At 45.3% G+C, this 144179-nt stretch overlaps 1 protein-coding gene across 2 annotated transcripts; it reads right to left on the bottom strand.

Moving 5' to 3' along the window:
• Positions 1-24298: 24298 nt before the first annotated feature.
• Positions 24299-132021, bottom strand: IGSF11 (immunoglobulin superfamily member 11; the record flags this gene model as incomplete). Of its 2 annotated transcripts, XM_082070795.1 has the most annotated exons (7): positions 24299-24749; positions 25450-25600; positions 25832-25954; positions 26964-27119; positions 27899-28106; positions 29291-29454; positions 131949-132021. In XM_082070795.1, the coding sequence occupies 7 exons, from the start codon at positions 132019-132021 to the stop codon at positions 24299-24301; spliced, it is 1326 nt and encodes a 441-aa protein (XP_081926921.1). The 2 variants fall into 2 exon arrangements, with proteins under 2 accessions (XP_081926921.1, XP_081926922.1); XM_082070796.1 differs by lacking the exon at positions 131949-132021 and having other exon boundaries at positions 25904-25954; positions 29291-29329.
• Positions 132022-144179: the final 12158 nt, after the last annotated feature.

The raw sequence follows: 144179 nt of genomic DNA, 5'->3' as shown, positions 1-144179 counted from the left end.
GGTACAGCAGTGGACTCTGGAGGTTTTTCCAGCCCTATTTACTTGGTTTCTGTGGACTAACAGAGGTTTCCTGTCTCAGTAGCCTGTCACTAGGGGTCAGGTGGGGTTTTGTTTTATAAATTCTGATGACAGCTAATGGATGCCTGGAAAATCTGTACCGCTGGAGATTCTAACCAAACATCCTCATCCAGAAACACGGAGCTATGGTAATAATATACAATGCCTCCAGGCCTTCACTCTAGAGGAAAAGGCATTGTTATTCTTGTCAGAAAACTGAGGGAGTGAAATCTAGCATTTCTTATCATTAAGGAAATATTGCAGACGGGTATTTGCTGTAAAATATCACGATGGCAGAGCTCAGAATAATGCTATCTGAACGCAGGAAAAGGTACAGCAGTTGAGAATAGAGAGCATTGCAGTGTATAATGGAGATTTTGCTACACAGAGCTTGTGATCTCAGGTTTAGCCCACTCCAATACATTGGAAACCACCATCTACTGCTGAATGCAGTGAAACCAAATGGTCTGGGCTTGGCACGTAAGGGAGTCAAGTCCACTGCATTCATCTGCCTCAGGCAGTGGAAGGCACATTCTTAGCACATTCATTGATTTACTCAGTAAGGATGCAGAGTACTGGACAAAAACTGCTTGTCTAAAATGTGAAAATAATTATCTGTAGAGAAGAGGTAGAGAGCAGAGGTCAAAGGCATTGCTGAAACCAACTTTGTGCAGTGCCTTCCTCATAGTTCTCCAGGCCTCAGAGTATCTTGTGCCCCACACTTACAAGATGGGATCTGTATCTTTGTCCATCTCCCCATACCCAGGGTACTATCTGCAAACACTGACAAAGGTTGTCATTATGACCTGCTGTCTCCTCTGAACTGTTCACTGTCTCCTACCAGGAGAAGTTGTTTTTCCACCTATTTCTAACCTTCAGTCTCTTCTGCTTAGCACCAAGTCAAAGGAATGCAATGGTTTTGGGAGAGAGTTGTCCATTTTCTACACCTACTTTCCTCTCCTTTTGGGCTTGTTCTAATGCTCAGAGGAAGTCTACTCTAAGGCCATATCTACTATTTGTTTGCTTTAACTAAAGCATCATGACCTGAAGTGCATGCACAATGCTTGTTGAAGCTGACTTCACTGTATCTGTGGGGCTCCATGTTCACTCCCATTAACCTTCAAGCATTTTAAGGGAATACGCCACAGTACAAGATTCTACTTTGTTTTGCTTTACACTCCTTGGTCTGATATATACTGAGTTTCACACCATATAAGACAAGAAATGTGGAGCCGGAGCAGGGATTGAACTAACAAACTTCCAGTTGTCATCTCCTATGACATCATCAATGTTTCCAGCACCATTGTCAAAATATTGTCTGATAAAATACAGGCCACACATATAGATGGTGTGATCAGAAAAGGCAAAATATGGCTGTGATGGCACACAAGTATGAGAAACCACAAAGTGAGAAGATTTGGATTTAGGCTTTCATTAGGCTTTCAATAACACAGCAGTGTGCATGAGAAGCAGGACTTACCACTTCCTTCTGCTAGACACTGACTGAGATTGGCTTTTCTTGGCAGAACACTGCTTCTCACCTGAAATAATTGTGACTGCAACAATAAGACAGCTCTACAGGTCAGGGATGTCCAGCCTTGTCTCTTCAGGGCACCAGTGGAAATTTTCCTCCAGAGCTCCCTATGGGAAGAACTGCAACATATCTCACCTAGGCTGTTGATTCTTTGCACAGAAGATGTTCCCAGACTGTATAGAGACAGCCTAACAGTTATTTATCCTTATTTCCTGTCCCTCACACATCAGACAAATACATATTCGATTTATATACAGTAATATAAGGCCTTACAGCTCTCTTTGCATGGGTTTGGTGACACATTTATAGTCACAAATATCAGAGCAAGATGCCACATCCTCTTCCAGCTGCACCCAAGAAGACATTATTGCATGGTCAGTTTTACTGACTGAGATACTTCTGCAACCAATCTCTTCCTCATTTCAGGCAAAAGGGGCTGGCTTAGCTTTAACAACACATCATTGCTAACCTAGTTTGGATGGCTAAAACAAGTTGTGGAGTCCTGGCAAACAAACAAATGCACAAAACAACAACAGAACACCACAGGAGGCAGGTATGAAAATAAACTTAGCCCAGGCCAAGGGCCATGCCAGAAAGCTGGGATCACTGGGCCCTTCATCTGGCACAGCAGCAGCCAGGAAAGACTGTGTGATCAGTGTGACAAGGTCTGGAAATCAAGGCTTTTGATTTCAGGAACACTGGGAACAGGGGCTGGTCTGCTGCAACAAGCTTCAGCAAAGTACTTGCTTTCTTCCCCCCTTTACAATTCTTCCTTCAAGCACAGGAAAGCCAGCCCACCTGGTTTGCAGAGCCTGTCACCGTGCCTTTAGACTGGAGGAACAAGCATTTCCTTGTAGAATGTCAGCAGCACATGTTTCTGGGAGACTGAAGGGCAGGTGGTACTGCCTTATAAATCATCTAAACATGCCTGGTGTGATAAATGTCTACTGTATTTTGCATAACATCTGGGACAGCACGGGAGAGACCTTGGGAATTGGGAAGGAGCAGAAAGTGAACATTTCTGAATGCGATGAAATGACAAAGACAGAGATGGTGTCACCATATGCTCAAAGAAACAGTCAGAGATGCCCAGTCCGCCTCCTCTGAGGGGAAAGGCAATGACTGGGGCACGAATGCACAGCAACCAAAGAGTATTTGTTCTCTTTGGTTTTGTCAGGATTTGACAGCGTTAAGCATAGTCTGGTCTCTGTGTGTGGCAGGCTGAAAGGACAGAAGTGGGTGAAAGTGGAGGAGGAATTATGTGTCTTTCAGATGAACTGGTTGGTTAATTCCTCTGGGGTAAAAAGGAACAGGAACAGCAGAAATCAGCATGGGGAAAAGGACCTCCAGGAATTGCTACCACAGTAACAGAGATCAGGACAAAAAAGTTTTTAAAGAACAAATCTGAAAAACACTTTGAAACCTGAGCATGATTATAACACTTTAGTTTGACCAAACTATCTTCATCCATCTCCATCTATTCCTGAAAAATAAATGTGATAGGGAATCTCTTGTCACAGAGAACATCTCTTGTTTCAACTTTCCTTGCTTCCAGCCCTCTCCCTAACACCTAGCTCCCACCATAACTGGAAAAGAACCCACCCGAGCGTATTTTCAAGAGACATCTGAGAGCATTACTTAGCATAGCCCAAGGGAGAATCAATCTTCTTACCACACTTTGTATGACTGGATCATGCTTCTTGCCTTTGACACCACTGCTCCAACCCATGTATGGACCTGATTGAATCCCAGGCACATTTGGAACCACAAAGAAGAAAGGCATGGAGAAACTTCAGGAAACCATATTGCTCATCCCTTGCTATGAGGTAAGATGAACTAGAACTAAACCACACCTGGCAAATAGCCACCTAATCTGCTCTTAAAAAGCTTCCCAGTGATGGAGTCTCCACACTCTCCTCAGGCAGTACATTTTGGTCCTTCTCTACCATAGCCATTTTATTTCTAGCCTGAATCTTCCTTGCTGCAATTTAAGCCCATTATTTCTTGTCCTATCCACCATGGATGAGAAGAACAGTTTATTGTCTTCTTCCTTGCAGCAGTCTTTTATATACTGGAAGACTCTTACCACCTTCCCCCTTCAGCCTTCTTTTCTGTGGGCTAATTAACCCAAATTCACTTAATCTTTTTTCATAGGTCATATTTGTCAGAACACTGATTACTCTCATTACTGTCCTCTGAACTCTGTGTTCAGGCTCTTGCTTTCTTTAAGAGTAGTGCTGGGAAAAAAAAAATAAAGGTAATAAAAAAGGCATGCCACGTACTTCTGTGAATGGGTGTTTGGGTTCACTGCATTTCTACTGATCCTAAATCAGAGCCATGTTTTCACTTGATTTTCTCTTGATTTCTCTTCTATTACTCTTTTTTTTTTCTTCGCAAAGACATTCATGATAAATCTTGCCTTGTCACAACACAGGAGACTGTACTGCCTTCCTAGGTCCTGCCCCTTGTAGCACAAAGGTGGACTTCCCTGAGACTTTACAGTACCACACACTGGACAGTAGATGAAATTAGGATTTTCCAGCCCAAGCTTAAATAATGGTAAACAGCCTTAAATGATTGCAGTGTCTGAATGTGTGTCCTGTTATTCAAAAATCTTCTTTATCACCTGCTAAGATTTAAGGACAAAATAATATATCCACTTAATAGATTTGCAATAATGAAAGTGAGTCATAAAAAGATAGAAAAATTTTATTAAGATCATGCTTAACCTAGAAGAATTGTCCAAAAGACGGCCACAAAGTTGCTGAAGGGTTTTGGAGGGGAAGCTGTATGAGGAGCAGCTAAAGTCACTTGGTTTGTTCAGCCTGGAGGAGACCTCATGGTGGCTACAGCTTCCTCACAAGGGGAGGAGGAGGGGCAGGTGCTGATCTCTTCTCTTTGGCGACCAGTGACAGAACCCAAGGTAATGGCAGGAAGATGTGCCAGGGGAGGTTTAGGTTGGACATTAGGAAAAGGTTCTTCACCCAGAGGGTGGTGGAGCACTGGAACAGGCTGCCCAGGGAGGCAGTCATGGCCCCAAGCCCGACAGTGTTCAAGAAGCAATGGTACGAGGCCTTTCAACACAGGGTGTGAATTTTGGGATTGTCATATGCAAGGACAGAAGTTGAACTTGATGAGAGGAGGCTGAGGGGTGACCTCATTAATATATAAAGGGAGAGTGTCACGAGGATGGAGCCAGGCTCTTCTCGGTGACAACCAATGAAAGGACAAGGGGTAATGGGTACAAACTGGAACACAAGAGGTTCCACTTAAATTTGAGAAGAAACTTCTTCTCAGTGAGGGTGACAGAACACTGGAACAGGCTGCCCAGGGAGGTTGTGGAGTCTCCTATTCTGGAGGCATTCAAGACCTGCCTGGACACTTTCCTGTGTAACCTCATCTAGGTGTTCCTGCTCCAGCGGGGGGATTGGACTAGATGATCTTTCAAGGTACCTTCCAATCCCTGACATTCTGTGATTCTGTGATCTTTGTGAGTCACTTCCAACTCAGGACACTCTATGATTCTATGAACCTAATAACTCTCCATGGTGGTTTCACAATAGTTTTCTACAGTCCCTATCCCTCTAGATGAGTCAGAATGGAAGGCAGTATGTTTGCAAGATGGGCATTTCCAGGAAAGTTGCTTTGTTATGCATTGTTTGTACCAAAATAGAGTACTATCATTGCTGTAAGCTTTTTTCTTTCTTTTTTTTTTTTTTTTTGACATCTGAAGCATGCCTCAAAATTAATAGAATTCAAGAGTAATTGTTCTAAAGTCAAGTGCCTATAATACTTTAAAATATTTATGCATTTAGAAATGTCTTCATAGTCCAATCTGGGCCATTTATTTCCTGAAATATCAACATTACTAAAAGCAAAGATGAACAACAGTATGAGTCAATGTACCTTTGCTCTTCCTGTCTCTGTTTCTATTTCTGCTGCTCACAGAAACCATTCTGGTATGCAACACACTGGGTTAGTTAACCCCCCATGAGGGCAACATCTGGCACAGGCCAGGGAGGAGATGTAGCAAGTGAACCACAGTGGCTGGATGAAAGGATAGAAGAGTGAGCAGGGAGGAGTACCTGAACAGGGACATGGAGACAACTATGGCCAGTGATAGTAAGACAAGAAAAGCTGAGATCCATCTTTGATAATATTGTGAAAATCATAGAAGCAGCACAAACTAGTATCCATACAATGTAGTTTACTCCCTGTAGACATAACTAAATGCTATGCTGTATTTATTCTTAATCCCCACCACACTCACAGGCAAGCTGTTCCTATGGCTTTCCTTCACATTATGGCTGTGTGCAGCATGTGTCTCCTCCCAGCTTACATGCATTTGGGCAAAAGAGCAAATGCAGAATGGGCTTTGCAAAAACTCTTCATTGCACCACTTGAGAGCACTTCCAGAAGTTCTGTCTAGGGCTTCCAACACCGATTAGGAACATTTTCAGTTTCATTCTGGGTCACCACTTTCTGAGTTACCTTGGATTTGATGTTGCTTCCTTTCCTTGGATTCAGAAGTCAGCTTCACTTCCAGCTTTGCCAAAGTGAAGCCAGTTCCTGCTGCTTCAAAGGACCGGTATGGAGAAGTTTCCTTTGTCTTTGTCATGTAGAAGTATTTAGCCAGGCCCATGCCATACTCCTTGCGAGGGACAACAAGTATTCAAGGCTGCTTATAAGCATTTGGATATGTGGATAGGGACCAGAAAAAGTGACCCTGCAGTGGGAAGGGGGCATGCACAGAAGGGGCAAGCTGGTCTTAAAATGGGGCAATGCAGTGTGGAACAGCATCTAGAGGACCACCAAAGAGAGGATAGTTTGGAACACCTCCATGAGATCCTGAAAGCATTTTCACTCAAAGTGTAGTTACTGTTTTCCCAGGAGGACTTGTTAGTATAAGCACCATGTAAAGTGCTATGGAACAGAGGCACGAAGGTGTGCTGCACCTAGCTGCGAGGCACTTCCAGGCAGAAGAACATTTAGTGCCTCGAATATATAAATACCCTTGTTATATAACAAGGTTTGAGTTATGTTTCTTACAGCCTTGGTGAAAATCGATCACAGCTCAGTCTCTCAGTGAATATCACTGCAGAAGCGAAATGACTCTTTCAAATGGCTGCCAAATCTTCCCATGCATAAGCCCTTGTATTCACCTTTTTTGTCCTCAGTCAGCAAGGAGGGCTGATTTCAAGCCTCAACTTCTACTATGAAGAACCCAAGAGCACTGCTGGAATCCAACTGTCTTTTCCAAAGCACAAGCCCTTTACCAGGCTCCCTCTGCAGCAGGTGACATTAACACTTCTTCTTATAATTGTTCAGAAAGGAGTGTTTTTTCACAGACTATTCATTGACATATAGCTCCCACAGCTAATCCTAAAGCGCTTTTTAACACCATAAACTATACACGTTATAGAGATTAGAGCTGAACAAATATTTCACTGTAAATCATTTCTTCAATAAGTTTCATATTTTTTTATCTATTTTTGAACTGTCTGTAAACTGAAAGCCAAATTCCCAAATTCATTCATTAGTCAAAATTGCCCATGAATTTCTCCTGCAGATAGTTTCTGCCCTTCAGGCCATTTATGGACAGTTTGTTATGAATAGCCTCAATTCAATGCCTGGTTGGTTTAGCTTCAGCAGTCATGTGGACGTGTCTCTGTTCTAAATGAAAATTCACTTTCAAGTACAAACCAATATTCACAGGGAATTTCTCCCTCTGTTCACTCGGCCCTGGTAAGAATCAGCATATTCAATATAACTGGGGGGGTTAGGCTATCTGCATCAGCACAATGGGCTGAAAAAGGAACAGAGTGACGTCCAGTTGGAATTGTTCTTATAAAGGCAGGATAGGAATACTCTGCTGGATGGTTGTGAAGTGTCAGAGATGATGTCATCACTCTTCCCTGAAGAGACACCACCAGATATAACTGGGAATTTGGCTACACCTACAGTGCAGCATCTCATTATGTAGCAAGAAGACATATGTTCTACTGTAACCCAAGAAAGATGGATGCTTTGTCCTCACTCAATATTCTCATAAAGAAGTAACATAGGTGAGCTTCAAGTCACAGCCAGACCTAGTTCTTGCTAACCCGCTTTCCAATGAGTTAATCCATTCAGCAATTTTCCAGGGTGTTTGTAATCATCCTTCACCTCTCTAGAGAATAAAGTAGATGAATTAGAATATTATGTGTTGTAAACACTAGTCCAAAGTTTGAGTTACTGTTCAACAAGCCTGTGGGCTGCTCTCATCCTGTTATCTGTCTCCAGCAGATGTTCTTCACATCAGATCACTGCATTGCAGACTGCTGCTGCCACTAGTGCCAAATCCAGCTGCTACTCACATGAGAGCTCTGAGCAGCCACCCAGCTGCAGCTGCTGGTCCTGCTTCTCTATCATCAGCATGTCAGGGTAGCAACACCCCAAAAATCTCATGGAGGTAACAACAACTGTTTGTGTCTCTCAGCACCACTGGTGTGCCCTTAGGAAGAGATTTCACAGGTTGATGCAACATTGCTAATTTTAAGGCTTCTTTTCTCATTTCTGAGGCTTGGATTGCTCTGTATAGATATTTCATGACAGAGAAGCAATACTAAAGGCCTTCTCGGTTGAGATTTCTGGTAAATACATCAGCAGCTAAGAGAGAATAATAAATGTCCCCACCTGTGGAAAATGATAACTTTGAGTAACTCAAAGCCAAAAGAAACTAAACAGGGTGGTAAGGAGAGGGAGGAAAAAGAAAAAAGATACAGTAAACAATGGCCAAACTTGAAAGCTTTTCATTTTGTCATAAAAAGTATTTCTGTTCCTTCCCATGAAAAGCAAACATTGGCTGTGAAAATGTTTCATGGAAATTTCATATGAACTTTTTACCATCTTTCTTTTTTTTTTTTGCTGGACAGTTTTGAAGGAGATCTAGTTACAGGGTGAATTACAGTTATACATGTCTTCAAGCCACCATTTGAAGGGTACCTTTATTATTTGGGAAAGAAAACCCCCATTACAGAACCTTTAGAACGCATAAAGTTAACAAAACCTTCTCTAGACCTGTATTACTTTGAGCTGTTACCATGAAACACATTGAGTCTCAGTCTATTCAAGACATTGCTGTCATTACTCTCTCTAACACCTCTTGCTCAAAACACCTCCAAGATCTTTCTTCACCAGTTCTCTTTCCGCTTTGCAGCACATTTCAAGCATTTTGCCCTCACCTTGACAACTCATCCTCCAACTCACTTCTCTTCACCTGTTTTTTCACTCAGCTTTCTAGTACCACCTTTGCTGAAGCCTCTTGAGTAGTCACTTTCTCACCTCTTCTGAAAGGGTCCTGTGACCAAAGATGCATCCCTGTTCACATCTGCAAAGTGGGTTTTTTTGCCATTGTCCAAATCTCTCCCTCCGTGAGATATGGCTTTTCAAGATCTTCTCTCCAATGCCTGTGAGCAAAGCCAGCGTACCTCTGCTCATCCAAACACGCAGACATGACTGAATAGGAAACTACAAAGGCAAACATAACGTGTGCCTGCTCATTCATCTTACTGTCAGTCTTGCATCCTTCAGGGGAGCAGACTCTAAACTCCTTGGAACAACTGCCACGGCCTTTTTCTATCTCTAAAAATTCCTACCACTTTCATCATGATAAGAAACAAACAAACAACAAAACAACAAAGAAAAAAAAATAAGGAGCACTTCACCTAGGATGGAGATGAAACCCCTTTTGGTTTGCAGCAGCAGCTGTTAGACAGTGAACAGCAAAGCTGTATCGCAGCAGGGAAGAATGAGAAAGAAAAGCCTGTAGCTGATTAAAACTACTTTGGTAAGAATTTATGGAGGTGAAATGATTTACCTTTTTAACTGTAAAATTTAATCAAATTTCATGGTTTTTTACTTGCTGGGACACCTTGATGGGGGGTCATAGCTGTGAGTCTTGTCAAAAACAAACAAACCAAACTAATCTGCAAACAAACCGCATGTCATTTTTTAGTAACTTGGAAGAAATTAAATTGTGCATTCACTCAAAATCACACTGCTTCCCTCTGTGTGTTGCCTGCTGTCACTCCAGCCTTGTATCGGCTCAGAACAGCCCCTTATCCAGGCAGGCCCTTCTCCCTGTGAAAGAAGGAGGGTGATGGATCCCAGCTAGGAGCCACTCAGTCTCCTTTGCCTCTTCCCAGGAAACTCAGAGTATTTTTCCTCTTTCACATTGACCTTTGAAGACACGAAGGTTGCACCCAAGGTTATGTGAATGAAGGGTGCCAAGTCTTTCCTAGGCAGCAAAGCCATTGTAGTAGAAGGGGAGGGAAAAAGGTGCGTTGCTGGCAATTCTCTTACTTGATTTTTTTTTCCCCTCCCACCCTTTCCTTTGGAGCTATGTAAAACGGTAAGGGTAGGGAGAAATTTAGCTTAAATTAGGTTTACAAATAGCCCAGTGAATAGGGAAATGAGATGCATATGCTGCATGTTAAAGTGTCACCGCCACGCAGCCCGATGCGACTGGGATTTGGAAAGAAGCCGGGTCCTGAAGATGAGGCGCAGAACAGTGTCAGTCAGGAGGACGCTGGAAGGTTTCTCGGAGCGCAGCTGGCGAAGCGCTTGGTGCTGCTGCCCCCCGACGGTCCCTCCCCGCCAGCCGCCTGCCTGCCCGCGGCCTCGGCGCTGGGGAGCCAGTGTCACAGCAGCCAGGCCAGGAGAGCAGGGGCTGTGCAGAGGTGACCCTGAAAGAAATCGTCATTTTCAAAGGTTGTAAGTGCAATCACAGTCTGGAGGAAAAACAGTCTATTAAGAAATGACGACTCTGTGCTCTCTATTTGTTTCCTGTCACTGAGATTTATTTTCTGTCCAAAGTTGCTCACCTTTTTTTCCACACACCAACCCCCCCTCCCACAAACTGCAGGCTCCATCTGGCAGCTGAACATCAAACTCCAATTTTGATACCTTGCAATAAGGGCCCATGTTGATAGCTGAAGCTGCTATCCAAAGCTCTCTGTCCACATGGTATCATGGTCAGCTGCTCCCTGACACTGACTCGAGCCAGCTCTTGGTCTAAGAACAACACTCAGTAGCAGCTCACAAGCACAACCAGTCTGCATGGCCGGCCTGCCTGACCTCCTTGCTAAGTCCACTGTCAGGGGAGGCCAGGAACAGGGGCTGGCTGTTCTCATTACTCCTTTTATTTACTTTCCTTAATGAATGACAGGTGGTATGAGGGGTGTTTACATCTCGTCTGTTTACTCTTCTTTAGAGGAAAGGTGAGGAAACTTGAATGCAGGTTCTCTCATCATTTGGGACATCATGGGTTGTTCTGAGCATTCATACAGAAGCTCTGCACCTTGAAGGCAGGGCAAATACCAAGAGATAAGCAGCAGGTAAGAGATAAATAGCAACGTTTTCACTCTGACATGTGCCGTCATCACCACTTATTTACAGAGGGCTGGACAAGAATAAGTTGTTCTCTGAAGAGATGGTAGAACAGAGTCATGGGGTGCTTGTTAAATCATTGAATTCACCATCTTTATAATCTGCCAGCCAGCCTGCCTCCCGAGTTCCTTCAGAGACTCACAGTGGGGCTAACTGGGCCTCACCACAAAACTGAGAAAATTGGGAGAGATAGAGGTAATTGGGAGGAGGCAGAAGATGGATGAACAGAGAAGGGAAGGGTGAGGGAAAGTCGACAGAGGAGACAGCCAGCATGAGGAAAAGGAAACTGGACAAGAGGCTTCAGCCTCATGGACTAGGGGGACAGGACTGAAGAGTGTAGGGGACAGGGAAAAGAAAGGACAAGGAAGTGGAAGAAAAGGAATGACAGAATCCACAGAGAGGTAAGAGACCTGTCAGCAGTAGGAGAAGTAAAGCAGAGGTGGGAGATAAGAGAAAAATCCTCTCTGAGAGAAACACCAAGGGAGGGAATAGCTCGGAGAAGTTATATGGATGGATGAAGAGAAGACAAGAGAAGAAATGGAAAAATCCAGAGGGGCCTAGGTCTGCAAGCAGAGAGAATGAGGGAGTAGCATATTGTGCCTTTGGGACTTGGCTTGAAAAGATAGCTGCCTTGGGGATGAGGCATATGAGGAGGGACAGCGCAGAGTAAGAGACAGCTACCCCTGTCTGTGCTGTGGCTGTCACTGTGCAAAGGGACTGTGTTCAATGTGAAGGCTCCCAACGACTTCTCAACAAACAGCTGTTTTCACCAGCTCACCTCTGAGCACAGTTCCTGATCACAAGTAACCAACTTGCTGGAAAGCCACTAATGTTGCAGCCATGCCTTCTTTGTCTACACTGCCAGAGGCTGTCCTGAGGAGCCCCGTACCACTGAGGCCCCAGAGGAAGGCAGGACATCAGAGGAGTTTGCCTCAGTTGATGAGTACTGGGTTAGGGAGCAGTTAGGCAATCTGGACATCCATAAATCCATGGGTCTGGATGGGATGCACCCATGGGTGCTGAGGGAGCTGGCTGAGGTCATTGCTGGATCACTCTCCATCATCTTTGCCAAGTCTTGGGAAACGGGAGAGGTGCCTGAGGACTGGAGGAAAGCAAATGTCACTCCAGTCTTCAAAAAGGGTGAGGGAGGATCTGGGTAACTATAGACCGGTCAGCCTCATCTCCATCCCTGGGAAACTGATGGAATGACTTATCCTTGGTGCCATCTCAAGGCATATCCAGGATAAGAGGGTCATTAGGGGCAGTCAACATGGCTTCACCAAGGGGAAGTCATGCTCGACCAACCTCGTTGACTTTTATGAGGACATAACAAGATGGATGGATGATGGCAGAGCGGTGGACGTGATCTACCTTGACTTGAGTAAGGCATTTGACACAGTCTCCCACAGCATCCTTATAGCTAAACTGAGGGAGTGCGGTCTGGATGAATGGGTAGTGAGGTGGACTGTGAACTGGCTGAAGGGAAGAAACCAGAGAGTTGTGGTCAATAGGGCAGCGTCTAGTTGGAGGCCTGTATCTAGTGGAGTGCCTCAAAAGTCAGTACCGGGGCCTATATTATTCAATATATTCATCAATTGTTTGGATGAGAGAATAGAGTGTACTATCAGCAAGTTTTCTGATGACACGTAGCTGGGAGGAGTGGCTGATATGCCAGAAGGCTGTGCAGCCATCCAGCGAGACCTGGACAGGCTGGAGAGTTGGGCAAGGAAAAGTTTAATGAAATATAACAAGGGAAAGTGTAGGGTCTTGCATCTGGGCAGGAACAACCCCAGGTACCAGTATAAGTTGGGAAATGACCTATTAGAGAGCAGTGTAGGGGAAAGGGGCCTGGGGGTCTTGGTGGACAGCAGGATGACCATGAGCCAGCACAGTTCCCTTGTGGCCAGGAAGGCCAATGACATCCTGGGGTATATTAGAAGGGGGGTGGTTAGTAGATTGAGAGAGGTCCTCCTTCCCCTCTACTCTGCCCTGGTGAGAACACATCTGGAATATTGTGTCCAGTTCTGGGCCCCTCAGTTCAAGAAGGACAGGGAACTGCTGGAGAGAGTCCCGTGCACAGCAACGAAGATGATGGAGTGGAGCATCTCCCTTATGAGGAAAGGCTGAGGGAGCTGGGTCTCTTTAGCTTGGAGGAGACTGAGGGGTGACCTCATTAAAGTTTACAGATATATAAAGGGTGAGTGTCACAAGGATGGAGCAAGGCTCTTCTCGGTGACAAGCAGTGATAGGACAAGGGGTAACGGGTACAAACTGGAACACAAAAGGTTCCACTTAAATTTGAGAAGAAACTTCTCAGTGAGGGTTACAGAACACTGGAACAGGCTGCCCAGGGGGGTTGTGGAGTCTCCTACTCTGGAGACATTCAAGACCTGCCTGGACGCGGTCCTATGTAACCTCATCTAGGTGTTCCTGCTCCGGCAGGGGGATTGGACTGGATGATCTTTCGAGGTCCCTTCCAATCCCTAACATTCTGTGATTCTGTGATTATGTGATCCTGTCAGGAGCAGCCCAGGCAACAAAGCTGAAGCTTCTACCTGGTATCCTGAAAAAAAGCTGAGCCTCCACACGGTGGGGCATTGAATTGCCAAGGTCCTGGCACCAGTTTACAGAGAAGTCAACTGGAAGTGGCCTTTGCACAACTTTACAGAGCAGCAATTCTCCTTCAATCAGTGGGGCAAGTCTTAAAATCCCACCTGCTGCTCCCCAGTAGATGGGCCCTATTTCAAGGCCTTGTGACATGACAATCATGACAATCTGCCTGTGGAGGTAATAACACAGCTCTCTTGTGCCTAGGGAACAACCCTGGGGATTGAGTTTGCTTGATGTTAGATAAAACCTGCCCCTGATGGCTTTCGTGTCCACTGGAGGAAGCCACCAGGTTTGCTGAAGGTGACTGGAACTGAATTAAATCCCTTCTTGCATCTCTTAAGAGCTAGTTTGACTGTGGCTGTTCACCTGCTTTGAAGAATTGCAACCCCAAAAGAGAGGGGGGAAGGAACTAGGAAGTTTTGAAAACACAGGTTAGCACTAAGAAAAATCCTAGTCTCTGGTTACAAGTAAATTAATGAGAAGTAAATAGATCTGTATAGTCCTAGCATAACCTCTCTGCAGTCTGGCAAAGTTAATAGCCAGAGCTGGCAATGTGTGTATGAAAAAATATGTAGATTATCCTTAAAAATAAAACTCTTAAAAGGCAGTCAGTCAAAGCCAATATTGGAAGCATTCCCTTTTATCCCCATGCTTAGTAATATGGGGGATTCTCTGAGCAGACATCTTTAAGAGCAGGTTAACAATCTTTCAGCAAGGGATTAAATACAGTTAAACAGGTCAGACCCTGTGTGGGAGTGTGTGCACATGTGTGCATGTGCATGTGTGTGCAGATTAGATGATTTTTTGAAGCCATTCTCAAGCCTGTTTTTTATTATTATACCAATTTTCCAAGTGGGGGACAAAAATTTTAGAGAAACTAAGGGTAACGTTTTCACTCTTGGGCTCCTATGTTGATATTAAGCAATAGGTCCAGCTGTGGCCCCCAAGGATGGATGTCTGCATCCCTACTTAGCTCAGGTCACGCAGCAAGTCAGTGACAAGCTGAGGGTGGAACCCAGGTCTGACTAGTAGCCCAACAGCACGTCTGCTAGCACCTAATGTATTTGTCTTCATTTAAAGTGCTTTTTTTCTATCCTCTTGAGTAATTTCCCTCCCTTAAAGGATATAAATCACACACCTACAAAATAGAAAATTATTTGAAGAGCACTTAAAGATAAGTTCAAAAAGGAGCTTGAATTTAACTCCCTAGGGTCTGAGATGTGACTGGCTGCTGAATATAACTTGGCTAACACTATATGAAGATGTTTTATGGCTTCAATACCAGCTGGCCTGAAAACCACTGTTCAGTACACTGGGGTGCTACTGTGGGTGAATACCCCTGCTGCAAGTTAATCGAATAGTGCCGTCATCCATTTCCCCTAAATCAAACTACACTGCTCTCAGCCTGAAATGCATGCACACACACATCAGGCTTTGCACCAAGGTAACTCAATCAGTTTAAGAACTCCATTTCATTGTATGGTACTCTCAGATGGGGAGAAGGTAACAGAGGTTTCTCTTTACTTCTCTAAGCCACACCACAATTTTGTTTTATGCCTGATCCTATTGCTGCTAAAGACCGGGAGAAAATTGCAGGTGGGGAGTCATTACCAGTGACTTCAATGGCCTTGACAGTACAAGTGTTAAAGGCAATCTGCTAGTATGAAAAGGGATACTCTTCCTGTTTCTTAAGCATAACTTAGCAGCAAAAACACCACCAGAAGCTTTAAATGAACAACAAAAAGCATCTTAAAAAATCAGTACATTGGGAAGAATCATAATGACTATGTTCCAAATGACTTAGCACCTAGTAACTGTTCTCTTCCACTACTACCTTGTGTAGCAGTTGCATTTGTGTGAGGGTTGTTCCCTCCCCTCTGTGCTTCACGCTAATAAGCAACAGATTTGCAAGAGCTCTGGATAACACAAGTCTAATACTGAGATTTAAGTTTTTGAGAACTAAAATATGATGCAAAGCTGCGTGGCCATTACATCTACAAGACAGACAGTAAAAATTAACTTCCAAAAACCTTTGCTAAAAAAATAAAAAAATCTGTAGCCCAAGAATCTTTTGTGGTCAACAAAAATCACTTAAAACTAGTAGAGACTGATTTCATCAATTTTAATGCAGACCTTGCACTCCGTGCTCAGAAATATGACACAGCCAGCAAGCTGCAGCTCCCTTCCAGTCAGTGGACAAGGAGCTTTGTTTCAGTTGAAAGAAAGGCTGGACCTACTGTGTACCTAGTGTGTGCTGCAGAGAGATGGAGGGCACAACATTTATACTAAAGTCCAGCTGAAAGGCTACCAGAAAAGACCCATGGGCTTTAGGTTCTTGACTTGACTGGCAAGAATAGAAATGAGGGCATGGCACAGAAATCTGGATTATAAGCTGCATTTCAAAGGTAAACTGTATTTGTTGAGTAGCTGGTCTTAGAACTGTGGTTTGGACCATTTCATAGACCAGCTTTTGGTAAACACAGATCCAGAACCAAGCTCTGATTTCTAATATTCTGGGAACCCCACTGCCTGGGGCTGGAAATGGTTCTATATAACCTGAAAAGCTTTGGAGACTTGGTCATATCCCAAATCTATTAGGGTCATGTTTTCTATTTCTTGCCCATGCATAGATGAAAAGAAAGTTAAATTTGAAAAGTTTGGATATAATCACCTTACCTTTTGAACCAAAAACCTCACCAGACTTGCTTGAACAAGTACTTTGCTCTCACATCTGAATTCAAACTCTAGATGTCCTTGATGTTTTAACTAATCTGGGTTCATTACTGAGCATGGACATGGGTCCTGGTTTCACAGTCACTGAAGCTTTGGATCCCCCAGAGCTGGCTGGCGGGTACATAAAGCAGTGACTCCTCTGCTGGGCGCTCTCCTAAGCTCTGAATCTTTGCTCCAGTGTGGAGGAGCTACAAAATTCAGTCAGACAGGCCCTCTCAACCTCAACAGCAGAGCAGAAGGACAAATTTAAGCCAGTTGTGAGCCCATAAGAAGTCAATTGCACTGGTGAATACAGTTAAATAAGGAAACAGCAGCTTTTTACACTATTGTGGCCCATCGGTTCCCCAGCCGCACACACTCACCAGCCCGTTTCCCATGCCTTTGAATCACAGGCCGTCAGAACAAGAGGAGGAGCTGGGAAGCTGAAGGCAGGCTGTGGTGAAAAGCATTCAAGTCTCCTCACCACAGCATAGCAGACACCATAGCACTGAAGGCAGCTCCTGAGTGACAATCATAGGAGAAAAGGTGTTCATACTCAAGGAACAGAGCACTTTATTATTTGCAGAACCACAAAGGAAAGAAACCAATCTTCGAGTCAGTGAGGAAGTGGAGCTTGGTGCAAACAGGCTGAACAAGTGGACGAGAGCAACCGATGCAGTTCTTCTTCCCTCCAGAGGATGTCATCGTAGAGCCACCAAAAAGCGAGCTTTGTGACCCAAATCTGGACAGCGAGTGAATAAATGACTGGTGTTCAGCCGCTCTTCGGACAACAGCCCCAAACCTCCCCGTTTACTCTTCCAGAAATAACCAACTTACCCAAGACCAGCGTGCAACTTGTGGAAGGGCAGGAGGAGTGGCAAATCCCATTGTGAATTGAAAGATGTGCAACAGGTTAGCCTGGAACACAAATGGGATGCCTGTTCCAGGTGACTGGGCTGAGTAAAGGAACGGGGGATTTACAGTCATGCCCGCTTTCAGTATTTTTTCACGTACATGAGCATGGATGGGTGTGTGGAGGATGCATTCAAACACAAGGAAGATGAGTAAAGAAAACTGAGAACATGGAGATTGCATTTACAGGCAGCAGGAACAGACTGCGTACTGCAAACATTGAGTAAGCACATCCAGGGAAGAGCTGCTGGCAGGGGGAGGTCTATGTGCTTGTTAACCCACTTCTGTGGTTTGTGTCATAAAAAGGCAGTTTTGGGGTTTGTGCGTATTTGTCACAGCAGCAAAGCAGAGCCAAAAGGAAGAAGCACCAGTGATGATCATGACACATTTCTGTAATAGTTTCTAGCCCTAATTATGCATCTTAATTTTGAGAATCCAATGCCACGCTGCCTTCTCTGCTGAGCTAATTCCAGCCTCTGCTGCCTTTAGTTCTTCATGTGGGACATATATGCCTTCACCACAAGACTCAGTTTAAGGAGATAGGAGAGGATCATAAGTGGAAAGGTTCTACAGTGATGCAGAGCACTAAAAAAGAGTAGCAACTCGCTAGGCTAGTTTGCATTCTTAGAAACTGCCACAGCTAAAAGTACTGCTGCTGCAACCCAAATCACACACCTTTTCCCCCTCATACATGTTCACATGGACAATGACCCGGTGACTGCTATAGTCGGCTTGCCAAAGCACTTTGAGATCCTTCAAGGAAAAGAACTACTTCAGAGAAATTCTGTGGATGTTGATAGTACCCAGGAAGCTAGAAGGGAGGCTGTGTAGCTCAGCCTCTGTACCAAACATAGTGGGTTTAAACACAAGAGAGCTAAACAACAGAGCATCTGGGCTTTACTGTATCAAGCCAATGTTTCTCTGTGTGCCTGCATCACATCCATTTTCCCATTAAAGCATATCAACTAGAAGCAAGTCATCATCCCTTCCCAAATATGATTTAATAAGACCAAATCCATGACCTGACCCAGACTACATCCAGTGCTAAAGAATCACTTGCCAGCCAGCCATGCAAGCTGTGTCTTAATCCCCTCTCTTCTTTGCTGCTATTTGTTTCAGGGGGTTGGTTTTGTTTGCTTGTGTTTTTTTTTTTTTTTCTACGCAGATAGATTAAATTTCCTGTCAACCCACTTTCTCATTCAAACATGTTACTGAGGAAGTGGGGGAAAGGAAGAAATCAGGAACAAACGACTAGCAGAAAATGGCATTAGAAGGCTTAGTGAAGAGTCTGATCCTTAGCTATGTGCACTGTCCCATTCCTGCACATCAGCACTGCTCTCTAAAGCAAAGGAGCCTCTACCACAGGGAAAGTAAAGTGCTTTTTAACTGTCGCTATCTATGGAAACTCATCAAATAAAATATTCCAGAGCCCTAGAACTGGAAAGTCCCAAGGCTACCAAGTTCCTCCTCCCTCAAAAAAATGCACTCAGCAATCTGTGCTTGAAACTCTTGCAGTATATTTTCTGCTGTTCCCCATGCCATGGCCATGTAGATGACCTAATGAAACCTTTCTCTGAGCTACCCGCAGCTGGCAACAAGAGCTCTGAGCTAGTTCCCAGCTCACAGCATGTCTTGTGTGTGCCTCTCCTTGCTTAGGAGGTCACAGACCTTTAATCTTTGGTAATATCCTCCCAGCATTTGCAACATGCAGAGACAAACATGGAAAAAAGCAGTCTGAAAAAAAAAGACAAAGCCTTTCACTCTCCCTGCTTTCAAGTCTTGCTTTCTCCCTAATGTTCACCTACTCCTCACCTGAGGAGAGACATACCTCAGGTCACACTGAATTCCCTTTCTCAGCACCCATATTCCTGATCCTTACAAGCACGTGTTGCCTTACTCACAAGAGCAGAGCTGTAACAAAGACATGGTGGGGGGAGTCCTTCTTTCCTGGCATTAGGAGAACAAGCTGCAGGCAGGATGACCAGCAGCACTTGGAAACAACGCAGGGAAAAGGGCAGCTCAGTCATCAAGACAGCTCACAATAGCTCTGCTCCGTGCCTCCCTTTAATAGAGGCCATATGAGTTAATAGGGGAACATGTTGTGTTTGCTCTGAAGTGAATGTGTGAGAGGGATCTGCTTCCTCAGTTTTCCCTGCCTTCTGTCTTAGAAATGTTCAAGACCCTCTTAACAGAATCTGCTGAACCATTTTGGGTGCACTTGGTGTTGGTACATACAGGCACAGACTCATCCACTTGCTCACAAACCAGCAGCACCATGGCTGGGAAGATCATGGTTAGAGTGCAGACACAGAAAGGTTCTTGTGTGCCTAAAGCAGATGAACCTGGAATGCAGAATGTTGCTTCCAGGAGAAATCCAGTACCTGTAAAAGCTCATCAATGTGTTTGATGAAACCAGGAATTTATCACAAAAATTCCTCTAATATCTTCCCTTTTGGTGGGGGAAATGGGGAATAAAAACAATTCAGCTCAATTTCCTCTGTCCAGTACCAAATCAATCACCCAGTTACCTTGGTCCTGGGTGTAATCTGAGGCTACTCTGATTTGAGATACTCTCTATGAGGACCTAAACTATGACATAAGGAGAACTGATCTCCTGAGCACCCCAGGTCTTTTTGGGAAAGCCAAGCAGTTTTGGATGGGATACCATCTGGTAGAATGGCTTCTGCTGGAAACTCATCAGTGTTCTGGCAAGAAGAATTTGTTGAAGTACATGCATCTTGGTTTTGGTGGGGTTTCTTTCATCTGTTTGGTTTGGTTTTGTTTGTTGTTTTTTGTTGGGGTTTTGTTGTTGTTGTTGGTTTTTGTTTTTTTGTTTTGTTTTGTTTCAGATGAATCAGCAGATCCAAGTCCAAAAGCTGTGTAAGTTAAAAAAAAAAAACAGCTTCTTACAGTCTACAAACCAGATTTCCCAAATGTTTTTAACTGAGCTCTCATCCATACCAACCTCTAAAAAGATGCACACTTCTAAAGTGTGAAGCATCCTCTCATCGTTATTTTTCTGTCTCAGCACTCATATGTAGAGTTAATGCTTGTGCTAAAACAAGTTTCCTTCTGATATTGTTCTGTGGAAGGTGATATAACTGATATATATTGAAATGTAAAGTAACATCTGTGGCACCCACTGTTGGACAATCCCTACTACACAGCTGGGGTTGAAGGCTGTCAGCAAACTCAAGAATTTCAGTAGTAACTTCCACTTAGAACCATAACAGCTTGAACCTTTGTTTGCTTTTTGATGATTGTCACTCCGGAGCACTATCAAGTCATCTAACTGGCATCATTTTTGGCTAGATATTTGTATTGAAGCAATGCCTCACCAGGTACAATTTAAATGCTAAAGCTCCAGCATACTAGGTGCTGCACAAACCTAGTAAACTATCCTTAATCTTAGGAAATTCTGCTGTAGATCAATAGACAGAGACGTGCAAGAGAATGAGGTAAGCGGCAAGCCAGTGAGAAGGAATGGATAGTGTAGCATAATACTGACAGGGCTATCATGGGAATAAAATGCAAAGGTGCTATTAATGTCACATCAAGGTTGCACAATCAAAAGATGTAAAATGCAAACTCTAAGTTTCCTATGGCAACTTTCTGAAAATGGCAATGCAGTCATCTCATTTAGTCTAAGGCCTATAGCTGAAAAAACTTTTACAGGAGTATTTTAAGCTAGGTGTTGAAAAATACCAAGGAATGAGAACACAATGCATGTGCAGCAGGGCTGAATTACCACTGCTGTTGGATCTGTAGGTTTTTTGTTTTAATAATAATCTCAGAATATCTTGGGGATTTTAGAGAAGTAGGGAAAATGAAACATGGAGAGAAAAAAGTGCAAAACGTTGGGTTGCCCTAACTAATAATAACCTTCTGCCAGAAGCTGTTGATATGGACTAAGAAGTATCTGCTTCCCAGTCCCCTTATATCCTGGAAGTGTGAATGTTCAGAGACTGAAATTTTCCATGCTCTGCCTATGCAGATCACCACTTTTGTTAACTTCCTGGCAGTGTCCCTCACCAAGCTTATTCAAAAGCCCAATAAAGTCAGTGAGGACCATCCTTCTGACTGCCTTAGATTTTGAATCTAGGATGAACACGCTATATTTCATATTGGAAAACCAATACATGAGCAAAGTTAGGCAATTTTAGAAAAACATTTTCCATATCACTCAAAGCTGTAAAAGATATCCCCAGTCAAATGACAGAAAATAAAACTCACCTTTGTCTAGAGAAGTAGAGACCTTGCAAGCCTGGGAAATTGTACCTTCAAGGGCAGCATGTCAGACTATTATGAATGAGAAAAACAAAGCTATAGTACCAGGGTTCACCACGAAACTGGCTGGCCTAATAACATGCAGGTCTTGGTTGCACGGTTGCTGTTTACTGACAGTCATATTGAGGATGAGCATTAACAGCCAAATTCATTGTAGTTACAGAATTAGGTAGGGGGCTGGAGTAAAGGAAAGCAGCAGCAGGCAGTAAGAAGTCCTGTTTTTTATATGAATAAAGTTTTATTGAATTTTAGACAATTAGAAAGAACAAAGAAAGAGGAGCAAACAGTCTTATGGAGGGTAGGAACCAGAAGAGCTTTCCCAATAGAGGAGGGGACCCGCTGAGGGCAGTGTTCCTGTAAATGTCACACAAGGGTTGTTACAAAAGCAGAGTGAGTGTGTCTGGGCTTTTCTTTGATTGTTTTCATTTTTCCTCCCACATTAGGGTTTCCAAACCACTCTTCTTCCCCACCAATCCTACCACCCAGCAGCCAAGTGAGTAGACAGGCAGGAAAGAGGACTGCTCTGGTGAAACATGTATACACACACACACAGAGCAGCTGCCTGCCTGCACCACGGCAGGGGTTTGCACCCATTCTGGATGGAGTGGTGTAGAGGGGGAAGGAAGAGAGGTTAGACTTCTTTTTTCTTTTTCTTTTTCTTTTTCTTTTTCTTTTTCTTTTTCTTTTTCTTTTTCTTTTTCTTTTTCTTTTTCTTTTTCTTTTTCTTTTTCTTTTTCTTTTTCTTTTTCTTTTTCTTTTTCTTTTTCTTTTCTTTCTCTTTTTCTTTCTCTTTTTTCTTTCTCTTTTTCTTTCTCTTTTTTTCTCTCTTTCTCTTTTTCCTTTTCCTTTTCCTTTTTTTTTCAAAAAAGGCACAAAATCTGAGTCAAGCTCCAAACTTAGTGCTGCCTGAGAGCCCCCAACCTCCCAAAACACCAGTGTGCCCATGTGGGAACCCAGCCCTCACCTCTCCCTCCTCTTCCTCAGAGTCTGTGCTTACATCTGAAAGGTACTGCTCAGGCAGAAGTCCCTGCCCAAGGTTTGTACACTGCTAAGGAAAGTAAAGCCGTGCCGGGACAAGGGAAGTGGGGATGAGGAAGAGTCTGTTGGATTAAACAGACCCTTTTTCCAATGTAAGAGCTGTGGAAAGTCACCTGTGACTCCCCACATTGCTTTTCCAAGAGCAGACCTGAGAGGGCTCTGGTTCTTTTGGAGGTGACCACTGCCTTTACATGTGCCAGGGCTGGTGTTATGCAGGAGGGCCAAGGCACCCATCCAACCATGGACCCCTTGAGCCTGTGCTCTCTAGGAGGGTCCCAGACCTCATTCTAGCCCTCCAAATGGCACCAGGTTCCTTCAGCAGTTTCAGCTCTTGGCTTTGATTAAGGCTATTTAGTTGCAATAGAAAAATAATAGGTGCCAGCCATAACCAACTCCCTGGCTGTGTGGAGATGGCAGACCCACTGGCAGATGCCACCAGTGCCCAGCCCTGGAACATTAAGGGAAGTAGAGGAGGCAGAGACATAGCACATGGGCTTTCACAGGGTCACCCCCTCTATTAAGCCCCTGATTTCACTCTAAGGAAAGCGGTTTGGAAACAAATCTTGTCAACCTCAGTGTCTGGGAAATCTGTGCGTGTGGGAAAGCAGGGATGAAAAATGTGATGCTTCCATGGATGGACCCCAAGCACAACATGTGCCATGCCAGCCAGACCTGGATAGTCCGATAAGGCAACCAACCATGCAAACACTAGTGTTGTGGGGTTTGAAGCCACCTGCCCCAAAACAGAGTAGCCCAGGGGCAGCAGACACGTCTGGACCTGCATGCTGCTCTGCCACACCACCCTGCTCCTCTCTGCCTCCTGAATAACCCCAGAAACACCAAAAAAAAAAATAAAAGTGAGCCCTACAGCAGCAGCAGTGAGGCACCCTCACCCTGCATGGAGTCCCTCAGGAAAAGACATTCCACGCACCTTGAGCTAGCGCAGGAAAATCACCCGGTCTGACGAGGACCTGTGTGTATCTGTGTGTGCGTGTTAGGGTAGGGGAAGAATTGCAAAAAAAAAAAAGACAAACGCTCCCTGGTCTATGTCCTCACCCAGCTGCTCACTTGGGCTGGTTGGCTGCAGTGCCTCCATCTCACCCCTCCAGCCAGGCCCGGGTCTTCTCATACCCAACCTCAGCCCACCACCCTCCTCACCTGTCAGTGGGGACAAGGCCTCGGGGAGGAGACTGGGGCAACCATGCTGAGGCATATCCTGCCTCAGCACCTCTCACCGGTCAGCCCTCTCTGCCTCAATGCAGGCTGTCGTCCTCTTGGAAATAAAACAGCAACAACAACAGAAAAAAAAAAAAAAATTATATATATATATATATCTCCCAAAACCTCCCTGAAAGACCCAAATGGATGGAATCAACCCTCAACAAAACCAAAGGGAAACAAAAGCAAAAGTCCCCGCCAAGGTCAGGGCCAGGCGCATGTCCCAGCTGGGGACCAGCAGCCAGGAGTGCGTCCCGACCTCCCTGCTCCCCTGGCCTTGGCACATCTGTGGCGTCCACCAGCACGAGGAGCCCCGACAGCTGAGTGGGGATGTGGCATAGCTGGGGCTGTCCCACCGTCCAGCAGCGGCCTCGGGAGGGGAGGGCAGAGGGGAGAGGCATGTGTGTGTCCCTCCACCACCTCACAGCCTTTCAGGAAGGAGTATGGTCTCTTCTCCCCAGCAAGAGGCCCCTTGCTCAGCTCTTGGCTGCCAGCTTGGCCTTACACAAGTGAGCCAGCCCGGCTCTGTGCGGGCACCATGACGGGGACAGCCCCAATCCGCTCCAGCGTGGCCTGGCTGACGGCATAGGAGCGCGTGTGCGGCGGCCGTTGCTTCCTGCTGACTGAGCCGTTGCTCCGGATCACCTCCTGAGGGGACGGTGCCGTGCTGGCCGTCACCACCAGCGTCTTAGGGGGAGCCGGGGACGGGTGGCCGCCATTGGCATAGATAGGGCGGGTGCTCGTGCTCCCCGAGCGGGAGAAAGGGGGCTGCTGAGCATCATTGCTGTTGCTGAAGCGGGTGAAGGAGTCTGTGGCATGGTTGGCTTTGGGGTCGTTCCAGTAGCGGCTGTTGTAGGTGTTGGATGAGGTGAGGGTGTCATTCTCTGACGAGGATGCGTCGGCATGGAATGTCTTTGCAGCAGAGGAGCATTTGGGCGGCAGGTCATCCTCCCTAGGAAAGAGAGGGTGTGTGGGTACATGGAGGATGATGCTCCACTTGACAGGACCCTCCCCCCCACCACACCCTGCTGGGGTTAAACCCATCAATTCAAGGTGAAGGACAGCAGCAACATGAACCAGCATTCCTCCTTGGCCTATTTGCTCATGCCTCTTTGCAAGACCCAGCTCTGTGCACATTAATTGCTCTGTGTGCACATCACTGATGCTAAGAACCTGTGCTCATGTGTCTAGGGGGGCAAAACCAGGGATTGTCACAGCCACTGGTGCTCTGGCAGTCAACACAACTGTACCTGTACAACCAAAGAAGCTGATCCTAAGGGGAGTTGCAGGAAGCTACCAGAAGGAAACACTGTGGCTTTAAAACCAGAGATTACAGTTGTATCTCCAGAGCTTTTCAGCTATCACTGTCTGGTATTGTGGGTCAGGATCCCCACCATGTGCAGAGACACTCTCCTATGGAGCTAACAACATCAAACCAAACTTCTCAATAAAGGCAATGTTCAAAACAAAGTGTGTCATTACTATTCTTCATCTGCTCTCTCCTTTTTTTGGACAGATGCGGTCATCTTCCCCTGGCCCAGGGCAACACACTCAGCATTAGCAAGAGTGAATTTTCTGATTGCCTTCTTACCAGCTGCTGCTTTTGCTGGGTGATCAGAGGTCCCCTGACACCAGCTTTCCCTGGTTCTTACCTTATCTCATTGGGAATCTCCTCCTCTTCTTCTTCTTTGTGTTTATTTTTCCAGTAAAACAGTGCCACGGCCACCAATACAATGCAAACAACAAGCACGACCGCACCTGTGGCCACCGCTCCTGCAATCAGGCCAATGCTCCGAGGGTGGGCTGTGGGGACGATTGAACAGAGAATGGAGAAGAAATCAGAGCTGGGCTGTGGCTGTCCATGAGCATTTGAAGCTACTGTGGCTTGGGAGCAGGGAAAGGCAACGTCCCCATTCCAGGGCACAATGATCTTCTGATAGAGAGGCACATGGTGGCTCACCGCAAACACGGTTACACAGTTTACTGTCACAAGACAGAAGCAGGTGGCCAAGCCTCCCTTGGAAAAATACTTACGTGCAATGACTTGCAGGTCCAGAAGGCAAGTGCTGGTTCCAATGGCATTTGAAGCCACACATTGGTAAAGACCTGAGGACACAGTGCTGATATTTCGGAGAGTGACAGTGCCCTGGACTTGGTCTAGTCAGAGAGAAAAGAAGGATTTAAATCCCTCTCCCCCTTCACAAAAACCATGAAAAGGCAAAGCCAGCAAACAGAGAATTTTGGTGTGAGACTCTTAAGGAGAAATAAATCAAGAAATAACCTTGAGATGGAAGCATTGTGCGCACGCACACACACACACACACAAGATTAGGTCTTAAGGAGCTTATACTAGATGTTTCTCTTTCTTCTTATAGGTGAATTTCTGCAAATGAAAGCTTGGGACTCTCAGCACTGTGTGAGAAAAGGCAGGAAAGAAGAGATGTGCAATTACCTATACCCAGATCCATCCATTAAATTCAGTCCTGCCCCGAAGAACCCTTCGTCTCCCATCCCTGGGCTCCCTGTCCCTGCTCTACCAATTTTCCTCATTCCTGAATTATGTAAAACTTAAATGCTTGACTATTCTTAAAATACAGCAAGATGAAAGGCAAAAGTACAGCTATCACTACTTTGTCAGGGCACCTATGTTAAGAAATCTTCTGGACGGTACTTGGGGCTGGGAAATACCCAGTCTGATCTGAGCCTTGCTTTTACACATATCTGAAAGGCAGTTCTGGCAGTAATTTATTGGAGAAGAGTGGCCTCAGCGTGAGAAGCTGGCACTATTTTCCTGGGATGATTCTGCCTCCGTTCTCCCAGTTTTCAATCTATGAGCCTTTCATTTAGTTTAAAATACAGGTGAGTCGGCAGCTGAAATCTCCAGCCACATGCCAACATCTGGCAACCATGTTCTCTCTCTCCCATTCAACCAAACACTTGCTCCTCAATGGGGAACATGCTTCTGTACCAAAAAAAAGCCCTGAAAATTTAAGCGACCACTGGAGGGTACCTAGTCCACCATGGGCTCTAGGAATCTTCGTTCCAGTAAAGCGAACATGCAAGAGATGGCAGACACTCAATGAGCCATGCCACCTCTGGCAGCTCAGACAAAGGAAAGCCCAGGCTATCACCTGGGAAACAGTAGGATAATCAACAGAATGAGCACCTTGTGTGGCAGTTGGGGGCAACTTGGGAACATTGTCCAGTTTCTCCCAGAGGTATGTTGGCCGGGGGATGCCTTCTTCTGAGCTGCAGGTCAGTGTGATATCGCTGCCCACATCCAGGGACCCCTGGATTCTGCAAAGTGGAGCAGAAGGAGGAACTGCGAGAGAAGAGGGGAAAGTGACAGCAGATCAGGAAACATGAACAAACCGTGAGGGACAGGCTCTTTCTGGACACATGCGGCTAGGGAAAGCAAGGTCACTGGCATGAGCTGACAAGGGGACAAGAGGGAGGCAGCAGACAAAAACCCATTAAGGTTTGGGGGATGATAATTCACAAAGATTCCTGACCCGCTAGCCCATCAAGGTTACAGACTACTGCTGATTTTCACAGGACCCAGTACTCCTAGGTCCCCTCCTAGAGAAAAAGAAGGTGAACATTTCTGTGTTTGAGACAGCAGTTGTGGTGGGAGCTAACAGAGCTGCAGACAGAATTTGCTGTGGTTGAGTTTTGCTTCATATCCCTTTAACGGCACGTACTCTGGAGTATTTAACATCCTAGGGAGCATCCAGTATTAATTATTTTAATGAAAATGAAGCAAAGATCTAAAGTCCTTCTCTTCTCCTGTTGCTATGTACAAAACTCTTATGGTCCCTTCAGCTCTCCAGGATGCCCTTGTACTTTGTTCATGTTTCTTTGCAACTTCACATCACAATGCTGCCACAAAAGCTTTCTCTCCACTGTATTTTAAAACTGCATTATATATTACCTGCATATGAAGACTATGGGCCCAACAAACTCCCACAATACCCACAAGGCAGCCCATCCCTCACCATAGGATCTCCTTGAGCTCCAATGCATACACTACCATATTACTCTGCTATGATGCACTGTCATGCACAGAGGATCCCCTCTCCCCCATAATCCAAATAAACACACCCAAGACAGTAAGTCCAATGACTCCAATATTCCTGACGCCTCGATCGGGAAGATTGTTGACCAAACATTGGTATGTGCCAGTATCAGATAGCTGAGTGTTGTTGATGAAGATGGAGGCACTGGTGGTTGGCATTGTCACAGCAAACCCCACTCGCCCATAGAACTGGGGTGCACCACCAAAGATCTGACCCCCTTGGTAGAGAATAACCTGGAAAAGAAAGGAAAGCTCAAACAACACTCTGCAGGAGCTGAGCAAGGAGGAAGAACAGCAAGCAAAACATGGGCTTCCAAAGATGAAAGAAGCAATTCCTAAAGAATTTCTAAATAACCACACCTCAATATACAGTTGCCCCAGGCAGAACCATTATGTCAGTAAAAATGTTTGCAGAGGTAACAGATCAGATATATACCCAAATCTTTTGGCACAGCTGAATTGGCAATACCAGCCTACTTCATAAAATAGTCGCTACCCATCTGGACAGATTTGATGTAGAGAAGCAGAGACTCTCTGCAGGTCAGTGAGTACTTTGCTGGAAAGCATCCGCCCAGTGGACAGTATCATTTCGAGTCTCAGTCGGTAAGATCCTGTCACGATTTGACAATGCTTACTGAAGATCATTGGGATGAACTGAATGACAGGCAATGCAACCCTTGAATCTGCTCAGCCTCCACAATCAGAAAGCTTACGTAGCAGTGTGAACTCAGACCAAGTCCCTGAGGAGCAAGTACTCTTCTGCACAGGTTCTCACAACTGAATACTGAATGTGATGGGGGCAGTGTGACCAAAGACATATGCATTTCAGAGCAATGGCATTCTTCTGTTGTCAGAGTGTGTGGGCAAAAACGAAGCCAGCAGATCTTAGTTTTATGATTCTTGTGTCCACCATGATAGACTCTTTTTTGATAATGTTCATAAGAATGGACTTGCATAAGCAACAATGAAAAGGTAAGGAGAGAAGTAAAAAGGGAGATGAGTCTATGAGAGGCCGTGTGTTACAGCACATTTTACATAGATTTCACAGGTTTAAGCCCGTAGCTGTCTCCAGGTCCTCCAAAGCCCATATCCAGCATACCACAGCCTGGATTACAGCTCCTGTGCTCTTTTGAACACACAAACCACCATAGATCCAAGGCAGCTCTATAATACCACATACATGTGCCTCAGTTGCACATTCTGCCAAGGCAGCCAAGGACACAATGTGCGTCAACAAAGCATTGAAGAAATCAGATTCATGTAAGATCTAGAGGTCATCTTCAGCAATGAAGGGGCAATGGAGTTCTGGAACAACCAAAGACTAAGGATTGTAAAGGGTCTACATCCAAATCGGCATGAAAAGGGTGGGGAAAAGGAAAGTCCTGAAGAAATACGCACTCCAGTAAGAAAATACCTACCTGTTGAGGCTGGTTGGCATTAGAAAGAGGAATGACCATCCAGATGACATTAAGGTTAGTGAGAGCAGCGTTAGTGGTGAAGGTGCAGGGCAATACTGCTGTCTGGCCTCGGGCAACCTGGATACTCCCTGAACTGACTGACACCTCCAGAGGACACACCAGACCTGAAAAGAAAAGGACACCCAGTTCAAGCACTGCAGGAGAAGGATAGCCAGTTCAAGCATTGCAGGTGGCCCCATACACATGCAGGTCCTGACAGCTGCATCCTGTTACAGAACTGTACCTTACAAATTATTTCAGGCTAAAAAGAATTTTATTCCTCCCTTAACAGATAAGGCTGCTCTCATGCAGACATTTCTCACAGGCAAATGCAGATAGGAAGCCCTTTTAAGTGAGAGCACTCTAGTTTCAGAGCCTCTGAAAACAACAGGTTTTGTTTTGGTGATGAGAAAAAAGCCGGAAGAGCAGCCAAGCTGTGTCTAGGAGATAATGAAATATGTTTTCAAACCCATCAGTCTTAATGATACCCAACATCACTGAAACAGAAAAGACAACTGCATTCCAAAGTCTTCACCAAGGGGTAAGCAGAGAGCATGCTTATTGCTAAAGAAGAAACACAGCTCTCCCCCTACTTCTGCCCCTCATAAAGTCCTGCATGAGCAGAAACATTTTAGTGCTATTTTTAATTTAAAGGGTTAAAAATCTAAATATTTTCTAGTCCAGGTATTTCTATCTAGCTGGTGAAAAATGACTACTGATAATGGAGAATGTCATAAAATCTCATTTATTTTCCAACATTTCCACAATTCACTTCTTTGCATTCCACATAGGTTGAACAGGGCTCAAAGCCTGATAAGCCCCAGCTTCCCAGTGCTGAAGCTCAAGGCTGCAGCTTTTAGATTGCAAGTCACACCGGGAAATATCTCTGTTCCTGCTGCCAAAATCTTGTCAAATGAAACTAACCAAGGAGTCACCACCACCATTTTGAGTAGCACAAAAATTCTTTAAACCATTTTCCCCCACAAAATCAGAATATTGACTACAAAAAACATTTCTGTATATGATAACTCACTATCTTCTTGTTTAGGACATGTGGGAGGCTGCTGGAGGAGAAGGCAGAGAGTTTTCAAGCTCCAGTGCAATATCAGAATATTGCTAGCACCCAGGTGTAGTCTGTGGAGTGCCCTATTCTCTTCTTGACTCCAGAAAGGGTTGCCAGCAAAGTTTCTATTTGCTGCCAAGAGACATTAGTTTGCTGAAGGTGAAATGCTCCATGTCAGTAGGTTTCTGTCTGAAATACAAATAAATTGAACAGGCTAATTTCTGAGAAAAAATGCTGAGTGGTCTCCCACATGCTTGTCTTCTGGGATCCTTCCCAGCCTACCTAATGGAGAGATGGGATGCTCAGAGCCTGGAACCACTGAGCTTCACATGCTACAGATTCAAAGTTTCTATCACCTGAACAGCCTATGATGAGTTCCTGGGTTTGGACTGATTGCTCTGGAGCTCTGATACCCCAGGATCTTGCAAATCCTGAGCAACCTCCTCCAGACTTCTGTTCCCTCCTCCATATCTCCCACCTCCAGTGCCCCAGGTAGTTTGGGGAGACTCAGAAGCACTTCAGAACAGAGCCAGACAAAATGCCATTTTAAGCTCTCTAAGAGAAACGAATGAGTTTCTTACTTTGTAGGAAAACAAACAAACAAACAAACAACAAAACAAAACAAAAAAGCCTGACTTTCCTCACAGGCTTGGAATATATTTTAAAATATGAAACATTTTGGAAATTCCTAGGGAAACAGTTAATCTCTGGTGCTAACATCTCAGGGAATTAGGTGCCCGGATGAGGAACAGCTGGTGAAAACTTAATCCATCAATCTCCTATGCAGGGCTGTCAGCAGCAAGCAGAAGTAAATAATTTGAAGAGCTAGTAATAAGCATCACCTTTATTACAAGGCATCTGCTTCCAGTTGCATCTGTGGTGAACAGACCATGAGTAGTTTTGGATTCTTCAGTTGCTTATGGCTAGCCAGACAGTGGCATTAGCCCAAAAACCAGAAGTGATCCATGTCCACTTCAGAGATGTTTCTTACTGAATATGACCCTGGCGAGGGATTGTCTTTTCTATAGGCTTAAATTTGAAGGCTACCCTGCCATGACTACTCATCCAGTCTAGCATCATCCATGTGTTAAAAAGTATGAAGGGAGTCACAATAATTTGGACATTTGTTGAATTAACCTCTCACTCCAACATGGTGCAGAAAGCTCCTCTGCCATGTTCAATGTAGATTTAATGAGAGGCTTTCCATGAGAGGAAAACAAGCTACTCATGTAATTTGGAATAGCAACAAGTGTTCTTCAGCTCTATCCATTATCCCCTCCACTTTCCCCTCCAAGAAAAACCCACACAGCCAAATTTTTGTTATTCTGGAAAAGTAATACTTACGTGTGAGTTTTCACTAATAGCAAATTTACTGGAAAAGTTTACAGTTTGCATTGCAGGATTAGTTACATCAATCACTCAGTAATTAAGATTATGTGATTTTCATACCTAACCACCCTCTTGCTAATCCTAATATTTACTATTAATTGATTGTAAACATCCTGCAGAATAATAAAAACACTAAAACAGAACATGCATAATTTATTCACTGTAAAAATATTTTTCAGTACATTTGCAGATTTCCCAATCTACTTATGAACAATTCGAAAAAGGAAAGAAAACACATAATATTCCCTTTGCTATGCCACTACCCCACTCTCACTCTGCAGCACCCCACAGCCCCCATAACCTCCTCCCCCTTTCAAGGCACCATAGCACCCCTTTTAATTTGGATGCCGTGGAGTGGTTTCTGCAAGGGGGGTGGGTGGACACTAAGGAAGACCTGAGTTCCCCGTCCTTTTCTCTTGTCAAGGGAAGCTGCTTTGAACCTGGGCATGGAAGGTGAGCACCCCTCCACCACCACACTGTCCTATTATCTCTGTCTTGTTAAACCACCAGGCAAGTCAGCTCCTCAGACTTGCTTTTGCCTCATGCATTCCAGGGCCTGTCAGCTGCTCTTTGGCCCAGGATGCATACAAGGCAGGCGGCACTTAAGGACTCATTTTGTTAAGCTAAGTGGCACCTGCAGGGCTACATCTGGGGAAAACACAGACAACCGCTTCTGACAAATAAGCTGAAACAAGGCGACAAGAGCGTCAGGAGACCAAATGTAGGCAAAGTCCTCTTCTACCAGCATAGGCAAGGAGGTAGGCTGGTGTGTTAACACAGCACTGGGAGGGCACTACTACAGTGTGACCCCTCTCCCAGGGAGACAGCTGAAAGAGCAAGGATAAAATCCTCTGCAGAAGCTACAGTGTCTTCCATTATAGCTCAGACTACTAGAAAATGTAACACACTTACACATGCCCTTGTCCATCTATGCAAGGATCTATGTGACTGCATCCTTCCACACCAATACTCATGCCCAAAACACAGGTGGATGCACATTTATAAACATGTGTCCAGGAAGACACTTAGTAGGAAAACTCAACCAAATGTTACATGTTTAAACCTCTCAAAATTAGCGGTTGTAAAAATGTGTCTTTGCATTAATGCAAAAGGAGGGAGACGGGGGAGAGAGGGAGGAAGAAATTTCAAATTTAGCATATCCATTGGGATAAGGCTTTTTCAATGCAGCCTAAGGAACAAGGACTTGAATTCCCTTTGGTAGATATAAATGCAAATATAGATATACGCATACACATACAGCCTAATCTACTAAGTCAAATTACACATAAAAGGTCAGAAAAATAAAGCAAAGGATTTTGAAAAGGGTCTTCTTTTTGCAAAGGTACCCAATCTAGACCTTTTGTAAGTATTCAGAGAAGTTCAATGACTTCTGAGAGACATCAAGAATTGATCACTACGAAATGATCTCTTAGAATTGGATTACAATGGCCCACTCTTGTATGTGCAGTCTCCTCCTTACTTAGTAATGAAGCATTCCTGTAAGCAGCATGCCTGAAGGAAGAGCAGGGTACACCACTGTCAGCAGAAAGAGGAATAGGCCCTTCCATTATGTAGGACACTTTGATCTTAGCTTGATTCTGCAAACGGCTTTCTCCTTTGATCCCAATGCATCAAGCTTTCGTCACTAATTAGAGCAGATGCTCCATTTTTTTTTTTGTCCCCTACCACGGAACTAGCCAGCAGAACTATGTTTCAGCTACAGAGGCTCTTCTAGAATTTCTTCATATTTCCAGGACCAAGTAATTATTCTGGCAACAGATCACAGTGACTTCATTTTTGATGGGTCATTACTGATTTTCCAAGTAGCACACTCAGGTCCCTCCCCTGCATCCATGAAGGAGTCCATGTAGATAGTTCATCACAGGTCATGATACAAGCATGTAGAGCCCAGTCTGGCAATCAGCATTTGCCTCCCTGCTGGGTATGAGGAAGAGATGGATGTTGCCACATGTTTGCTAGCTGTTCTACAAGGGCTGCAAGCCTAAGAAGCTTCAGAATTTATCAGATGCAGTAAAGTTGAAAGACGTGGACACATCTTAGAATTTTGTTTCATACTATGTTGACGGAAAATGTTCCCAGCTCCTGCCCACTGCCACACCTGTGTGCCAGACATCACCAGCAAGACTAACAAATCACCTTGGCTGACAGCCACATGAGTGAAATGAGGACTTCCACCAGCATCACATCAAATCAATAGACCAGATTACAACATGAACAGCTAATGCACAATCACCAGTCCATATTACCATGATGGCAGATGGTCACATACCACGGGGGCCTCAGAGACTGCAGAGACTGTCCCTTTCAGGAAGCACTGTGGTCATCCTAAGGGCACATCCTCCTCTGCTTCTGGATCATCCCCAGCACCTGGTTTTTAGAGGTGATCATGCTCAGCAACATATCTGGGTGTCACTGGCTGGCTTGCAGTACAGGGCACAGAGAGGGTCTTTCCCTTGCACCATATTTAGCTTAGGAGTGTTGATCTCCCAGGGTCAAAGAAAAATAGAAGTTTCTTTGGAAGGTCAGTCATACCATAAAAGCTCCTGCCATGCCTCACCTTCTGGAGGGCACTCTCTACTTTGCAAGTACCCCCAAGAGCTGTGGGCAAATCAGCAGAACTTGGCATCTGCTAGCAGCAGCCTCCTGATGCTCAATGGTGTGGGAGGCTGAGTCAAACCATCACACTGGGCTAGCATGACTTTGCATACACAGAGACCAGGGTGCAGGTTCACTCTGCAGTGCTGGCAAGCCAGGGAAGCAAATGGTCAGGGGAGAAAGGAGGGAAGTGTGAAAGGGAAAAAGAAAAACTCAGCTGCTTGAATTTTGCATCTCCAGACCTCCAGGGACAACATGCAGAAATGTGTGTGGCTGGGGAAAAATGAGAATAAACCTTCCAGCTGTATCAGCTTGCATTCAAGACCCAGGGAATGGCTCCCCCCTATCCCAGTGCAATTAGCAATCCTACTGCCATGTGCTGGGGAAGATGCCTTTGGCAGCATGACATTTTGGGTCCCTCATTAGAGAGGCGAAGATGAGTTCATTCTAAAGTTTCAAGAACAGAGTAGGAACACAACATTCAATCTGGCAACCGCAGGCAACAGAGGGGGAAACTGCAGAGTAGTCATTTTCCTGAGATGAAAGGAAAACACAAGTCACTGTGCCTTTGGCCTGCCTCACATCTTTGAGTCTGGGACCAAAGCTGCCTTCTGTGCTAAAGAAGAGAAAGGTCTCCCACCCCAAATGAGCTGAGGTGCATTGCCAACTCAACACGCTGAGCAGCAGCAAAACCTACGGCCCAGGAAGGCGTGACTCACAGCTGGAGGAGAAAGTAACAGATGCAGGGAGTACTTCTCCTCCAGGACCTGCTAACGCAGCAACCATCCAAAAGCCCCTGAAGGAGCCTGACTTGCAGTTGCAAGCACTGATAACATTGAAGTTGTCCAGCATCCAGACAGACTGCTCAACAATCTGTCTGAATATTTGTCTTGCCCATTCTCACCAGAGGCCGTCATTCTAGATGTGATATACTTGCTAGTTCAGAATCTATCTAACTAAAAGCAGTATTCACCCAGTCAGGAGGCAGCCTGCGGTAGACTTCACTCTGCTTCTGGAACCAGCATCACCAAGAACTCCAAAGGAACACAGACCTGAGTTACTGCCCAGCTAGGCTGAATTATGCTTGGTAGAGACCCCCTTGGAACAGTTATACTGGGAGCTAGGAGAAATGGTGAGAAGAAGGGAGGGATCCATCACACTATAGCCTTTCTGCCAGCTCACAGCAAGGAGAAGGCAAACTTTTGTCTAGAGACATCCTCAGGGTGATTGCCTCTGTGCCCCAGTTTGTAGGCACATAGAATCACAGAATCAAAGAACTATTAGGGTTGGAAGGGACATCTGGAGTCTCTGGAGATCATCTAGTCCAACCTACCTGCTAAAGCACATTCATCCAGAGCAGACTGCATAGGAATGTGTCCAGGTGGGTTTTTAATGTCTCCAGAGAAAAAGACCCCACAATCTCTCTGGGCAGCCTGTTCCAGTGCTCTGGCACCCTCAAAGTGAGGAAGTTTCTCCTCATGTTTAGGTGGAACCTCCTGTGCTTCAGTCTGTGAAGAGACATGTTGTACAGGTGCTGCAGGGAGCCTTCCCAGAGCGCCTACAAGGCATACTGAGGACAGCCAAGAAAATTTCATGCTTCTGTCGGAAAAGAAGGATAGAAACTTTCTCAGATAGCTCCTCCTCAAGACACAATCAGCACTGCCTAGGCCACTCTCAACAGAAGTTTGTCTAATTTAGTCTTTAAAGGCCAAGAAAATGTCTGTATGGTGCAGCACAGCTTAGCAGTCTTGTTCAGTACTCAGTACCCCTGCTTTCTTGTAATTCCCAGAGGTCTCATCAGTGGTGCTTCTGAGCCCCTGCCCTTCCCTCTCTGCAACCCAGCCAAGCAAGTCACACTTGCCAATCTTGTCCCTTCTCCTCACCCTGTCCAGCTCTTTCTACACTACACTCATCAAAGTGATTGGCAAATACATAGCTCAGATCTAAAAAGAGAAACTGCAACTGGACAGAGTTTGACCATTTCATTCTCTGAAGCAGCTGCATTGAACTTTGAATATCTCAGACACCAGACTGAGAATTTATTGCGAGTAAGTTCTTTGCTTTTTTTTTTGAACACAGACAATATCCCAAAACAAGGCTCATGCTGGCTCTTTCTGGCTCACAGGTCCAGCAATGAGATAGTAACCTGACAGTGCATAAGGCAAAATAACTTCCAACTCTTTCCTTCCTATCTTCACTGTCTCTGCAGGACAGACTGGAACAAAGAGCAGGAAAACTACCACATCTGGCATGGTTTTAGGGCAAGATCTTTGTTACATAGATGTTAAACCTACAATAACGCTAACTTTTCCTCTGAGGTCTATACAACGTTGCTCTCTCTGTTAAATGCAGGTCAAAACCCAAGCTATTCTCTGAGCACCTTTGCCCCTGCAGAAATCATCAGACACAACTGGTGGTATCTAGTCATCCCTGCAGCATGGAGCATCCCAAGTAAATAGCTCCATTTTACCACAGTAAGAGCTATCCCAGGATTGCTGCCCAGCCTGCAGGATATGCAGGCTAGCAGACACTAATCCACAGAGAAAACACAATGTCAGGGTCTTGGAATTGAGCCCTGCAGCATTTCTTGCTGAGCACTCCACCAGCTGATCACGGACAGTGGCTACCCATAAATCTGTGCTGGTCATTCTGACTCTTCTCCCTTACCATTTATAATCTCATCTGAACTAGACAGAAAGATAACAGTGAAACTTCCTGCTTACCCACTCTGCTCTGGCCTCAGCTGTTGGCCTGGTGAAGAGCAGCCACTACCGCCCCTGCCACTCTCCCTTTTAGAAATAGGTCTTTCTCTGCAGGCCAGCTCAGAGGGGGATTACAAACTGTCTTATGGAGATGACATGGAGCACATCTCCCTGCCCCTGACCTCCCCAATGTGCAGCTGTAGGGGGGATGAAAACTGGGCTTTAAGACCAAAATAAGGCAGGAAAGCTTTCAGCTATATGTATTTCAAGAATGGTGTCAGTTCCCTCCCATGTCCTTGTCAGAGGAGCTGGACTATCTCTTGCAGGGGTAGAAAATGGACTCCCATAACACCCCGAGGAATTTTATTCCTTCCCCATTTCTGCCACAGATTCCCTGTGTCCTGCTGAGCAAGATACTCAGCTCCAGGTATCGTCAGAAGGTCCCTATTAGTGTCAGATCCTAATTTGCTCAGGTTTAGACCTCAAGAGTTTGACCTACTGAACTGCTGAGCATTCACACCTGCTAGGGAAACTGAGAAGGGCTGTTTTCTCCATGTAGCAGGGATCACATAACATCAAGCTCTCTGTGTAACCTGAACAGTGCTCTTCTAACAGATCTTAATGATTGTATTTAATTAGACACAGTCTTGAAATGTAAAAGACATTTTTGAACTGTGAGAAGAGTATAGTGCTAGAGCAGCTTGCTAACATGCACAAAGTGGGAACAAGCACCCAAATCTGGTTTACAGATGCCCTAGTGATAGCAGGGTTGGGGGCCAAATGATCCAATGACTCCTGCTATGCCTCCAGTGCTGGCTTCTCTTTTGTGCCTCTATCCAGCCTGGCTGGAGCTGCCAGGAGAGCCACCTTCACAGCTCCTGCTAGCTGGGATGGTTGCCTTGCACCTCTGCTGCCTCGAGTGCAGTATGCATGCAAGTTAGAGATTAAAAACAACAACAACAACACAACTGCATTGTATTAGAGCAAGATCATAAAATCAGGAAGGGACATCGACAGGAACAAAAAATAGCATCTGCAATGACATTAGCTAGGATAAAACTAATCAATCGCTGTGCTCTGGATCATGCATCAATCTCCTCTCCACAGTATAGTGTTGCACAATTAGGTACATTATGGAAAGTTTAACACTTCCCTCCGATGCATGCAGTATTGGCTGGAAACAGGCTGCTGTGATCTGAGCTGGCAGTCCTTGAATTCACAGCATTTGCAGAGGACTCAAGTAGCAGCTGCACTACTGAGGTTGGGAATTTTTTGCTTTAACAGATAAGCAAGACCAGGGGGGACCCAGGGGGGATCAGGAACTCACTCAAGTGCTTATTCATTGCTCCATTGAACTGAAAGAGTGGAGAGGTGGGAAAGCCTATTTTAGAACACTCTGTGGGACCATTTGGTGCCAACTTTGCCCATCCCTGGCTGTGCCCAGCATCAGAATCATCAATGACTCATCCCTCCAGGACTCAGGTGGGCAGATCAGAAGCATGCATGAGGCAGCGTAACCAAGGTACAAAGAGGGTGGTGGGTCCTTGCAACACGGTGCTTTCTTTCCCTCCTAAGGTCCTCCTGGAGGTGCCTGGAGCACCATTTTCCAAAACATAAGCAAGGAGGAAAGTGAAAGTTCAGTCGGGCACAGAATGATATCTTCATATACCTTGTCTTCTACAAAGCTGAGAGTGGTAAACACAGCCCCTCCTCCTTCACCCCTAGTCCTGTATAGATCAGCTTTGGGGAATCCTGCTGCAGTAACAGAAGATGTTGTCATCCTCTGCTATTTGCATTGTCGCTCAGCACAAGGTTATTGCCGCAAAAACAGCAAAAGCAGAAAGGAACCTGTGCCGCCACCTTACAGTCAGGCATTAATTAGCGTAACCTGCTGAGGAAGGTGTAAGGACAGGCTAACTTGCTTTGCTGCAAAAGGGAAAAGCTGCATTGCAGATGTGCTGCCCTGTTCTGCTCACTGCTAGAGTGGAGGCATTCTCCAATATTAGTCAATGTTTAGGGGTGGGAACATTTTAAATGACCACAGACAGTTGCATTAGCTGAAGTGACTTGGGAATGAAAGCTTATCAAAGCTTTCATGCAAGCACTTTTAAGGTGAGAAGCTCTGCTTCAGTTTGCAGAGAGCCTGCAACAACACCTCAGAGCTGCAGACTTTCCCATTCAACTACCTCACATGCCAACACAAACCTGCCACATCCCATACTCTCAATTATCGCACTGCTTGTCACAGCACATCAGAAAGGAAAATGCACCTTTTACGGCAAATATTTGTATCTGTGTTTCCTGAAAGAGGGAAAAGGCAGAGAGATGCAAAGGCATACATTGTCTTCATTTTCCCGAAGCAAGCTGCAAAACCTCACAGAAGCCAGCTCCTAACAGTTGAGAAAAACCACTGCGGCCAGTCACTGTCTCTGAAAGCATCATCAAGCATCCCCATGGTTATGTATAACCACACCTGAGGCCAGCTGAGCCCACAACATGCAATGTACAGAATGAGGCTGCATGGGATGAGATGAGAGCTGTATGTAACTGGCTTACCTCGGAGCGGGAGTCTAATTAGAGCTCTACCCAGAATCTAAAAGCAAAAATAACCTTGAGTTCCCCCACCCACACCATTTCCCTGCTAATATTCTCCCAGTACAGCTAAAATGTGTCGTGCTGTGAATCAGTGCCAAGTGCTGGCAACAGCACGTGACATTGCTGACACAGCAAAGCAGCCTCCTTCGGGAGAAGGTATCCACTGGTGCCTCTGTGAGAGAAATGTCCCTGCACCCAAGACTGGGGCACAAAGAGTCAGGGTTAGGAAGCCAAATTAAAACAGGTCGGCAAAACTCTACTAAGACACTCACTCCTATTTTCTGTTTGCCGAGCCATAAAAAATACATTAACGGCCCAGCAGCTCTGTAAATGATTTATGGTCAAAAGAATAAATTTCTTCCTTCTCTCCTGTTTTTTTTAAAAAAAAAAAAAAAAGCAAAGCACAACATAGTGATAAACTGCTTAATAAGGGAAAACAACTCGAGTTTTAAATACATTCAATGGTATATTGAGTGGGAAGGACAGAGCCCATAAGCAATAAGATTAAGGCCCAGTAAGGGGAGCTGGCTCAGGGGAAGGCTGGAATATTCGACTTGTATGTGGTAGGGAGAGGCAGAAGCACAAGGTGCAGTTGTAGACAAAAAGAGGTGGGGATGGGAGAGGGAGAACAGGCTCATCAGTGACTTTCAACGCTGCTCATAAATGCCTCCCAGAATGCATGTAGAGATATGCACTCTACAAACCCCTGTACCTCCTGCCTTCATTATGGAAAAAAAATGCCACTGAAATACAGACTGCAAACTCATACTTGAGTAGCTTCTTCTCCTGCCCTGACACAACCATGATTAGGCCAGTGCAAACAGTCCCAACTTACTGTTCAACTACTTTTATCCAATGCACCAAAAGCTAGTGCTAGAGTTAGTTTATGGTTGGACTTAATGATCCTGAGGGTATCTTCCAATAAAAATGATTGTATGATTCTAAATAATTTAAAATAAAGCAACCCCTGAGAAGACAGAAACTAGCCACTTCTGAGAATAAAACTTTTCATTTATAGACTGATCCCATTCTCCTTGAGGTCAGAAAGGGCTGTCACCAAGACAAGTATCAGATTCTTAAAAGATCTAGTCCAGCAACCTACAATTTTTGGCTGAGGCAATGCCAGCAAGTCAGCTATCTGCTTTCCACCCCAGTTTTGTGTCTCATGTATGAAATGCTTTCACACTGTGGAGCACACGAGCTTTGCAAGGGAAAGGATATTTGGCAGATGTTCTTTGGTGTTCACCGTGCTTTTGACCCCTCCTAAAACTTTTCGTGCTCTATGACTCAGCTCTGAGTCCTGCTTCACCTGTGCTGCCGCCTGCACGGTGAGCTGAGTGCCCACATAGAGCTGGGGCCGCTCAGCCAGACATGGATGCACGAACTGATTTGATATGTCCTAGCAATTCCACTAAAGGCAGTTAAGTCACTGGAAATACTTTGGATGTTTAAAAATGAAGCACATGTTTAAGTATCTTGCCAAATCGGGGCTTAAAGGTCTAATCACATTTGCATCCATTTTGATAACAAAACTCCTGTGGCTCACTGGTATGAGAGAGAGCCTTTAAGTGAGAACAAGCACAACCGCAGTGAAACTTCCTCATCTCATACATGATGCTCAAAATAAGCCTGATAAAAGCATAAAAGCATAATTTTCAATCTCCAAAAGAAATCAGATTGAAACTAGCTTTCATGGGGATGTTCAAAGATATTAGACTTCCACATTGCTAATCCCAAACTACTTTGGATGTAAAATTATTAACATTATTAAACACAAACAAACAGAAAAGAAACTAAAAAGGCAGGCTCTTTTTCATTTAAATTGAAAAGAAAGGAAAACCCAAATTTGTCTTCTGATCTGGCAAATGTCAGGTCAGTAATTGAATGTTTCAGATTATGAGTTGAGCTGTCAGAAAGAGGTTGTAAAAGGACAATTTTCCACTGGGAAAAAAAAGAAAAGAGTTTTCATTAAAATCAAAATAGGTTGTAAGAATATCAGCTTTGATGACATTTTCAGTAAGTGAAGAAAAAATGAATTGCTTTGACTTTCTCATTTAATTATGGCAATATTGGCACACTTCAGTTCAATAAGGTAAAAACACTTTATTTCAATCAATTTAAACTTTTGTCATATATTTAGATATTACATAAATTCTGACTTAGCATAATTTTATTCAGTAATAGTACAGTGTTATATACACACACATACTTAATATGCTATGACCTTTCAGCTTCATGTGAATCTTTTCCCATTGGAAATGTCTCCTGATTTTTGTTCCATCCACTAAAAGATCCAGACTCTCACTGTGAGGGGATACAAACTAGAGAGGATGTATTAGGACCTCATTGCCAGCTTTAGCTACAAACACTTCCAGCCCAGTCTTCTCATGGCAACACCCAGAGATCAAGAGCTGTGAGTGTTGTCACATGAAGTTTGGTCCTGATGTGCTCAAGTGGCCAGTGTCAGGCACAGACATTCCCACACGAGCCACAGGAACACATTCATTTAAGCATTTTGTTGTCCTTTCCCTGAATGAGACTTGCTCCCTAGCTCCCTGTCCTCAGGAGTGCCATCTTTCCTACCTCCCTGCCCCAAAACCCAAAGCTTCGGTCTGAGTGTTGCTAACTATAAATCAATTTCCCACTCTTCAGTCATTTGGGCTTATAATTCCCACACTGCATGGTGGAAGCAGGACCAATATATAAAATGTGCGCAGCCAGATTAATGCAAATCTGCTGTCGATTTGCTGTATGCCCTCTCACCGTGTGGGCATGTGGCAGCACAGGGCGCAAAGGGAAAGAAGTCCTAATGCTGAGAGGTTCTCCTGTTCACAGGATACCCAGGCTTGAGGTATCCGCAGCTCTAAGTGGCCAGAATAAAGTCATTGAGCCTGTTTTTTCACAAATGCTCAGCATCCTCACCTCCAGCCAGTACCTGCCCTCATGCACACAAATTAGGTGCCCAGCACCATGTAGAAAAAACTCAAGTGCAGAAAGTTGCACTGGCAGCTCTAAAATATGCTAGCAGGCAAGGCATTGGGGCAATGCAGAGTCTCCATCTTGCAGTGAAGAGAACCAAGATGGAGGGAGGGTATAACTCACCTCAACACCATGCAGCAGGTCAATGGTGAGACAACAACGGAACTTTCGGCACCTGATTCATGGGCCTTGCTCTGGCTATTAATCACCCTTTCCGCCACTTTGCTGAGTATTGTATTGATTTCAAATTAGCACACACATTTCTTATCAAGGAGGTAAAAAATAACCAAGAAGGTTCACTATGTTCAGCTCTGTTGGAGGCCAACATGATTGCACTTTCTGCAAGAATCCCTGCCCCAAAGCAAAGTGTCAGATGCTCACTAAATGCTCCGAACCTCTTAAGGAGGTTTTAAAAAACCATACAGTATTGTCATAACATGCTTGAAATGCAAGAAAGAGGTTTTGTGAATGCAGCTGCTGCTGTTATTGTACAGAACAACGTAGCTCCCTCCTTACCATCTTCTTTTCTGATGTCAAGTCCTGAGAGTTAACCCTGGCTGACCAAACCTCACAGTCCTGTCTGATTTTATGCTTGCCCTCTCTTCTCCCCTTCCCCTGATGTCCTAAATTCTCTTTTACAAGAGCTGCAAACTTTTGCAAACATAAAGCTGCTACAGTCTTCCCTTGTCTTTTGGAGTTAGTCTCAGGAAAACACTTTGCAAATTTTCCCTCTGTAACAGATGCAAGAAGCTGCTTATGCCCAAGCAGCAAAGTAGACAACTGCTCTGAACTAAGAAAGATTTTTTTCTGCACAGCTGGCTCAGTTTTTCAGACAGATGTTGTCACTCCTGCCAAGTCTAAGAGCCCACAGAGCAGCATTAATATGAAAAAGCCCAATCAGACACTGGTTTAACAACAAGTTGAAAACTCCCCAAGCACAGCCTGGATGCTGGGTTTTCCTTTGTTTTTTACTTTAATGAAGCCAGGGAGGTTAAAAAAAAAAAAAAAAAAAAAAAAGTAAAATAGAACAAAACCATAAGAAGCCACTGGAGGAGGTCTTAGCCATTCAGGGGGAAATTCTCTTCTTGAAATCCAAAACACATATGTTAATCTTTAATGTTAAACCCTGGATTAAAAATTCATTCAAAAATATCACAGTTTGGAACACTTACAAGTCCATTGCATTATTAAAAGCTCAGATCAGTGCTACTCTGCGTAAAGAAGTCTCTCCAAACTCTTTCCTTTCTCTTGAAGCCAAGAGCAGGTACTCACTGCTCTCCCATTTATCCTTTCAGCTCAGAGAAAGCTTTGTTGTGGTTCCCAAGAGCTGGGAAAGGCTCACACCAGGGATCTCCAGGTCCTGCTTCAGAGTACTGCCACTCACCCTGTGGTCCTGGGGAGCAAACACAGAGCTGGTGGGAACAAGCAGGACACTTCTAAACAGCACTCCCCTGTTTAGCAGGGGTTAGCAGAGGAGCCAGGTCACAGCTTGACTCAACCTGCCCAGTTGTGCCTTTTTGAAAACAGATTCTATCCACAGGCATCAAAAACATCACCGGCCTCAAGCTTTGAGTGCCTTGGCAATGCTGGGGAGGACTCGCACCAAATTCTGCGGGTGAGCCCCAGTGCTGAGTTTCTGGTACCCACAAACACCTCCAGTTTTAACAAAGTGATGTGGGATGTACAGCCAGTATCACACCCAAGGAAAGAACCGCTGTGCCCTACGTGATCTGGCCTGCCACAACTCACTGTGGCAGAGGACCTGTTCTGGAGCACTCAGAAATATGTTGCTTAATGGAAGAAAGAATTGTTCCCAAACTACCATGTGTCATCTTGCTACAAGGGTTCTCATTTAGGAGCATGAGGCATGAGGCTGAGCACTAAATTTCACTTACTTTTTCATGCTTTCTTTCTGTATGCTTGGGGTGGGAGGGACGAAGGGACCAGGCAGCACATACAGAGGTGATACATTTTTTGGCAAGTTTTTTTGCAGCTATTTCTTCTCTTACCAGCTGCAGCTTTACAACACTGAAGTAAGTTGAGCAGGAGGTTTCCATCTCTAGAGTCTGTGGTACCATGTCATTTACCGTAAGGGGTAGAACTTCCTTTTTTAGCATCAATGTTTTTATAACAGCCAACTCAGCACAGTTGTGCTAGCAGTTACCATCACAAAGCAGCCTCTGCATTCACGGCATTCGCAGGCCTGTTTCCTTCCAAATCCTCAACCTGAGACTGGCCCCAGGAGGCTGCCCTCACCTGCCACCAGCTGGATCCGTACCAAATAAAGCCCCATGCCAGCCAAGGGGAGCACCTCCTGGGTGAAGAAGGTGCACAGGCATTAAGCACAACTATTGGAGGTGGGGTTGTCCCCCCACAAGGAGGTGACAATGCTTTTCTGGCCCTCCAGATGCCATAAAAGGAGAGGAACTGACAGGAACAGACTTTTTAGTGGTGCTTGTTATGATATGATGAGGGGTAATAGTTTTAAACTAAAGGAGGAGAGATCCAGGCTAGACATGAGGAAGAAATGTTTCACAATGAGGAGAGTAAAACACTGGCACAGGTTGCCTAGAGAGGTGGTAGATGCCCCATCCCTGGAGACATTCAAGGCCAGGCTGGACGGGGCTCTGAGCAACCTGATCTAGTTGCACATGTCCCTGCTCATTGCAGGGGGTTGGACTAGATGACCTTCGAAGGTCCCTTCCAACCCAAACTATTCTATGATTCTATGACTCATTTGCAGTGGAGATTGCTGCCTGCTGAGCAAAAGGTATTGTCTGAGACTGAATACCCTGTGCTGCACCATGCAGTGAGCAACCCCAATGTCACCAGACTCGAGGCAAAAACTATGCAATCTGTCCCTACCTTTAAAGTAGTACTTGTCATCAGGAAGGAAAAGAAAGAAAAGAAAAACAAAACAAAACAAACAAAACAAACCAAAACAAAAAACACACAAAAACCACACACAGAGAAAATATGAAATGTATACAAATCGCACTTATCTCTCCCATGTTTATCGTAACTTTTCCTGCTGCATTTGCTAATGGCAATAATAATAATCACTGTAGTAGAATCATGCTTTGGCTTCTTTCCCAGATGCTCCTCTTGTTCACCAGGCAGTAAAGCCACTGTATCACCAAAACTTTACAGAGACCTGGCTTTGCAGGAGGGGCCCCAACCATGAAAGCTGAGAAAACAGAAGAGGGGTGGAGGAGAACCCTTGTCTCGGGGACAGAGTAGTGACAGGCAGGAGGGAAAAAAGGTGGCAAATCTCCCTTATATTCGCTAACAGTGGAAAGCAAAGCAAACAACAATTATGAGCGAACATGCAATCCAACACACAAACCATCCTGCTCAGGATGCAGATGTGTTCCCCCAGCAGGGTCTGAGCACCCTTGGGACCCAGGAAAGGCAAGGAGCAATAAGCCCAAGTGACCTTCCCATGCTTGCACAGAGCTAGAAGTGAATCCTCACCCTCCAGAGCCCAGCTTGGTAGTTCATCTCCCAGATTGTATCTCCTTCAATAAATTCCGTCTCCTACTTTCAAACTCATGTGCCCATCAAGTCAGATTACAATTAAGACTCTGCAAATATGCCAAAATATATTCATGAACATCTGTTTGAATAATAAGCCTGAATTTCACCCGACCTGGTTTCCTTGCCTTCTGTGAATGCTCACACCAGCTCTCCCCTGTTCAAAGATGATGGCATGAGGGAGAGGCTGCTGCACGCACTCGTGTAAACACAAAGATGGTTTCAGCTGGTGGAGGAGGGATTTCAAGCCTCTGGTGTGCAGACGTTTCACAGTTACTTCTCGGACTTCCGAAAAACCAGCTAAGATAAACAAGCCTAAAGTCAGAAGGCTAAAACTTACTGCAACAAGGTCTACCACTGAAAAAAATCTGTATGTGGGTTTGAAAGCTGGTCTCTGCAGTTCAGGCTTGCTGGAGGAGGAGGGTTAGTCATAGAACCATAGAATCATTTTCGGTAGAAGAGACCCTCAGGATCAAGTCCAGCCATTAACCTAACTCTGGCACTAAACCATGTCCCTAAGAACCTCATCTACACGTCTTTTAAACACCTCCAGGGATGATGACTGCATCACTTCCCTGGGCAGCCTGTTCCAAGGCCTGACAACCCTTTCTATAATTTTTTTTTTCCTAATATCCAGTCTAAACCTCCCTTGGCACAACTCAAGACCATTTCCTCTAGTCCTATCACTTGTTATTTGGGAGAAGAGACCAACACCCTCCATGCTACAACTTCCTTTCAGGTAGTTGTAGAGAGCAAGAAGGTCTCCCCTCAGCCTCCTTTTCTCCAAACTAAACAGCCCCAGTTCCCCCAGTTGCTTATACTGAGGCTATGCTTGCTCCTCTGCCTGGTTTTCCCTAGGGGTACAGGTAAGCATCTCTCCCACTCCTCATCCCACTCTCTCCCTGTCAGATCTGCCAGCATAACTGCTGGTGGAATAGCTTTCCACACAGCTCTGGCAAAAAGATCCTCGTTAGTGGGTAGGAGCAAATTGTTTTCTACCGTAAGTCACGATGAAAGGATCAGGTTAAAGAACAAGAAAGCAAGCAGCTGTGCTGGCAACCTGAGCTGATGGCAACCTCTGGCAAGGGAGCAGGGACAGACTCTGATCTCCCCATACATCTTAGCAACAGCCAGGGCCATACATCTGACTGCAGCCTCTCTCCCTGCCTCCATTTTTCTGACTGTAGACTGGGGCATGTCCCCTCAGCCCACCTGTGCTTCTGTGCTCCTTGGGCACGTGGTATTAAGGGAAGGCAGGCAAACAAGCAGAGAGACTGGTGGAAGGAGCAGAAACCATAACCCAAGGTCTACATGCATGTTGAAAGTAATAAATACTCAAAGCAATAGATTGCAAGCTAGAATATGACCCCAGGAGAAACACCAATCAAAACACAAACAAACAAACAAACACCGACCAAAAAAAAGGGAAAACAGCAACCAAACAAACATCACAACATGTTGATGGCCAGACAAAGGGAGATCGTGGAGTTAAATCAGCATGGCTTAAAATACACACCCCACAGAGACAGATGGAAAAGTTGCCCACTGGATACCTCTGCAAGAGCCCTGTATCTCCATAGACATTTTGGCTATCTCTAAGCAGGATGTGGAATGGCTAAAGAACAATACAGCAAGACAAGAGTAGTCTCTAAGCAGAAGAAACCAAGAGTTTGAGAAAGACCAACACTACACTGAGTAAATTCTAGAACAATAGAAGCTCAGACGGAATTGTCTTTTGAAGCTGCCACAGGGATGCTGTTTATATTCCCACTAAGCACATGCCACAGGGAAGGACCTCATTTCTAATGACAAGGTGATATTGTGGGAAGCTGAGCTGTACTGGGACTGGAACAAGGCTGTTGCCCATCCAGGGATGACTTTCATCAAAAGAACAACCTTTTACAACTGCTTGCCGATCTCTCATTATCGCAGGACCTACTGAGGTATTTCTACACTCATGCTACAAAATGTTGAAGTCTTTTCCAAGCTTGAGGAAGCAGGAAGATAGAGCAGTGGAAGAAAGTACTTCTGCTAGGATGGAAGACAACATTGTTTCAGAGAGCACGTGAAGTAACAATCCATAATCACAGAGGACAGATGAAGAAAATACAGCTGCCTTTGGAGAGTAGAAGTCTAACAGATGAAAACAAGCTTCCATTAGTCTTTTGGCAGGAAGATCCCTGGCTCGAAGTAATTAAATGGCTTTGGTTCTTACTTTTCATCTTAATTGATCAAGAAGAATGATGTTGCTGCCTCCACACCTCCATTACCTCTAAAATCATATAATAGTTTGGGCTGGAAGGGACATTTAAAGGTCATCTAGTCCACCCCCTCTGCAATGAGCAGGGACATCTTGTGCTAGATCAGGTTCCTCAGAGCCCCGTCCAGCCTGGCCTTGAATGTTTCTGAGGATGAATGATGACAAGCAGCTCAGCACTTCCCTAGCAGAGAATGAAGAGTCTTGGGCATCAACTCACCCACCCTCTTTCCTGCAGCCCTTTCAGTGACCCTCACAAATCTCCTCTCCAACGCCAATATTGATGCCCACCAACGAGACCCAAGACATTGTTTGAAGTAGTGTGATTGTGCCCACCACTGCAACAGTGCAGCTGGTTACGGCTGTGAGAAGCACAGGAATAGGCTGAAAGGGAAAACTCATGCCCCCAAGTTGAAGGGCATCATATTGATCCTCACTCCTCGGAACCTGTGTTTGCTTTGCAGGCCACACCTCCAGCCCTGTGCCAGCAAGATGGCAAAGGCAAGGTTGTGGAAAGAGGGGTGACAGCATGCAAGCTCCCTGCCATGACAGTGCCTTCCTGCCCAGGGCAATGGAATCGGGGTGCTCGCTAGAGCTGACAAGGCCATGCAGCACAAATTCACCATTTTCCGTCCTCTGAGAAGCGAAAAACAGGAGGTGGCAGGGTAGTTTTCCCACTGCTTTCTGGATGCTTGCGTTTCTGACAGATTTCTCTGCAAGGAGTTACCCAAAAGCTCCATGGAGCTGGAGTGTCAAACGTTAACGCTCAGCACTTAATTTGTGGTGCAAATCCTGTCAAACCCAATTGCGTCTCTTTGCCCCTCCGAGGCATCCCAGGCCCTCTCCACTTCTGCAGGGGGCTGAGGCTTTAAGGAATGACCAACTGTTAAAGTGAGCCTGTGATCCAGCAGGATGCAGAGCGTATGCTCCAGTGCCAGGCATGCCCTCTCCTCTCTCCTCCTCTCCACTGGCTCCATGTACATATACAGAATGGTCAGGAGGGAACACACCCCAGGAGGCTCAATTAATGAACATATTTGAAAGCTCCAGGCATCATCAGACTAGAAGAGTGATAACGTTAGCATCTGAACATGAGTTGTTTGGGTTAAGAGAGGAGGGAGATGTGGCTGGAGGTACTGGCTGGCTGAGAAGCATCCCAAGAGTGCAGGAGTCTCCGCAGGGATCTGCCGTACTCATCTGTACCAGACAAAAAGGTACCAGAGGGGAAGGAGCTTTCTAATAATGAGGGATCAGGCAATATTAAGTGGGAATCCATAAAACATGGCAAATGTTTCTTTCTGCCCCCTGTGAAAGGAGAAACTGATCATCGTGAAGGAAGGAAGGTAGGAAATGAGATAGAGATAGGGAGATGCATCAAAGGGACAGAAAAGAAACAGAAGAAAAATAGATAGAAAAATGCTAAAAGATAAATGTAGTATGTTTATAATTTGCATGAGAAAAATAGTTCTCTTTTTCCCACCGATCATCTTTATTAGCAACAAAATTTGCAGCGAGATCTCAGACTAGCTATCTAGCTATGACAACAGCAAAGCTCTGAAACAAACTGCTCCAGGGAGGCTGTGAAAACTCCAGCTCAGGCAGCTTTTACAGGCAGGGTATAGAGTTGACTGAGAATTAACCAGGTTTTTGCCTGAGTAGCACACAGAACAAATCAGTGGTACCTGAACTTTTGGCCCAGGTTCCACTGTCTGATTTTTGGAGTGCAGCTATTTGAAATCACTGAGTCTCTAAAAACTACTTTTTAATACAGTTTACCTGCATAGTGCTCACCTCAGTCTCCCAGACCACAGTCTACATATCACTAGCCTAAAAAGATGCCCCAAGATCTTCTCAAGCTTTTGCAGCTCTACCTTTGCACATGCTTCAACTACAGGAACAGGCTCCAGTAGATGTGAAGGAGACCACAGAAGAAAAAGGATGTATAAGAAGCCCACTTCACCGTAGGGACCTATGCTTGCTCAGCAATAGTGCATGTGTTCTATGTAGACACACTGGGTGGTGCAACCTCCCCAGTGCTTGCAACCCCTCTTCTCAATGCAACAACTTGCTGTCCACCAGCCACACCAACACTGAGCCTGGAGATGGAGCACATCAGTCTTGAACTGTGTCCTTTTAGGTCTTGGCTACAAGCAAAGAAGCCAATGGCAACACCCTGGGCAGGGTAAGAGGTCTTCATGAAGCAACTCTTCCTTGATCCCTCTCTTCATGACACCTCAGAGAGAAAGTACATGGGAAAATATGCCTCCTTGAGCATCTTCTTCTCTGACTATCTATTGCAATCCAAATTCCAATCAGTAGCCAATTTATGAGGCTAGATGGGCCTGAAGCAAGACCCAGTAAAGCCACTGCTCTTAAGACAATGGAAAAAGCAGTAGCTAATCTCAGACAGAGAACAATCATGGATTAAAAACCTCCTGTTAAAAGTATTGGATCATGATGAGAGGTCTTAAATCTCCTTGTCTGGCACCATTCTCATTTAAAATCCTCCTCACTTCTCAAGCCAGCAGACTTGATAGGAGAAGGCCACCTTCCTTCACATCCAGTGAAGAAGAGAAAGGGGAAAATCTCCTTCTTCCAGGAGAGGAGGGGCAGCTCTGCTTGCTCAAGCTTCTCCACTTACACCAAGCCTGAGCAGCTGGAGGGTGACATTCTCTCCAGTTTTCGCTTACCAGGCTGACACCACCACAAAGCCCATTCACCAGCTCCTGGCTCAGCATCTTGCCAGACTGGTGACCAGCCTCAGAGCTCAGGAAGAGCTCACCAGCTTAATTTGCAGGGCTGATACCAAGGCACATTTCTACTTCAGTCATTGTGTTTTCCTGCAAGTTTCCCTTCCAATCTTCCATGCAAATATCAGCATTTGTGGCTATTTATGTTCTCGGGAAAGTGACTGCCCAGGATGAGGGAAATTATGAGAAAGGAACACAAGAAATAAAGCGATGACAAGGAAAATGAGGAAGGTAGATATTTCCAGCACCAAACTTTGTTGAAAAAGCAATAAAAAGGGCTTATTTTCCTTTCCTTTTCTCCCTTGACTGCTTTCCAGTCCTCTTTTCCTTCCCTTTTCCTCTCAGAGAAAACTGAAAGCTGTGTCAGAAAAAAATTAAAAACCACCTGTCCTACTTCCTTCTCCTACCCTGACCTTTTTCCATAGAAAAACTGATATGGAGACAATAATATAACAGAAGCTTCTGTGAAAAATAGTCTTTGATTAAAAGACATTTTTCATTGACACATACAGCTAAAGGAAAAATCTGGACCAGGCCCATACAACCTTTTGGAGATAAGGGTTAGCTCCAAACCCACAAGCACTTGTCCTCAGCAAAAGGAAAAGTCAGACACAGCATGAGTACATGTGTCTATGCTAGTTTTAATCCAGCTAGGATGCTAAAACTGGCAGGGCCACCATGCTGGAAAGGATATTGTGTACTTTCCTGATAGCAGCTCACAGTGAGACCTGTGCTGCTACATCCTCCGACTCTCACTCATGCTGAACAGAATGGATGCAGCAAGGCCATCACACACTGTTTTCCCAGGCAGACCAGATCCATAAATGTGTTGCTTCAGTGCAATAGCGTCGTCCAGTGGGTATCGGAGACCCAGCTCCTGGCCGGGGGCAATAGAACAGTTAATGCACATGGGGCTGCTGTCAAAGGCACACGGCTCTGTGAGGTTTATCGGCTCTTTACTTCCCACTTGCTGGGAAGAAGCCAAGATGCAGGAATTTGTGAACTTGCTAACTCAGCATTTCTGCCTTGCTGGCACAACATGTCGACACAGCCTTCTGGGAGGTCTTATGACCCCTTGTTGGTTGCAGGGCCAACACTCAAGCCCAGGTCTTTTGAAGCTGTTGCCCCAGCACATCAAATCTTTACGCTATAGTATGGGCCACAGCTTCAGCACTACATACATTAGGGAAAGGAGGCCTGCGGATGACCCTCAGGGCACAGCCAGCAGGAACTGCTGCCTACCGTGGTAGCCATGCTCAGACACTGGGCAGCTGGGTCACAGTGCACTAGCGTGGCTGGGGGAATACAGGAGGCATGCCAAGCAGGGATGGGGTGCACCAACATTAAAGGGGTCCACATGTCCTCAAACAGCTGAGTGTATCTGCTCATGTATATGCAGAAACGGGTGAATGACACTAATTCTTCTGGATCTTCCTCTAAAGCATATTGAGGAGAAACAGAGGTGGGTTCTCATTTCAGTGCTGTGTGGCCCAGCAGGAAGAAGCAGAGGAAGGAAACCAGCACAATGGCACATCTTCCCATGGAAGCAATGATGCACTGAGAAGTCTCTGGACAGAGCACTTTGTTTTTCCCATTTGGGACAAGTATTGCTGCACCCTTAGGGAGTGACCTTCTATTCCCCTCATTCTTCCTGTTCCCTCACAAAAAACAAACAAACAAACAAAAAAGAAAACCTCCTCTAAAAACATTCACCCACCTCAATTTCTTTCTTAGCCAGCCTTTACTTAACCCATGAAAGAACAAAAAGAAACTGAGCTCTGATATACCACTGCATGTTCCCTTTTATCTGCATCCTTTCCTCAGAAGAATTTGAAGAGCAATGACCTGAACCAACCCCAGCTAAAGACAATGGGGTCTGTGTACTGACTTCAGTGGAATTTGGATTAACATGGGATTGCAAAATCTCCGAAATTAATACAACTGTAATGCTGTTAAAACAACAGCTCAATGGTCAGGAGATCCCTGAAGTTAAAGGTTTCCCTTGAAATTAAGTAAGTGAGCCAGACTGCACAGCCTGCATTGCCTATGATTATAACTTCATACAGAGAATTAAATCGATTGCTGCACATCTGAGAACAAAACCCAGGAATATAAAACACCATGCATGCAAACATTGAGTGGATAACAGTAGCTATCTACTTCTTTCTTTATGTCCCAGTTGGTACTGATATCTTGTTCACTGCAACGCTTTTTTGTTCTTGTGCTTTTCTTGCAAAATTAATAAAACAAAAACGTTAGAAGAAGACAGTGCATGTAGAACAAATAGTCCTCTGACAACAGTTATTCTACAGCAACACAGCACAGAGAGCAGCAAACTACCTCAACCTTAGCTCCATGTCACCACAGGATGCCACCTTTGAGTCCCCTTTCCAATTCACCAGAGGCCAGGCAGGGAAGCAATAAGGTATTGAGGAATATGCCACTAACAGCAACACCTTTCTTCAGAGCTTCTCTCCCCATACAGGTGAGGTCCTTGCGAGTATTATTATCCCAGCTGCACAAAAGAGAAACTGTACTGCCTGGCTCCAGTTTTAATCAGCGCACCCACTAAATTGTGACCGCTGACAACTACAAATGCCCATCTTTAGACAAGAGATGTTAGCCAGAAGCCAAGTACTGGCAGTTCCTGTTAAAGGCAATGAGTGCTGGCAGTTTGGACTAGTCCTTTCTCCAGTTGCAGTCATGATGCAATGTCCCAGTGTGGCCCCACAGCTTCTCCTGTGGGCTCCAGTGGAAGTGGGGGGAGATGGACGGAGTCTGAGGGGAAGCCGGCAGCCACTGTTTCCACTATTTGCTCATCATTTGGGAGCTGCCCATTTTGCGCAGAACTTTCCAGGGAAATCCTGGCTATGTTGGGCTTGGCTGGGGTACAAGGCTGTTTTTAGGGAAGCAAACAGCCGAAGATCCATTTTTAATTTTCATTTAGATAGAAGATTTATATTTTATTTGTTAATTTTGCTTTAATCTCCTTGTCCTTCATTACTGTCTGACTTTCACAGCAGGGAAGAGGAGGGACACATGGAGGAGGGTGAGGAGTAAGATCCAGTGAGAGCAGTAATGAGCAACGTACTGGAAGAGGGAAGAGAGTGAGGGGGTAAGAGTATTGTTGACAGCATTTGATCCTCTGATTAATGTATTTCTAAGCAGATTAACTGAATCCCAACTGCTCTGTGCCAGGTTTCTTCTCTAAGCTTCTCTCTCCCCCATGTAAACAAAAGACATTTCCTCTGAGCAAATATTCAATGAACTGACCAGAGCTCTGGCAGATTCCCTGCCCTCATGTAGCACAACCCTATGGGGCACAGAAGAATGGGAGAAGGATGGGTCTATGGAGGTAACCTCTGTTTTTAAGGCTATTTTGTGTTCTTTCTTCCATCTCCTCAGGACTTTGCATGACTCCTGACTTGTCCATCTTCACCAAGTGTGGAAGGATGCCAAGAGTGATGTGGGAAGATGCAGAAGCAATAGCCAGTACTATTCTGGTCCCAGAGGCACATGAGAACTCATTATCTCATTGTGCTTTGCTTATCCATGGCTGCTCTCCACGGCACCCACACGGGGAAAAACAAAAGGAGAAAGGTGGGTAAAAGCATCCCCAAAAGAAGTGATAGGAACCACTAAACACAACCTACTTCTTCCTGCCCTGCCCCACCAAGACCTTCATGCTGACTTCCAACAAGAAAGAAACAAATATTGCCATTTCAACCCAGGTTCTTGGAGCATTTTGCAGTCAGTAGTTGACCAAACCCCTACAATCCTATATTGTTGTCCCCATTTTAAAGATGGAGAAACTGAACATAGGAAAGTCACAGTCTCAAAAGTCACAGGGCAGGTCAGTGGCACAGCCCCATTCACATGAGCTGAGTCACAGGCATTTTTCAAGTCCACATCAGCCTTGACTGAATAGGTCTTCTGTAATGACCCTTCAAGTTTATTGGTTTCCAGACCTTGTGAAGCAACCCCTCTGCCAGTCGGTCTCCAGCCTTGCTCCCCAAGGGCACGTTTTCCAACTCTGCTAGCAACAGCCACTGTGGGCATGGGACAATTTGCCTGCGTAACACACTGATGGAGCTCAAAGACCATATCTGCTTTCAAGTGTGGCAGTGTTGCCAACCCAGCTTGAACTGGAGCTTGGAAGGATGGAAAGACCCCCTGCCTTCTCTTCCCTCTTACACCAGCTTATTTTTTTTATCTGAGTTTCCTTCTGGTGCTCTGCCTTCTCCAGAGCAACAAGTGGCTGAAATACACACAGACACACCCCCCCACACACACACTTTCTAGGTTAGAATTCCCCTTAAAAAGGGAGTTTTTCTATTACTATGTCTTCTACCAGGGAAGGAGAACAGCTCTCGCAATGAACAGCCAACACAGCACAGTGGATGAAACCACTCAGAAAGAAAAGGAATTCCCATTGGCTCAGCTGCCCATCTTACCCTGCTCAAGTCATGGTGAGAGCTTTTAAAATCAAGCCAAAGACATACTAAAACTAAAATACTGGCTTTGCCACACAGTGACTGTTCCTAACATAAATTATCCCTGAGAAGGCTCCACCACACACAACTTCTAAATGGAGCACTTCAGATCTTATTGTACTGTACAATACAATGCTTCCTTACTGATTCCTTTTCATTATGAAAATCACAAGAAAAGTCCTTTGCTGCAAATGGAACTGGAGATTGTGACTAAACAAGAATATACAGAGTCAGTCAAGGCTGTAGGGAAGAGATAAGGGCAAGGGGAAAATAGCAGATGAATTTATATTGCCTAAGGCGCTGAGGGGAATAAGAAGGGATTTACAAATTTATCAGGAGGAGAAGAAGCACCAGAAAGAAGGTAAGTTCGTTAATAAATGAGGATGAGGATGAAATTAATGGTTCAGAAATTGCTGAGCAGCTTTTTAAAATCTGTCCTTAGCCAGAAGAATAAAGAGAGGAAGTTTAGAGAAAGGAGGAAAAAAAAGGGTCATCTAAAAAAAAAAAAAGCAGAAGCAAAAAGAACTTGAAGAATGATATGTCCACAAACCATAATAAAGTAAGCAATGTCCTAGAGCTTAATCGAGAAAAGACAGAAATATTTTTTAAAACTATTTTTCACTTCAACAGAATTAATATAGGGCTGAATGTTAAGCAATCTATACATATAAGCACCTGCGTAAATGTATGCAGGATCAGGAGCCTAATTTGTAATGGCTAGGCATTGACAAACGTATTATCCCAGTGACAAATAATCTGACAATTTACATGGAGCTAGGGAGGCTCCACAAAATCAACCAAAAAGCAAACACAGTAAAGATTTTCAATAAGGAATAGAACTGGCAATGTTTAATTCCAAGTCAATATCTATCCTTAGTGAAAAAATGAAACAAATATGAAGGGTCATTAAGAATCTAAATAATAAAATCACATGAAATACACAAGCTAAAGTCTTTTGTTTTTTAATACACATGCACAACTAGCACCTAGAGGAAAGGCAGTAAATGGAATTTGAAGCTTTAGGAATTTGAAGGATTTGACATTGCCCCACTGCATCCGTTTGACCAGAATCAACAGCCCATGGATCAAAAAACTGGCCAGAGGTACCAAAAGAAAATAGACTTTGTTGAACTGGGAAATGACAAATGATGTGCCAAAGGGTTTGCATCCATGTTGGTCTTATTAAACCAGTGTCACAGGAAAACAACACTAACTGTCCATGAAATTTGCAGCTGACACCCTACAGAAAAATTGCAAATACAATGGAAGACAAAGAAATGGGCCCTCGATGAACACAGAGCTCCTTAAAATTAAGCATGTGTGGGCAATGGTCTGAAAGTTAAAGCAGAGAGTAGCATGAGCAGGACAGAGGATGATTGAATCTAGACTCATCAGAGCCACAAGCTGAACCCAACAAAATAGAAAAATGCAGGTAATGTCCCTGGAGAGAAATAATCCAAAAGATGGATACTCAGCAGGAGGGAGAAAGCACAAAAGCTGTTTTGTTCTCTAAGACTTGAAGTTACAGAAAACAGCAAATAAAAAATCTTGATGTGCTATATTAGCAAAACAAACTCTTGCAATTTTGGGTGGTGAACAGAGGGGCATCCCATCACAGCAAAGGGATGGAGGGAGGCAGCGAGGAGTTTCTGCACCATTTCAATGCAACCAGCCCAAACCAGACACAATTTTGTTCATTCCATGAATTTTTTCTTCATCAGCAATAAATGAGCAGCAAACTAAGGAAAAAAAAAAAAAAAAAAAAACAGAAATGATTGATAAACAGACCTTGGAGAATTTATGAAGACAACTAAGAAGGGTTAAATGTATACAGCTTATTAAAGAACAACCCCAAGGAAGTAAACTGTAAAATATACTTGATGCATGTAAATATTGCAGAGTGGGAGGAGGTAATAACTAGGAGTTATGAGATTAAACTAGAAAGAAAGGAAAAAAAAAAAAAAGAGTAGATTTTATCAGGAAACAAGGTGGCCTTCTGCTCCTGCATAAGTGAAAATTAAAAGTAACTCAACAGAAAGGAAAGAAGTGGCACACAGAACAGGTACTGGGAGCATATCCACAGAGAACATTTTGGAGATCTTTTCCCTCTCTCTCAGTCTTTACACTGTCTGAGATCTCAGCTTTCTGGTTCCAGCAACGCTCTTGGTTGCACTGATTTGTTCCTTCATTTTAGGAAAAGCAGACACTTTACTCAGTATATGAGCACTGGGCAGAATTCGAACCACTGCTAGGGTAAAACAGCTTTGCCGGGTGTTTCAGCAGCTCTGGCTGAGCTTATGCCTATTAGCAACATGCAGTTATGTAAGAGAGATACTAAGGCTCTAATTCCACTATTCATTACCATTATTAATACAGTGGCATACAAATACATAATGAAGACCTCCTGTCCCTAGGGAGGTCATGTTTCCAGATGCCTGCTAACCACAAGAAGGGCTGGGAGAAGGGCACAATTTCTGAATTCCTCTAACCACTACCATGCACTGCATAAACAGACTTGACCTCTTCTCCTGGACAATGACGAAAATTAACATTCTTATCTCCAAGTACAATTTAAGTCAGCCTAAACTGCAGGTAGGCCCACAGAGCACTAAATCCAGGGAGAAACATCCTTGATGTCCTACATATTTTCAAAAAGACAAATCCAGCCCCCAAGTCAGGAGATGTTCATGCATGTTACTTAAAGAGCCAATGAAGGAGAAAACCAGAGCAATAGTGCTCAGCGGCCCCAAGCGCCTTCACCTGAGCTGCTGCAAAAGGTCTGAGCTACTGCAGGCACAGGGAAGGACAGCGCACTCCAGAGTGGAAAGCACTGGAAAGCAACGCTGCTTGATGGTAATTCATGTGACAAATTTGGCCACCCGGTAATGCCTATCACCACAGTATGAAGGAGTGCTGTCACAGGGGCTTTCGAAGTCTTTGTCCACTTACTGAAATAAATAGGCATCGCTTGCCTAAGAGGTGTCTTCCAGAGGTTAAAACACTTAGTATCCTTATTATATCCATTATGCATTTTCTGATGGCTAAATCCTGACTTGCGCTGCCTTCATACACTGTGGACTCAAGCAGAGGAGGTGCATATGTATATTCCCCACCATGTATTTTGAGCAGGGCCAGATGCAGCACAGCATTAAGTGTTCCCAGGTCACTCATGGGCAACAATACTCAGCTGCACCTCATGGGCCCAGAGAAGCAAGCACAGCTGTCTTTGGGCTCAGACTGGAGACCCACCTTCCTCTTAAAGTCTGGCAGAAGCATTTCAGTAACTGCAATGCTTTTATCCAGCAAGCTTAAAAACTTCTGTACGGCTCACTTGCCCCACCCAGAGGTACTTTGCTCTGTGTCATGCAAATACCGAAGTTCTGCAAGCTCCAAATTCCACAGGAGAGGGGCAGATAACAGCCATATCACTGAATTAAACCCAAGAAGTGGCAATGACAGTAGTGAGGGAATCCTGCAGACCTTGACAATTATCAAGTTCAGGCCCTCTGGAGCCTCTCTTCAGTCTCTCAGACTTGTGGAATTGATCTGGAAATTACTTTATTAATGCTCTTTCTTTTCCTCCCCTTCTCCATAAGCAGCATCATCATTTATTAATTTATGATTAAATGAATTATTGATTCTCACTGTACCTGCAGTATTCGCTATTGTCCTTCTTCCCCAGAGACATCTTTGATGCGAGAATGGTAAGATGTCAGAGAGACAAAAACAGGGCAAAAAGAAACTTGCTGCGTATGGGACCTCAGAAAAATGTGCTCCCCACTGAAGTGCTGAGCTGCACAGGGTGGACACAATGCACCAGGGCACAGCAATGGTGCCATCTTCTCAGACAGCAATGAAAGACAAAAATAAAGTGCAAAGCCAAATTGCTTCTGATAAGGAGGGAATGAGTAGCAGAGCTATTCATAGGCATTCAGCATGTGGGGAAGTATTAAAAAAAAAAAAGGTCTGACCCAAAGCAGAAGCTTTTGTTTTTATTCAGAAAAGTCAAGCTGCACTTCTTTGAATACACCACTGAAAAGCCTTCCAGGCTTTTGGCTTTTGCCTTGTGATTACAATCAACAGATGGTGATTATTTCACAGGCTGGGGCATCTGGTCAGCTCCTAGCCAAACATAAATAAAAGACCTTTGCGTGATTTTATTGGGCATTCTGGTCCACAAACAAAAACAAGGTTGCGAGCGAAAGAAAAAAGGCAAAAGAGGAGATATGTTTAAAGACCCCTGTTTTTGGAGATATTTCAGTTCCAAGAGAAAAGCCTTGGGGAGCTGGGGAATAAATACAGTCTCTTTACTGAAATGTGCCCCTTGCACCGATGATCAGAGCTCAGCACTCATGAAACTGATGGAAATTTCTGAGCCAGAAACTCCCTTGTCATGAATTAAACTTAAACCTTTCACCCTTTATCTGGGCTTTTCAGGCCAAATAAACCTTCAGCCTTTTTTATAGCATCTTTCACCCAAGCATTGTAAAGTGCCTCCCCTTAAATTCCAGGCAAGTTTTAGTCCATCTGAGAATGGAAGGAATACATCGAAGGTACTGCTCCTGCTTTTCATCATGGAAAAAGGACAACCAAGCCACTGCATGCTCTCCCCATGCGTGCTTCCCAGCCAGAAGAGCCTCAATATTCTTGAACTAACCCCAAGGAAAACTCACCTCCCAATTTTTGTGCTTCCTGCAGACCTCACCTCCCCGTGAAACACTGCTCACCTCAACACCGAGTGGTGTACGCTGGCTGTGTGCCTAACCACTGCCCACTGAGCGGCTGAACTCACAACAGAAAAGGGAAGACCTAATTGCAGCAGAATAATTACCCTCTTAGATGGGAGGTATGGGGCTGCCTTTCAGGAAGACAACTTCCTGGATGACAGAGGCTTTGGGCATGCATGTGTGCAAACACGTCCAGAAGAAATGCAGTGACCACATCTGTTGTTCCTGTGCTTCGGTTTTGTCACGCTCTGTTAGCACACAACTCTGTTTCATCCCAAGCACACATGAAAGGATCGCAGGTTTTACCTGAGCAGCACAGAGACTACAAACCTGAGTGAAGTAAGGCGAGGTTATTACTTATTACCTGCATCTCGCCCAGCACCCCAACAAGTGCCCCCACTGCCTTGCTGCATATGAAAGCAGCTTTTTACCACCTCACTGCTCTCCCCTTTGCTATTCATGGTGCTGCAGTCCTGCCTCGCCTGATCTGCAGAAAAGCTTCAGAGACTTCATTGGTATTTTGTACTATAGGACAATGGCTGAAAATTTGGAAAGCACTCATCCAGAGAGCAATTTTGTTAGGAAAACAAGGCAAACACCTTTTGTTCCTGCCTTACACATGCCTCTGGGTCACTCAGCCACTATCTGCTAAATTAAGGCCAGCACAGCTGCTGGCCTTAAGAGCTTGTCTTGTACCAAAGCCACAGCCAGCCATGACTTCGTAGCCATTGCCGTGGGGCACACATGGCTGTCTTGAACTCTCCGGCAGCTTGTGCAGAAACCTCACCCACCGATTGTGAACACGCAAGCTCTGCTCCATGGGCAGCACAAGGAAAGGGATGAGGATCTCCTCCAGGTTCTCCATCATCACAGCTCGCATTACGACATACCGCTGAACAGTTTCGGACTCCCTCCCAGGTAGAATCATCCGAATTTGGCCATTTCATTACGTGCCCGGCAGGACTACAGACGAGAGTGGAATTAGATACTTGCTCTCTAGCTGAGGAGGAGAGAGAGAGGGACACCCTCCGGCCCAATTTATACAGTGGCATCAGAAGGCAATAGCAAAACAGGGCACATGGACAGGTAGTAAAGAGTGAAATCTCTGCAGAAAACACACATACGTCATGGGGTAAAGGAAGGAGATTACATTACACTCTGCCTGCACAGGGAACAAGCTTGGCTCTGAAATAAAAGAGCAGCACACTACCCCACCACCTCCTATTAAACTGATGGACTACGTAGCTGTGCCCAGGGCTTCTCAAGATAAAAAGGTTCATTTCCTTAGAGAGCAAGGTTTCAACCTTCCCGACCTTACTGGGCCTGTGCGTGTTTACCCATTTTAATTTCAGATTAGCATCTCGCATTTTCAGTACCTAGGGGATTACTGTTTTCTCCTGCGCAGCAACTGCAGTTCATAAAAGTATCAGTTACCCTCCCCCTTGTTCGCAAAATCAAGGCAGATCTGACCAGATGGCACATGCTCCTGCGCTCTGTGTCAGGCTGCATTAATTCAGGGGAAATGAACTCTCCTCCAAAACTATATTTATTTCAGACACCGCCATGCCCAGTTGCTGGGCTGTCCTCAGGAAAACCTTGAGCCAGCTCTTTCCCATGAACTTAGTACAGGAAAAAGGATGGCAAAGGACTTGCTGGAAGTCTCAGATGCCAGAAAAGAGGAGTACCCATGGGTTCCCAGGCTGCTGGAAGTATTTCAGTTCCCCTTCCTCGGGGCTTTGAGGAAGTAGCTGTTTCCCTAATGCTCAAAGTATCACAAAACAGAAGGTTCTCCCGCACCTAGCTGGACCAGCCCAGTCACATCTTAAGGAAGTGCTGCTGAAACAGCTCAGCCTTTTTTGGGAAGGTTGCATTACACTGACTTGCTAGGGTCAGGAATGGGATTCCTCCCAACAATGGAAAAAGGTGAAAGCTGTTCTGGTATGGTGGAAGGTGCACAACTTGAGTTACTATCTAAATCCAGCTCTTCAACAGACCCACTTCTCGGGGTTTAGGTAAGACATTACACGTATTTATAGCTCTGGCCACGCTGCCCGTTGATGACCCATTTCCTCCACCTTCTGCTGGAATAATTCTCACCATTGCTGAAGACAGTACAGTGTGAGTGCTGGAAAGGATATGATTGGGTAAGAAATGTCCTTTGTTCCTCTCTGTAAAATGTTATTTACCATCTTGTGTAGCACACGTAACAACACCTAAGTGCTATACTATAATTAGTAAAATCATGCAGAGAAACTGTTCATGTGGATAATGATAGTTTGCGTCCTCCCATGTGGGTAGTTTAAGGTTGAATTAATTCATGTTTGCCCAGCTTTGCAAGATCTATGGAAGAAAGGCTATTGTTATGCAAATAATTATTAAAAATGACTCCTCCTATGCTGCTCCCCATTAATGTGTGCAATTTATAAGTCGAAGGGTGTTTTTCTCCTTGCTGCAAGACAAACTGGGTTCCACAAATGGAAATATTGGTGTCAGTGTACCTAGCAAGGGAGAACGGCTCTAAAATGAGGGTATTTTTCTGAGATGGAAGGCTCAGGTTTTGGATCCTCCTTTCTATGCCACAAGCAATATGAGTGACCATGGAAGTCACTTGGAAGAGCAGTCACACTGCCTACTCAAGGCATCAAACTCAGGCACAGTTCAGAGGATCTCAGCACAGAGGTAAGCCCATGCAGAGGGAAATTCAGACCACCAAATACCATATAATGTGCCCAGAAGTGAATAATTATCTTCATTTCACAGACTGAAGCACAAACACTTTTGACAATAAAGCAACTCTTAGAGGTATTGTGAGCATAAATACACCACCCATGTAATACTCAAATCCTACAGGAAATAAGGACAGGTGTCTAACAAAGACAACTTTTAAGGACACCAGGGTCTCAATACATTGCAAGCATGAGGGGTTTGGTATCACAGCCACAGTCCTTTGGAACAGATGTGCAAAACTGACCCACAGCTGACTGCTAAGGTCCCTGAGAGGTTTCCCACTGTGGGTGAAGGCAGGACTACAGAGTAAGTAGGTAAGGAATTCCATATTGGACAAGGCTTCTCTCAGGTTGCAAGGTATATCATGAACCACACAGGGGTCACGCCAACACAATACCCACAGGACTGTTGTATGACCGGCTGCCCAACAACAAATTATCTTTTTTTCATCTAGTAAAACCGTGAGGGCAGAAAAAGAGAAATTTGGCTATTACCATAGTCTTTTTAGAGCTTAATCAGCACTGTACAGGAATAGTCTGATGACTTATAAAAAAGAACAATTTTGTCCACATGCTGTGCAAGGCTGCTTGCAGATAGGACAGGGAACAGCCATCAGCACAGCTGGTCTGATGTGACCCAAGCCCACATGCACACCTACTTTGGTGAGGGACTTCTCAAACAGAAACACAGAGCGGTAAGAATTCAGTTACGCTTTTGGGTCTGAAGGCAGCAGCTTGTGTACACAGGGCTCCCGGGCTTTGACAGAGGTTTAACTGGGACCACCTCCACTGACAGATATTTTTGCAGATTTCCGACTGCACAGAAGTTTTCAGATGCCTTAGGCAAGACACAAGGTAGAAAGGTTTGAGATGGATGTCTTCCTGCATCTTCAACAGCTGCAGACACTAGAGAATCTACAGTCAGAACTTTGCTCAAGGCAGGCTTTGAGGACCACAGGAGACAGAAATGATGCCTGCTCATCTTCCTGTAGTTCTGCAGATGCAATCCAGCTAAGCATCAAGGAAAACTGATTTGTGCCACATGAATGAGCAAGCATGAGGTGAAGGCACTCCTGGAACTGAAGTGATAGAAAGAAGGTCCTTTTCCATTTTATTTTTCTTCTATCCTGTTTTCACAGTAGCTGTGATAAATAGATACTAATCATAACCACAGACGGTCCAGCATTTAGATGTGTGCCCTTCCCTGAGGCCCCTGGAAAAATGCATATTGTGTGTATTTGGATGAGAAATACAGCCAGCTCCATTGCTTGCATAGGCCTGCAGATTTGCTCATTCAGTCATCAGACCAAGGCACAAACACTTGCAGCCCACTCACAATTACACAAAATCTTCAAGAAACAGACCAAGATGTTGTAGTGTATGTATGGATGCTGGTGTAGCTGCCAGGAAGAAAAATGTGTGCCCTAAGCCCTGTAGAGCGGTGTATCTAGTGATTTCATCAGGCTGATATGAAACATTCTAGAACATGACCTTTTTGAACTGTGGCAAATTTAACCTAAGAAAGCTCTTCCTTGCTGTCTTGTTTTCAGCTAAGGGAAAGTCAGATCCCTGGGTAAGGTTTCCAGCCACCAGGCTGACACACATGAATCCCTTCAATGTTAACTCCACAGCAGCAGTAAATAGAGTGGGCAGTAAGGACATATATTGCCGACATTTTAGATAGATCTTAGTAGTTCAATCACACATAGATTTTTATTCCAGCCCAAACAGCTTTTCCTTAAGCTGTTTCCCACAAACAGGTTTGTGTCACTGGAGTCTTCTGTAGGAGCCCACTTTGGCTAGGATAAGACATCTCTGATTTGGGAGGACTTCTGCAAATGGACTTCTCTAAGGACTGAGACCAGTTTTAAAATATCACACCTGGTCTCCCCTATAGAAAGTAAAGATCGTAAGATATTTTCTTTTAGCCAACAAGTGTCCAAGGACCAGACGAGGAATCCAGCCAAAAACCTTTAAAGATCCAAAACCATTAGACATGTGAGTAAAGTATTGTGTTACCTACACAGCCACAAGTCTTTAGCTAGAAACTTGCATCTCTCAGGGGCTTTCAAGGCTTTTAGGTCTTTTTGGCAAGAAGAAAACATGAGACTGGCACAGGAGAGAACACAAGGGTGGTAAGTCCACGTAGGTCACAAAGATGAGAACTTCACTTTTTTTTTCCTCTCTTGTCTAAAGCAGCAAAAAGAATATTCACTGGCAAGAAATATATTTAATTTTTTGAAATGGCAGCAAAGATGTCAAAACTGAGGTGCAACTAGCCTACTGCTAAAGCTCAAGTTTTTCAGTTCACCATCCCAGGTAAAGATGCCATTAGTGATCATGCATTGTGCTGGTAAACCACAGAAACCATGCAATTGCCAGGGTCACAACAGGACAGTTACTTTCTCAGCGCTCTGGTTAAACTTATTCTTTCAAAGAGGAATAAAAAGCTTCTTGAGCAGCAGAATACCTGAAGCCTGATTTCCTACAGCTGTCTGGTATGTGGCTTCTCAGGTATCCAGTAACCCATCTGAATTCCCACTGCAGCTGCTGCAGCACTGAATAGTACCTTCCCACCCCTCTTCAACAACCATGAATTCCCTGCCTTTTGTCAACAGGTTATTCATGAATGACTGATCCTCAGTGAATTTTTGGTTAGCTCTTGCTCTTCCTATATGAAGTGTCTCTTCTGTAGGAGACTGTTCCGTCACTAGATTATACTTGCTATCTGGAGCCCCTGGGTTTCACTGATAGGGAGATGCATTCACTTGCAGCTCCCATCAGGACAGAGGCCCAAACAGAAGCATTCAAGAAACTAAGTGACAGGTTCTTTCTTGGATGCGGTTAGCTGTCTGATTGTTCTCTTGTAAGACTGGCCCTGGGGGATAGTTGTGACATACGACTAGAGTTACTCAGGATCTAGTACAGCTTTCGCATTACAGGTAACATATGACCAGCATCAGGAGAAGAAACACTAATCAGATGACTTATGAGCCCTGAAAAGACCAGGCAAGGTGTGAAATAAAAGACTCCCTTCCAGACCTGAAGACTCATCACCGACCAGTGAACCGGCATTGGCCTTGGCAGTCGTGTCTATGAACTCCACTCTCAGCTCTACACGATGAACCTTGAGACTCACAATGAACTACTTCATGTAACCGACACCCCCAGCACAGATGAAGGCCAAAAATTTATTGTACCGTGTCTGCCAGGCCATGAGAAATGCCAACACTTTGTGCTGTAGCAGAGGCACAGCCAAGAGGAGGAGACCAGTTTCCACATTTTACAGTTCAGCAATCCCCCAGGCATGCTGATGAAGAACATCTCTGCTCTCTGCAAGTTTTGATGGAAGGGTGAAAGGCCTAAAATATCCCCTATTAGTCCCACCACAGCCTGGCTACAGCACACATCAGAAATGCAGGAGTTGGTGTATGGCAAGATGCTTTTCCAAGGGAGGAATGTGCAATTTAATTTATTTACAACAATTTATTTACACTCCTTTCTTACTCCACCAGCAGCTCAAAAGATGCACAGCCAGCATGACACAGATGTTTCGGGATCAGCTTTTGTAATGGAAAAGATGCTGTGAATAAATCATACATTCATGAGTTACTCTTGGCCAATGGGATACCCCAGTGTAACTAAACTCCCCATTTTAAAGACTGGTAAATTGAGACACGAAGCATCAACCTGATCTATCATGATCCCACAGGCAATGAATGACCAAGGCAGGAGCAGCAGCTCTCCCTAGCCTCCCAAGAAGGCACACGCATCAGCAGGAATAAAGAAGGCACATCTGCTTTCTTGCTGCTCTGCATCCTCTTTTCAAAATCCCTCCTTCTATCTGCAGGCTTGTGATGCACTCTTAGCACTAGTGTCAGCCCTCCATGTACACCACTGATCATAGACCAGGCTTCACAGGACACTTCCCACTTGCTTGTTTGCTAATGGATATTATTTTTAAAAAGTAAGAGGTGGGGAGCAGGGGGAGGATGAGGGAGCCCAGAGTGAAGGTTGCCACTGTGCTCAGTCTCTATGGAAATAATCCACAATGCTAATACGTCCTAAAATGATAATAAAGCCTGTGTTCTCTTATGTAATCCCATAGTAAGAAAGAGCTCTGTCGGCTTGCCTGACAAATGATATCTCTGTAACCTTGAAGGGGATTATTTCTAAAATACACAGGGCAGAAAAACAAAGCAACACACATACACACAGACATACACAAATCCATCGGATGCAGCAAAAGGACAAACAGCTCCAGCCGAGCTTCTGCATGTTGGCCCCATGATATTGTGTCTCTGCCATCAAATGGGGAAAGGATCCCCTGGCAAGGCAGCAGCCCTGACCCAGCTCCTCCTCTGCTCACAGTCCCCTCTTCCTCGCCAGGCATCTTAGCACCAGGAGCAGACAGAGGGCAGGTTTTTCCCCTCTTCTGTCCTCCTTCCCTCCCTCCCCCAAAATGAACATTCAAAGCCCCGGCAGCTGGCCAAATCCAGTTTGCCTGCGTCACCGACGCACGTGGATTCACATCTGTCCTGCCCAGTGGTGATGAGCCAGGGCTACGTGCATCCCTGAGGAGGATTCATGCCCCCAAATCCATCAAGTTGTGTGCCAGCAAGGAGGGAATCACACTTTTTCTGGGCACAACTGAATGGCACTGTAAGGTTGCTCAGTTTGTCTTAAGCATACAGGAAGGCAGGTTTAGAGGCTGGTGTATGCATGTTTCGGATCTCTCTCTAAGTTTGGCTGATGAACCATAAACCAAAGCCAGGCAGCTCTTTGCTCTTGTGCCTCAGGTGCAGATCAGAAATAAGGCACTGCCAGATTAAAGTCATGCTACACAAACAAATTGCAGTATACACCCACGCAGGTAGTCTTTTCACCACCTTCCTTCTCTCCCCGCAGATGGTGTCCCTCTGCGAACACAGAAGGGGTTACACCAGGTCACCCTGGAAACCCATCAGAGGTGCTGGTCTAGTGCAGTAATTGCTTGAGCAAACAATCCTGTCCTCACATGGACCAGACAGCCGCGAGACCCCTCTTCAAGGACCTGCGAACCAGACAGTCAGGAGGCTGACCCTAGGAGACTAGTCACATGCAAAAATATTAGCACCAAGCTCTTATCTTGGTGCCAGCAAAAGATGGTGACTACTCCAGTATCTCTTTCCCACAGATGAAAGCACGGGAATATTTAGTGAAGTGCCAGAAAACTTTCTTGGGAATGAAAGATGACATCAGGCGGGTTTCCACGCCTGATTGAACATTCACCCTTTCATGATGGGCTGCATTTAAGAGACTTTTAATATTTTCTCGGTCAGCAGGAGATGAATGAATAGGGAGTGTCAAGTCAGAGAAAATTTCTGAAGGCAGGAGAAAGCCAATTCTGAAGAAAAATTAGTCCTAACACTTAAAAATATGTTAAAAAAAAAAAAAAAAAGATATGTTTAAGGGACCACAGCCTTTACCAGTCAGTACAGGCAGAGAGCTCTAATTCATACTAGATGTATGCAATGTGACTAATTAAATAAAGGGTTACAATCATTATTCACAGCAGTCACATTTTTTAATTAATAACCTTGTAATTGGTATCGACTTAAACCAACTGATGACAGTCTTATGACAAGCCATTCCCAGCCAAGCTTCCTACCCTATTGCCCTCAGGTCAGGAAAACAGTGAACTCCATTATCGGGCAGAAGCTTTCCGCCCAACACCGGTCTCCTGCCTGGGCCACAGAGAGGTCATCCCATGCACGAGACGCAGCAGCCGCCCACCTCCGCAGTCTTGCCTTGCCTTGCCTTTCCGCTTGGCTCCCACAGGCCAGCATCTCAAACACCAGCCCCTTCTGGTGCAGGGATTTCCTTATAGGGAACTATGATTAGGAAAGCTGATTTCACAATCAGGGCTGTCAGAGCCTCTTCCCAATGCCACCCTGGTGAAGAAAGCAAAGCTTATTCACCTCCAGGCATTCATTTCCAGGAAGCAGACAGAGCAAATCTTGCCCCTGTGTTCAGACACAGGCTCAAGGAATTGAAGTCCCCCACCTCCAGATGTGCAAGATATGGTAATTTTAGACATCTCTGACGTAACTGCAATACGCAGCTTGGACGTGCGTCTCTGAAGCACTAGGGAAAGGAAAAAGGGCAGCGTTGTCTCTGCAGCAGCTCAAGCCAGGGCCTCACCTAAGACAAGTCATAGCTAAAAAGAAAGCCCTGGGACAACATTTCTGTCCTGAAGCTCATTTACAGAAAATTTTGGGGTAAGTTTACTTCCAAAAAGAAAAGCATAAGCCACCTGGGTACAGAAGTTGTCACAGCAGCACCTCTATAAGGCTCTCCCTGGCTGCAGCACCAGGGGGATGGAGAAGGGAAACTACGAGTCTGGCACCAGGGTTGGGCTCGGGGCGTCCCCAGACACGGTGCACTGCTTCTCCTTCTCACCGGAGAGACTTGAAAAAGTCCTTTTTCTCCCCTCCGCTTCGACAGGGCACCCACAGGGGCTCCCTTCGGCCGGCTTGCCCCGGAGGGCTTCCCCCCTCCACTACCAGGGAGCAGCGTTAGAGGGCAGTGCGCTGCCTTGGAAGGGGGTTCTTGTCCCCAAACCCTCGGGACACGGGCAGGGTGTCCCCCGGCTGTCCCTCAGCATCGCCACCGAAGGAGGAGGACACCCCCAACGTCCAGGTTCCCCTCGCCCCCCTGCGGTGGCCGCTGCAGTGAACCCAGCCCGACACCTCCCCCCCACCTCGTAGGCGGCAACGGGGAAATTCTGCAGGGGCTGCGTTTTAATTAGAAAATGCCGGGCTTTAATTAAATAAATGTGCAGCTGAATAATGCGATCAGGAGAATTGCCTGTGCTCTTTCATTTTGCAATTCAATTTATTTTGTGCTGTCCCCACACTTTTAGTTTTCGTATGCCAAAGACTTTTGCATTGATCACTTGGAGCTGCATTGCAGAATTTGCCAGGGATGAAGCTGGAAGTGCTGGCTGTTGAATAAAGGGCAGTTGGAACTTTTTCACAGCTGGGGATGCATTGGAGGTAGCCTGTGTCTGCAGCAGAGGAACTGATTTTTCCATATTTTTGAGCACCAAAAGTTCCCACTGACCTTAAGAGGAGTTCAGCAACACTCCTGAAAATCAGGTGCAAAAGAGAAGGACAAAAAAATAAGCTGTCCCATTTGTAACTAGGGAGAGCAAGTGAGTAAGCATGCATATAGACACGCATGCAAGTGAGCACATAAACCGACAGGGAATCTTCGTTCTGCAACTCCGCAAACACTTCACTGATTTTCTGAGCACACAATTGCTAATTTTAAGGTCCTAGAAACCAAAATTACAAAACAAAATCAAGATTTTTGCTTTCAAAAGCCAGTTCTGGTTGCTAAGTGACTACAATATAGTTCTCTATCACATCATTTGAAAAACCCATGCACTAAGAGCAAGGAAATTGCTAGGTTAGGACACCAGGAATGTGCCCTAGCAAGATGATGAATTTTAGATATGTATTTGTATAACAGTAGCACTTAGACACCCCAGGGAGCCTTTGTCTTTGGTAATGTTAAGAATAAAAGATGGTTTCAAGGAGGTCTTAAACAAGCTAAAACAGGGCACAACGAGTTGGTGTAAGAAACTGGAGCACAGACCTGGAAAGAAAGGAGGGCAAGGAAGCAGCTCTTTCAAGACTGAAAAGAAAATCCACCACAAATGGAAAAAAAATGTAAAGGAAGATTTCTACCAGCAGAACTGGTGACTGAGGGAACTATGATTAGGAAACTATTCAACTATGTTTGGATGGAGAACTGTGGGGGGGGTCTTTGGGGAAAGAACACAGAAATGTAAATGCATTGAATGAGGGGCTAAAATAGGAAAGTTTTAAAAATAAGGACAGAAGTTTGAGAGAACAAGGGACACCAGAGGAGCATCCTGCAGGAAAAAAAGCTCACAGTGAGGGTACAGACATAGAGCTATAGGTGAAAATCTGGCGGTAAAAATATGAAACTTTGATAGACTGCAGGTAAAGATGTAGTGAGAGCTGAACCTATCAGTTGAAGCAGCACAATCACTAATAGCTGCAAGCCAGCAGGCACTAGTTCAGGTTACTGTAGCAATATATGTAAAAGTGCTTAAACTGAAATAATATGATTCCTCTGTGCTTTATCAAGCATCACATAATGAAAAGTATGAAGCGACTTTACTTCCCTTCCCTAATAGCTCTGGATTCTTAAAAAGGACTATTGATTTTATTTCCTAAATACTATTTTGCAGAATGCTTGTCCGTAAGAATCATTGTCAGTGAATAAATTAATCGGCTGACTATGCCTGTGAATAGTCTTTCTGCTTGCTGATTCTTAGGAATGCTGGCATCATTGTCTGGTATAAAGTCTGCATGTAGCTATAACAAACCCTGTTGTTTTGTAAATACCCCTTTATTCATGAAACAGTGCTACACTTTCCCATACAGCTCGCCTACATCCCTCTCAAACAGGAATTCCACATGCAGTGCCAAGCAGAGAACAAAAGACATATTTTGCCATGGACTTCAGAGTATCCACACACAGGGTACGTGCCTGGGAAATGGGTAGGGGACTGGTCCATTGGGACTCCAGCTACATGCAGACATGGTGCCTGGGGTCTTCTCCAAGCCTGAGGATCACAGCAGCACTGAGACCTGGGACTCTGGCCCAAGCATAATTGCCCACTCACCACAAAGAAGCTCAGAAAAAGCAAGGGATTTTGCACAGATAATTCAGAAGGAAAAAAGACGGAACTTGATTGGTAATGAAATTAGAGAGGTGGACTTGCTTTTAAGGCAAAGTGCTATGATTACTGTCTATACATACAACACTTACATCTTTTATTGAGATCACACTGTGAGTTTGTGTGGGTGTACGTCAGTATATTGTCACCCACACAGTTTTCAAACCTGCTGGTCAAAAAATTTAACAAAGCAGTAGACACCTCCAAGATTTATGTTCCTGTAAGTTTTGTGACATTGAGGGGATGAGTAAATTTGTGTTGTGACAAACTGTTGTAACAACTCAACAGCCAGCTGCCTAGTTTTGCCTGCCAGGCAATCAATCACCACACAGATCCCAAAGCCAAGTACTTGCCAGAGCAGTATCTGGTCAAGAAAACAGGAAGGAGAGGAGAAAGTAAAGGGTATTTCCAAAGGTCACAAGAGATGTAGGAATGAGCTGAGTGTTACCATCTTGGGGGGGAGAGGTGGAAAGCTTTGGCAGGGCACAGGGTGCCTCAAGATGCAGGGACCCTGCAAATGCTGTGATGTTTGACCCTGGGGATGTCAGCAGAAGAAGACAGCATTGCAGGAGTGCTGGAGATGTAGGATAGGAACCTGCAGGCAGCCAAGATCCCGAATGAGCTCTTCTTTTTGTGTCACCAGCTGAAAACCTCATTTTCTTTAAAGCTCTATAAAAGGGGTAAGCACAGGTACCAGGCAGTTACAGATGCAAACTGGTATAAGCAAGCTTCTTGTAGGCATGACCACAGACTGCACAGCGATGTTAGCTACACATGCATGAGCAGCACTGTCCCCATTCACCTAAATGTTGTCAGCAAGCACAGAGAAATCAGAGCAAGCCCAAGCTGCATACCCTTGCTCATCACATCCCTGCCTCACGCTCTGTCTGTCCCTGAGGTCACAAAGTCTGTTGTCTCTATTTCCAAACTGAGCTTCTGTACCTCAGAGGCTTATAAAGTGTGCTGAACATCACTTTACATCTGAATGATGCCTGATCACTATCTGTAGAGACATTCAGAACAACTGAGTACCTACAAGAAACCTCTGCAACAAGCATTATCATCTAGCAGATAAGTTACAGAACTACCAGACCATCTGTGACCCAGGCTTTGGTCATCCTTGTGCCACAAAGCCCCATATTTTCAGACAAGTCACTTCGCCATGGCTATCCATGCAAAAAAAAACAACCAAACAAACAGGTCTGTATCCTCTCCCTCATTGCCTAGGAGGCACAGCAGTGGGGAGTTCAAGAGGAAGAATAATTTAAGGTTAATAGATTAACTGCTCTGGGATCTCCCAGTGACACTGCTTCCTGGTCTTGAACCAGCAAATTTTATCTCTGTAATCATCCGAGTGAAAAAACGGTTCATGCAGCCCTGCAGGTCCTTGGCCATCCTCTCCTGCTTCCATCTTGCAGCTCCTTCTCCCGGCTCCGGTACCAGGCAATTCCCTGCCAGTGATACGCGAGCGTCTCTAGCGTGCCACGGGTTCGGAGCGGTAACCGAACACGGCTCCTCAGAATAGACATGATCCCCCTCACGGCTCCCACCCTCTGCATCTTCGGTAACCCTACCCCACCGGGGCAGGGGCTGGAGGCAGGAAACCAGCTAGCAAAACAGGAGATGCTCAAGACTCCAGGGATTAACTCTATCCACCAGGCGCAACTGCTGCCCGAGTCCTTCTCCCCACCCCATCCTCAAGTCTTCGTAACAGGTGGAGGGGGGGGTGGCCATCACCCTCGTAAGAATCCCCACACACATGCCCAAGGGCTGGATATAACCAGGTACAGCCAGAGGCACCCTGGCAGAGGGACGAAGACGGCAAGCCAAATAAAGACATGGAATTCGGCACCCAAGTGGAGATAAAAATACATGGACTTCGCCTCTGCCCTAAGCAGAAGGAAGGGCTGAGAGAGTTCGCTGCCAAACCAAACAAATTTCATTCTGCCCTTCCCGAAAGCTCTTAAAAGACACCGCAAATATGGCCTCAACTACAACATGGAAGCCAGGCCAAGCATGCCAGGAGCCCTTCAGCAGCGCTGGCAGACACTACTCACAGGCACCACATGTGTTGTCAGCTGTGTACTCATGCGGTGGGTGACCTGGACCTGCTGCAGGGGTTTCTCTCAGGCCCTGGGCCAGCAGAGTCAGCGTTACTCCTGGAAGAGGGCTCCCATAGGACCCATAAGATTGGTGCCACCTCACAGGTAAAGTGAAACTGGGTGTACAAGCTCTGCCAGGTCCATGCAGGCTTGGAGACTGGGGATCTACATGGCACCCCAGGAGGCACTGCCAAGAGGGAAGAGCTGTCCAGGGCTCAGAGAAAACAAGGAGGCAAGGGCAGCCAGAGGCTGGCAGATAAAGGGAGACACAGAGGAGAAATGAGTCTCAGAGAAAAGTAAAAAGAAGCAACAGCCACTAGACTGAAAACACAGACTCCATTTTTCCTGCACCACTGAACTGAGTCACTTAGCCTTTTATGAGACCAATGATGTACTAGAAAGAAACCCACCCTCCACCTGAGCAGATGAGGCATTTCTAGTGCAAAGCACATGAGAAAAGGTCAGAGAGCTGCCCTGCGTCCACCTCTGGCAGCACAGTGCAGCACCGTGGTGAGCAAGGCACACAGCACGGGCAGGATGGCAGCACAGTGTGCAAGGCAGCAGGACTGCAGCGGTGAGGAGACTTGACACACTGCAGGGACAGATGAAGGGGACAGTTTGGTGGGCTGGAGCCCTCAATCTGAAGGTACTTCACCTTTCACAGAGGGCTTTGAGTTTGGTGCTATGCCCCATCATGGTTCAGAGGAGAATCCTGTGTTTCATCTGCTCTGTGAGACACAGCTCACCTGTGGTTGCAGCCCTTTTGATCTAGCTGCTCTCCATTAACACAGGACAGACCACTGATGCAGAAACCCAATGAGAATGTGAACAGGGGGAAAAAAAAAACAAAAAGCTATAGAGCTATAAAGAGGTAAATCTCAATATAGTTTGTGTGTGATATACCAGACTCAGCAGAGCAATGGATCTGCTCCACTACCCAGTAGCTAGTGCAGGTCTAACGCAATGGAAGACACTTTCACCTGTGTAACAGAGCAACCAAGGAACACAGGATAACAGGAAAAGGACAAAGCCTGCCAGTAATCTGGAAGCCCACAATGAAGGTGTCACTTGTGCTGTGCATCTCTTGAGACACAGAGAATGACACGTGCATCATTTGGTAGGAGAAGATATACATTTAGGTAGAGCAATTCAGAGGAAAACAAACAAACAAGCAAGCAAAAAAACCACAGACTTTGCTAATGTGGCAATAAATGCAATCAATACAGATTGCTGGAGCAATGAATTTGTCTGAAGAAAATGATATCTACAGATATCATGATCAATAATGCGGGATTCTTTAAATATCTCAAGAACAAGAAATTTTAGTGCCTAGACTGAGTACCTTGGTTTTCTGGTACTGCCTTACTTTGGAGAAACACAGCCCTTTTAATAGATAGATTTACTGGAATTAGGATTATGTCTATATTTCACCAGCCACCTTCCACAGGCAGTTTCCCTCCTGCTCCCCAGATGACTTCCAAACTTCACCAGTCTTACGGCTTGGAGGTGGCAAACTGGATGAGACAGACCCAGTGTGCTCTGCAGCACTGAGAGCCAGATACTGACATGCTGATAGGGGCAGCAACCTTCTCACCTATATGCAAGTTTTTAGCAAACTGAATGCAATGTGAATCACACACTCGGGGATGCGGTATCTATGTTAACTGCTTTTACATAAAATGCACTTTAATTCAGCTCCTTCCTATATTCCTCCCCACCCTGTAACTATCAAGGACTTTACAAGAAGTCTCTGAAGCAGAGGAGCTGTCAGGAGGCTGAGCATGAGACAACAGGACTCTTCACATTTCAGCAATGCAATGGAGGCTGTTAAGAGTTGCTGTATTCACACTTTTTCTGGATATTATTGCTCTAGTGATTCGGGAATTAACTATGCCAGCGGTTACACTTTTGGGTTTAGGTCATCCATCTCTGGACCTAGCTGGTCCACTCACCTCTCTGAGAGCAACTATTGCAAATGCCTTTTGCAATTCATGGCAGAAAACCTGCTCCAAACTTGGGAGCCCCCCCACCACATTCTCAAATACCCAGCTCTATCTCTGAGGTATGTTTGAAAGGAAAGGGAAAAAAACTAACAGAAGCTGAGATTTGTCAGTATTGCTGAAATTCTGTGAGCCTGGCAGCAGATAGGATCATAAGGATGGCAGCTATAGTTTGAGAGAGATCAGGTAATGGCTTAATGGGAAGGGAAGAAGGAAGAAGACAGTTGATCTGATAGGAGATAGAGAGGGGCAAAATGGAGCACAAAGCAGAAAATAGTGACAGAACTTGTCTGGAAATATCTGCACAGGTGATGGTAAACCCTCACAGGAGACAAAAGAACCATGTCCTGGAAAAGTTGTGGAAAAGTGCTGTATTTGGTAAAGGGGACTCTCTGAATAAAATAATTTCCACCTTCAGCCCATTCTGACCACATAATAATTACCCAGTTCCAGCAACAAACTGGGGCAGCAACCCACTGGGAGGACTGATAATCAGAAACAGATTACATGAACAAATCAACGCATACATATACGCACACACACAAATGTATGGAGGAAATTCCTTAGTAATTTACTGTTGTGTATCTTAGGCTGCTTCAAAACCCTCTCCAAGGCAGACGAAAAAGGCTTTGCCCTCCTGTGTCTATCCTGTGACATGTAGGCAAGTGAGGCTGGCAGGGAAGCCTTCCTACAAAGTACTAGGCACCAGCCATTTTGCTGGAGGCAGGACACCCAGTGCTCTCACATAAAGGAGCACAAGGCCCTGTTTTCACTGAATTCTGATGGTGAACTCTCCCTTGACCAGGGACAGTCATATCCCCTCAGTCATATCTCTTGGGAGTGAAATATTGAGTGTCTTCGTGTGAACAGCCCAAAGATACCAAGTGCTAGAAAGAAACCCTATAAAGCAACAGTAGCACAGGGCAAAGAGCTCTTCCCAACATGCAAGGCTGCAGTGTTAGACTACTCAGCTCTCTATTTCAGTGCCTCAACTCAGTAGGCCCATCTGCTTAGGAGAGCCCAGTGCTCCTGACTTTCCCCAGACAAGTACCTTTGCTGCAGGGTTATCCTCAGCTCTTCCGTGGCTGTTGTCCCAGTTCACTCACACACATTTCGGACCTGGCATGTGAGCTCAGTCCTTGCTAGAGTCCCAGGTTAAATCCCAAGTGCTGGTTCCACTCCTGCAGATAACTCCTTCCTACTCAGCAGTGTGGGCAAGGAGTCCTCCTGGTCCTGCACATAAGTCTACGAAGATAACACCTCTGTGCCCCACCTACACACTCATAACCATTAAAGCCTGTCTTCCCTTTAAAGACCACATTTTGCCATGCTGTCCCCTGCATCAACACTTCCAGAGCAGCAGGCAAAGGAAGCTGATGGGAAATCATGCACTTCTTCCACCACAACCTTACCATGTGTCAAGGTCAGGGACCTGCTGGAACCCCAGCTTATGGCCAGGGGGACCCTGAGTTTGGAGATTTGCACTCACATCTGCCACCATATGATGATCCTGCACAACCCAGGTTTGTAGCAGGATTTCAGGCCAGGAAAAATTCAAAGCCCTCAAGCTATATATCAGAAAGACGAAAAATCATATCCTTCATCCTCAGCATTTACAAAAATGTGTAGCAGACTCAGCAGCAACTTCCAGCTGAGAGACTGACTGATGACCTGTAACGAGAACAAAGGCACCTGAGAAATCACCCAGAGCACGAGCTGCAACACTCAGCCATCTCTCAACTGCTGTTGATTCAGGAAAACCATCATTTGGGGTAAGTAAGCTTTACTTAAGAAAACTTCCCTGTACTATGGGAAATCTCTATAGCAGGACTTCGGCAGATGCTGATTCGCACAAGTTTTCACGGAAGCTTTTTGCGCTGAAATCTGGGTCTGCCATTCAGATCAACTGTCCATGTGGCTCTTCAGGACTATTTGCATTGCACTGTGTGTATAGGAAGGTCTGGGAAGGTAACCTCTTCTGCTGTTCACACCTCTCCCACTACAATACACAGCTTCCCTGCTGCACAGGCAATGGCAAAAACAGTTGGCTAGTGGTCTTCCAAAGCCCACATTCCCAACTGAACAGCTCTACACCCTGCAGCACAGAGACAGGAGTGCAATAAGAAATGCCACACTGAGGGAGAGGTTATGAGGTCACCTAATACGGCTGGGAAAAGGCACACATCCCCTCACAAAGCAGGCCTACTCATCACATCTTACATCCTCCCCACAAAAACTCCCCCTATGACCATGCCTACACTCAAAAAAACTGCTGCTATCATCGTCACAATCATAGGCATCATTTTAGCCCTAGAACTCTCTAACATGACACACATGTTGACCCACCCTAAACAAAGCAACCTCTCAAACTTCTCTTCCTCCCTAGGCTACTTCAACCCCCTAACCCACCGACTCAGCTCCACAAACCTTCTACTCACCGGACAAAAAATTGCTTCGCACTTAATTGACCTATCTTGATACAAAAAAATAGGCCCCGAAGGGCTTGCAGATCTCCAACTCATAGCAACCAAAGCCTCAATCAACCTCCACACAGGCCTAATCAAGACCTACCTAGAATCTTTCGCATTATCCATCCTCATCATCATCCTATCTCTTCATAGACCCAAAACCAATGGCCCCCAACCTACGAAAATACCACCCCCTACTAAAGATAGTTAACAACTCTCTAATTGACCTACCAACTCCCTCAAATATCTCCGCTTGATGAAATTTTGGGTCCCTTTTAGGCATCTGCCTGCTAACCCAAGCTGCAAGGTAGGTGCAGGCTGAAAGCCACGCTGCCGAGGCTCAGCCTCTACCAGAGCACCAGTCCCTGCAGTACACAGCCACTGGGTTCGGGTTGTGCAGGTGCTTTCCTCCAGTGATGGCTTTGAAGTCTGCCCATTCATCTGATCTGCGAGTTATGTAATCGCCAGAGGAAAATAGGGTTTGTTTGCTTGCTTTTTGCTTTAATAGAAGTCATGTAATCACTTTAGATTTAAGCTCCAGTTCAAATCGGACTATTTTTACATTTCAGGCTTGATCTCTCTGGAAAGAGGATGAGTCCTTTTGCCCAGCTTACACAGAATGAGTTGTGATAACACAGTGACTGCTGGAAGACTACATGGAGAGCAGTGTGTCCCCGCTCATTCCGAGGCCTGGGGTGCACTCACTGGCTGTTCAACCCACAGATATCTGGAAGATGGCGGAGTAACCTGAACTACATGGCCTGGGCAAACCTTGAATACTCTTTCATTTCCCAATTCTTGCTCCAGCTTTCTTGCAGCTGTACATCCCACTGCCACCTACCCAGAAGTAATTAATTCTCTATTTCATCCCAGGTTTTGAGCTTAGCACTTTCTTCAGCTTTTCTGTCTAATAACCAGCAGCCTTTGCGTTTATGATACTTTGCTTGACATTAGCTGTCACTGTGCATGTTACTTAACACCTAAACACTGAGGTGCTAACTTTCAACCAAAGGAACCGACAAAAGATTTGCACATTTTAACAAACCATACCTTTCATTACATGGGTGCTCCCCTGCACACTGAGCAAGCCTTAATCATTTGGAATAAAACACGCTTCTCCGCTATGTTACGCCCGTTCCCCACTACCACCCCATTTCTCCCCATTTGCAGCAGACACTGCCCTCTCCTGCAGACAGTCCACACTTCAGAGGTGCTTAGACCTTGGCCCAAGCCATCATAGAAACAAAATCTGTGGGTAGACCTTGCTCAAAGTGCAGAGTGTTTACAAACGGATTTATTGCCCCAGGCCCATCAGTAGCTGTTTTTGCTCCTTGTCAAACGATTTGGACTTCACTCAACACTTTTACTCAGGCAGAAACGCCCATCATGTTGGCAGCAGGATTAAAATGGCATGTGAGCCAGCCAGGGTGAAAATGTCCCCATTAATTTTTCATCTTTCCTCAGGCAACTCTGCCTATAGATCTACACAGGTATTAAGACAGCCTTGTCAACTAAAACTGTTATCTCGTCTTCCTCCTGTGTCCCCGGTGCACAGCCAGCAGAGCTGTTGGCACAGCAGTGGAAGGCAGCGACCCTTTTGAGGAGAGTGGCTGTGCCCCTGCCATACCGGGGGATCTGGGGCACCTCCTGAGGCTGAGGGCAAGTCCCCATGGACCGAATGCATGACTTCAGTCACCCTCCTTCCACATGACCCCCAGGGACAGCTGTGGCCAGAGAGTGTTTTCCATGGGGAGTTTGATGCCAGGTAGTCCTTTGTGCTAGCTACCACTGGGCAACCATCACTTTGAATCAAAAGCACTTACACAGCCTAGAGCATCCCTCCGCTGCACACCCTCAGCCTTCTTCATCGGGGCACACAGAGGTCAGACCATGCTGGGGAATCGCATCACTGCGAATGGGCATCTCACTGGGAGATACCGAGATGCTGCGATTGAAATCCTCCCATCATCTGCCCCAAAGCTCTTAACAACAGCAGCAAGGGTGATCCCACCTCCAAGTTCACAGAGCTGCTTTGTTCCAACCCATACTCAGTGCCCTCTTCTCTGACATCGTGTCTCCCTTCAGCCCTCCCCAAAGAGAGAGGCACTGAAAGAGATGTCAAAAGCAATCATCCCTGTGAAACACAAGAAACTTGTAGCCACCCTTCCTTAACAGCCCCGATACAGCCAGGCCTCCCACTGGCTCTACTCCCACAGTCACTGAACCTGAACAGGCAAAAGCCTATAGCAGAGCAAGGAGACCTTCATGGGAAAAAATGAAATGTTGCCCAAGGTGAGTTTTCAGAAGGTTGTTCTCTCTGTCAAGTCCAGGCTGGGAGAGCAACCTCTCCCACAAGAGAGCCATGCTGTTGGAGAACCAGGCTTTCAGGCCAGAGGTGAAGCTGAGGACCAAACCACTTCTAGCCATTAGAGATCCTGTGGTCTTCTTGTGGTTTTTTTTAATGAGATTAAGTGTGATAAGCCCAATATCATGGCTAAATTTCAGCTCAGGTGATTACATGCTCTCTATCTTATTCCCACCCTCTGTCCCTCCACAGGTCTGACTGGATGGAGTAATGGCAAGCCAATAATTGCACAATAACTTACACTCATTTTACAAAGGAGACACAGCAAAATCAGCAAACCAAGCTCAGAGAAGACTCTGTTCAGAGGTATTTGAAACCAAAGAGACTTTGACAAGTGCAGATAAGCAAAGTATTTTAACTGTCTACCAGGCAGGATGCTTTCTTAAAAAGCTGATGAGAAATTTGAACATTTGTGTGCATTTGATTGCATGCCTGATCGTACATCCTATTGCTACAGATCCAGCCTGAAAATATAGCTAAGTATGCACCCTTACAATGCATTCTTGATGAAAGGACAATTAACAATGAGAACTATGTAAGTACTAGACTTGACCAGATGGTAGAAAGATTTTTGCATTTTCTCATCATACAGTTACCGATGGCTCTGCACCATCATCATAATAGCTTTGTTCTCCAGCTGTATAGTCATAATTGCATTTTATTTTTGTATTTCTTTGCAAATTAGTGCTAAGCATGGCTCTCAAAATGGCTGCTTTTGTTCCATGTAGGACCCTTCCCTCTCCATGCTGGTTGGCTCTAACTTCTGTTGTGACAATATGTTTATCTTCTCTAATATTTGTTTACCCTTTTTTTATTCCATCGATTTTCTTTGAAATACATTTTTAATTAGATGCACTCTTTTCATTGCCTGCTAACACATTCATTTAGAATGTGCAGTGCTCACTACTGCTGTAAATCTCTCTTGTATGCTTAAAAGGTTAAGTCTATTTCTTGCAATAACCTTTGTCTGGCCAAGTTATCAGTCATACACCACAGATAAGATAATCCCTAAGGAGACTAGTGATATTCAAAATGTATTCAAATCTTTTTCCTTTGGCAACGAGGATTTGTGAACATTAGGGCTAACAGTATCACATCACCACAGTAATAATTATTTTTTACTTCTAGAGAGAATATACCTTTCACAAGGGACACAGGACACCCTTCTAGACTCACGGTATACTTGAAATTTCTGGAGATATTGTTCAACACGATGCCGTTCTCTTTGAAATCGCACCCGCTGCTGAACCCCTGAGCCTCCAAGCCTCCTGTGGGGAGCAAATTCATTTGCCCTCTGTGTATTTCTCTGAAATTTCTCAGAAAACTAGGAAGCACTAGGTCCACCTCGTTCAATGCTACACCAGGGTTACTAACATCCCATTTGTTTTCCCCAAGCTGGTTCCCAGGAAGAGGTGGAGGAGATGAAGTGACAGTGCTAAGAAATGAGTGCTCCTTCTGTTCCTCCAGCAGCACGAGTGGGACAGAGGCCAACCAGGCTAGGACACTCCAGAGACAGCTTCAGCTTTGCTAAACAAGGCAGGTACCAGGTTTGCGCAGCTAATTGGGAAGCATCTGGGGACACTGACTGCAACTGGCAATACTGCCCACAACAGCAGTTTGCCCTTTTTCCTCTCCCCAGGATGGTCACAAGGAGCCCTGGTCCCCCCACAAGCTGTACAAATAAGGCAGCACTTCTGGACTAAGGAGACCATGCTGAGGCACAGCGAGGTGACCTACCTTCACCCAAGTCAGTGACAGAGCTAGAAACAGGGTTTGAACCAGGAAAAGGAATCAAAAAAACCTGAAATAATGCTTCACTGACATCCCAATTTAGCCCACACCTTGCTACCGCTTCCTTCACGTCAGGCTTAGGGACTGTGCAGCTATCTAAAGAGTCAGTCCTGGGTGCAATTGCAAATTCCAGGACACGGGAGGTAGTGGGAAGTCATGGACGGGCAGGCAAAGGGTTGCAGCATGGTCTCCAAACAGCTTACACTAACCAGACCCATGCCTTAGCAGCCCTGACTCTCAACCATTTGTTACCTCCTCAGGTGTACAACAGTTGGACACCTATCTCAAGCCAAGTATCTGAACCACTTCCAAGATAAGCCAGGCTCTCCTCAGCACTGCTTCAGTGCTGTAATTAATTCACCAGTCTTTCTTTTTCCCCTCCTGGTGCCAGGTCAGCAAATTCACTGTTATGCCAGTTACTAAAACTGTATCTCTCTCTCTGGCAGTTTATCAATTTTATTGGTGTGAATATGTCTTCCTCAGACAGCCTTCTGAAGTAAACGTACAGTAGAACAAACAGCTGAAAGTGTGCAGGACAGATAGAGCAAGAAGCTTGCATGATACATTGGGCAGGAGACTCGGAGATTGAGATGTAGCCTGTGCACAAGGTGGAGAAAGCATGCATGAACAGAAGAGAGAAATCACCCGTACCCAAAGAGGCTGTGGGACTGCTCCTCTAGGATCAGGAGTGGGCAACACTGGCATTGCTTGTGCTCATAACCACCCAGTGGTTCACAGGACCCAGGGCAAGATATGCAGCCCTGGGATGGCTTTCAGCTAGCCTCTGCAATGCCTCTCCAAGCATTTGCTTTTGCAGCAAGACATCTCTGGTTTCTGGGATGCTGTGGGAAGCCTGCTGTGAAACACTGAGAAATAAGATGCATCCAGGCTGCCTGTGAGTTATCAGGTACAAGAAGCACTCCTATGTGATGGAAAACAAGTTGCTAAAATAAAGATATCAGCTCTCCAGCTGTGTAACCAGGGGTCTTCACTGTGGAGGCACATGTATACCAGCCTTCTCGGCTTTCAAAATGCTCCTCAGAATTCATTGCCTTCTCAAAGCTGATTATATTTACCCTCCAGGTATTGTCTGCATTGTATTTTAATAATCTTCCCACCTGTTATTATTTTCTCTCCCAAATCTGTCACTCTTCAGCAGTGCTGTAATTTAACTCCAGCTGAAGGCAGCTTGGGTTTGGATGACAACGTTTTCTCTATTAGTACCTGCCAGAGACAAAGCTGAAGCTCATCAAATGATAAATTATCATAACTGCCTTTCACTCTCCGAGATTTATTTAGATCGTGACACAGAGAAAAAGGCTGAAATAAGCTTGGTTGTCACAGCCCCCATGCGGACAAGCGTCTGTCCCTAATCATGATGTGACCCACCAGCCAGGGACGCCCACTGGCCTCAGAGTTTTCTAATGACAGTTGTGGCACCACGACACACATCCAGTGTGCTATTTTATCCCATCTTTTCTCTTCCAGGGGAAGGTAAAAATCAAGACCAAATGCTGTTTTTCTGGCAGCATGTTAAAAGGGGAAGAAGGAGATGGGCACCGCACGGTCTACCACATCTTCACGATGTTCAGGCTGTATTAAAAGAGAGGGCAACATCCTCCCCTATTACACCGAAGTAAATCTGGCCCTGGTGAAAATACAACACACAAATACACACACGTCACCCTCAGTATCAAATACAAATATACATGGGAGAACAGGGTAGAGAAAACTCCTTCCTGAACTTTGTGGGTGACAAGCAGAAGCCCCCAGAGAACTTTGGCTTTTCTTGCAGAATTAAAAGAAGTCTAAAACAGGCTGACTTCAGAAAGCCAAGACTCTGCTATCCTGAAAATGTACATTCGAGCTAGCTCTTCTATGCTGGCCTCATATTTCCCTTGGCCAGCATATCTTTCAGCTGTGCAACATGACATTTTACATACCTAGCAGTACCAGTCAAGATCTGTAGCATCTCCTCCTTGAGAGGAAAGCGGGGGAAAAATATAATATATCATTGCACTAAAGTAATTCTGATCTGGCCTGGGGGTATATTATGACGAGGCTTCACTCCTGGTATGTTTCTAGACGTTTCATTTCCTCACTGTCACTTCCTCTCGGATAAGTTTGCCTGCACTATTTGCACAGTTGACAAGTCAACTGGAGATGCCAGGAGACTGACAGCTGCTTGCACAACTGCACCATCCTGCAACACAGCTCTCCCGCCAAGCCCTGCCAGCGCCCCCAGGCATGACACCAGCCACCAACCTGCTCCCTATGTCTGAAGGTCCTGGCCAAGGAGTTGTCCCATCCCTTGGCAGTGAGCAGGCAGGAAGAAGAGCAGGAACATGCACATTGTTCCTGAATGCAGAGTCAGTCCAGGGTTGCTCCCTGCTGGCACACACATCGTCACCACCATGCAATTGCCCTGACTAGCCTCAGCAAAGGCTGATGGCTCCCTCAGTTGACATGGCCTTGGACACAGAGGGCAAGGACTATTCTTGTTTTGTACCATCTATCAGTCAACAAGCTGCTGTCTCACACTGTCCTGCAAGATCTCGTGAGTTTGGGATGTCTTCAAGGAAAGTTCTTGACTTATGCCTGGACAAGCATTATAGACTTTTGTCAGGTGCCAGGATCCGTTGCTCTTCAGACAGCCATATGCCTTCTCTCACAGACACATGATGACCATGACATGACAAAAAGCAAGCTGCTTTTCACTAGACCTTGTCAGACAAAGGAGGCAAGACCCGGTAATGAGACCCACCCAAATTTTATCCAGGCCAGTTGATTGAGAGGTTCATTGAGCATTGCTGGAGCCAGGACCAGCAGCTCAACGGCATGTCCTGAAGCCTCCACCAGCCTCCACCAGAAGCCATAACACAGAGAGATGAAGCCACCCAGCCCACCAGGCCAGCTGCAAGTCAGCAAACAATACAGTGTGTATTGGCTGTGAAATAGCCGATATAACTCTACTTGGGAGAAAGATGCCTTCAATTCCTCAAGACACCAGATATCAAAACCTGAATTCCTGAGTCAGCATCATGTTACAAACTCTGATTTTCTGTATTCTGTTGTTGACTGCAGTTACTCAGGGTTGCCTGCCTGTGAGAAGGAGGCAAAGGATCAATCCTAGAGTTGCTGGTGGTTGCATTATTTGGTTCTATGGTCAGTGTCTGTTAGTGGCAGGATTTTCCTCTCTAGAGGTATCTGGAAGTTTTGCAGGATGAAAGCTGCTATCATTTAGCTGGTGCTGTTACCTCCCTGGAAAGACAAGGATGTACCCTTCACTGGTGATTTCTGAGGTGACAGCAGCTGTCAGACCTTAGCAGAGAAGGCGAATATAACAGTAGAAAGAAACTTGCTATTATTCTGTCAGGTAAAATATCTATGTGGATGCTGGAACATCCCAGGCAAGTGCAGCTTCACTGCTCTCCCATCAGTCTTGTTAGGAGCTCAGTTTATTACATGTGTTGTTATTGCTAGGCTGAATTCGTTTTGGGGCCTCTTAATTACAATGCAGTCTGCTTCGGAAATAAGACCCACAACGGTGTCTGCAAGCACTCGCAGAACAGAGAATTATACTGTGCAAGCTAAAAAAAAAAAAAAAAACAAAACACAAAAAAAGTTAGAGGCAAACCTTCAGCTGTAAAGTCTCCAATTTACAGCCAGGCAGGTTACTGCAGGGGTATTCGAGCGGAGTCACTCTGTGTTAGGATGAAGATGGGAGCAGTCGCCCTGGGGGTAAGAGCAGCAGCAGAGCACCAGCACCCCGTCACAGCGTTTGCCATGCTAGTACGTGGTGCCACAGCCTTCGGACAGCCGGTGCGCAAAACAGGAACACATTTAGGGGAGCATCACTCGGGTTTGGGGAGAAAGGCAGAATGAAGCAGCAGAACAGATGAGGCACAAGGTGAGGAATCCATGTGCGTTACAGATAGGTTCCCACAGGCAGCTGTAAAACTTGGTAAACACATTATGTTTTGGAGATTAATGAGGTGAGATGCTTGCACTGGGAACCCACTCTAGGTAATGTTTTCTGCCAGCAAAAACTCTGCAGGCTCTCTGGAAAACATGCAGGCAGCTGGTGGGGGGTGGACACATGGGTGTGTGTAAGCATATGGAGAGGATCAACTGCATACAAGGGGCAGACTTAATACTGGGAGGGGTGGTGGGGTATAATTTTAACTAGTAAGAAGGCTGCAGCACAGCCATCATTAGAAGCAGTTAAGAAGACACTTTATCTGTCTGGTGCGAGCAATGCTGTCTCTTCTGCACAGGTACAACCATGGGACAACAGAAGATTAACATGTTAGGTGGCTGCCACTGTGCTCCAGCCATGGTCCCTCTGAGTGCCTCCAAGACACAGACTGGATGTACAAACCCCGTCATAAGAAAACTCAGATCCCTCCTGCCCGAGATAAGGGAGAACCTCCCTACACTGAAACTAGGGCTCTGCCATCCAAAAGGACAGGTTGGCAATTCTTAAGCCTTATTGAAAGGCAGAGTGCAAGCCCAGCTGCATGATGGGCACACCAACCTGGCAGTGCAAACCAAGCAGCACGAGCAAGATCAACATAGGCATGCTCAGAGGCTTTTCTATCTCCAGACAACCTGACACCACCAGGGCTCGTCCCATTTCACCGAGGACAGTTGCTCTCAGCAGAGTCTGGGGAGTTGTGTTGTGTCACCGACATCCACCAAATCCTTTCCAGATCTTACCAAAGAGACATAAGGACCGACATGCCACTACAGTTTGACAGCAGACAGATTTAACAGCAACTGTGGGGTAAAGTGTTATTGGTAAATGTAACATTTGCAATGTGTCTCCGCTGTAAATCACAAGAAGTGCTGAGGCTGTTTGTTTCTTCATGTAAAAAAGTGATGTAGAGAAGTGGAGAAAACATGTGCTTCGGCCCAGGCAGTCTGTGCAGAATAATTTACTACTATGCGGTCTCTCCTTCAGCATTTTTCTGTCTGTATATATATGCCCCAAACAGTGATGTTCTTACCATTTTCACTCATAAGCCAGACCAAAAAAATGTCTATTAGGAGCTTTTCTTGATACTCCACCTACATCTCTTTCCCCGTGCTTTATCACATCACTCCTACTTGTATACCACCTGCTACCCTCCAGAGCAGCTCCTCTCTCTGAGGTTCACACCCTTCGAATTACAGGAAGACAGTTAGGCTTCCCCTTTTAATCACCAATTACCCAAGACAAATGCATTTAGTAACTTTAATCTTTCCTCATACCTCAGCTCCCTTCCAGCACCCTAATCATTGTTGTACTTCTTTGAACTCCTTTTGACTTGTCTACCCCTCTGACAATGAGGTGTCTGGGGCTGAGCACTGAGGTTTGGGTGGGATCTGACCAAAGCTGTACACTAATTTCCTCATTAGCAAGATTAGGTGTCTCTGGCAGAATGCGGGTGTTTGTTCATTTGCACTTCTCCCTGCTCGTGGTGCGGCTGTCCTCCAGCCGCCTGCAGATTCCTACTCCCGCTATCATTTGTTGGTTTTATTTAACCAAGGGATTAAAAGCTTTCAGGACAGTAATTACAATGATCTTTTGAGTGCCGGCTCTGAAGCCCGACAGCATGCCAGACATCCTCTGGCTCTGTGTGGCACATCCTCTGGCATGAGAAGTGCCCGCAGGGATGGGTCAGACAGTGCTCCCACTCTCACAGCCTCCACGAGCCATTTCCACTCATGGCAAGCTCAGCCCAGAGCAAATGTGCATGGCTGGAATGCTGTGGCCACAGGTGGGAGAGCATCACAGGGTGCATGCAGGAACTTGATGCCCTCTGAAACTTCAGGCACTGTCTTACCATCACCAGCCCTGCCAACAAAGACTGCCTGTGCCCAGGTCTGATAGAACTATCTATACACACAGACTGAATCTAGGGCAAGAAAGTCAGCTAGGGATGCTCTCAAGTGGCAACTGCAGTCTTTTACCATCAAGGAAAAAGGTAGCACAAAAGCCACCTATCTATGGTTGTAGAGTGACATTAGCTCTGGTATACTAACGCAAAATGAAAAGAGTACCTGGTGATATATGACCAGATTATCAAACGATAGCCTGTCACTGAACCACTTGCACCCAGAGCACAGGCTGGAAAGTGTCCTACAGGTGAGTGTGACCTATGATGGTCTTCTGCATTATGCCCACTGGGCAGAAACACAGGGATGTAATATATTTTTGATATGCTAGCTTTCTGCATATGTTCCAGTAACAAATTTTCATAAAATGGAGCTAATGAGTCTTGCCTGGTTTGAGACACAGACCTGAAAACACTCCACATAAGGAACCAGCAGTATTAATAATATATTAGACTTCTCTGCAATACCGTTCTCATAGCTGACAACATATGTGACCCTGTGCAAGCTTCATAATCTCTCAACTCTGTGCCTTGGGGGCTTCAGGGTAATTTCAAACTTTGAAAGTCTTCCCCTCCGCTTGCTCCAGTTTCTGTGGTTCCTAGACAGCCATTCAAATTTCACAACATCACCTGAGCAGTAGATAAGTAAAAATTGCTTCAGCCGTAGAGGAGAAATCTAGGTTAATTATGTTGATAACTTAACCCCCCAGGCTAATCTCTAGTGCATTAAGGTAAGCAGATGGTCAGCTCACTGCAGGGAAGAGGAAGAGAGGATGGAGTAGCAGCTTCTCATTCACAACATGCAGGAGCAGACATGGCCTTGAAAGGGTGGGCATTCCCAACCTGCTCCCTTTCCCCACAGACGGGTTTTCTTTGCACCCATGGCTGGGAAGGCAATCCAGAAAGGGAAGCACAGAGCCACCACGAGATAAACAAAAGCCCACACAAGGTGATCGTTGTTTGTTTTTATTATTCAAGTAATCAATGCACTGGCATAGACTGAAAGCAGGGAGGGATGGGGAACAGAAGGCACATACAGGTGGGTCTTGCAGGATGGCATACCTGGAATGGGTTAATATATCCATAAGAAAAAAAAGGTGAGACAGAATGTGTCATTGCATGAATAGAGGAGGAGCATTTGCAAAGTAGTCTCCTGACTAAAGCAGACACTGGAAACCCTCCTAGGAGCACTGCTGTGTGGGCTACGTCCCCCACAAGGTCCCAAGGTGACAGGGAGGGAGGACCCTGTGGTCAGTGCACAGGGTTATGAATAGGTGACCCGGCTCCTGTCCCCAATTCTTTCCATGAATAATGGACCAAGCAGGAGCAAGGCATTTTGTCTTGGCTTCTCCATCTGCAAATAATTCCTTCTACACCTTGCAGGAGGATTTCAGCCTACCAAGATCCTTATTCAGAGGATGGCCTGAGCAGCCTTCCCTTAAACATGCATGTGAAAGCAAGCTGCACTTTGAGATAAGCAAGGGTTACAACAAGAAGATAGCATTAGTGAAGCCATGGGTACATTTACCTGGGATATTGCAGGCAGAAACAAGCCTGACCATCCTTCGAGCAGAAAAAGCTGTATGGATGTGGTTAGCATGCTGAGATGCAAGATGCATTGAGTCATACTGAGTGTTGCACTGAAACAGTCTTATGGCTTTCAGACCACCATTGGCTTGCATCCACCAGCTTGGATGAAAGTTCAAGGGAGTTTACTTCTGCCTGCAATATATTATGTAGGTGTTGCTGACGTCACCTCCCTGTAAGCCTATAAATCCACTGCACCTTATCTTTACTTTTTCCTCCCTCTGCTTTCTGTCTGTAGTGCAGGTTCTTTTGGGAGGCAGGAATGGATGACACTGAGTGGCACCTCATCACCACCAATGTGCACACATGGGATGGTTCACAAAAGAAACTGCTCCTTCCTTGAGGAAACCGCAAACGGCTTCACCTCCCAGAAGCACCCTCTGGGAAGTCATCCTTTCCCTGCTGCACCTCACGGGAGCAGCAACAGAAGTGCCGCTTCTGTCAGAAATCTAACTGTTACCAAAGGACTCCTCTCTGCTGAGACCTGCTGATTCTGTGTGTGCCCACAAGCCCAGCTCTGCTCACCCAGATACATCTTAATGGCTTCTTATTCCTGCTGGTACTGCACAACCAACTGAGCTGTTCCTCTTCTGGTTTAAATCTCAACATTAATAAAACACATCCTAAAATAATGCCTACAGCCAGCAGCACCAGCCCCTTATATAATACTGCTGGCTCATGCCCTGGCACAAGGAACCAGGTACTTCCTCAGGTCCTCTCACCAAGATGGCTCACCATCTCCTTCACCACCATCCCAGCCAGAACACTTCTCCAGCCTGAGAGACCCCAGGCACATGCTTTTCCCCTCAGCTTGGCAGACCTTCTGTAAGTGGTCAGGTGTCACAACCTCAGTGCTGCTGACAGATGCTTAAGTCATAGGTCCCTAAATCCTTTTCTAGATGCAACTGGGAAATATGAAGAAAAAGATAGTAGCACTCATGCTACATGTGGAGTCTCCTTCTCTGGAGACATTCAAAACCCGCCTGGACATGTTCCTGTGCGACCTCACCTAGGTGTTCCTGCTCCAGCAGGGGGATTGGACTAGATGATCTTTTGAGGTCCTTTCCAATCCCAAACATACTGTGATACTGTGATACTAAAACTGTCATTGCCAGCAGTGGGGTGAGAGCAGGAAACACACCACCTTGCATCTCAGAGCTCTGCGTGTGTTGGTGGCACAAAGGCACTAAGTCTGATCCAGCAGCTGGGCAACACCAGCCGCACCATGCACCAGACACTCTGCTTGGAGCCTCATTGCCCTATTTTGCATCTCCTGTGAAAAGACTGCCATCAGCACTGGAAAAAGAGGGGAGATGTTTTATGTAGCAAGGAAACATCTGACAATGGTAGGCATATCACAGTGATAACATGGATGTTGGAAACAGTGTGTGGGAAAGAAACAATTTGTCTCCCTCCTCATAATATTTAGTCTTGCACAAAGGCACAGGAAAGATCAAATTATCCTTTGATTCCAGAGAGTCAGACTGATAATGAGCAAGTGCAGGACCCAGAACTTCTCTCCCCCACACACACACCAGCACTGAGCATGCTGTTTAGCAAGCTAAGGTCAGAGGAGAAACAAGCAGTTGTGCTCCCTCCCTGCACTGGTCCTGCTCAGCCTCCAGTGCCATCCCCTCTACACCTTAACACGGCATGAGAAGAAGATGCAAAGATGCAAAGCAGAAATCCAGCTCTACCACTCCAGGATGACCCAAGCTGGCCAAGTGGTGACACTGTAGGGCCCTGTGGAGGAGCGGAAAGACGTAAGGTTTCAGCAAGGCTTTCCTCTCCAGAGTCACTTGAAGGAGGAACCCAGCTCTTGCTTCAGTCCAGCCCTGCCCAGTGATAATTTCTAATCCAGCAGCTGAAGGATTACAGAAAGTTAGAAACAGATGGTGTTGCAAAGACAGAGAAGTCCTATTGCTAGGCTGCAGCCTGTACTTCCCAAGGTTACAGACAGGATTTCAGAAAGCTCCACCCTCCACGTAAACCACCTCTCACCCAGGGCCAGACAACCCTGGCTCAGTGCAGGAACAGAGGCTGCTGGCAGGAAGGTTTGCAGATGGGCCGTAAGGAAGAGAGATCCTTCCTCTGCACAGATTCAGAGGGCTTTTGGATTGGGACCTGACAGGGAATAGGGATATTTTACATCCATCCAGCACTTTGCAGAGGCATGAGCATAAGCCCCCTTAGTTTGCAAGCTGCCTCTCCACACCACAAGTGACTGTCACTTATCCCAGTTTTACCTGCTGGAAAATGAAGCACTGAAGTTTTGCAGGAAGCCAGTGGGATAAAGCAATGGGGTCTGCCCCAGCTCCCTGCAGCCTGCTCTACTTCTCTCCAGAAGCACCCACACCTGTCTTGCTCTGCCCCTACCGTCAGCCCAGCTGGGGCACAGTAGTCCCCTGGAGAAAGGTCCTGTGCCAGCTAGCACCAGCCTTCCTCCCAGTGGGTTTGCAAGAGAAGGATGCTTCAGCCTTCGGATTTTTGTTTTTATGAGTTTGCAATAGTCTGGGGCATAGGTGAAAATTTATGTATGGATAGGATTTTTTTTTTTTTTTACATCTGCTTTTTTTGTTCTTTTTAAGACGCATTTGAAATATTAGGTCTCAGCTTCCTCATTTTTGCCAAAGACATCTCTAGTGAGCTAATGAAATAGTCACATCACAAGAAACAGAACTGAAGCCTGAGCCAGGAAACTGGAAGAACCGTTGAAAACTTACCCTCTGCTTTATGTTAACACTTATTTAAAACAATTGTCTGACAAATGTTTGTAAGAAAAACCTCTTTTCCTGAAAGCCAATGCAATTTTCAGATGAGGATTAAGAAACTTGATGATATACCTTTCCCAGTCGTCCCAGAAGCCCTCCAGGAAAACCTGGGAGACAGCTTCCTGATATTTCTCATGTGAATAACAAGTAGAGAAAAGAACCAAAACATACTCCAGGGGATTTCAATCACCTCTGGATAACAGCATAGTCATCAGCAGCACTGCAGTAACCTCCACAAACCAGCAATGGATCAGTGAAACGTGCAGAAGTCTGACAAAAGAAACATCTCTGCATCTAATGGCAGTATATTTTTTCTTTTTATGGGACACCTTTAAAACAAGGCAAAGTGAACAAACCTGAGTCATGGCACTTGGTTCTTCTCTTGGCTCCCTCCAGGCTGCACAGACCTCAGCAAAATCTCTTCCTTTCCTACTCCCTAGTCTTGACTGCTGCCAAACAAGGATTTCCCCCTCTTGGGGGGAGGCCTGCAGATGAACATGTATTTTGACAGGTGCAGGAGGAATAGGTGGCAACCCCTTATTTTGCGCTGGTGTATCCAGAACACAAGTTCCACTTTCTGTCCACTCCATGATGTTGCCAGTCACATTGAGGACAGGAGTGGTACAGGCTTTTTGCACAACTCCAAGCAGCTGCAAACTAAACACGCACCCATGCCCTTGATTTAATTAATAAATAAACTCCAGAAAGCCCATGCAGTGCCCAGTCCCCCTCTCTTTCAAAAAAACACCTAAAGCTCAGTGGACCAAAATCCAAATAGTGAATTTGAGAGTGATGTGAGGGCAGACAGTGCTTTATACTTCTGTCTTCTGCATCAGTGGAATGTGCTGAGGGCGTTATTTACAGCAGAGGCATTGTTGCTCACCAGTTACTCTTTCTTTGGGAGACGTGGAGGTTGCAGGAATAATGAGATAATTATCCCCATTATTCCCAGCCCAGCAACGGTGGGAATGAGACCGCTTTTGTCCTGTGTTCCAGACTGCACCAGCTCGGGCAGTTTTGTTGTATCAGCAGACCCATCTTTGCGGAGGCTCCCAGGGCATTTCGGCTAGGGCAGCACCTGGTGACACATGTCGGGGAACAATGTCTGTGACAGAGGGCAGAGAGTAGAGTGAGGGGAGAGAAACAAGTAGAAAATCCCTCTGGTAATGCTCACATGGCAGAAATCCTATCCCTGGGACGTTTCAGCCTACCAAGAGCCCAGTGTGTCCCCACTCGCCTCAAAACACCCTACTTGGGCAAGCATCGTCGGGAAATGCAGACAGCAGATGGGAAGGAATTAAACTCAGATTGAGGAGAGACCCTCTTCCCCCAGAATGAGTCTTATTCCTGGCAACACACAGCTGAAAAGCACTTAGATATTGGCAGCCCTTGTTAATTCACCAGAGGGTATTATCCAAGCTTGTTACAAGATTGATGTTCACTGTGGTACAGTTGTTAATAGTTACCCACAACACTCGGCCTGGATAGGGATGCAAAACCTAGTAGCCAGAAGTTGTTTCTCTTCCTCTCTTGATCATTTTGCTGATCCCTTGGCCTGAGCATAATGATCAGATTAGAAGGCTTGCTTGGTTTTTTTTGGTTTTTTTTGTTTGTTTTTTTTTTTTTGTTGGTTTTTTTTTTGTTTGTTTTTATTTTTGTTTTGTTTTGTTTTTGTTTTTTGGGGTTTTTTTTGGTTTTTTTGGTTTTTTTTGTGTTTTTTTTGTGGTTTTTTTTTGTTTGTTTTTTTTTTTGTTTTGTTTTGTTTTTTTTTTGTTTTGTTTTTTTTCCTCTTCCCCTCCTTAGGCTCCTTAAACTAGATTCACACTTCTCTGAGCCACTTGTCATCACTGCCAGGAGCAGTAATTAGAGCTGATGAGAACCTGCACAACCTTCTGTGGCCCAGAAAATGCATAATGGAGGAGCAGTGACTCCAGCAGAAAGCAAGCTTGAGCTCAACAAAGCAGCCACCTTGCTCTGATGGCCCAATACATGCAATGGCTCCACACACATTCAGCCAGTCAAGACTGCTGGAAAATGAAAGAAAGGTGGTGTAGTTGACTTGCCTGACAGTAAAAATGCAGCTGAAATCCCTTAATGCAAAGTTACGTGCTATGCTGCTCCAACTGCGGGTAGCCTAAATGGGTCCTTCCACTCTAATCCTTTTCATCATTCTGTATTTCAGGGAAGACACAGGACTGTAGGCTTCATAGACAGCAATGCAACCATCATGCAGTAACACCTTTCTGTAACATTCCTTTTATTTCAGCAAGCGCTGCAAACACGACAGCTCGCTGGTCTCATAGAGCTGAAAAAGCTCAGCAGCAGCAGCAGCTACACTGTGCTCAGCAACCCTTGCATCTGAAGAGGTTATTTGCAAAGGATCGCCATCCTTTGCCTGCTCTCTTCCACCGTGTCTTCTGGCTTTCATCAGCCTCCAGCTCAGAGGAGGCCCTGTGGGCCTGTCAGCCATGTGGAGACGAGCACAACAGAGCCAGTTATTGCAGGGACGCACACAACAGTTGCATTTACAGAGGTGGTGCCTGTGACTTGTCGAAGCTATTTCAGTCAGAAAACAAAAAGCCATTTTCTCCCTTCCCCCCCACCCTGCCTTGTTTTTAAATGGGCACCAAGCACGCAAGAATGACGCTGGCTTTGCACGCAGCTGTAGCACCCGTGCTGGTACCACCAGCAGCAGGAAAGCTGCTCACTGCACGACTCACTGCATTGGGCACTTAGCTACAGAGGCACAGACCCCATTTACACCTGCAGTTGGGCAGAAAAGGGCAAATATCCTCAAGAGTTTCTGCCTGCCCACTGCTGATAGCTCCTGTTTCTGGAGCAGCAGAGGATGGGAGGTAAGGAGGGACTCTGCCTGGCAGAGGAGGGGAAACAGAAGCCAGCTGTTTTCAGCAAATACAAAACACAAGCAGAAAAACTGGACAAGTTCCAAAGATGACAAAAAGGAAATGAATTTAAGAAGAAAAAGGCAAAATTACTAGCACCAAGTTATTCCCTCCTGGCCTACCCAGGCTCCTCTGTTCCTCTCTTCCAAAATAACTTGGGAAGAAAAAAAATTCAGTACCTTATGATATCCAGATGGAAATTACTTCATGAAGGAAAGAGAAAGAGAGGTTACAGATCCCAGAAACAAAGCAGGAGTTGAAACTTGGAGCTTTGTTTCCACCTCACTTTTTCCCGCCATCTCTGCCAGCATCCAGTGCCCAGGTAAAGTAACAGCCCACACATCCCCTTCCCAGCCTGTCTATATTTTTTTTTCCTCTCTCTTTCAAGTCAGGTGAGAGTCATCAGACTTCCAGCTTGATCCCAGCAGGAAAATTCAGCCACTGTGCCAATAAAGAGTTTGCCAGCATTTGCCTCTTCCCCTACAAAACTCTCTGCCACCCCAGCCCATGTCTGCACTAGACACACAAAGCTGGGCTGCTGACCTTTTCCTGGCACAACCCTCTCTGCACAGCTCATAAGGGGACTGTTGTTTTCTTGTGGGTTACACATTTAAGAATATTATGTTTGGAGCACAAATAGAAAGGATCTATTTAACCAGATCTTTTATTCCCTCTCTCACCCACACGTACACACTTGACCAGTCCCCTTGCCGCTTCACCATGGCCAGCTGTCTGTGCACAAATACACCATGCAGGCCTTTTGGCTGCCTCCATCACACTGAGTTTAATTAAACGACCCAGAGGCTTGTTTCTAAACCCAGATTATTGATTGATTTTTATATATATGTGTATATAAACACACACACATATATACCCTGACTGCTGCAATTTAGAACTAAATGAGGTAAACAAAAAATTCAAACAGGAGAGGAGGAGGGAGGGGGAGCACAGCAACACCCAGATCTGAGCAGCACAAGGACGAAGGGTGCAGGAAAACACAGTGGCAAACTCCAGGGAATTCTGATCCCCACCATGGACCACAAACATCCTGCCAGTCCTTGAATGAGTCGCATTCCAGTCACTAGAAAGGAAGGACTGACCATCACAGTCACCAAATGCAGCACAGCACAATTGCTGTCTGGCAATGAACATTTTGATACAGAAAGGTTCCCCAAAGAGTAACTTCACCCTTCTTCCACTGCCGTGTGTTCCTTAGAGCAGAAGACCCAGAGCTGTAACTACAGAGCACCCAGGACAGATGAGGTGCTCTCCACTAACACCGTACAAGGTTGTGCTGTGTGCCTTCACCACTGGCAGGAATTTATTGCGCAGAAATGCCCAGAAATATGAAAGAGTGGATCATGCTCCAAAGTACAGATAAGAGGAAATCAACCACCCAGATTACAGCAGATCCTGCCATGCTGATCAGAGGGAGAAATGCCCTCCTGACCCTACAGCAGTCTGAAACATGACATTAAAGCATGTGCAAGAAAGCTAAGGTTATAAGTATTGTCCAGGTAAACTGAGAAAGCTTAGAAGGAAATCCCTCCAGGGATGCCAGCACTCAGACTGGAAAGATCCTTTCATCATTCAGTTGGCGCAGGCTTTTCTGCCTATCTGATGCTCTGGTTTCCAAAACACCTAGTGCAAATGACAGTGAGATGAATTGGGTGTATTATTCACTCTAAAAACCCACCCAGGATTTATGCTGGCTGCTCATCTTCATGCTGGATCCAAATTCAATGCCCCTACTATTGCCAACACTGAAACAAGAAAAAGGTTTTACTACTTTGTGAGAAGGCAGGAAAAAGAAAATATGATAAATCACATGCCACTGTTGAATATTTCTGGGAGAGCTCACACCATCCCTGCAAAGACACAGCAGAACAAGATACAGGGGTGGGGGAGAAAGAGAGAAACTCCAGCCTAATTTTGCTGCACTGAGTATTAGAGTAGCAGGAAAATCATTTCATTCCCACGCAGCAGCTGCTGCTGCATGAGGCAGAAGGGCAGCTGAGGAGGAAACTGCAGCTTGAAATGGCCAAACCAACATGCAGTGAACTCCGGTAGTCTGAATACTGCAAAGAGAGGGAGACTTCCAGGAACCTGCCCCTGCTCTGGCCACCCTATGACTCCGCAAGTGTGACTACATATGCTCCCCCAGCTTGCTCGAGCTTGTAACATATTTGACCTACCTCCCTGGGTTTCTTGCCAGGCTTAACTCAGCATTTACATGGCCCATGATGAAAAGCGCTGTCTAAAGCAGTGAAAAGTACAACATGCACTGCTTTCTGACAACACTTGCCAACTGTTTTACTGCATCACAAGGCAGACAACGGCTCACCACACACAGCATCAAGACTCAGGCTCAGCCTAGTCCAGCACTCATGGCAACAAAAGTCCTGTGCCTGAGTTGACACTGGTTTTAGTGACACAGCACAAAGTCCAGTTTATGCTTTAGCTAGAGAAATGCAAAAGTCTCTCATAGCAGACAGCACCTTATCCTCAGACAGTCATCTTGTTCCTCCCACTCCTCCAGAGTATATACCTGTACCGTTCAAAGTTTTATGCAATGAAACAAATGGGATGTCTTCATTAAGCACAGGCACAAATCAGAAGCAGCATCAATCCATGGTACAGGCTGAGCAGCACCTGCAGAACCTGTGCTGGGGTTAGAGAGAGGATCTCATCTTACCCCTCAAAGGGGGGCAGAGGATCTCTCAATGCTGTCAGGAATGGAGAGAAGAGGATCTCTCATTGCTGTCAGGGTAGCCCAGAGGATTAGCCCACAGTTGTCTTTGACGGGAGAGAATGCAGGCATGTGAGCCCAGCTCAGCATGCAGGGTACTCTGTGTCAATCAAAGGACTGAAATTTGCAGCAATCAAGGCCAGAAAGAGACTCAGCTGAGCTATAACTGGTAACTACAAAACACAGCAACATTCCTGCTTTGTAGTCTGGTACAAGCTCAGAGGCCTTAAGCTTTACATACCACTACCACCACTCCCAAATACTTAAGGAAACCGTGAGTAGCAGGACTGAAGCCTAGATTCCTGCAGCCTGCTGCCTTGGAGTTTTTTTATGCCTAATGATCTACCTAAGCTCACATTACAAACATCCATTCCCAAAGTGAGGTTGTTGATTTGCTTTCCTTGCAATCTGGTTGATGAATTCTGACGAATTTTGGAGACTCCCTGTCGAACTGGGCCTGTCGAAAGAGGCCTGTGAGGTACAAAGCTATAAGGGTGAAGCAGACAGTACGGCTTCACAGTCCTTCCCTCCCAGTGAGATCGAGATAAAAACGGATCCTGGAAGTGCACTGCTTAGTTACTGCACCAAGAAGAACCTGAAGCCTCAAATCCTGTCTGAAATGCATTCTTTGGGCTAAGCAGCCATTTCCATTCTTGGCTTCATTTAGGCCATAGATTTTTCAGGACTCTTAAACACTTTAAACATTTGAAATGAACTGTATAAGAGGTTATCAATTCCCCTTTCCTTACCTGACTTAACTCCTGAACCCTTCCTCACCACCCCAGGTTACACATGACCATCAGGAGGTGAGAGCACAGGCAAGAATGGAAGCACTGCAGTGGTATGCTGAGGTACCACTACTCACCAAAATTCTAGGTGCAAGCCCAGGTTTAGGCTGAGGCTGGTGCCTGGGCCGTTATGCTGGCTGCTTTGTTGAGCAAGCCCACACCATCAGACTCATTCTGGCCATGGCTTTCATCCTATTGCCCCTCCCAATCACAATAGGGTTGTGCCAGATCACCCCTGCAACCACCAAGCAGCCAGGAATCAGTACCATGATGGCTACACAGAGCGTACACCCTTAAGCTTCTATCCACTGCAGTTCTGGGGCCTGCACAGGATGAGCTGGGATTCAGGGTCACAGTGTTAGTAATTCCTTGGTTTAGCACACTAGTTCTCCAGGAAGGTCAGTAACCCAACCTGTGGAGCCTGATGCCACTCCTCCACACTGCCCAGTGGCCACTCCTCAATGTCCACTCACTTCGCAAGCCCCACCAATTTTCAGCAAGACAAAAACCCGAAGGACAGAGGCTTAGAGAGGCTTAGAGAGCTAAAGGCCAGAGCTAGACAAGCCTGTGCCTGACTCCACAGGGCAGAAAGCAACCTCACATTGTGGCATAAGGACATTGGTCCATGAGGCATCAGCAGAGATAAAGGGGCAACCTCCTGGCAGTAAGCAGGAGCTTCAGCCCAAAACCTCATACTGCCCTTCTCCCTTCCAGAGGTCAGGTATTAAAGCACAGACACCACAACCCAGTCACACCGAAGGCACAAGAGCTGGAGGTGAAAGCAAAGAGCAGGAACTATTTCAGGTTACGTGACCCCATCTCCAACAAATAGGATTGACAGACACAATCCAATTGGCCAAGGTGGGTCATGGTGCTGAAAATAGTTTCATACTCTTGCCCTCTTAGCTGGTAAACAGCTTTCAGCCCCCAAAAGTGCTGAGCTGCGCTACACATTGGCGGAAATAGCTTGCACAAAAGTGAGACGTCTCAAGGAGGGGGAAAGGGAAACCTGGGCACCGGCTGAAATGCTGCTGTGGCATATTCAGGTCAAAAGGACATCCTGAAAGGAACAATTTAAAAAACAAAACAACAATAAAAAAAAACCACACACACAAAAAAAAAACCCAAAACACCCCCCCCCACCCCCAAACCAACAAAGAAAAACAAACAAACAAAAAAAACCCCACGAACAAACAAACAAACAAAACAAAACCACAAGAAATTAGTTTGAAGTTGCAAATCACTATTTGATTTATGATTTCTATTTAGGTATACCTCGTACATAAAGCCCATATGGTTAATGCGAGACTAGGAACATAGGAAGCAGCATAAAACAGGATCTACTAGTACACAGAGCCTGGGCCCCATCATATAATCCCTTTCAGAGACAGATTAAGACTCATCTTAAAGACTGTATGGGTGTTCTGCTCCTTTTATTCTGCTTGGAAGCTCCATCACACTCATGGTTCAAAATATTTCTTTAACTCCCACACTATATTACCCCAACCAAGGTACAGGAGCCTGTACTGTTGCCCACATGTTCCCTTAGTATTAAAAATCTCTTCCCCATCACACTGTTTACCTGCTGACATATTTGCAGAGTACTCTTATATTCCCCCTACCATTTTACTCAAGCTAAACAATCTAAGCTCTTCTAAACTCTCCCCTTGCAGGCCAACCTTGGCCTCGCCTCATCATCTTGACAGGCACCTGCTTCAGCACAAGTGCAGCTTGTGCTTAGCAAGACCAACTAAGAGCAACTCTCTCTGCCCAGAAGAGGAGACAAGGTTTTGGGGGAGTTGTTGTTTTGTTATTGTTGATTGGGTTTTTTTGTTGGTTGGGGTTCTTTTTCATTTGGTTGGTTGGTTTTGTTTTTATTAAAAAAAACAATACACTTCACTTTCTCCCTGTATGTTTTGGTCACTAGATTTTTCAATGTCAACACTTTGGTCCTCTGCAATCCTAGGGGAGTTGCATCCTTTGAGCCCTTTAAATGCTCCCTGTGCTCAGCTGTCAGGACAGCGCCACATACAGCCCATCAGTTGCCTGTCCCCACCACACATATTGGGATGATGGGAAGGAGGGGCTGATGCTGGAACAATTTAATTTCTGCTCTCTGGCACAGGAGATTCAAACAGAATTGCCATTCCTTGCTGTCAGCGCAAGGCAAAAGAAAAGCGTGCCCATGACGATACAAAACAAGAGCCTTTATCTGACCAAACGCAGCAGGATGGAGATGTGAGTGAGGGTCAGCAAGGCTGTCTCCTCCTGCCCCTGCTCTGCCTAGCACTTACATACATGGCTTTTGCTCCCTCCTGCTCCGTTTCCATTAGCATGGGATGATGCAACTAGACTTTTACTGCAATTCGCTGAGGAATGCTGCTGTCCAAACTGATGAAACAGCGATTCAGCAGAGGATGCAGGAGGCACTTTAGAGAAGTGGCAGTGACACCAGACAAGCTTTCACTACATTTATCAAAGTGCCTGCAAATTCCATTTCAAGGCGGTAGTGACACTTATAAATAATGAGCACAGCTCCTCTGCAACTAGAGCATTTTAATAAATAAAAATGTAAAAAAGAAGCCTAAACAGCACAGTTACTTCTGCTTCTGCAACCTTTTTGGTCTTCCAGCAATACATATCAATGATTTTCTTCTTTGCAGTCCCCAAAAGCACAGCTCTCCCTGGGTAATGCCCCTTTAGCACAGACATGATCTTTCATATGTGGAGGCCATGCTACTACACTGTTACTGAGAAATGTAGATCTCTGTGTTTGCGTGTGCGCATGTGTATGAGATTTCACTCACCAGCTGCTTGCTTAGGCTTCAGGCACAAAATCAACCAGCTCAGCTCCTTCCCTGCACTCTAACTTTATGCATATTCTCTTTCTTCCGATCACTACTGGTTTTGAGGATGGCATTTTGTTCAGGGATCTACTTTCTATTTCATCATCCAATTTTAAGTCCTCATGAAAAATGACAAAGAGAAGGAAAGTATTTCCAGAGACTCAGCTTGGCCTATGTCCCCACTTACTGCCCTGCTTACTATCCACTGCCCACTTACTATCCCCGGTGCCCTGCCCATGAGCCAATTTAAAGCATAGATGACAAAACGTTTACAAGTCTTCCGACACAGGCTCAGAGGGCAAGGTGGAGCCCGCTCACAGCACCAAAGCCACCTTTGCAATACCACATTTCCTTACACATCATTAAAACACAACCTGACAGAGTAGGACAGCAGGATCACAACACAGCAACAACAGACATCCTACTCTAGAAGGATGCTCTGCCAGAGCACTTGCATCTCTGGAGGTCCTGCAAAGTCAGGATGGTTCAGTCTCTGCTGCTCACCATGCGGTGCCTGCCCCTTCACACCCAGCTTGAGTGATGTCCACCGTATGGCACAGTAAGTATGCCCTCTCTGCTAATGTGATTCACAGCCTAATTAAACCCCTGCAGAAAGAAGACATTTTCTCTGCAATTTGCTGCAAGTTATCTGCACAGACTTGCAGAGCTGCAGCAGTGGCGGCTGCTGTCACAGCATTCTTTCTGCAAAAGAGACAGGAAGGTGCCGTGGGGAAGGAAATAGGTTCTCCTGGAATAATTTACTCCACTGATATATACTTGGAAGTGCCAGTCCACCAGAGATACGCAGTCCCTTCCTCAGCATGGCAGGCAGCATGACCCAGCCGCCAGCCCACTGCAACTGCTGCCAGGGTCCTGCGTTTGCTGGATTGATACACCTGCTGTGCCAGCAGGAACCCATCTCTCCTATCAGGCTGTTCTGACAAGCATATCTGAATCTAAAACAAGGGGCATACTGTTACCAAAACCACAAAACCCTAATGAGCATAAACATTTTGTTCTCTCCTCGTCACCCATTCACAATGGTAGTCACTGTAGGTCATGCGGGAAAGTGAAAGAGGGCAAGCTAACTGTTCCCAGGACACTTGATCTTTATAGGTCCAAAAGGCACCAAAAAAAACCAACCAACCAACCAACACACAAAACAAACAAAAAAAAAACCAAACAGAGATCGAAACAGATACAAATATCACAAAAATAAATTAAACAAAAAAAGTTTGACTGCCCAAGTATCATTGTGCAGATGAAGATTCTTATCGAATGTGTCCTGCTGAATTACGCAGAGATGCTAGTGAAGGGAGGCTCCCTTCCCAGAAGGGGAAGTACAAATTCAAAGCCCTAAAAATTCAGAATGAAGCTGTCAGAGAAAACACTGACCTGTTTCCAGAATCATATTAATGGCTGGATTTAGATGGTTTTATAGAGTATTTAGACCTACTGTTGGGTTTGGCGGGTTTGGGGGGTGACCTCCACACTTCCTTTTACTTAATTGTGAGTCATCCAGGTGATAACCATGTGCAAGTTAATAAAAATGAAATGCAACTAGCTGAACTATCATCACAGCTCATAGCTAAACACTCTCAATCTGGAAATGAAATGCTGAAGGTTCTCATAGTAACCTTATCTCAGCGTTTTACATACTCATCATCCAGCAAAACAGTCTTTGGAAAAAAACACAAAGAAATATTCATACTGAAAATACAATCATCTCGAGGTGCAATAAAGACAAGATAACATTTCCCAAATGTCACAATTTAGAAACCTATTCATCCGAGACATTAATGTTACAGTAACACAAGCATCTGTATTTTTCTCTTCCTGAATTCCCCACAATCTCCACTATTAAAAAAAAAAAACAGAGTAGGCTCAGTTACGTACTACCGTTTATGTATAACTGGAGCTGCTCAGCTTGAACAAGTCCCACAGGATTCACTAGCATAAAATCTGTAAGAGGGAGTGCAGCGTTTATAAGCTATCTAATAAGAAGGTCCCCTCCTACAGAGTTTATACACCCCATAGAAGTACAAAAATTTCAACAATCTGCTAGTTATTTTAAAACCTGCCTAAAGTTTCCATCCTGAAAATTGTCACAGGAGCCCAAGAATTCCAGTGGGATTCGCAAACTTATATTCTTCTATGTCCTGTGTTCTTCATCACTTGGTAATGTTAATAAAAGGTCTGACCCTACTGGACTTTGAGCACCCACAGCACCCTTTGGGCACATCCACAGGGGCTGCAAGATATCACAGCTCCACTGAAGTGCTGAGCATAACAGTGCACCAGCCCCTATAGCCTCAAATAACAAGTGTTTAGCTTCCTTGAAGCAAGCTGCTACTAACAATAGTTCGTAAACACTTTTTATTGAGTTTTTCTATTCCTCTTTTCTTCCTCTTGGCAAAGAGTAAGTGTTCTTCTAATAGGAAAAAAAAAAAAAAAAAAGTGATTGTGAGTTACTACATGCTTTAAATTTGACCCTTTCGCATTACAAATAATCCCTCCAAAAGATCAAAATAAAGCCACAATCCTTCACAACGCCACACCACCTTCTTCTTTTCAGAGTATAGTGATACCACTCCATCATAAGGACACAGGCACACACAAAACATTGCCCAATCAAAAACTGGACATCCTCTCCTCTAGGCTAAGACCAAACTGGGAGATTCCATCCCAATAAGAAAGCCCTTCTTACTAGTTGTGGGTGCACAGAGGTTGAGAGAGCAGTGAGATTTCCAGCACTGATACAGGCAGCCAGGGGACAGCTCGCAGGAGGAGGAATCATCCTGCAGTTATGCCACCCAGCTGGGAAGGTGACTTGGTACCTCTCCCAGCCACTGCCATCAATTTGTTCACATTGTAATTTCTTTATGTCCAGGTGTCAGGAATATTTCAGTGCCTATCTCCCAATGAAGTCAGTAGACAACAGGATAGCAGCCAGGAGCCAGGTGCCTCCACACCTCTGCAGGCCTGTCACTTACTCTCCCGTCTGCCCCTTCCCCCACAGGCACAGGCATGCAGCCACAACAGCCTGTCCTTTGCACAGGGCTGGCTGCACAGCACAAATATTAGGGTAACCACAGAGAATCCCTCATGGCACTGACCCCCCGAGCCTGGGGAACAGGAAACGCAGGATTTCTAATGCTCCTGTCAGCAGTAGAGAAGTAGTTGCCCATCTGCTCTAAGCCTCCACCATGGACCTGAATGAGCCTCACGCTGCTTGCAGGCTTCAGGGCCACCCTCTCACCGCTAGCCCGTACCTTGCTGCCAGAGCTGGGAGGGAAGCGGAGAGGGCAAATGCAAGACATCCGGGCCCCTGCACACTCTCCACCACTTGCTTGCTACAAAGGCATGTAGCTAATTTGAATTAATGTCTCCATTAGCAAAGGGAACATGTGGCTGCAAGAGCTCAGCACATGAGAAGCCATCGGTAAAGGACAAATGAAAAGTACTCAGTGAAAAAACCAAGAGAGAGAGAAAAAGAGCTAAATTAAAACTTTAAGAAGTGATCAGAGTCAAGCATTACCTTCCCTTATCAGCAGTTTACCCATACTGACAGAAGAGAAAGGTTTCTCATTCTGGTCTGCTGTGAACTGGCAATTTAACACATTGCAACCAGTTTAGTGGGCTTTGTTTGCTGCCAGCCTTGGCAGAGGTCTGCCTGGCCTCATCACAGTCCCCATGCTCCAGCTGGCTCTTCCTATAGCAGCAGAGAGGGAAGCCTGCTCTGCTGCTGCCCCTTCTGTGCCTGCTCTGTAGAATTTAAATGTCATTGGTGTGACACTATTTGAGGAACAACACAAACAAACCTGGCATCCCTTACCTCTACCCACATGGGGGCAGGGAAGGGGGAAAGAAAACAGCTCAGAAAAGCAATGCCTACCATCACCATGCTGGGAACTCCTTTGTGGCTTTGCAATTGGGATTCCTTGTGCCACCAAAAGCTCCCGGAAGCTGAAGGCAGCAGGAGAAGTAGCCAAGTTCTCCCACACCTCTCTAGGGAGAGGGGCTTCCCCATGGCAGAGACCAGTCTGTTGTGACACCTGCACTAGCATCATCTGGAGGGAAAACTCAAAAAAAATTTACCAGAGGAGGCTGTCAGCCCTGATCTGCATCTGGCTGCAGTAATGAGACACCAGTGCTTCAAACCCAGCCAGCTCACTCAGGGTCCTGCCTGGTGACATGCTCAGCATGGTGGGATGGGGCAGGAAGGTTTAGTTTGCCCAGGTTCATAGATCCCAGGGCAGGGGGTTAGACGATGCTCCTCTGTCCTACCTTTATACTGAAATATTGGAGATCGGAAGTCAACAGCTGTGTGTCTGAAGCAAACACCAATACAGAAAGCTACCTGCGTGGCAGGATATATTTTTTAGAAGAAAACAACCAGGGATGAGGCACAGATCTGCCTCTGACCTGAAGCATCAGTGTGAACTCACGAGGCAGGCAGGGCACGATGCACACTTGCTCCTATACAAGCACCAATGCATGATTCAAGACTTTGGCAAAGGACCCTATCTCACCTCCCACCCCTTGCTGCCTCTTCAGTTTGACTTATCCCTCCCTTTTTTATTACCCCAGTGCCGCACAAAAACCAGCTGCGAGTCAAACAAGCCTCTGATAGATCATAAAGCCCTAAGTGGGGACAGGCTGGGGCTGCTTAAAATAAGTGGCATGTTGCCCGGGGCTGGGAGCCTGTCCCCCACCAGCCCGGCGCCCTGGGCTTCAGCGGAGGGGCTGAAAAGCCCCATTGAGGATGGCAGGGACGTCAGGGCTGGCTGAACATCCCGTCTGGGAACAGTGGGCTCCTTGTTCACCAGCCTGGGTGGTGGGGAAGCCTCAGCAGAAAGCTTGCTATTGAAATGGAAATTAGGGCCTTGCACCCAGCCAGCAGGAGGAGGATCGGTGGCTCCTCCAGAACAACAGCAACAACAAGGTCACTGGGAGACTTCAGATGGGGGAAAGCATAGACGGGGTAGGGGATGGAGGAGGGGGAGACATGCTCCAGCACACACACTGTACAAGCTGATGCTGGAAGTGGAGAGAACAAAATGCCTTTGGGGGAATAAAGGGAATCCAGCCTCCCCAGTGAGGGAGGCGCTGGGTGTAACTGCTTGGCTGTCTTGCTCTGCGAGAAGCAAATTCAGTGAGGCTGGTTATCCACCCTGCCTGTGATCCCAAAAGCACATCTAAAATGCAAATGACCCACATTACACATGGAGAAATGGCAGTCCCAAGGAGCAAGGCCACCTACCTATGGATTAGTAGCAGGCTCAGGGCAGAGATGAGCTGATAACCCCCTGCAAAAATTATCAAGTCCCAAGAAATTTCTCTCTCTTCTTCAAATAGCAGAACCTGTGAACTCCTGCCTTCTCACCTTTTTTTTTGTTTCTTCTGGTGGAGGGGTGGAACAAGGCAAGAGGATGGGTGTAGCATCATCAGTAATTTAATGCTGGATCATGACATGATCCCACACCTTTCCAGGCTGCAAGAAAATGCCATGGCTCTTCACAAAAGCCGTCTGAGCAAGCAATTCAGCAATGGAATAAATCAAGGCAAACCCTCAATAAATTAAACCTGAATTAAATTAATTAAGAGGAGACATTATGACTTCAATCACAGGAAATTCTACAAGCCGACCTGTGGCTTTAATTTCACAGCTGTGCTTGTGCTACCCTGTGGTGCTATCAGTCTAAATTAATTCTAGGTACTCATCCAACAAGAGCCTGGGAAAGTATCTGTACCCTAGAGAGCCCAACAACTGAGGCCCAGATCTCTCTCCTCATCCCAGTCTTCATCCTAGATCAGGCTTGACCAGACAGGGAAACACCTCTTCCCCCAGTATTGATGGCATCTCTTTCTCATGCACTGTTTCTCTGTGCAGGACACCGGGAGAAGACAGAGCCTAAAAATTACCTTTAGTTTGCACATTTCTTTCTTGGGCAGGAGCAAAACCAAAAAGTTGGGGTTTTCATTTCTGTCTTCAGTGTTGGTAATGGGGTAACCGGGAGGCAGTTTAAAAGTAATTTGCTGGGATTTATTCCAAAGTTTAATAATTACAGGACATGATCACAGGCCACAAGAAAAAACAAATTACCCACTGAGCTCTGGTCTTTAATTGGGCTTGCTAGGAACTCCTGTGTCATCCACAGGAAAGATATTCAAAGGGAAAAACAGAAAGCATAAATCAAACAAATGAAACGTGTATCCATCCCCTACCGACCTTCACCCTTCACTTTAGAAAGTAATTGCTCCCAATGTTTCTCATTTGCTTTGTTTCCTAACTACCTACTAGACAACAGGAAAATATTTGGAAATAAAACTATAGAAAAACATGGGGAAGGCTTCATCCATCCAGAAACCTGACAGTCTCCAAACTCCCCCAGTAGGCAAGAAATCCTTTCTTCAAACCATTAAGATAAAGCACAAAGTGTCACAGACAGACACAACAGAAATAGGTCTTTTCAAGGCTCATCAAGGTGGGAGGGTGATTGCTTTGATTAAAAAGCTACACATGCACATTGGGAAAGACTAATGTGTTCTGCAGAGCAATGGAACTTCTTCTCCAGATGTGTGTTGCCCCTAGGAATTAAGAGCCTCTATCTGTGGGTTTCTCACAGCACCAGTCCCCCTCATACTTTCAATAGGAACTCAAGCACAGATAGAACATCTGGAGACCAGAGAGCAAGGAAGAGGAGGATGCTCTCTTGTTGTTGTAGGAGAAAGTGGTTCAGTTATTTTCCAGGTAATGCCTGGTGCCCATTTTAGCTCTCTTACTATCTGCAATTCCTTCATAACACACAGTCTAAAAAATTATTTACTTCCAATTCACAATTGGTTTGAAAAATCACAGTATCACAGTATGTTTGGGATTGGAAGGGACCTCAAAAGATCATCCAGTCCAATCCCCCTTCTGGAGCAGGAACGCCTAGGTGAGGTCACACAGGAACATGTCCAGGCGGGTTTTGAATGTCTCCAGAGAAGGAGACTCCACAACCTCCCTGAGCAGCCTGTTCCAGTGTCTGTCACCCTCACTGAGAAGACGTTTTTTCCCAAATTTAAGTGGAACCTCTTGTGTTCCAGCTTGACCCCATTACCCCCTGTCCTATCATTGTTTGCCACCGAGAAGAGCCTGGCTCCGTCCTCGTGGCACTCACCCTTTATATATTTATAAGCATTAATAAGGTCACCCCTCAGTCTCCTCCAAACTAAAGAGACCCAGCTCCCTCAGCCTTTCTTCATAAGGGAGGTGCTCTCAATTTACTCTCAATTAGCAATCACTTGATGAATGACTTAAAAGAAAACTTTGCATCCACAGTCTGCTTGCTCCAGCTATTTGTGTTACTGGTAACTTTGATCACAGGGCACTGGGTCTTGACATGATCAGAGAGCAACAGACTAGGAAAGTTAAATATAAAGTTTTCTTGCTTGTTTCCAGGACTGCCCATGCAGTGAACAGCCACCTCCCAAACACTCATGCAACTGATCCTGCCTGTAGGAAGACTTAGGAGCACCAAGGTGTTGGGTTAATAGACTTGATGATCTTGAAGGTCTTTTCCAACCAAAATGATTCTATGATTTTACGATTCTAAGGCAGTTGAGGATAGCCAAACACCACAACTCCCCCATATGATAAGTAGTGTTTACAAACCACACTCAACAGCAGAAGGCCAGCTCACTGGAGCTGATAAAGTGTGGTGACCTCAGCATAGGTTTTACAGGCCTTAGTGCCTTTTCTCCATGATGAAAAAGTGCAAGCAAGGGGGGAGGGAGAACGCAACCCCAGCAACCTTATCAGTGCTGTGTTTGATCAGCTTCCACTCTCACTTCCAACTGACCCACTGCAGCCCAGGTACCACACAAGGCAGGAGGAAGGTGCTCTGGGAACTCCAGGCTCCTTCATGCTGTAATTGCTCTCTGCACAAGCCCTGAAAAACACCACCATCTATCTTGTTTCTGAACAAGGGATTCTGTGCAAAAGCCTGCTAAATTAGAGTAGGACAGAGAGTGGAAGCCATTTCCACATGAAATGGACCAACCTTTTCATGGTTTTGAGAGCACAAAGGAAGGGACCTAACTACCTACTAGACAACAGGAAAATATTTGGAAATAAAACTATAGAAAAGCATGGGGAAGGCTTCATCCATCCATCCATCCATCCATCCATCCATCCACCCACTTAGGGGCTCCCAGTCTAATCTTCACCAGGACCAAATATCTTCAGCACTTGCTTTAAGATTAAACCTGGGAGCTTTGTTCAGCCTCCCAAGAAAGCAACTCACTGCTTTGAAGAGGAGGTGACTACTCCTGATGTGTCTCAGTAAAAATAAATGAGTCCAGCTTTAAGCACCATTGTTTGGCCTAATTGAATGGGCAGGAGTCTCACTGTCCACCTTCGCAAAAGGCTGGGTGAGACAGGCTCCACAAAACACACACATCACAACCAGCCAAGAGACCATTTTGTCCTCAACTTCCACTCTTCCGAATAAAAACAAAAATAGGGAAGAGCACTAATGCCCAAAGAGTCTCTTTTGGCTGCTGCCAGGGAAAGAGGCTTCCCCACCTCGTTCAGTGGCTCCTCTTCCCCAGACGCTGCAATGCTGGGGCAGAGACTAGAAGCGCAGGTAACACGGCATATGTGAGCTCACCCACTGCATTTGGCAGTCCTTGCTGCCGGAGATCCCAGGCGCAATTCCTCCACTTGGGTAACAAACATGTGCTGCCCACCATGTGCTGCTCCTGGGGAAATTCAGTGCCTATGCTCTTCCCATCCATCAGCCTCCCCACATTTTCTGTCATCAGCTGAAGACATTTACTTCATACTAGAGTCATCTCTCTCCTTTTCCTTGCCATTTTTCTTCCTGAAGGAAGAAACAGACTCTGCCTATACTGTCAGCATCAATGATGAAATACTTGTACTGCAGAAGTCCCACAACATGTTTTGCTAGATGGTCCTTGCACCAAAACTCTTCTCCTGTTAAATAGGTCAGCAGCAAACCCCAAGCAGGCAGTGAATGACCACCACACCAGTGAGTTCTCAGCACAGAAGTGACAGGAGACATTTCAGGAATATAATATACCTAACAGGGAAAGGGCAGAAAGGGGCAGTTGTCTTTACAGTTATTTAAACCCTCTGGATTTTTTAAAATTCATTGCTGTTTGTTGTCACCAATATAACAATTATTAATAGTAGTTATCTTTTTTTGTTAATTCATCTCCTTTTTAACCCTTGTTGTGTGAGTACCACACCTTCACCAAAATAATTTATAAGCAACCTGTTCAATCACTCAAGTATCAACACTGCTCAGATATTCAGCCCAGATGCTGCCAGAAAAGCAACTGCATCAGACACCACATCCACTGGCACTGCTAAAATGTAGCTGACGATGTGCTATAACAAACACATAAATAAAAAAGATCATATACTTTTCTTTGTTCCTGTTTCTTCCAACCTCCAGGACAGACAGAAACGGAGGACAGGTTTAATCCTGTATTTTTTTATTAACCTTATACTAAACGTGGAACTGCAGCTTTTATTTATGGTATACCTGCAAGTCTCACCCAGAAGCCAGAATCATTGAGACCCTGTGGGTCTTTTTTTGGGGGGTGTTTGGCTGCATAGCATCCTGCATCCTTCACGAGCAAATTCTTCTAGCTTTTCAATTCTTCTCAGCTGGGATGCTGGTCTGCTTGTCCAGCTAGTCCCAGACTCATCCTGCCTTTCTCTGAATTTCCTCAGGCCACAGGGTCCCTGGAAAAGCACAGCCCCATTCCTAGTCTTAACACCCCTGTGCAAACATCATCTCCCACAGGAGAGGATGAGAGAGCTGGGACTGCTCAGTCTGGAACAGAGAAGGTTTAGGGGAGGCCCCACCAATGTGACTCGCCCCCAGTGAGTCCCCATCTCCATCCAGTCCCATTTGGCTCCACTTCCTCCCTTCTCCCCACCCCCATCCCTTGGTGCACTCCTACCCTCACCATGTTCCTTCATCCCCAGGCACTTGCTGCATTGGTCACCTCCCTCACCAGCTCTCTCCCACCTTGAACATGAGCAGGATGGCTTGCTCCTCCATCACCTCCAAGCATGACTAAGGAAGTCCCATGAGCAGGTGAGGAAGACATGCACCTGTACCCACTCCCACTGCCAGAGACCAGTCCTTGCTCAGCTCATAGCATCTGCAGGGGAGGTCTTGGTTTGTCCCAGTACTTGCTCAGCATGGTCTGCATGCTGGGGGGGGCAGCACAAGGCACAGCCCCATCACACACAGCAGCTGCAAGGGATGAAAACTCCAGGGTTTTTTCTTCACTAAATTCTGAGCCTCTGCTGAGCACATGGACAATCAGATTTGAATTTTCAAAGGCTCTTTACCTGGACAAATTCAGGCAGATTTCCTCAAAGGTGGCAGAAAGCACACCTGTGTCACACAAACCATCCTTCTGCTCCTTTTCAAGATCTGGCTGCACAACACAGAGGAAAGACAGCATAAAAAAAAAAAAAAAAATCATTTTCAAACACACACAGAAACTCATTTCCCCCTCAATCTTATTCTCAAAAACGTGAGAGAGGTGGCTAAATTGTTCCATACAAATTCAATGTGAGCTGGAATTTGGGGATGGGAGAGTTTCAGCCCAACTTTTTAAAAACTGGCAAGATTGTTAAGTGTCTCAAAGCAAAGACAGGATGACAATAATGACCATCACAGTTACTGAGGGGACAACAATTGTAATCAGAGAGATTGTTAACCTAGTTTACTGAGAGTTAAACTCAGGCAAGAAAACGTGAAAAGCATAAGTGAAAATACCAGGCATCTTTAAACACAAGCAGCACAACCAGTCTCCTTGATAGCAGTAATTTTTTTTTTTAATCCTAAAATACTGTTATCATCTCCAGAGACGATCTAACCAGGCTGCAGACTAACCATGCTGTTGGTGCAGACATACGGTGGTGGCTCCCGTTGGGGTTACCGCGGGTCCGGCTGGCTGACTAGCCCTGGCTCTGTGCAGCATGAACAAGGCGAAGCTGCTGCGAGAGACAGATCGAGTGCACGGTGGCTGGAAGCCTGAGCGAGGTAGCCCTGCCAAGCAGGCAGCACACGGAGCCAGCACGGGTGTGCCTGCACCCCTGAGATGCTGCTCATCAGGAGTACTCAAGTGCACAGCGCAAGAGATGCTCGAGTGACCCCACGCTGTGCCAGACAGGTTTGATACAGCCACTCGTGAATCAGGGTGAACAAACTGTGCCAAAGCTCCTCTCCTGCAAAGCCAATTAGGTATCTCTCCGCTGTGATCCCTCATACGCAGTGTCTAGGAGAGCTTATATTGAGTCCTAAGCAAACACGTGGAAGTCAGATCAGGTCTGGCACTGCATCCAGGCTGCAAAGCCCTCTCCTGACCCATGCTCTAGGGAACACAGTGCAAATATGAGCATAGCTCCTGTAAGGCTTATTATCAGTGGAACAACCACCACTGTGCCAAACATACCCTGTTTCCAGAGGCAGCTTCTAGATGCATTTGCTTTTGCTGTGCTACCCAGTATTTATAACATCTGGCTGCTTTATGGTCCAGACAATGTTGCTCTGCATGACCTCAGGGTAACAAGAGAATGCACTTTACCCTGAAAAGACCAGGGGTTACAATTCCCCGCACAGCAACCCCCAGGAAATCACCAGCTTCATCCTTCTGCCTCCAGGCAGGATTTCCTACAGCTCTTGTCACACTGCCAGCTGCTGGCTAAGCCTATTCTTAGAGGCCTTCTTCCATGGTGGAAACTCCACACCTTTCTCAGACAGCCTTCTCCAACCTCTCCTGCACATAGGAGACCTCCAAGGAAGATGCAGATGCTATACATGCCAACAGTACATACAACACTCTGGCACCTGGGATTAAGGTTGCAACTGTGTGGGTTTCTGCAGGAGAACATGAGCACAGAAGCAAAATGAGCCCTGGGAGTTTTAACAAAGCACGTGCAATCCTTACATGAGAGCAGCCCATAAGATAAAGAATCTCTTCTCAGTGTCTCTGAAGTCTTATTCATGGTCTATTTGTATATCTACACTGATACTAGTATAGATACATTCACAGAGCACAACACGCCCTTGTACATAATGACAAAGAAAAAAAACATTGCAGTTCTGCTTGGCTGTGAGCCCCAAGTCTGCACAGTTTTGCTGCAAAACTTCATCCTCACTACAAGTCTTAGGTCATGCTTATGGCAGTAATAGCAATATACCACCAACATAATGTTTTTCCCTATCAGCATCCTCAGAAACAAGCCCCTGTCATTCCCTTCCTTGAGGTGGGGGGAGCAAGGCCCACAAGTGTGCCCATCATGGTTCAAGTAACCAACAGCGCAGGGACAAGACATGTGGCCTCACACTGGCTCCACACTCCTCTAACACATTCTCTACACAGCACCTCCTCCTGCCTCTCCCTGCCTCCTGCTCCCATGGCTGGTCAGGGAACAAAAGCCAGAGAACAGGTATGAAATTCAGCCCCAGGACAAGAAAAATAACTGTAATCTGGAAGATGAATGAAAAACACAGCATTGGTGAGGTGCTCTGTACACCCACTGGAAAAGAAAAAAAAAAAACAAAACAAACAACAACACAACTCAAAAGAGTTTCCTTACCCAAGGGCTTGGTACAGCAAAAGAAGCAAAAAAAAAAAAAAATTCATACAAAACACTGCCTTGCTGCTGCTTTACTGGTGTTAACCACTACAGAAAAAGGACAAGGGTGCTCAAGCACAGCCAGCCAGCCCACTGCCAGCAATCATAGAATCATAAAACAGCTTGGGTTGGAAGGGACCTTCAAAGGTCACCTAGTCCAACCCCCCTGCAATGAGCAGGGACATCTTCAGCTAGACCAGGTTGCTCAGCCTCTCTGCACACAGCATAAAAACGCAGAGTGGGGAGAGGATAACAGCAGACCCCACATCTTTCTACCCCATACTTATCAGTGTGCTTGTGCAACAATAACCAAAATAGCTGCAAACCCCTCCAGTGACTTGAAATGCAGCTGCCCCATCTACTTACCAAACCATCTGCAGGAGGTAGTGAGGATATACAGTTCTTAACTATTTTCTTTGATACTTATTTACTCTGCGTATCTGCATAAACACAGACAGGATCTGAAATAAAAGTCTGCACACATATGTATCCCCCCACCTCCCCAGAGAGAGCAGCTTCAGCTCCTATCAGTCCTCACCCTTCCAATGGAAAATGTGTGTGTGGGCAGGGTGGGGGGAAGAGTCATGAGCAGAAGCCGTGATCTGACTCTGTCAGCAGATGACTTCTATTTGCACTCGTTAGCACTGCCCTAGCATGAGCTAACACCACCCCCTCGGGTAATTTAAATTTATAAAAAAAAATAGAGGAGAAGAAGAGAGAGAGAAAAAAAATCCTGTATTTCTATATTTAGGAGGTTAGGATAATCGGGGTGGAAGAGCCCATCTGTTTGACGTTCACTCCAGCTGCTGTGGATGCAGAAATTTGTCTATTTTCTTTCCTTTTGCCTGTTTCGACTTGTCCTGGCTGACTGTGACACACACACAGAGCCTGATGTATGGCCACAGCCATTTAGGTCTGAAACTGTACAACATCCCATAGGAGTCACTGCAGAACCTGTTGGCACAGCAAGGATCTTTCCCAAAGGAGTGTAAAACATTTAATAATTATTATTCTGTTGCTACTATTAACAAATCTATATTCAGAACACTTAAGAGGGAGCAATACAGAGAGGCAAAAGACAAGACACGTCTTAGACCTCAGTAAAAGTTGGTTTTAGGAAGGCAGACTCCATTCTGCCACACCCTCCTTTTGGGAGTTCTCCACATATAGAGCTGAATTTCTGTGGGATGCCAACTCGTCATCAGTGGCACTAGCCACTGGATGGAGACATAGCCACATTTCTTTTCAAACTAACCTGTTCTGCCATTTTAATCCCAAGGCTCTATTGAAAGTGAGCCTTTGATCTCCCACCTTCCTGAGCTGACCAGGCTCTGGTCCCAAAATAAAAAGGATGCAATTGCCTCAAGCAGCCTCTTGATGTTCCTGTCATAGATCCAAGTGCCCACAGCCCTTGCAGGATATAGCATCATTGCCCCTGTAAACCCAATGCAGTGCTACTTATTTTGCTGCTAAAGGCATCCATGTAGTGTGTAAGAGCACATGGCAGACCACTGCAGCCATTGGTTGCTTATCTCATTTGGGATAGGTGATTGCATTTTAATTTCACAATGTTCATTGCTGGGGTCATTAAAGGTGCTGGGGATGAGCAGTAAGCCTGAATAAGTTTTATGTGATTAATGTGCTGAAAGCCCTAAAAAGATGAGAAAAGACTGCCAATGCAAAATCCAGAATCCCACTGCCAGCTTTTCCTTGCAGGATCTTCTCCAGCCCTGGAGCTGGGATCACATGACAGGACATGGAAGAAGACAAGCAGGCAAGGAATGCAGACTGATAAACAGTAATAATAGATGGAGAAAATACACAAGCCCAGGGGCTCTGCAGTCCTCCCTGCAGCACGCATTGCTAGTCCAGCTCCAGCACTCCTTTCTTTTGCCTTACAAATGTTCTCTCATCTTCCCAACCACACAGACCTGAAACTGCCCTGTTGATCTCCATACGTGCAAGATCAGGATCTAGGCCATGACCTAAGTGGCAATAAATGCGTGCAGAGATCCAAAAACTTCCCTTTGCAAAAAGCCTTCCTCTCAGGTAAGTCACTTAAATCAACAAGGAGTTGATGGACACTGATGACCACATTTTGCAGTCTTGTCCTTGTGATGTATCTGGTCTATGTTTTGGTACAGAGCATGGCTTGGACACGTTTCTGATCTCCATAGCTTAAGAAACAGCATCTTTCTCCTTTGAATCTCTACTCCAAAGAGGTCTTTTTAGCTCTTTTAAGTCAACAGCAACAGTCACTTTTCCTTACCCAGAAGACACTGCCTACTTCTACAGCTACCTCCCACACACCATCCATCATTCAGAGACAGCTTTTTCTCTTCCCAGCTTCCCAGACCACAGTTGCCTGATCTTCTGTTAGCTACTCCACTCAATATGCCCATAGGCATCATAGCCTGCAAACAGTTGTTGCCTTGGCACACGAGGCCCCTGTATCCATCCTTCGTCTGACAGAGGAGTAAAGGTCTCAAAGCTACTAATTTTCTTTCCATAAGGTTCATGAAATTAGGTGGGCAGGTATAGGTGAGGTATTCACTGCTAGGGGGAAAGACCAGGCTACCCTCAGCCCTCTACTAGGCATAAGAGACTCCACACTGGTCAACCTGAAGGCACAAATGGGAAGGAGATGTTTCACTGGCTGACAGACCCATAAAACGAATTACTTATCTGTGATTTTCAGGCAGACCAACAAAACATTACCTGCATTACAGAGCTGAAAGATACATTACATTAACTTCAGAAGCTGCCTTCCCCAATGTGTAGCCTCTAAAACATGCACAGAAAAGTACAATTTATATTGCTGTGACAGGTCTTTAAGGTGCTAAAGTAACTCACAGTTATTCCTCACAGACCCAGAGAAAGTTGTCCTTTATGTGAGGGTCACTTTTGTCAAGCATTATTTAATGTTTCTGAATTAATATTTCTTTAGAGAGACAAGCCAATAAAAGTAAATGGAAAACATTCTGAAATCTGAGCAATCTTGAAAGATGAAGATATAAATAAAATAATAAGTAAAACCAACAGCTGTTTTCTTTTTAGTTCTTCATGCTATTTACCCCAGTATTTAAGGGAAAAGAGCACAGAATGACATGTGTGGGAAATTTCAGGTGATCTGTCTTGTATTTGATGAAATCAGAAATATTGCAAGCTAATACAATATTTATATCATCACTTCCCCCCACCATCTGAAAGACACACTGCTCGATAATGGAAGATGAGGAAAAAAAATTCTTTCATATGTTCACTTTCATGAAAGATAAATTTGCTTTGTTCTATATTTTTGAGCCCTAATTCAGCAAACCACTTAAACATATGCTGAAGTTCATCATTTGCCACTCTGCCACTTATGCATCTACTCAAGAATATGCCTGAAGTCAAGCATATGCACAGCACTCTGCTGACTGTGGGCCTTACATCTTTTCTGTTCATTTCTGCAACTATTCTAATTTAGTGACGTGAATATACAAGGAAGTAACACATTAAGTAACTTTAGCACGCACTGGAAAAAGTGAAATTTGAACCTGCCTATCCACACCAATAATCCGAATAATTATTAAAATATAATAGCTAATTCTTTATACCTTTCAGAAGCAGCTTAATTCTAACAACTACTTTAAGCTGTCAGGACAGTGAAATACTGTGGTGTGAACTTTTGTTCTGTATCAGTGTTGAGCAACCCAAACTGGAGCTGAAATACAGCTCCCCCGCAAAGGAAACAGAAAAAAACCCTGCTCATAAGCATGTGGTATGTCAAATATAATTTGTAGAAGCTATTCAGTAAGTAATTTAAAATAAGTAAAATGCAAAGAAACCACAGGATGTTCGCAAACAATTTGCAAATAGAAATGGAAGAGGAATTCATTAAATAAATTATTTGCTATAAATTATTCACCTACCTCTAATCTTACTACCACTTAGACTATAAAATTCATGCCATAAAAGATACAGGATACATAACAAGGCATTATTAACTTATGCATTTCCCAGTGCTGCTTTATTTTGACTGTCCAGTTATATTATTGCATTAAGACAGCCTTTTTCCTTTAATGTACTTTGAGTGTAATGCATTTTTGTTTTAAAAGCTGAGCTAAGGAGACCTGGTCTGATTTTAGACTGTGATTTGAGATCCAAATCTGAATAACTTTTCAAATCTGAGAGAAAAATCCAAGCTGTTCTCTGAGCAAAACCAAAAAGAATAGAAATCTTACAGAGTTGCCTAATCTCATGAGACTTTCGCAATTTGGGTCCATTTCACATAAATTCACAGTGGGGAGGGGGCATTGTTTGTGTCCATCAAGCCACATAGTGAACATTTTCATAATGGTGAGAGATGCAGGTACGTGTCGGGCAGCCAAGGGAGAAGGGTGAGCTAGCAGCAGATCACAGACAAGGGACAGCAGTGGCTCTCTGGGATCCACTGGCTCTACACCAGGTCACAGGGTCAGCAGCATCCCCACCTGAGTCGCTTTTCCCCTCCTGCAGCTGCAAGATGAGCTGCCAGCTGTCTGGCTATACAGGCTATATGGCCAGAGGAAGGAATTCCAGAAAGAAGCTTATAGTACAGTATATAATTCTTTTTAGCCATGAAAACAAAATCCCAGAAAGGGTTCTTATTCATAACCAAGGATGAAGGCAGCTTTTTCATCATTCATGTCCAGACTTGTTCTAAGTGACAGCTATACTTTGCTAATTGTTTGGTCTCTCAGCAATTGTCATTTTGATTTGAGGGGCTTTTGGTTTTTGTTCTGCTTTGGTTGTTTGGGTTTTTTTGTGTTTTTCTTTTTTTTGGGGGGGAGGGGGTGGGTGGGTTTGTTTGTTTGTTTGGCATATACCATTTATGTTTACTTTTCATTAAAATGATGATTATCACTGAATTTCTCTGTGGAAAACCAATGCAAACTATTTCATTGTGGAGGAGGAGAGTGAAAAAAGGTTCTTGTAGTTGTCAAAATAACCTCCCAATTGTCTCCAGACCGAGTGCTATTGCTACTGTTGGCAACAGGTTGCAATTAAACACTATACCTCATAATCCGTATGCATTTTTACTCCTTAAAAACAGAAGAAAAGTTGGTTTTGCAGAGCTTTGTCACCCTTGATGAACTTGTAGCAGGCTTAGTCCTTGGCCCAGTGGATGTCAAGTGCTTTGATCAAGCTACAGCACAGTGAGTACATACAGTGCTATTATACACTAGTATTTCCACACTACTTATGAGTGTTTTAAAAGACCAGGGCCAAAAAGCACAGGGCCAGAGGAGGCAAGGACACAGCATCCACTCACAGCAGAGACCTCTTGAAGACTCCAGTCCTAGCTCCTGACCCACAGACCTTAAAATCTAAAGAAGCTTTACCACAGCAGTTCCTGCATTAAACACATGGAGAATAGTTATGGCACTGCTGACAGGACTGCTTTCTCTCTTTACTTATTTCAAACATAAATTCACATCAGCTAGGCTTTTTAAAAGGAACCTGAGGGAATTGCGTGCTTAATTCCCAGAGGTACCCTATCAAATCCCAACTGTAACAGACATTGCTCTATTTTTTTTCAATTTCCAGAGTGATGCCACAGCACGGGTAGAGAGAGGAGAAGGAAGGGCCTGCATTTGGCCAGATGGGGACTAGGGTTCCCTTGAGTAATAAAGACAATCCTTCAAAATGCAGCAGAACCAGGTCCACTTTAGCACATCTCCACCACCCATGGTAAAACTCACACAGAAACACAACGTGAAGGAATACTGGTCATGCAGCAGACGATCCTGAGCCAAGCCTGAGCACTAAGCTATCCCCAGCTGATCTCACAGCACAACCCAGGAGGGGAAAGCTTCCTCCGAAACATCCCCAAGCCACAGATGGCTTCAGATTGCCACCAGCATCACAGACTGCACACAGTATGGGAAGAGCCAGGAAGCTGGGGGCAAGGATGACAGGCATCAGACACACACACTCCCCTCCCCAGTGCCCTCAGGGCCACCTCTCTGGGAGTCCCATGCGTGACTGATTGTGGAGGCAGCCAAGGCAATGACGAGAGAAGAACCACATTCAGTTTAGTTACTGCAGGTTTTCTTAAAGAAGAGGCTCAAAATCTATAATCACGCAGGAGCCACTGTCATGAAAACTCAGGAGAGATGGTATTCAACAGGTCATTGACTAAATCAGCAGGAAGGCAGCGTGCTCCCATGGGGAAGGCACAGGGCCGGCATCCAGGAGATAGACGCCCCAACCCCAGGTTGGACATGGGAATCCTGCATAACTATGGGCAATACACTTCCCATCTCTGGGCTTCAATTTTCCAGTCAGCTCCATGACGATCTAGATAACATGGCTGTTACCTTAGTCAGTGGAGAGAAAGATTATATGAAGTTTAGCATTAGAAACATGAGCTGGTAGAGCTCAGCATAGATAAGAAAGGTTCTGAAAAATGTGGGCCTCTGTCTTCATGCTCCTCATCTCCTTCTACAAAGTGGTTACTCGAAACAAAAATAATATACCCTTCTTACAAAGGCAGCATGCAGACACATATACTTAGATCACTGTTCAAACAATTACAGACTTTTTTTCCAAGGCAGGAGAATGGTACCCTGTGCTATAGACAGAGAGAAAGACAAAGACATCTGAAGTCAGCCTGGAGCAAGGAAAAAGAAAGGATCCAGATCTCTGGGCTGAATGCAGCTGTAGTATAAACACGGATGCTAGCCACGCTCAAGAAGGTCAGGAATAAATGGCAAAGCTCTCACAAGCCTGACCTGGAGGTCCACCAGGTGCCAGATGTATAGAGGACAAGCACTCATCTTCCTGCACGTCAAACAACTCATTTCAAATCCCTAAACAAATGGTAGGACACTGCAGCAGAAGCAACCCTCAGGAAGGACAAGACAAAACACATTTTCAGTCATTTTATTTTGCAGCTTTTTTGACTTGCTAAGCTATCCCCATTGCCCAGCTGAGGGTGCCACATGATCCTCTTCCTCACCCAGAAGACATCAATCTGTCACTAGGGCCATTCAATTATCCCTGCCCCCCATCATGTGTTTTCTAATACTTCTACTTGCTCAGAGTATGGAAATGACATCAGAGAGACCCAATGGAAGTAGGTGGGAATGAAGCCTACATCTCCTAATCCCCAGTGCTCTCAGCCAAAAAAAACCAAACCAAACCAAACCAAACCAAAAAACAAACAAACAAACAAACAAAAAAAAAAAACCCCACAGAAAAAGAAAAAAAAGCTTCCCCCCAGTGCCTGGTTTCTCCCTTACATGCATAGCATCTCTGCTGCTGAATTTCAGCCTCAGAAAAAGGAAAGAAAGAGGCCCAAAAGGCAGCTAGGAAACCCACCGTCCATTGGCTTCCCTCCACGCAAGGCGAGCAGGCTCCTTCTGCTGCAGTGACTTGGCAAGCACACCTCGCTCTGACTCAGCACCTCGCCGGCACCTCCTGTCAATTATTCCCAGAAACTGCTGATGCCGGAAGGGCTATTTGCAATTAGGATGCAACACAAGCTGGTGGGAGTGGGATGCTTCAGCTCCCCACCCCCTGCCCCGACCTCCTTCACCTGCAGCGGTCCCCTCCACTTCAGCTTCTGGTTCAGGGTTGGGGGTCCCAAGAGGGTGAAAGGGGGGGGTTAGTGTAAGAGGGCTGGAAGATGGGGACGAGGGTGGGTGGGGGAAGCATGCCCGTTTTGTGCCTATTCTGTGAACAGACAGCTGCCATCAATGTTGCAGCTGAAATACCATCTTAAGGGGGAAAAAAAAAAGTAGCCACTGGGAATAGGCACGACAGCGGCAAGAACAGGTGAGACTATGCAAAAAAGCTACTGAAGAACTAACACAGAGCATTCCCCAAAGAACATGCAAAACACAGCCTTGCTGCAACTCCATGCAGCTGAGAAACACAAGCATACACTGTGTCCGAGGCATTTTCAGTGCAGGAGAGGGAGGCACTGATTGCAGATGAGTCCTGTAATAGGGGCTCAGGGCACACCAGCTGTTTCAGGGGCAAAAGGAAGGGCTGCCCTTGACAAGCCAAGGACATGATGATTCTGCAGACAGACTGAGGCTATTCTGTCCCTCTGCCAAGTAGCCAAGGTCCTCTCAACCTCCCCAAGCCACTAGCTCCCAAAACACAGCCAGAAAGCCAAGCAGGCTCGCAGCCTAGCAGCTCCACAACCAACAAAGGTGTTCAGACATCAAGCCCCATCAGACAGAGAAATTCCAACACATGCTCAGTTATGGAAGCAGCCCATAACCACACAAGCCCAATAGCACCCTGCAGAAGGACTCCAGCACCTTCTCTCACAGGGCTTCACTAAAACAGGGTCTGCCACATGCTCCTTTCTCCTTCCCCAAGGGCCATGAGTGGCTTCAGGCCCCCCTCACTGGCACAAGTGGTAAGAGGCAGAATCACACAATAGTTTGGGTTGGGAGGGACCTTCAAAGGCCACCTAGTCATACCCCCCTGCAATGAGCAGGGACATCTCCAACTAGATCAGGTTGCTCAGAGCCCCATCCAGCCTGGCCTTGAATATCTCCAGGGATGGGTCATCTACCACTTCTCTGGGCAACCTGTGTCAGTTTCACCATCCTCACTGTAAAAAATTTCTTCCTCATGTCCAGCCTGAATCTCCCCTCCTTTAGTTTAAAATCATTACCCCTTGTCCTATCATGGATGCATAGGAGCCAGAGGCGACCCAGAGTATTCCCTGAAGGAGCACTCAGCGACCTTTTAACCAAGAAGCAGGACTGTATTTTCTGAGATATCACTTCAAAACCAAACGCTTCGTGGAGTGCAGCTGATGCTGATAGTCCACACAAGAACACAAGTCAGAGTGGGTGGGTGTGAAACTGGAGCAAAAGGCTTCAAGGAACACTTGGGTTTTGATGCTGAGGCCTGCAGTGAACCATTACCTTATGATCACTTTATACAGTGCAGGAAAAGAATGCAATAGTCATGTTAACTAACAGTTAAAGTGTCCACATGTCTCATAGTCCATGGGCCCACAGCTGCAGAATTCATTGCTGAGTAATGCCCTACCTGGAAACCATGTGTGGGCAAAAGGAGAGAGACATCAAGCTGCAAGATGAGTAATGCACAGATCCCATGTAGATAGCTGAGGCTGAAGAGGGAGAAACGATAACAAAAAAACAAATCTCACTACAGCAACCTGGATTTACCAATGGCCTCCTGATCAGGACGGGGATATCTACTGCGCAGTGTGGAAGTAAAGGAACAAAAAAAGTCAAAGAAAATGGCAAAAAATGGTGACTTCAGCAACTTCTGGGGGAGTTAGCCAAGTGTCACAGCAGGCTGCAATTTTGCGGCATCTTAAAGAGCACAGGTAGCGCTTGGAACAGCCAGTCCCCAGGGTACTCAGAAGCTAAAAAACTGCAATTAATGCAAAGAGCAACCTGAGTCACAAAGTAACAGTGATCGCTACATACTCAAATTTAACATCCTTGTGAGAAAAAACAGTACCAGAACTTTGCATCACACTTCTTAAACATTAAAAAAGATTATTACAAGAAAAATGGTCAAAACAGCCTAACTCCAGAAGCAGGGGAATTGAAGTTGTTGCGCTTTGTATGGTGGTTCATTGAAGCAATCTCAGCATCCTCAATGAAAAGGTACTCAGTGTCCCTGAACAAAAAACCTGCTGAGAATCATGAAAACACATTGTAAGATCAAACAAAAAGAACAAGACGTCATTCAGTCTCAGCAGCTGCTTCATAAGATGGTAGCTAGGAGGGCTGAGAACAAAACTGAAAGCCAAATTGCAAAAGTCAAAAAACAAACAATCATTTCAGTATATTCAAAGGACAAGTCCAGAACTGCTGAACAGTGGGAGAATGACATTTCTCAAGTGGCTGTGCTGCTAGCAAAGACATGCAAGCTCTTGCTAAGTCAGGTGTTTCTTGAAGTTAGCAATGCTTTCCTTAAGCAAGGGCACAGGCTAACCTGGGAGCTGCAGCAGGGATTGGTTAAACCAAACTCCCTAAGACACTAAAAGTACACACCACGAGACAAACCAGCTTGATCTCTGCTCAGGGGAACTTGTGCCACTTCAATCCACTCAAATTTTGGAAGGAAAAGGACAGGAATAAGTGACTGATTTTCAGTCATTTCAGAGCGTACCTGCTAAACTGTTCTCTGGGCAGGACACCAGTTCAGTGCCAGCCCCATCCCCTGTTTGCCTGGGATGGGAGATCCCTTCTCCCATGTCTCCCTCGGTTGGGTTTCACGCCACATCCTGAACTGCTACCCCACCATTCAGTGCCCAGACTCAGAGGCCTGGGAGCCTCTCTCACCCTGCCCTTGCTCTGTCCCTGATTACGAGGGATTACCCCCAGGTTTCATACCAGCTCTAGGGTGATTTAATCTATTCCTTAATATCTGAAAGAGAGACAGGGAGCTGGCAAAGTGATTTGGGCTGGCTGAGACAAAAGAAGATTGAGAGAGACTTCCAAGGGATCTGACAAAGCTCAGCAAGTGGGCAGCAAGCATAATGCAAGATGAAATTCCACGTTACCAAACAGTAATAAGAACTTGAGAGAATAATCTGAACTACTCATATACCATAGGGCTCTAATTCAAATGTAATCACTTGAGGAAAGTATCTTTGTATCACTGTGAACGGCTCAATGAAAACATCTGTTCAGCATAAAACGATGGTCAAAAAAGCAAGCAAGCTGTTAGGATGTCTAAAGGCGGAAGCTGAAAAGGATGCTGGAAGTATTAAAATACCACTATGAACACCCACAGAGCATCCTTAGCTGGAATTGCTGCGGTTACTTCTGGATGGCACACTTGAAAATACAGAAGGCATAGAAAGGTTTCATCATTCACTTGTCCATGACACTGGTCAAGCACAGCTAAAATTGGTATAGTTTAATCTGGAGAAGAGCTAGATAGAAAGAAATTATCAAACAGGTATGAAGACGTGAACCAGGTGCTTCTATGTATATTTTTTAACAGAAAAACAAAAGGTTATTGAGTACAACCGAAGAGCAAGAAATGTGACCAGACATAAGGCAACTACTGTGATTTTCCTTTCCTTTTCTGTATTTACTTTTTCTGCTTATTCTAAATACAGACTATAATTAACCACCAGGAATGATTAGCCCACGTTATCATAAAGTCAAGAGCTCAGCAGAAATCACAGAGGCCCATGAATTTGTAAGGATACTGGGAACATCCACAGATACATCAGGTAGAATGAAGAAAAAAGAAAAAAAATCAAGAAGAAAAGAAAAAACATAGCAGCACTACACCCTCATGCTTCCATGCATTAGCCAACTTCTAATTAACAGGGATTAGGAAGTAATCTCCCCAGTGGGCATGCAGAGAGGGCAAACCAACCCACTTGCTCCTGATAAATGCTGCTTATATGCCAGGCAGGGGAAGAGCTGAGCCCTCCAGCCCAGCTGCAGCCCACGCTGTTTGGGAGGCTGAGGTCTGGGCCCCAGGTGGGACTCCACACCCACCCTCTCTGATAACTGAAGAGGCTGCAAGAGGGGGCTGGGATACCTCAGCCCAACCTCACTCCCAGCAAGGGGGGAAGTTTTGAGCCTGTTGCTTTGCAGGGCAGCCCTCCCTGAGGATAGGATTTGGGATGGACATTTTATTTGTTCTGCATTGGCAGGAGCAATACATAAGACCTAGTTGATTTTATTGCATGGACACCCCCTGAAATTAAAAGAAAATTGGCCTGAGTACTGACCTCCTCCTAGGGCAACATGTAGCACTGGCATGGGACCAGACTCGTCTTTGCTAAATGTTTGGTACCAATTGTTCACTGTGGGGTTTCAGCACCCCCCGTTGAAACATCCAGCGATGGCCGCATCACCACAGACCAGCAGTCTGACCTGACCTAGCACTGCTTTGACAGGCATCTGCAGAAATGCACCACGCATCATAAACAGTGTATCATGTCCCCCCAAAAATGACATTCCTGGCTTTGCCATTTTTGGTAAAACCAAAGCCCAGGTGTAACCAAGTAGAGTTCACAATCTAGCTCACGTTCTCGTAGCTATGTTGACTTGTGAGAATGCAAGAAAAAAAAAATGCTCAAGTGTTTATCCTTAAGTAAGAGATCTGATTAACCTAATGTCAAAATAGCACTTGAAATTAACTTCATGCAGATATGCAAATGCACAAGTACTGCTGTGCTGCCAGGAGGAGAGATGTGCCTCTGCACATGCAGAAGTAATAGGAGTCTGAACTTGATCTGCTAGTCCTGTCCTGACTTTTCCAGCAACTGCTCCAGAAGGGTAAACAAAGATTAACAAGTGGGCTGTATTTCTTAAAAAGAAACTTGTCTTATTTCATACGCCATATTGTGTTTCTTTTGGTGCAAAGTGTTCTACAGCATGAACAATGAAAATACACAAGCAATGCCTCGTGCATGTACATGGCGTTTGCATAAATGTGTCAAAGTGGTAAATATAGTGCACAGAGATGGCACATAGATGTCACCAATTGCAGCAAGTTGGTTTTTATCAGTTGTTTTTAAACAACATAGAAATAAAAACCAGCAACCACTGAGGCCCACTAAACCAAACCTTGTCAAAACTGGGATCTTCTGTAAAATCGTAACTGTGTTTTAGAAGAAAAATGGGGGGAAATTGTCAGAAATACAGAAAGATCCAACTTAAGCATCTTTAGGATGAAAAGTTTTTTACTTTTGGCATCAAAATATCTTTTTATTTAGGGTAGTTTTTTGTATTATAATAATACAGTTCCACAAAGGAACACAATATTGGTTGTCCTAAGATGGAATTTCTTTAAAAAATTTCCCTTCAAAGCCATCAAAGCATTCAACTACTATTTCCATTCAGAATGAAGTCAAATTCCTCAGTTCTGATGAAAGAGGCCATTTGTCTTTAGCCCAGCCCAAGCAATGAAAAAAAAAGGCAGAAGTCCAAATGGACACAAGTAACCTCTAAAACCAAAGAGTTTAAAATGTTTAAGGAAAACTAAACCCACAACAGTTCACTGTGCATACTTAATAGTAATGTGCTTTCTCCCCAATGCATAAGACATGAAACATTTGTGAGAAAAAAAGTGAGGTGGTATGTGACCAGGAGCCCTGTTATTGTGACTTCTCTAAAGGAGAGGCTGAGGAGATGTCTAGCCTGACAGCAAGCAAGTAATTCCATCCCTGTACGCTTCAGTTTCTATGCTATAAATCAAAGGGACTGCCCTCACAAAGTAAGTTTGGAGACTCTCAATTAATGTTCCTAAATGACTGTGCAAACACAAGGTGGTATTAACCAGGGAACTGTCTTTGTTACACTATTGTCTGTTAAACAACCAGGAGCTAAATTTCTCTCTGAACATTTACAAAAGGGAAGGCACCATTAATGCTCCACAAGGAGAAAACTACAAAGGACAGATTTTCAGTGCATGCACTTCTCCTTGAAATAAACTGTGTTAAAAGCACTTTACTTAAAAAGCACAATGATAGTGGCATCCTGCTAAATATAGATGACTCACCACAATTTAGTAGTGAACATCCCTAAAGAGCACCATTACAGTATTGCTTAACCTGCTGCATAAATTTAAGCATTTTCCTGTGGTTACAGTTTGGAGCAAGACACTCAGGACTGCTATCAGCATCTGCTGACCTTCAGTGGGTCACGAAGCCTCTCTGAGCGTCACTTTCTCCATCTGTACTGTTGGTACAATAATAAAAGCTCATCTCCCAAATAGGGGCAGGAAAAACGTTTTCTGAGTTCCTTAGTGAGTTGTTTGTACCATACTTTGTATATCCATATCACTACTGAGCAGCTAAATATAGCTGTTCTCAAGGCACTTCAAGATCTTTTGGAGAAGGGAATCTTACAAAAGAAAATTGGGTTTTAGGCAAGATTGAAGAAACACAGATAAAGAATCAGTTTCCAAAATAAGGGAAGGATGCCCACTTCAGAGACACAAGCAGTTAATGCATCTGTGCCTACCACTGGGGACCAAGGTCAGGTCATGAGCAAAATGATTTATCTACATGTCACAAAACCACACAGCTTGACACAAATAGCAATCTGTTCCAAAACCAAATGCATAAGCATGGAAGAGCAAGGGACTGCCACAGTCCTCTCTTGCGAGGGCTGAGAACCTGGTACAAGGCTGGGAGGGCTAGCACAAGGGTGCTGCAAGGCCAAAACATTCAGTTTCATCTGTGATAACCTCAGACTGGCAGGAGGGTGAATTCAGGTGAGGACTATAAGACCAATCTGTGTTGGCTGGAAATTGCAGACCATTGCAGACCGATGCAACCAGCCGTTGCATGGATGCATTAATGCCAGGCACACACACACATCACACACCCTCACCCTGATCTTGCAAGATACAGCTGCAACAGCCTGTAACATGCCAACATCTCACCTGTTGCTATACTCTGTCACAGGATCCAAACACCATGCAGTTAAAGAGTTGGTTCTGCAGTTCAGCTGTACTTGATGTGCGATTTCTAACACATTTGACAATTTGCAGTATGCTATTTCTGCCTGGTAGCAGGACTGATTTGCAATCACAGGTTTGGTTTGAAAGCTCTAAACAGAATTCCCTCCTATCTTTCCCTAAAATTCTCTAGGGAGACTGAAAAAATATTATTTCTGCAGAAGTTATTACTCTCATAATGCTTCAGAGGGAAAACATAGATGTTGCCTCCTGTCCCAGGAGAATTAAACATGGGTATTATAGGTCCAAAGAAAGCACTCATCTAGCTCTGGTTAAAAAGAATTATTGCTGTCCTACAAATTGCAAAACAATGTAAGAAAATGGGACTATAATGTTTGACTGACATTTCACTACAAAATCTGCCTGTATTTTATACAGGTATAAACTGTGAGAATGACAAAATGACCTCCAGGATCCTTTTTTTTCCCCATCACTTTTCATTTTTTTGGCATCAAGTATTTCTTCTGATTATATATTATTGCAGTTTCTGATCCTTTAAAATCTTTCACCTTTCATTTAGGTATCACTTTGCACAGGACCCTGTCATTTTTCTTCTCTATCCTCTAAACCAACCTAAAGCCTGAAAAAGGAAAAAATCATTCTTCCTAAACAGACATAGCAACTCAGAGCAGAGTTACTATTACTGATCTTTTGAAAATGTTGGTTAGAAAAAACCCTCTGAATTTTATTTCAGCTTTCAGGAGTATGTCTGTTCCTTATGCCTTAATAGGATTTTATTTTTGAATTCAAGAACCACCAGAAATATGACCATACTGTGTAACACAGAAGTAACTCTGTACCACAGTTATTTTTGTCTACCACCATCTTCTAAAGACTTTTCCTAAGACCAAAAAAAACAAGAAGTTTGAGACACAGGTGGTTCATTCAGGTAATTTTTAAACTTTGAAGGAAAGTGTGAGAAAAAACTTTACGCTATTGCAGGTAAACATTTCATGGAAAGGTGTGTTTCTGTGCCTGGTTGACTCCATTGTCATTGTCCCCACATGCCCTCAACCAAAAAAAAAGAAAATTAAATATTGAGTCAGTCTTTTTGCCTAAAGACATAATTAAACACCCCTTTAATTTTAACCTTAAATGTGGTTACTGATGGTTTTGCAGGGATATCACATCAACAGAAATGCTTTGTCACTTATATGCCTCTAACTGCAGTAGGCACAGTAACTTTCTAGACAGTTACACCTTTGCAATGTCTGCAGACAAAAAAACATGGCATTGAGAACCTCAAAGTCATTGAACTCACTTTCCAAACAGGGAGAAGTACAAAAAGTAAACAAACAGCGTGACACTTGAAACAGCTGAAGTTATTTCTTTCAAATAAATGCTAAGAACTCATTTTTTTCCCCCATAATTCATCAGCAGGTGCAATTTCCAGTTAATGTATACAACTCAGACTCCCAAATGTTTCCTGAGGATGCAGCTCAGGGTGCTTTTGGGGCTAAGGCATTTGTGAAAAGTTCATCTTGTCTATCATAAGACTTGTTTCTCAGAGGGCAGGGAGGACTGGCCTCCTGCACCTGGCAGGGCGATCAGAGCCAGGCACAGCTACTCAAGCAGCAGACTCCATCCAGATCCAGACTGTGATGAAGTTTCATCCGGACCTTGCTGAGATGTCTCTGGTATTCTTGTGGGAGAGCCCATCACTTCTTACTGTCCTCCCGCTCTCTCAGGGATCACTTGCAGCAGGTTTCCCAGATGCAAAGGCCAGCAGTAGCACCCAGCTGGCTCAGCAGAGATGTGGACCTCTGCACATATGAGCAGACTCTAAGAAAATTACCTCATAGAGCTCAGTAAGACGCAACTGAACAGGCCTGCTCTAAAGTTTGGCATTACTTTAAAGAAGGCATCGTCACCTGATCAACAGATGGGTCTGAACATTTTGCACTTTGTAGTTTCTTCTGTTGCCCTTGTCACAGCATCTCCTGGTACTCTCCAGCAATGCAATAAGAGATGTGAGTAGCATCTGTCACATACAATTCCTTTCCTCTCCACACAGAGGACCGGAGCACACACCTTATTTCAGAAGGGTTTCTGGGGGTGGGAGGTGATGGAGTCATTTGTGTCTCTCCACATTCCCACGGACAGGCACTTAGAGCTGAAGGAACCTGCCACGCATCTGGGAGGAGGAGGCCTGAGGAGGACCCCCGGGGGACATAGAGGACTCTGGGCAGCCTGTCACCATCTCTGCAGAAACTTCCCTGCTGCCTCAGGGCCTGAAGGACGGACCAGAGTTTTCCACCCAGGTGAGCTTATCAATGGGCTAGGCCCAGACAACTAAGCATGACATGAAGCCCAGTTTAAAGCAAGTTTTACAGCACCGTAAGAAAATAAAATAATAAAAGAGAAGAAGGATGGTGCAGGGGAGGCAGCAAAAGGAGACGAGTGGAGCACAGCGCTCCTTCCCCACGCCTGTCTGCAAAACCGCTCACCCGCCGCCGCATTTCCAAGCATCACCGGCGGGACCGCAACCAAAACTTCCGCACCGGCTCGGCGGACGGGGCATCGCCTTGGGGTCGGCGCCGGGGATGGGGCGGGCGGGTTCCCCGCCCGCCCCATCCCCGGCGCCGACCCCAAGGCGATGCCCCGTCCGTGGGTACCGCGCCCCGCTCCACCCGCGCAGCACTCACCTCGCAGGGCCAGGAGAACGGCCAGGGCTACCGGTACCCACCTCCCGCCGCCGCCGGGGCGCCGCCGCGTCATGCCGGGCCGGGCGAGGGGTGCAGAGCGGGCCCACCGAGCCCTGCCTTTCCCCCGCAGCCGCAGGTGCCGCCGGTGTTGGTGCCGCCGCCGCCGTCCCGGGACCGCCCGCTGCCGGCGAGGCTCCGCCGTGCCCCAAGCCCCGGTAGCCCGGGGAGGGCGGCAGGCGCGGCGGCCGGCCCGAGAGCGCAGCCTGGCGGCCCCGAGCCGCCCCCGCAACCCGCCGGGCTGCGGTTGTCACCCCCCCTACACCCCTTCACCGCACGGTACCGCGCGTCCCGTCCCAGCATACAGTGGCACATCCCACCACCTTCCTTCTCTGCGCGGGCCACCCACAAATTGGGGGTTCCCCGCCCCGCTCCCTCCCTCCAACCCGGTGCCGCTGCATCTGTAGGGATGCTACACAGGCCAGGGTGAGGAGTCGTGGTCCGGCACAGGCTGCAGATTGCACCCCCACAGCTTCTCCGTGTCATCGCGGCAACGTGGGGGCTTCTTTTCTCCAGGACCTGACTACAGTTACATGGAAGCAGAGGGTGGTAGCACACAGAAAATTATTTGGGACAGGCTGCATAGGAGCAGGCACTGCTGCAGCACAGGGTATAAACATTGCCGGTTTGTTGTTCAAAGGTATGGGCCACCCTAACTATGCTATTCAAGAAAGTGAGAGACGTGTGTTCAGCATCCCCAAAAATGAGACCAAGATATCTCAGAAGGTAGTAAGGCAGTTCCTGGAGTTGGGGCCCCACAATACTACATAGCACAAAGAATCACCAAGAAGTTGTGTCATTTAGGGCCATGAGCTTAAGGAATTGCACTCCTTAAGGCTAAACAGAAAAACCAATCAATCAAAATCCAGCACACTAGACATCAAGTGTTCATGTAAATGGTGGGAATGGAGCAAAAGAGCCCTTTACAAATTGAAGGCGGTCATCCGGGGAAAGGATCAAAGCAGAGATCTCACACAAATCACCTCCTTCCACATGCCCAGCTCCCTGCCCCAGTCTGACCACATTCATTTTGCTTTGTGAAAATAAGCAGTTTGGTTAGGAAAAATCCTCTAACAATTCTGTAAAATGTACAATTGCTTCATTCCTCTACCCAAAGTTCCCTCCTCACTGAAGCATAGCCATGCAACCTTGGCATCCTGCAGGAAGCCAATATACTTTATCACAGAATCACAGAATCACAGAATCGACTGGGTTGGAAAAGACCTCAGAGATCATCGAGTCCAACCCTTGGGCCAACTCTAGTCCGTTTACTAGATCATGGCACTAAGTGCCATGTCCAATCTGAGTTTAAAAACCTCCAGGGACGACGAGTCCACCACCTCCCTGGGCAGGCCATTCCAATGCCTGACCACTCTCTCTGTAAAGAATTTCTTTCTAATATCCAGCCTAAATTTCCCCTGGCAGAGTTTAAGCCCATGCCCCCTCGTCCTATTGCTGACTGCCTGGGAGAAGAGACCAGTCCCCACCTGGCTATAACTTCCCTTCAGATAGTTATAGAGAGTGATGAGGTCACCTCTAAGCCTCCTCTTCTCTAGACTAAACAACCCCAGCTCCCTCAGCCTCTCCCCATAGGTCTTATGAAGCTTCTCCCTACCTTCTTCTCAGCCAGATGCCCTGTGAGCATCCCCAGGCCCAGCATCCATCAGGTTTCTGCCTCCTCAGTTGCCTCAAAAGCTGCATTGACCCTTTATGTGTCTGTACTCCACTAAAAAGAAGGGAGCAGCACCTGGGAGTGAGAAAGACAAGGAAAAGTGTCTGGGGTAGCAGAGCAGAAGCAACTGAGCAACACAAAAAAAGTTGTTGGTGCCTGTGGAAACAGTAAGTGGAAAACTGGCTACCATCTGACTAGTTCAGGTTAAGCTCTGTCTTGCCCAGCATCAAGCTTTGGCATCCTTCTAGCAAAGGACTAGGTAATAAAGTCACCCCAGCAGTTCGGGTTCATCGATTTTCTTGGCTCTTGGTAAAAAAAAAAAAAAAAAAAAAAAAGAAAAAAAAAAAGAAAAAAAAAAGAAAAAGAAAGCATAACCACACACAACACTAACACTAACTCTATTTATGAGAAGCAATGGCTGATCTGAACTTATCAGGCAGCAAAACTCCTGTGACTTCCACATGGGCTGAGATCTCATTCAGTGAGAGGTAGTACAATGGAGGGAAAGGCACCATGTGTGCATTCAGGGGGTGTAGCCCCAGTCTCTTTCCAGGCCTGCTGTGTGTCCTCAGGCATCAAACCTGATACTGTGGATGGTCTCATAGGTCTGGTGCTCTCACAGAGCACCCTTCACTGCAGCCCTGCCATGGGCAGGCAGGCTAAGAGATAGTTTTGCTCCATTAAGGAGCCATCTCTTGGCAAAAGTTCAAGCAGCTGAAGCATGCCACTTCAGAAGAGCACTGAAGGGAGAGTCATAGCCCAGCTGTTTCCCTCATTCTCCAGCAACATGGGAACAAAAGTTTCCTTGGGTTCCCTCAGACCACTCCTCTTCCCTTCAGCTGACCTGCTGTATTTTTCATCTGGACCAGGGGTGTCAAACTCCTTTTTCACTGGAGGCCACATCACATCAGCCTCGCAGTTGCCTTCAAAGGGACTAATGTAATTTTAGGACTGTATGTCGAATTACATTCGGCCTTTTGAAGGCAACCATGAGGCTAATGTGGCCCCTGGCAAAAATGCGTTTGACACCTCTGACCTAGGCCAAAGGGTAGAGAAACATGATGTTCTTATTGATCAGCAGCAGCTCCAGGAGACCCTCATCCTTGTGGGTATCTGTAGTAACCACCATGAGGAATAGAATGGGTATGTCCATGCTCCTAACTATAATACAACAAAAGCCCATGAATGTTTCTTGCCAAACATAACCTCCTTCACCAAAGTCAAGGGCAGACAGTAGACACCACATTGGGCACAGTGGCCTCCCACTACCCTTACTCCTTCATATAACTTTCTGGGATTAAAAGATACAAAGAAGAATCAAGTAAAAACAAGAAAAATTACATATTCTCCCAAGGACTGCCGCACTGCTTTCCTGATCTGCCAAGACTTGGAAGCTCTCTTGACCTAATGGAAATAAGTGTGTTTTTTAGGATAAGGACACACTGCATTTGGCAAATGCCATCTCAGCTCGCCTTGGACTGTTCCTTGCATCCTACTGTGCATCAGCTGGCAGGTAAACAGCAAAGATCAGTTTGCCCTGTACAGTGGCTGAATTAATGGGCTTCCTAAAGAGTGCAGCGAGCATAACGTGGATCAAGAGCCTGGTGGTCAGAGAAAGTATTTCTGCCCAGAACGGACCCAGATGACTCCTTTCTGACCCAAGCTGGTAGGGGCAGGGAGCATTTTAATCACCCTTAGGATCTAGTCACCACAGTGGATACTATGTCATATCTGTATAACACAGTGACACAGCAAGAGGCTTTAGCTGCTTCTTGCAGCAATTGCAAGAACAATGTGTGGCCCCGCTCCAGAAGGATGGAGCAGCCACTGGGAATAATAATCTTCAGATGTACCAGTCAGTCCTCTCACCCTGGCTCCCTCTCCACCTTACCACCACTTCCAAAAATAGCTTGCAGATTGTACAGAAAGGACGTGGCCGAGGAGATATTGTTCCTGAAACTCTGAATTTCTACTTGAGTTGCCCTTGAGCCTTCTGCAAAATATTAGACTTTTGCCAACCATTTTATTCAGTGAGTGCAACACACTCCAGCTGGTTGGATGCTAGAGCTATGAGCAGACATATATTTGCTGTTCCAGCAGTCTGTTTTCCCACCAGTGAGTGTCTATACCTCTTCCTAGGCACTGATGGAATAGCATGTCATGGACAGAGGAGATACGTTTGCAATATCCCAAGCATCAGATGCTGGCAGGTGACCACTGCAGGACTCAGTTGTGTTGCATTGCACACAAGAACAGACATGGGATCCTTAAACTGAATGGCCAAGATATTTGCCAGGCCTTTACACGCTAGGCTGGGTAAGGACAGAAAGAGAAAAATCAAACCACTCCCACCTGCTTTTTCTTTTGAAAGAATTATGATAAGTAATGCAATTTTCATGTCTCAGGGAAAAACATCTTTCTGAATCAAATTTGAAAAGGTGGCTTTTTTCCAGGGTGCATTTTTTTTTCCTTTTCCTTAACATGGCTCTAAAAAAAAAACAAAACAGTGGGGATGCAGTTGGGTTCAAGAGCTCCAATAAATGCCAAGTCTTACATCACCTTTGCTGTCTCCCAGCTTGTTACTGGGTTATCTATTGTCAGATAGGAATTTATTGAAGGTGACATTGCTTACAAATTGATCAAAATCAGCTTCAGTGAAGTGTCCTTCCAAAATATAAAGAGATGGATAAAATTTACTCAGTTGATCATTAATAACTTCAGTCTGTGGAACTGGTTATCTCTTTTTGACGGAGGAAATAGGATGAAAACAGTTCAATCTGCAAACCCCATCTCAGAAGAATTATGACAGACCTTTGGAGATACACCCAATTAACTATCTCCATACCTTTTCAATAAAAAAAAAAAATAAAACAAAACCTTAGATTTATTTTGCTGAACATCTGTGTATACAAAACAGATGTCACTAACCAGAAGAAGAAACAGCAATACTCCTCTAAACTCATCTATCCTAGATTTCTTTTTTTCTCCTGGCCACAGGAATGGTTATGTGGGAATTCTGCCCCAAGTACGAAGGTTTGTGGTTTCAAAAGCCTGCGTACTGGAATTAGCAGAAGCCTCAGGTCTGGGAGAGGTGGGTATTTACTAGTTTGCTCTCATCTGCCTGCTCTGTTTAGAGTCAGGTGCAGTCCAACACAGGCACCATGACTCCAATTCATTGCCAATGTAGGCTTTTGGGCAAGCACCCTGTTAAGGAATAGACTGCCTTAGCTTATTGAGAAACCTAGGGAAAATTCCCTAACATGCACCCACGCACCAGTCAGACAACCTCATCCCTGCCACAGCAATGACCCGTGCTTGCGTGTCAGCCACACAGGGAGACCTCAGGAATATCTGAGCAAAACCAGCCTTGAAACAACAGGCAAATTTCTGCACTCCTTCAATGCCAGATGGTAGGAGCGGATGTGTCCATGGAAACCCGGGTGGATTAGGCGTATTTTCAAACTTCTCTGGGCTGAAGTAGGCCACAGTGCTGTTTCTTTCTCCAAGGCCACTTTGACCCATACCTCGAGCTGCCTCTTTCTGCCTGTCCCCGCTTCATGGGAAAGAAGCCGTGCAACCAAGCTGCACAGACGCCCAGATGCTGGGCTGTGACACTGCTTCCTCTAGACCTTTCCACCCTAGCGGACACGCTAGTTTGTCTGGTTTCTTCATCACAGACACCTGCAACATAACAGCTTTGCTTAGTGTAATGCAAGGTGCTTTTTTCCTCAGTAGCATGGGGAATAAATGCATTTCTGTGCCCCCAGTTCCTGACTGTCTGGGAGCGTCTCAGTGTGCTCTGAGCTAATCCACAATCTCGCCAAGCCTTTCTATCTTTTTTAAGTCTTCTGAGTTTTCCCTGACAGCTCCCACAGTAAAAATAAACCTCCTCAGCTACAAAACCTCTACTCTCTCCCTTCCTCCTGCCCAAAGACCCCCTGTGTTTCAGTGTACATATAAAAAATCAAAGCTTTTTATCAAACATTTTGAAATCCTTCATCTCTTTCGCACTCCACTCCCACAAACTCAGTCCACACAGAAATGTTTTGAACAAATTTCCCCCCACAAGGTTTCAACTAAATTTTTTCTTTGGATATGCTGTTCTTGCTGTGGTTAACAACTGTCCATTGTACCCTGTCAGATGCATGCTGCCACCCCTGTTAGCAAACTGTGGATACTGCATCCACATAAAAGCATTTCATAATACTGTCATTTACATAATAACTTTCTATATTGTACATCGACAGATTTCTCCAAATCATTACAGTAGGTGAATTAAATCTTCCACTAAACACCAGCAAATGGTGGTAATGACAAGTCTTCTAAGTAGCACACCCCATAAAGCTCAGAAAACGGAAATCAATCACTCTTCCATTTTTTCCAGAACTGCTGAAAGAATATATTACACACAGCTGTGACAGAAAATAAATAGATGACAAAACTGAGTAGAAATACACTAAAGTTAGGACTCATGTGGACATACTACCGCAGTTGTGATACAAAATGAGTCTTCAAGAATCTTGTTTAGTAGCAGTGTTGCTGTGGCTATGATCGTCTAAAGATATGTGAGGTGCAATAACTTCTACAGAGAAGCAATAACTTTCACTAGACCAGCTGATGCAAAATATCAACACACTTTTGGGCACATTGACCTGGAGAAGGGCTTCCATGCCTGAAAACTCATCTGTTTTTTCCTTATAACATCTGCTGGTCTAATAAGAGATATTGCAGCTTTCTGTATTTCTTAACTGGTTTATGTTCTTTGGCAACTAGAAGCTATACATAATGTTTTTCAGACACTGACTTGCTTTTTCCTATGAGGAATAAAAACAAATAAAGAGGAAAACAAGAAGCTAAAATGCTTGTGCCAGTGGACATACAGCCACTTTTCTTAATCTTGGTATCACTAATGGTGCCCGTATCAGTAACTTCCTGGATTAAAGGTTGTTTTGCAAGTTATCTAGAAAGGCCAAAGATATCCCAGGTAATGAGGAAAACCCCAGGGATACACAGGGCAGTCTGGAGAGCACAGGGCAGAGACTTCCACATTCAGCAAACACCAACTCTGCCAAGCCCATAGAACAATACAGGTATCTCTGTAGCACCCTCATGGCTGCCCCCAATTCAGGAGGGTTGCTTGGCTCAGGAACTACAGTTGTCTACATTGTCTGTATTACTCTGCAGCTGAGCAAAGCTTCTCTGTTGGACTAAGGCAGGAGAGAGCTCAGATCTTTGGTATCCACAGTGCAATGTATCCATAGATGAGACAGGTGGCCCATGCAGTGATGGGGAGGGTTAAGTATTACTGGCCTAAAGGTCAATTTGGGCAAGGTTTCCCACCTATAAAGCATGATGCTACTTATTACTAGCACACCAAACTGACTGAATTTTGGAGACCATGCACCTCACCCATGTCGGTCACTGCTTTCATGGGACAAGTGCACAGCATCTTCTGGGTCTCACTTGATCATAGAATAGTATGGGTTGGTAGGGACCTTCAAATGTCATCTAGTCCAACCACCCCACAATAAGCAGGGATATCTTCAACTAAATCAAGTTGCTCAGAGCCCCATCCAGCCTGGCCTTGAGTGTGTCCAGGGATGTGGCATCTACCACCACCACCTGTTCCAGTATTTTACCACCCTCATTGTAAAAAATTTCTTCTTCATGTCTAGCCTGGATCTCCCCTCCTTTAGTTTAAAACCATTACCCATTGCCATGTCACAGGGCCAAGGGTGTTGAACCTTCAGTACAGGGAGCCAAGGGTGATTGATTCCTCTAAAACCTAGGCAGCCATGTGGCAACAAATGAAGTCTTCTGTTTAGAAGCAACATAAGGATAATTATAATATAATATAATATAATATAATATAATATAATATAATATAATATAATAACAAAACATAAGCTTGCACTTTGACACAACCTGCTGGGTTAACATTTCTAGTTGCCCGTTTTCTTCGGACTCAAACAACCTCTTGTAGCAGCATTTGCTGTGCTATTGGGAAGTTGCCCTGAGCCCATGCCAGCTGATCTTCCTTTCACCTGTTCTGGAAGGAGTTTAAAACTCCCTGTATATCACTGTTGACAGGAATGCAAGTTTCCAAGCTATTATTGACAGTATTGCCTGCTGTTGCTTGGTGTTAGCCACAGGTCACATGGTATTTGTAAGAGCACATGGCGCCTGAGGAGTTAATAGTATCATGGATGTGCACAAATTTAGCACTGCCGAACATACTGGTTTCCCATAATATGCCATGGCTTTCAAGGCAAAGCAAGGTGTGCGTAATTCACATTAGCCTGGACCAGAAACAGTTTGTGTCACAGCAAAGAGAACAGAACTATCTTTTTTTTTTCTAGAGACCTTACCATGCACACTACATAATGAAACAGTCATCAGATGCATCCATCAGGGTCAGGATTTAAGCTAGAAGAAGTCATCAGGGCTGACTTAGAGACAGCAGGAAGGATTAAACTCTGCCCTCACCAGACTCCAGAGCCAGGAGGTCCCAAGAGCCTGAACCAGCAGCTACTGTGGTGGAGGAAAGGAATAGCTCCACATATAATACACAGCAGATTTGCATCTCCCACCACAGTCACACAGTGACAAAAGGTGTATTTTCAATACATTTTCTCAAATGGCATTTCAAATGCCTATTTAGGGAATTATAATTCCAGGGTCCATGTCAACTAACAAACATGGGGACTCTCTCCATTTCGCACTAGGGCTTTTAAATAATTTGGCAAGTCAGATTTGTAAGCACCCTTGTGATACAGAGATAGCCCAGATACTAGTCCAAGCAAAGACAATGCTAACTGCCATAAGGTTTTGATGCTGAATCTACTCCCAACCAATTTTTGCTTCTCTTTATGTATAAAGAAAATGTCTTTCTTCTCCCTTCATTGCACAAAAGTGCCATCATAGCTGGCAATTACTGCAGCAACACTAAAAACTCAACAGAAGGTAGTGTCCTCTCAGTCCAAATCGTGTTTTCTCCAGGTCACCACAGGAATGCAGCTATACTCCCACTATTTGCCTTTATCTATAAACACAGGACTTCAGTCTCCAGGGCAGAGTTGTCAGCCCTGTGCCTTCCCTCACCCCTGCCTTCATTTAGTGCTGCTTAAAAAATTTATGCTTAAAAAGTAAAGTTGAGTTGTCTAAGTGCAAAGAAGGCCTCTTAATTAGCACTCAAATCCAAAGACATGGGAAAATGAAGAAAAAGCGTAAAGTGATTTAACATTTTCAAGTTAATTTCCTGGACCTTCCCCCGCCTCTCCCTCCACCTCCCACCCTTTGGGCCAGTTGGACTGAAGAGCACTGTCTGTAAAGCACCACATTGGGACTGCCAGTTCATTTCACCCTGATGGCACTGATTTATACCAGTGCTTGGTCAAGGATTAAACTCTCCATCAAATTTTAACAGCCCCTTGTCCCTTTAACAGTCCGATTTCAAGCAGGAACCCTTCTTAGACCCTGAATGTCTCTATGGTAACACAACAAGATCGTTTTGTTCTCTCTCACAGCATTGTGTGCATATTGAAAAGCACAGTTAAGATATTTGAAGTGGAGAGTCCAGATCAGCCAATTCTGAAGCCTTGCAAGAAAAATGATTATGCAAATTAAACTCCTAAAGGTGAATGGCAATGAATGCTTTGAACAACAATACGGTTACAGTATGAGAAATGAGAGCAGCGGTCTCAGCAAGGTGCCTTGCTCAGCAGTGCAAAACCCACTACACCAGTTGCCTTACTTTTTGCTTATTTTAGCAAAATGGCCTGGGACAGAACAGGTCACATTGGCAAAAGCATTTCTGGGTTTTGTAGCTGTCGCTGCAGCACAGCCAAGAGCAAGCTTAGCCACTGCATGCAGAAATCAGCTCTCCAGGAATCTTAACAGAGTCCCTCTCACATTAAGAGAAAGGAAGAAGATGCAGCAAGTAGAGCCCTGAGTTCGGGACATGACTAGCAGAGGCAGTAATTTAAATGTCTCTTTCCCTGACCCTTAGAGGAGAACTGCATCTCACCCATTTCCCCAGTGCCATTGGACTTGCATTTTGCAGCAGACTGTGCTCTCTCTCACTTGCTGGTTTCTCCCGAAAAGCTTGGTCTTGTGGAGTACCCTAGTTTGGGAGGGCAGGAGTCCATCTCATGCCAGAGGGCGCAAAGCTGAACCTGAGGAAGTTATTCCCTCTTATGGTCATTGTTTCTTCATTTGGGGGGGGGTGGTGGTTGTTTTTTTTAATTCTCTCACTTGCTGAGTGCTGCTGTGGTACTCCAATTCTTGCTATAGACAATACAGAAACAGACTCTATATGCAAACGTAAGAATTTATTGTCAGTGTAACTGAAATCTTAACAGCCTAATCAAATAAATATTATTTGCCTAGATCTAATTTAATTGTTAGAGGAAAAAATACAGAAAGAATATTACGTGGAAAATGTCTGAGTGATAATAGAGTTGAAATTGTTTTTACACGCTTCCTGGCAAACATCCCATCTTTATCTTCACAGAGAGGAGCACAATGCTGGTGTAGTCTTCCTCCTCCATCTAAGGTCCATATGGAGAGAAGTTTATTCATTTTCTAGAAACATCTTATTTCTCCTTCCTTGGTCTATAAGCCCACACTGCATCTAGATTTACTACATATGGAGAACTTTCACATATGTTGGATTTCATTCTTTCGCTTTAATACTAGTTTTGCCCAGCTCTCATATTCACACTTCTTTATCTGATCACTGGAGAGACGTTTATAGATATACAGTGGTATCCTGCACCTCTTTTCTCATCACCCCATGCCCGTTCTCCTCTGCAGAGTATTCTCTGTTATCAAACTGTGCCTGCATTTCTCTATACTGTATCAGGATGAGGAGCAGGGAGTGTGTGACCTCCAGTGAGGCTGTCCTTTTGAAAAAGAGGGGGCTCACAAAAAAAGATATGAGACAGTAGCAGGTGGGTGTTGATCAGCCAGAGAGAGCATGTTCTGCTGGGGGAACATTCAGTCCTTTAAACACAGCTGGAGAACTATGGAGGATCAGACCTCTAGGAAAACAACTGGAGCTTTCAGTTTGGTAGCACAGATCCAACTCAATTTAGCTAAATTAAGCCTTTAATAATAAATTCACTTTTTTCTCCATCTGCATTTTCTTCAAAGGGATGTGCTAAACCAAGCTATGAGGGTGTTTCATTACCAGTGGGCTCTTGGGTGCAACTGGAATATGAAATAATTCTGAGAAGTGCTAGTTACCACCCTGTGTTATTCACTCTGTCTTGACACATCAAAAAGTGAGCATAGAACAGGTCCAAGTTTTTCAACTGAATTTTTATCAAAAGTGGTTTTCTTCGCATTACATCTTTTTGCGGAGATACTCTGATCCTAGTGCTCCTCAAACACAAAAAGGGTTTGAAAGTTGTTTGTTTTGTTTTTTTTTTCTTCAAGCTTTAAATTAAAAATGTTGCATATGAGGCAAGTAAGTTGAGGGAAAAAATATTCAAAACCAAAATTAGCAAACTATCAATTTCAGCAAGGTCAACATTTGATTCAGACTAGGTTGCTCGGGGCTTTGACCAGTCAGTTATTCAAAACCTCCAAGGACACAGACTCCACCACCTATCTGAGCTACCTGTTCCAGTGATCAATTATCCTCAGTAAAGAGCCTCCCTCGACCTTCTTGATGACCTCCATGTACGTTTTGGGAGACAGGTGTTTGTTTCCCTGATCCTGCTATTCTCCAGGCTGAAGCAACCCAGCTCTCTCAACTTCTCCTTGTCTTCACATGTGGTAGTGAATCAAAGCCTCTGCACCACCACAGCAGTACTTAATCTCAATCCAGTTTGATCAACAGAGAAATAATATCAAGATCATATTGATACAGGGCATGTTAACCAACTCAGTTTTTCTCAGAGTGGTATCACTCTGGTGTTACTCTGGTAACAATGTAAAATATATTTAGGATAGGTGAGGTCTACATGACTTCCCTGGACATACCACTGTTTGAAAGATGAAGCAGGTACCACAGAGTTTGGGACACCTTGCATGGACTCCTGGTACTACCTTCAGCAGCTCAGAGTGGTTTTTTTTCCGCAAGTTATCCTCCCCCACCCATTCAAGTCTCAGTTTAATATGGCACAGATTTCTTCTGAGTATAGAAATTTCAGCTCCAGTTACTAGGGATACTATGTTCTGTAATGGTTTCCAGGAGGTGTCATCTCCAAGGATGAATCCTTCTCTCAAAAGGAAAAAAAGCAGCTGGCTTTCTCTAGGAAGGCAAAGGCAAGCAGCTACAAACCAGATTTTTCAGTCGCATCTTATAAAATGGATCTTGATGTTGTGAAAAGACAAGAGCACTGTACTTATCTATACCAGAAGGAGCGCAGATCCACAGAGCAGATCTTGATCCTTCTCAGATGAACACTGGTGATTCTTTCTTCCTAGCCCCATTCCTCGTTACTCACATGTTGCTAGTAAGAAAACCAGAGGACTGTGCAATGATGCATTCCTGT

This window comes from Streptopelia decaocto (genome assembly GCF_964273445.1).
Source record: "Streptopelia decaocto genome assembly, chromosome: 1".
NCBI lineage: Eukaryota > Metazoa > Chordata > Aves > Columbiformes > Columbidae > Streptopelia > Streptopelia decaocto.
Note: the sequence above shows the minus strand (reverse complement) of the source record. Positions and strands in the feature narration are given on the sequence as shown.